The sequence below is a fragment of the Lygodium microphyllum genome, chromosome 5 (genome assembly GCF_053477565.2).
Source record: "Lygodium microphyllum isolate KBCC chromosome 5, Lygodium_microphyllum_v1.1.10, whole genome shotgun sequence".
NCBI lineage: Eukaryota > Viridiplantae > Streptophyta > Polypodiopsida > Schizaeales > Lygodiaceae > Lygodium > Lygodium microphyllum.
Genome location: NC_141139.1, coordinates 28,249,761 through 28,393,939, shown reverse-complemented (window position 1 = coordinate 28,393,939; position 144,179 = coordinate 28,249,761). Strand labels below are relative to the sequence as shown.

Below are 144,179 nucleotides of genomic sequence, written 5' to 3'. Positions count from 1 at the left end.
CTGTCCGCAACTTGCGGCTCTAAAACGGGCCCTGAAACGGCCTCAAATGCCCAAAATAACTGTGGGTAAGCCCGAAAGGGCTTATCCGCAGAATATACAGTGCTCTTCGCGCACACCAAATCTCACTGCAATCTGAGATTTTTGCTCTGCCCTGCTTCCGGTGCCTCCACAGGCACTATCTAAGAGAAAGAGTGGAAGGATGGGAGAGCTTCTTACCCGTGGCTTGCTTGGTCGAACCTTGCTTCTTCCCCTTTGCTTCAACCTTCAAAAACAGCCTCTCTCAGTGGTGCGGCTCTGATACCATGTCAAGAATCGCGTGGTGGAGGGGGTTGCTCAAGATGCTGCGCCGAACACACACAGAATGCACAAGGAGAAGCTCACTCAAGAGACAAGAAGAGAGATGGAGGCCAAAACGTTTTCTTGCTGGTTTCTTCTTCTTCTTCCACACACTTTACAATGTACACAAAGTATACATAAGATACAACATAAAAGGAAAGTGGCCTACTAAGTCAAACAATGCATAACTGACTACACTAGTCGACTGGCGCTATAACTATGCCAGCTGTAAGTAGGTGTAACAACCTGAATATAATAAGTAATGAGTCAGTGGCCATGTGAGAGTCATAATGACCACCGACGTGCTAAGTGTAGACGTGTGAACCCATCTAACCAGGCGGTCCATCATCAATGTCCGCATGTGTTGAGCTTGTCATCTCAACACTTTTCTTAGCATTTTTAACTACGTCATTGATGATGTCAGGGAGGGGGTTTCGTTTTTCTAGCAAGAAGATAAAACTTGAAGAACAGATAGGTGAGAACACATTGTTGGGTGTCACTCCAAGCTGGGTGACTACTTCTTCACATTGAGCGTGACCTCGCTCAACATCTCGATGTCTCTTGGGAGCCATGGAAGAAGCTTAATGGATTCAAGCAGTACTTCCGCATAGGTGTAGAGATAGAGGGAGAGATTTGGCTTATCACAACATAGCTTCATCTCGTCAATAACAGAGAGACTTCTGCATGGATCATTGTTTGTCAATGTGTATCTGAGGTGACGCTCTACTCTTGTTTATATATTAAGTGGGAAGTAAAGAGCGGACGCCTACCTTTTTAGTATTTTTTTAATGACATCGTTGATTATAAAGAGAGAACACTTTCTTTTAGTGTTTTTAACTATGTTATTGATAATGTTAGGGTGGGGGCTACATTTTTTAGAGCACGAAGATAAAAATTAATGAACACATGGGTGAGTACGCATCGTGTGGCATCACTCCAAGGCATGCAACTAGTTTTTCAGGTTTGGAAGTTCTCTGAGCGTGACCTTGCTCAGCATCTCAATGTCTCTTAGGAGCCATGGAAGAAGCTTCATGGATTCTAGTAGTGCTTTGCCATAGGTGTGGAGAGAGGGAGAGATTCGGCTTATTGCAGCAAAGCTTTTTCACGTCAACAGTAGAGAGACTTCACCACAGGTCGTTGTTTATCAGTGTGTATTTGACGTGGCACTCTACCCTTGTTTATATAGTAATGGGGGGGGAGGGGAGGGAAGGTAAATAGAGGATGCTTGCTCTTTCAACATTTTTTTGAGACATCATCGATGACAAAGAGAGACCACTTTCTTTTAGTTTTTTTAACTACATCATTGATGGCATGAGGGAGGGGGCTCAGTTTTTTGCAGCACAAAAGTAAAAATTGACAAATATCTGGGTGGGGATGCATCGTCGGGTGTCACTTCAAGGCGGGCGACTACTGCTTCACGTTGGGGAGTTCTATGAGTGTGGCCTCGGTCAACATCTCGACGTCCTTGGGAGGCATGAAAGAAGCTGGATGGATTCGAGGAGTGCCTTTGCATAGATGTGGAGAGAGAGGGAGAGATTCGGCTTATTGTAGTAGAGCTTTGTCACATCAATAATAGAGAGAGTTTTGCCTGGGTCATTTGTGAGTGTGTATGCAAGATGACGCTCTATCCTTGTTTGTATATGAACGAGGGAAAAAGAGAGGACACTTGATTTTTCAGCATTTTTTTAATGACATCATTGATGATAAAGAGAGAATGCTTTCTTTTAGCGTTTTTAACCACATCATTGATGACATAAAAAAGAGGGGACTACGTTTTTTGCAACATGAAGATAAAAATTCATGAACACATGGGTGAGGACGCATTGTCTGGCATCACTCCAAGGTGGGCAACTACTTCTTTACGTTGGGGAGTTCTCTGAGCATGACCTCGCTTAGCATCTTGACATCTCTTGGGAGCCATGGAAGAAGAGTCATGGATTCGAGCAACGCTTCCGTGTAGGTGTGGAGAGAGAGGGAGAGATTCGGCTTATTGCAGCAAAGCTTTGTCGTGCCAGCCAACAAAGAGAGTTCTGCCTGGGTCATTATTTGTCAGTGTGTATCTGAGGTGAGGCTCTACCCCTATTTATATAGTAATGTGTAAAGATAGGACACTTACTTTTTCAGCATTTTTTAAATGACGTCATCTATGAAAAAGAGGAAACGGTTTCTTTTAGCATTTTTAACTACGTCATTTATAATGTGAGGGAGGGGACTACGTTTTTTATACACGAAGATAAAAATTGACGAATACATGGGTGAGGACGCATTGTTTAGCATCACTCAAAGGCAGGCGACTACTTCTTCATGTTGGGAAATTCTCTGAGCATGACCTCGCTCAGCATCTCAATGTGTCTTAGGAGCCATGAAAGAAGCTTGATGGATTTGAAGAGGGCTTCCGCGTAGGTGTGGAAAGAGAGGGAGAGATTCGACTTATTGCAGTAGAGCTTTGTCTCGTGAATAGCAGAGAGACTTCTGCACAGATCGTTATCTGTGAGTGTGTATCAAACGGTGACGCTCTACCCCTATTTATATAGTAACCAGGGGATAAAGAGAGGACGTTTACTTTTTCAGTATTTTTTTAATGAAGTCATCGAATATGAAGAGAGAACCAGAGGTCATTGTTTGTTGGTGTGTATCCAACGTGATGCTCTACTCGTATTTTTATAGTAACCGGGGGGGTAAAGAGAGGATGCTTGCTTTTTTTGTGTTTTTTAAAAATGATGTCATCAATGATAAAAAGAGAACACGTTCTTTTAGTCTTTTTAACTATTTGATCGATGACATCAGGGAGGGGGCTGCATTTTTTGCAGGAGGAAGATAAAAATTGACAAGCACATGGGTGAGGACACATCGTCGAGTGCCACTCCAAGGTGGGCGACTACTTTTTTTAGCATTTTTAACTACATCATTGATGACGTTAGGGAGGGGGACTCCATTTTTTGCAGCACGAAGATAAAAATTGACAAACACATGGGCAAGGATGCACCATTGGGCATCACTCCAAGGCGGGCGACTACTTCTTTACGTTGGGGAGTTCTCTGAGGGTGAGCTCGCTTAGCATCTCAACATCTCTTGGTGGCCTTGGAAGAAGCTTGATGGGTTCGAGCAGCGCTTCCGTATAGGTGTGGCGAGAGAGGTAGAGATTGGCTTATTGTAGCAGAGCTTCGTCGCGTCAACAACAGAGAGACTTCAGTACGGGTCGTTGTTTGTTAGTGTGCATTTGACGTGACATTCTATCTCTATTTATATAGTAATGGAGGGGGGGGGTAAACAGAGGATGCTTGCTTTTTCAACATTTTTTGGATGATATCATCGATGACAAAGAGAGAATGCTTTCTTTTAGTGTTTTTAACTATGTCATTGATAACGTCACAGAGGGGACTTCAGTTTTTACAGTACGAAGATAAAAATTGACGAACACATGGGTGAGGATGCATCCTCTGGAATCACTCCAAGGTGAGTGACTACTTCATCACGTTGGGGAGGAAGAAAATTTTGATGAGGATATCTTCCTCAATAGGTTGTAGCTTGGAATTATGGTTTTCAAGGCCAACAAAGTCGTGAGGAAGAGGTGGGGTGATATTTCAGATTTCCTCAAATCACGTATGGGAGTGGAGGCATCTTGAAAACCTTATTTCATGACTGTCATTTACAACAGATATTCTTAGATTTTCTCATCTTGATCATGGCCATGGATTTTGGCCTTTGATGCTTTTTGAAGGTTCCTCATATCTATAACCAGCAACAGAAGTGTGGTTTATGCAGCAAATTTCATGGACAAATGTATTTTGCTCTGGGGTACTACTTGAGAATATGGCATGCATGCTAGTCAACTTCATATTAGGGAAAAGCCTTGCATTCAAAAGGAGTTTGTAATTCACTACTGCCCACATCAAAGGCCTTGGTCTATCACTGTTAGCTTCAGGAATATTTAGCTTTAATTCATCTGATGCATAAACTGCCTTTTCATGCTTTTTTCCTGACTGGAAAAGAATTTGCTAGAATTGAAGAGTTGTGGTGGATTGAGATGTTAGTATGGCTTTAGTTGAGGTACCAGAAGTTATGTTAAAGAGTAAAGAAGAGCCACTGGTGTTCACCAAAGCTGTTGAGGAGCTCGAAAAGTTGCCATAGCTAGCTATTGCTGCTATGGAGACAAAGGGCAGACCCTGAATTTGTCCTAGACTAAAATTGCTAAAGGAAGCAAAGCCTGAGACTGAGGCAGGAGAAGATGTTCTAGTAAAAGGGAAAATAGAACTAGATTGAACACTTCAAAAGCTGACTCTGAAAGAGTGGAGACAATATTCAGAGATGAAACATTTTCAGACAAGCCAGAAGTGCAACCTTCAACATTAGCAAATTGATTATCCAGTGCGCCTGAATTTTCGGGATGCCCTCAATTATGTGGTGCTACTGTATGCAGATTTGACCATTGCAAATCCATATGCAAACTGAATTTTGGGAAATAGGAAAATCTGAGAGGTGGATTATGCAAACAAATGTTTGATAAAGAATACAAGGTTTGCTAACTAATTGAGTACATTGCTTTGCTGAATATATACTTTAGTCACACAACTGGTTGATGAATTTGGAAGAGATTATTTCCCCTACTTTGGCTATTTGCATCTGAAAACGAATAGCATTGAGCCACAATTTTTCTATGCATTTGGAGCAGCTATGCAAGAACAAGTACACTATGCAAACCAATAGCATGCTTATCATGAAGATTGTGAAGAACACGCAAGGTATGGACATCATGATCGGCAGCATTATGAGCCACAATATTCTTGTCATGGATATTATGGACATTAGTATAACTATGGTCTGCAGTTGTATTATGACCATGAGTACAATGAGCATTGGTAATACCAACAACATGCATATGACAGTGATGAGAACTCTATTGAGTCGCAGCATACAAATAATGATCATCATATTTTTGGACAGCAACAACATGTCAATCATTATGTTCATGGACAACCCCAAAAGTGAGAATACCCTTGCAGTCATTTTGGACACACTTCCATGAACGGGAATCATGTGGGAAGGTCACAAGGATTTGAGAATGGTTCCAACTCTTTTGATATGTGTTGAGTGTTGAAATGACTTGTTTTTTTGGCTGATTTTTGTTGTTTTTGAGAGCTGAATGGTTGATTTTATGAGATGATTGATTGGTTTGGAAGTGGTTTGAGAGTGTTTTGGATGATATTAATTGTGTTTTGGAAGTTCATGATGTTTATTAGTGGAGATATGAGGTTCTGTGATGTTCTGATAGGTTCTGATTGGTTCTGTATACCTTCTGTATAGCTTCTGTTTTGTTCTGATTGTCTTCTGTAAGGAGGGATGGGATATTGATTGATGAAGATTGAGATCTTGTGAAAGCTTATTGAATGGTTTTTGAGAGTTTGGAATGGTTTGAGTATGAGTTATGTGGTTTTGATGATCTTCTGTAACCTTCTGTAGGTCTTCTATAGAGCTTCTGTCTCTGTTCTGTTTTGTTCTGTACTGTAGCTGTTCTGGTACTGTTCTGTAGATTGTTTTGTATGCTTCTGTATGTGTTCTGATGGATGAGAGTGTAGCTTGGGAAAGTTTTCTAGCCTTGGAAAGAGGTGAATACAAGTGCAAAAGAGCTAAAAGAAGTGGAAGAAGTAGCTGCTGAAGACTCAAGTGAAGACTGAAGTGAAGTGATAGTAGTGAGCTATGAAAAGACACTGTAGTGGCTCTGATGACCCTTCATATCAGACATACCTCTTGGGAGGGGTAACCATGACCTAAGAAGGATTATTGAGAGTGATTTTTTGAGAGATTGTAGTGAGGAGATGATGTATTATTGATGGAGAGAGAGAGAGAGAGAGAGTCAGAGATAGTCAAATTCTACTAAAATAGAGTGATTGTATGTGAGAGATTGAGAGAGAAGACTATGAAGACATTGAATATGAATACTATGTGATGTATTTCCATTCAAAGATGGTGTATTCCTTTGCTTTCTTTGTTTTATTGATGGATTTTGTGAAGATATTAAAGAATATGGTTGATTCTATCAAATCCGTGGGAGATCTACATGATGCTGCATGAAGATTTGTTGTGCATGGTGTTCTTTTCTTCATTGTGATCATATAAAACATAATAAATAAGCTTGTTAATGTTACAAGATAGATTTTCTTGCAAGAGAATTCCCTTTTCCTTGGTGTTCCTCTTGGGGCTCCATGTTTTTGGTGTGCAGCCGGGGAAACTTGCCAACAACAAGCACCAGAAGAGGCTGAAAATGAAGGAAATGACATTACCAAGAAGAGAAGAATTCAATGGATGCTTGTAAAGTTCCTTCTTCCATTGAAGAGTTGGAATTTCTCATAATCAGAGCCGCTTTCCACAAGAAGTTCATCCCACAATGGCGGAAACATATCACCATCATGATGCATGCTCTATGTGGTGGACAGTTTCCTCTTCCTGTTGAAGCAGCAGAAACTTGTATCTTGGTGGCAAACTGTTTGGGAACAAACTGAAGAGCAGAAACAGAGAGAATGACCATACATGGAAGATTTGGCATTCGTTGAGAAGTTTCCAGATATCATCAAGTGGGAGATTGTGAAGAAGCTTCAGGAGTCTTGGTCTGTGGAGGTTCACAGAGACAAGAAGGAAAAGAGTTGGAATTTGTTCGTGGATGCTCAACAGCAAGATACATGGGATGCTTGGTGCACTGATAATCTTCTATTTGTTCAATTGGCAACCCACTGGAAGTTGGTAGACAGAGTGTTCTTTACAACATACACTGTTGAAACCATCAACAGCTGGCATTACTATGATGATGGCACCACCACAATGCTCAGACGTATGCATTTTGACACCTTCAGAACCGAATATCTTCCTCTGTGCAGTGGCATGAAAGCAGAATTCAGAGACGTTGAAAAGGAAGAAGTAGAAGAAATGTTGGCAAGAGAGTCCTCCAGAGACCGAAGCCTTCTGTTAACCCTCTGTGGAGCACTAACAACATAGTGGAGCCAACCCCCTGATGAATGACGTAATAAAGAGGCAAGCATTAGAATGACTCCAGGGGTACGTGAGAAGAGAGAAAGTAAAAATCAAAGCTGAGAACAAGCTCGCAGTAGAAGCCGCCTTTGACGCCCTTGCGGAACTCTTTACAGAAGTCCCAATGGCACATCAAGCCCTTCCTCCTCTGCTAGAGGTCCACTTCCAATCCAGATCTGTCCTGAAAATATTGATGACAGGCCAGCGAATGTAGTCCCATTGCCAGTTTTTAAGGGAGAGTACAATGAAAACCCCGATCTTCATGTAGCAGAGTTTATGGTAGCATGTGTGGCTAATAATGCCAGAATCCCTAAGCATTGGTTAGCAATATTCCCCGCCACTTTTAAGGGCGCGGCGTTTCAGTGGTATAAGAGACAAGCAGCAGGAACTTTTGGCACATGGGACGACCTGAAGTTGGCCTTTCTCACTAAATTCAGGCGTGAAGGTTTTGAAGAGCAGATGCAAGAGGAATTTATGAATTTAAGTCAGTCCTCTGGAGAAAGAGTAGAAGCTTATGTCTCACAAATGGAATCCATCCTGAAGAGATGGACTAACCATAATCTAGATGATGGCATTCATAAGGGGGTGTTTCTCAGAGGATTACAACCAGAAGTCCGTAAGTTTGTGGAGCTGCAAAGACCAGCCACACTGCAAGCTGCAACAGAAGGTGCAAGACTGTATGATGAAGTGGAAGCTAGATTGGCGATGAATCCAGGAAGAGGAGTCCTACCTCCTCTGATGCTAGGAATGATGTACCCACCAAATGCAGTCCTAGGGACAGTCCCCTATCCCTACCAACAGATGCCCCCAGTATCACAATACAGTGCACCAAATCCACAGTGGCCACAATCAATGCCTCCAATGATGGTTCAACCACAACAACAATGGTCCTAACCAATTTTCCCAATGCCAAATCAGCAGCAGCAGTGGAACCCTACCAACTGGAGCCAACAGCCATCAGTTCAAACAAGAGCTCTGAATCAGAATCAGAACAAAGACCCCTCTGCACCAGCCCACCCTATTTATGCAGTGATTACAGAGACTCCTCAAAACCCTCCAGCCAGTGCCTCAGGAGGAGAAAGCTTGAAGGATTACTTATCCAACTCAGTTGCAAATATCAAAAAGGAGTTGATGGATGTGATTACAGAGCAGCTATAGATGCTGAAAGTGAATACCGCTAGCATATCCAACATGGCAGGAGCAGGAAGAGATGTGATGCGGTCAAATACTTGGTGTGTTAAGTGTCATCAAGCAGGTCATTTAGCCACTGAATGTACACGAAAATCAACCATCCCTAGAGCCTTCTGTTCCTACTGTTTTCGGAAGAACCATACAGAGGACATTTGCTCTCTGAAGGAGATGCATGATAGGAGAAGGAAGGAAGAAGACGCACGATTCAACTTGCTGGAATCCAAAATGACAATACAGGATATTGGATCCAAGCCTAGAGAGTTTGGTCCTTATTTCAGTCCAAGAAGATTTCCTTCTCAAAGTTACAGAGGAAGACAGTTTGGCGATGGTCAGAGATCAGAAGTGGAGTGCTACAGATGGGAAGAAAAGGGACACATTTCACCAAATTGTCCAAATCCCAGAAGGTCAGTGGATTACAAGCCCTTATGCAGTCGTTGCAAAGGAGAAGGCCACACTGCAAAAGACTGTCCAAGCCCAGCCCCAGTGAAAAACAGTGCTACTGATAGTCCGGCCAAGGCCCAAGAGCCTACCTCCAATTTAGTGGAATTGGAAGTTACTGCCATCACGTGTGCAAAGAAGAAGGAACCACCTATCCAGAAAGAAAATAATCCTCCTGCCAGAACAGTGAAGTTCAATCTTCCACTAGAAGAACAGAACAGAACAGAGCCTGACAATGCCGTATAGAGCACTACAGTGCCACAGACAGTTACATAGACAGTTCCAGAGACAGGACTAGAGGTCCAGGAGACAGAAGAGACGGAGGTATCGCAAGTGGCAGAAGAAGTTCCCATGATTCCTCTGTTGGAAGAAAGAGGGAAAATGAAAATGGGTGTTGCCCCATTCCCTAACTGATTAGAGAAGCCAGTGGATCCTATTAAGGAATACGATCTGGTCAGAGATCTAGATACCTTTAAACCAAACCTCACATTCTGACAATTATTGATGTTGTCTCCCAGTTGCCGAAAAAGGTTCAAAAGTATACTGACAAGAAGACGTGGATTAAGGATTGCTCCCTCAACAGCAATAAAATCCAATAAAGCTCCAGAGCCTGTCAAAGAAGTGGATGTGGCTAACGCCTTCCTAGATCTGGGTACTCCAGAGACTGGCGTGTGGATAGAAGGCTGCTTCATTGCAAATGCACTAATTGATGGTGGTTCATCAGTGAACATTATGATGGATGTGACAATGAAGGATCTAGGCCTACAAGGTGTGCAACCCACCCAATGGCTCATCAGACTGGTGGATCAGAGCAAAATCAAGCCTTTGGGCATTCTCCCGTATGTAAAGACTACAGTGGCTGGAAAAGATTATTGGCTAACCTATCTGGTGGTGAAGCCAAACTCTTATGGCACATCCTACCCTCTGTTACTGGGCAGACCATGGCTTTTTGAAGCCAGAGCAAGGACGAATTGGTTCAAAGGAACCTTGACCTTCGGTAGAGGACCCAACAAAGTGGTGCTGAAGCTATATGGTTCTCAAAAAGGACATGGATCCACCTCCTTGGAATTATCTTCTGACTCCCCTAATGAGGCTACAGATGGAACATCACCAGACGACGATGATGTCAAACAGATCCTTCCCAAGAAAACAGTGGCACATTCCTTAACAGTGGATACTGTAAGACAACTTCCAAAAGATGCAAAGTCCTTGTCAATGGGTGAATACTTCCTGCCTGAACCAGGAACGATTTCCGAAATCACTTCTGACAGTGAGATAGAAGCATGGATGTATTGCTCTCCCTGTTACATGGCCAAAGCAGAGCTAGAGACGGAGGTAGAAGATGAAACAGAGAACCTGTTCTTCTCCTACAAAGCTCCTACAGAGACAGAGACAGAAATAGAAGCAGAGACAGAAGCAGAAGCAGAGACAGAGACAGAGATAGAGACAGAAGAGGATGGATATGATATGGATGAAGAAGGTTATGAAAGTGAGACGGAAGAGTCTATCCCATCCGAAGAGGATATATATGAAGAAGAAGTTCCAGAAGCATCAGAAGCAGACGAGCTCATGCTATGGGACAGAATGACGATGGTACCATTTGGTCTGGTAAATGGATCTTCTCATATGCTATAAGAAATGGATTAAGAAGAATAAGCCGTCTTTTAGCAGTGGCTCTTGCCGTCCTAACCCATCCTTGCCAAAGAAAGATGATGATGATGCATCGTGCCAACAAGCACTAGTCCCACCAACCCAACAAGCATCAGAGGGTCCCTGTTATGTGACGTTCCTAGATGTGTCATCAGAAGATGAGTCTTCGATCCAAGAGGTAATTGATCGTGAAACGAAACCCGAAACGGCTCTAATCCCATTTCAACATCTCAAGGAGCAACCTAAGCCTCCACCAAAAGAAGAAGTTGGGTCTAGTGGGACATCAGAAGAGGACATTACTCCCTTGAAGGAGTCGGATCTGTATCCAGAAGCAGTCCGTGGGACCTTCATCCGTGAAGTAGAAGGTGAAAGGTAGTTAACCTTTGTGGATGCAGATGGCACTAAACGCCATTTGAAGGTGGGTAGCAGCCTCCCAGAAGAGGAGTTTTCAACCTTGTATAACTTGTTGAAAGAAAATTTGGACGTGTTTGCGTGGTCCTACAAAGACCTAAAGGGGATTGATCCCACAATATGTCAGCATCATATTGACTTGGAACTTGATGCCAAGCCCGTACGGCAACGATAGAGGCGAATGAACCTGAATTATTCCACATTGGTGAAAGCAAAGCTATTGAAGCTTTTGGAAGCCGAGTTCATCTATCCAGTGGCAAATAGTGAATGGGTTTCACCCATCGTGGTTGTACCCAAGAAGAATGGAAAGCTTTGTATATGTGTGGATTTTCGAAAGCTCAATTCCAAGACGAAGAAGGATCACTTTCCTATTCCTTTCACAGACCAACTGCTGGACACAGTGGCAGGACATGAGCTTTATTCCCTTCTGGATGGATTCAGTGGATACAACCAAGTGTAGATAGCAGAAGAAGACCAATCCAAAACAACCTTCACCACAAAATGGGGGACCTACGCTTACCGAGTGATGCCGTTTGGACTCTGTAATGCCCCTGCTACTTTCCAGCGAGTCATGATGGCCACATTCCAAAATCATCTGCACGACTTTATTGAGGTATATTTGGATGACTTCTGTGTCTATAGTTTGATCCGTGAACACTGGGGACATTTGGAACAATGCTTTGACCGATGCCGGGAGTATGGGATTTTCCTCAACCCCGACAAATGCATCTTTGGGGTCTCTTCTAGAGTTCTGTTGGGCCACATTGTCTCTGCACAAGGGATATCAACAGACCCTGCAACGATCTAAAAGATTGCAGCCCTGACCGCACCCACCAACCTCAAACAGTTGAGGGGATTTCTAGGCCATGTGGGTTACTACAGAAGGTTCATAGCCCATTTTCAACAAAGGCAACCTCCTTGCACAAGCTTCTGAGGAAAGATGCAGAGTTTACTTGGACGGAAGAATGTGACAAAGCCTTCAACACTCTGAAGCAGTGTCTAATTGAGGCACCCATTCTGCAACCTCCTGATTGGACGAAGGAGTTCCATGTACATACTGATGCATCTATTGAAGGATTAGGCGCAGTCCTATGCCAGAAGGGCTCCTCAAAGCTGGATCAACCAATCTATTATGCAAGCCAAAAAGTTACTGATAGGGAACGGAACTATACAGTGACAGAGCTGGAGTGCTTGGCAATGGTGTTTGCCTTAGAAAAGTTCCGCCACTATCTCCTATCCACCCACTTTAAATTTTATGTGGATCATGAGGCCCTGTCCTTCCTAATGAACAAAGCAGATGTGAAAGGACGAATGATGAGATGGCTCCTTCTATTTCAGGAGTTCAACTTTGAGGTGATTACTAAGCCTGGTCGTTCCCATGTTTTGGCTGATCATCTGTCGCGTATCCCACAAACTGCAGACGAGGAGCAGGAAGATCCAGACCTCCCTGATGCTTCCCTATTCCTGGTAGAAACTGTAACTCCCTGGTATGCAGACATTGCCAATCTACTGGCAACCCAACAGTACCCTCCTGGCATTTCTAGTCGGGAAAGGAAGAAGCTTATGCTAGAATCAGCCCCCTACACCCTGTTAGGCGGTGCACTGTATAAGAAAGGCAAAGATGAAGTGCTCAGAAGATGTGTTGCAGGAGATGAGATTGGGATTGTTCTGAAGGCTTGCCATAACAAGCCATGTGGAGGCCACTTTGCAGGAGAAGCCACAGCCAGGAAGGCTCTGCTAGCAGGTTACTGGTGGCCTACCATTCACAAGGATTCCTATGATTATTGTAAAAGATGTAAGGCTTGTCAGAGAATGGGAAAACCTACCAAGACAAGTGCCATGCCACTGCAACCTATCCTTCCTTTGAAGCCTTTCGAGAAGTGGGGTATCGACTTCGTAGGCCCAATCGATCCTCCCACCAGAAGGAAACAGAATCGATACATCCTCGTATGTACGGATTATGTCACAAAGTGGTGTGAAGCTAAAGCCCTAAAGCGGGACGATGGTAACAGCGTGGGCCTGTTCATGTACGAGAATATCATCACCTGTTTTGGTAGTCCCTTAGAGCTGGTAAGTGACAGAGGCACTCATTTCCTTAACAAAGTCATGGAAGAGTTGACAGAGCTGTATAAGATCCGCCATCGCAAGTCCACTCCTTATTACCCCAGAGCCAACGGCCAAGTTGAAGTCACCAATCGCATCCTCCGCTCGATTCTGACAAGAACAATTGCCACACATTGTCGTGATTGGGATGATCAACTTACAGAGGCCCTCTGGGCGTACAGAACCTCCTATAAAGTAGTAATAGGACAGACACCCTTCCAGCTGGTGTATGGTACAGAAGCTGTTTTCCCTATTGAACTGGAATTACCCTCTTTGAGAGTGGCTATCAAAGAGCGTTTGGGGAACGATGATTCACTGCAACACCGTCTCTTGCACTTGGAATGTTTGGACGAAATTCGTAGGATGGTTCTACAGTGCATGGAAGCCACGCAAGCTCGACGCAAGGCTTACCATGACAGCTTCATCAAGCATAAGGAGTTCAAAGAAGGTGATTTGGTCCTAGCCTATGATTCACGATTTGGCAAGTTTCCTGGCAAGCTCCAACAGCGGTGGATGGGCCCATATAAGGTGCTTGCCGTCAACCCTAATGGCTCTGTCCAAGTACAGACCGTTGATACCTCTGATGATCCCTTCCTGATTAATGGATATCGCCTGAAGAAGTACTTCCCTCCTTGGGGATCTTGACAATCACGGTCACCTGATCCTTTCCCTCGTTGGCGTGGCACTGTACTTCTTATGATGCTACTTTTGATAGCCGTTCTTCCGCCACTCCTGATGAGGTGGACACAACCCTCTGTCCCCTCAACCCCCCCTTCCAGCCTTGATCTCTTATCCTCTATTTTCCACCAGCGACAGTGGCAAGGTTGGTTCTGATACATGGTCTTTCTACCATTCCCTTGCTTAATTCGAAGAGAAAGAAAAGAAAAGAAAAGAAAAGAAAAAGGCAAAAATACATATCGATCATGGGAGAAAAGGACTTAGGTCCCTGTCATGCCGACCTATTCTTCGAGAAAAGGTGGAAACACCCTCGGAAATAGGAAAAAAAAAAAGAACAAGAGGAAAAAAAAAACAAAAATAAGATAAGAAAAACAAATCTGTTATGAGAGAAAAGGAAGTAATTCCCTGTCATAGCAGGCCTCGTTCCAAGAAAAGGTGATAAACACCCTTGGGCGGGAAGCTGGCTGTGGAAAAGGTAGCAACACCCAGTAGTCCAGAAAGTGGAATTATCAATTGAAATTTCCAAGATCCAGTTCTGAAGCTGTCTCCCTTGGTACGCTATGTCCTGGGTCTCTCTACAGAGTGGCTAACTGTCCTCTAGCAGACGATATGTCCTATCCAACACAATGTTCGATTTGATGGCTACCTCCCTAGGTACGCCTCTTTAGCAAAACTAATGACGTGATCTTCATCGACAAACCCCTTGAGTGACGTGAGCTTTCATCCTAACCGGAGGGGAAAGTGAGTATGGGTTGCCCTCTGTAACTATCAACAGAGCGTGAGACAGAGGGTGGGGCGAGAGACCAGTCTTTTCCCTTCAAATCAAATGAGAGGTGAGTAGTGTGAATGAAGTGTTGCACGCACGGGATGGGCCTCTCAATGCACAAAGCACAATTTGTTTCTGTGCACTGCACTATAAGGCTCCCTAGCCTTCCTTCTCGCACCGTATGCCAGCACAGGGTGGGATGCACAGTTGCACCATCGAATGCGCACAAGGCATACAACCTTTGCACAAGTGACTGTGAGGATTACATCAACGGGTTTCAGGACATGGTTGCCCTCCTGTATCTATCAACAGAGCGTGAGACAGAGGGTGGGCTGAGTGTGACTGGAGTTTCTTCAATCAATTACCGAGAGGTGAGATTGAGGGACGTTACGACACTTGGAGTCAGGTATGTTCCTGTTTCCCTATGCACCCACAGGATGGGTCTCTACCGTCATCACAGGACACGTCACCCTGTTCTGTACACTGCACTGTAAGGCTCCCTCGCCTTCCTCTTTGCACTTATGCCAGACGGGTTGGACGCACTAATGTACCATCAACTGTGCACCCTGGCATACTCCCTCTATACCATTCCCCCTTGTCGATTCCTCAACTGGGTACGAGATATGGGTTTCAATCATTCTTCCTCGAGTAATATTAGTCATGGAGCGAGTGACAGTTCTTTCATTTCATTTGAGTGACTGTGAGTTGAGTGTAATATCCATCATCATCGATATCGAATTTCTTGCGATCCCTTCAACCAACTATCTCCTTGGATGCTGCTGCGTGGTCCCTGCCATGAAGGACGTGTGCCAAGAAGATGCCTTGGTACCTCCTGCAGCCGACAACGACGGTGGAAGTGTCATCGACAATCAACCTTGATTCTCTACAACATGGGCCAAGTTTTCTAACCCTACCACTTTTGTCTCTCAGTGGCGTTTATGTTTTAAGTGTGGGGACGTCAGTGGATGGTCTGTGGTGTGGTCCTAGGTCCCTGTTGTTTGGTTAACCCCATCCGTTAAGGTCTTAACTGTGGGGACGCGTCCCTGCGCGTCTACATTGGATACCCTTCTGCATATGCCTCAACCTGCTAATGCCTCTATGCCATGCCTTGCTGTTACCCTAATGGGGTCCCTTCCCACCCAACAGTTCATTTTCCACCCACCCTTGGGGCTGTTCCCTTGCAGTTTTCCTTTATTCCCTGATTCTGCTATCCTGCCATGTGAATACACCCCACATTCACCGAAGTCCAAAACCAACCTTATAGCCCTATTCCTTCCTCTGAACTGACCATTTTCCTTTTTACCTACCCTTGTTCCGGTGTACGATTTTTGAGTTATTAATTTTTGAAGCATTTTACGCAAATTAGTCGGTTTTCCATATGAACATGCTTTTCTTGCTTCGGAACCGTGATTTGACATCATAGCCCTGACAATCACTTTCCCCCTAACATTTTTCCTTTTTACTGCGTGTCATTTTGATGCACGGTTTGTCCAATATTAATTTTCCGGGCTTTTTAAGACTTTTTCGTGCGTCTTTTTGACATTTTTCCATGCGAACCTGCCCTGTCTGCATCGGAATTCCAATTTGATTTGATAGCCGTGTCCCCTGTGCCTTCCCCTACCTTTTTCCTTTTTCCTCCACCCTCTTTCGCCTTCTGGAAAATCGAAAAAGGGCGCGTTCACGCGCGGGACGGGGTGCGTAAAAACTCATAAAAATAAAGAAAATTTAATAACTCCCAATCCGGACGTCAAAACGAAATGACGTAAAAACAAAAAGTGGGCAGGACGACAAAGGGCGGTCACGTGCAAAAAACACAAAAAACGGACCAAAAAACGCAATTAAAAATTAATAGCAGAAGATCCGTGCATCGGAACGAGGTGCAAGAAAAAGGAAAAATGTGCAAAAAGACGTGCCCAACAATCCTATCACATCAAAACATAGTTTTGACTGAGATAAGACGCGTTCACGTAGGAAAAACCCAAAAAACAAACCAGAAAATGGGATCAGAAATTAATATTGGACAAACCATTCGCTGGAATGACATGCAATAAGAAGGAAAAATCTCCGCAGGAAGGAGTGGCACAGGGTTGTCACGTTAAACCGCAGTTCCGGTGGAAGTAGGAGGGGTTCATATGCAAAAGACACAAAAAATACACCCGAAAACTCATTTAAAAATTAATAATAAAACGTCTTAACGCGCCCCAGTCGCATCCGCGTGCCTTGTCCCCACATCCGGGCGGCCTTTCAATCCCGTCATGGCAAATGTTTTTACCCCCGCCCCGCGCACGCGTGCGGGACGAGGGGGGACGCCTCCTTTGTGGGCATCCTGCCCACTAACCCTTACCCCATCCCCTTATGGGCACCCCCCATGGGCCCTACCCTTCCCTCTGCCCCCCCCCCCCCCCCCCCCCCCCCCCTCCCATGGGCCCCTGCCCATTTCCACCCCCATCCCCCTATGGGCACCCCCCATGGGCACTGCCCTTTCCCACCCTTCCCTATCTCCTTACCCTCCCCCACCTTCTCTCTCCTCGACCCCTCCCCATCCCAACTGCCTTCCCTCCCTCTCTCCCTCTCCCGCTCCTTCTGTGTGCCCCCCTCCCCATCCCAACTGCCTTCCCTCCCTCTCTCCCTCTCCCGCTCCTTCTGTGTGCCCCCCTCCCTACCTCCATCTCCATCTCCCTCTCCTTCCCCTCCTCCTCTTCTGTTCCATCCTCCTCCCCGTTCTTCTTCTTCTCCCTCTCTTTCCCTTCTTCTCCCCTCCTCCTCTTCTCCTCCTTCTCTCCTCCTTCCTCCCCGCCATTCTCCCTCCCCTCTTTCTTCTCCCTTCTTCCTCTCCCGCCCTACAGCTCCTCCCCTCTCCTTCCCCTCCTTCCTCTCCCTCTTCCCCTCGTCCTCCCTCGTCGCCGCCCCTGCAGCGCCGCCCACGCCAGTCGTGCAGCGTCTCGTCCTCCCTCGTCGCCGCCTCTGCAGTGCCGCCCGCGGCTTCGTGCAACACCTCGCCCCTGCCCTCGTCGCCTGCCTGCCACGATTGCTGTCGTGCAGCGCCAGGCCCCTCTGCTCGGGCCGCCCTCCGCCCGAGCCGCCCTCGTCTTCGACCACAGCGCCAGGTCGCTGCTCTTTCGCCTGCAACGCCCTCCTCCCTGCTAGACGCCCGCGGCCACGTCAGCACACACCCCCCCACTAATCCCCCTTCCCACCCCCATTCAAACTCCCTTTTCCCCCCACCCCCCCACTAATCCCCCTTACCACCCCATTCAAACTCCCTTTTCCCCCCACCCCCCACTAATCCCCCTTCCCACCCCCATTCAAACTCCCTTTTCCCCCCACCCCCCCACTAATCCCCCTTACCACCCCATTCAAACTCCCTTTTCCCCCCACCCCCCACTAATCCCCCTTCCCACCCCCATTCAAACCCACCCCCCCACTAATGCCCCTTCCCACCCCATTCAAACTCCCTTTTCCCCCCACCCCCCACTAATCCCCCTTCCCACCCCCATTCAAACCCACCCCCCCACTAATCCCCCTTCCTACCCCATTCAAACTCCCTTTTCCCCCCACACCCCCACTAATCCCCATTCAAACCCACCCCCCCACTAATTCCCCTTCCCACCCCCAGGCACATTCCCACCCCCATTTCCCTACGTTAACCCCCATTCCCCCCAGCACCCTCCCACCTCTACATTAACCCCCATTCCCCCCAGCACCCTCCCACCTCTACCTTAACCCCCATTCACCCCCAGCACATTCACACCCACTCCACCTCCTCCTTAGCCCTCATTCCCACAGCAACCACACACACACCCCCACTAAGCACACCCACCCCCAACCAGGCCCCTTGTCCCCCCACGACACCCGCGGAACCGCTGCACTGCAGAAAACCCCCTGTAAGCCCCCTATACCACGCTGCAGCCCCACTGCCCGGCTGCATCACCACGATTCCCTCCATCAACCCCCGTCCCACCCGTCGACACCCTCGTGGCATCGACCCACGCGTCGGTGTGTACGCGCGCGTGGGAGCTTGCGGTTGATTGTGTGATTGATCGTGCGCGGGTGCGGGACTTTGATCGTCGGTTTGTTGACACGCAGCTGCCACGCAGCTTCTTTTTGGGTATTTTCCCAGATTTTTAATTCACAAACCCGCAAACCCTTTTAAAATTCAAAACAAATAAACAAAACACAAAAACATTGAAAAATACAAAAAAATCATTAAACATCACTTTAAAATTTTGAAAAAATTACAGAAAAATCTAGGAAACTTTCCTATTATTTTTGCAACCCATGGCCATATTTTTCTAAACCTGTAAATTTCAGAAAAAATATTTCTGCCCATTTTAAAATTCCAAAATCTTTTTAAAAATACCCAACAAATTGAAAATTTTCATTAAAAATGCAAAAAAAAATCCAAATTAATTTTTGAAAAATTCCTAACACTTTCATTAACATTTTTACTTATTTTTGGCATATTTTTCTAAGCTATCACAATATTTCATTTCACACCTAAATTCCTTGAAAAAAAAATCATTTAAAAAAAACATTTTTCATCCACACACGAACTAAACATCTAGAAAAAAATCCAGATATTTTTGGATTGTGGAGAGCGCATTCTTTGCATTTCCATACACCCACTACCAGGTATTTTCATTTTTTTTGTTATTTTTTCAGCTACCCTAAAACCCACGGTTGATATAAAAATAACAAAATAACAAAGAGAGAAAAAAAAACAAACATACAAACACCCAAATAATTAACATACATGTAACCTAAAACACCACCATGGCACGCGCATTCGCGCTAAACATGCCATTTTTTTAAAATAAAAATAAACCCACCGTTCACTTAGCACGCGCTAAGTGCGCTAAAGAGGCACTTTAATTTTTAATTAAAATGAACCAGCCATCACAAGAGCACGCGCTGGTAAAAAAACACTCCACATCACCTTAATTTGTAATCAATGAACTTGCATTTAGAGACCCAGTCTGGGGATCGAAGTCCGGGATTCGAATTAAAGCATCGTTTTTACCTAATAATTGGTAATTTAATTTTTAAGAAGGAACCGCCGTTTTCTTGCTAAGGTTTATCACTTAATAAAAATTCACCCATTTCTTAATAATTTATTAAAATAAACCTTTCATTAACTTAATTTTCCCTTCACTGGACTTAATTCCCCTTTTTAACGAACCCGGTTTCGTGGGATGGGTATGTGCAGTCATTGGAGTTATTTCCATGGTCAAACACTGGTTTATCAACGATGTGGTCTTGATGTGTGTAGTTTGTTGTGATGTTTTGGTTTAGTGTCTTTGTTACAGTTAAGGGTCCGGTGTGTAGTTTTTTCTTTTATTGCCTGATACGGGGATTTTGGGTGTTTGTATGATGCATAGCATGAAGCTTTCGGTCGCATATGTCTAGAGGTCATGTCGAATTTTTTTTTCTAGGTTGTGGTTTGCTTCGGGTTAGTTGGTCGAGTCACGTTTTATTGTTTTGGTTGTTCTTTTATCCTTGGTTTTTTGTCTGTTGCTTTGCAGGCATTCTCCTTGATTGTCTATGTTTGTGGTGTGTGTGTAACCATCTGAATGGTGCCTTCTCACGCTCCTCCCCCTATCCAGTATGTCCCACTAGTTAGTAGGGATTACTCTTCCCTACTCACTTTTGAGCCTCTCACGAAGGCGGGACTCGCTGTTTTTGTGGCTACCTCCTTTCCATTGCTTCTCGAGGATCCGTCATTATGTGATGAGTTTTTGGCCTCCTACAGCAAGAAGACGGGACTAGTCCAGGGAATTTCTATGACTTTGACACCTCGAGGCCTAGGGAAGGCTCTGTCTCTTCCCTTCAAAGGTGAATCTTTTGTTACCACTCGTCAGCTTTTCTCTAATGAAGAGATTCTGAAGCTGTTACAAAAATAGACAAGGAAAATGTTGGATGTTAAGAAGGTGATAAACTCTTCAGGAGTTTCCTTTTCCATGCTCACTGATCCCGTATGGAAGATGGTCTGTCAGTTTCTCCAGGACAGGTTTATGCCTACCAAAACACCATCCCAGTACTTATCCAAAGAGCTTTTCACAACTTCCAGGATGGTGTTGAAAGGAGTTGCTATTGATTAGAGCACTTACCTCCTCACTAAAATGGATCAACATTTCGTCAAAGTCACCAGGGGTAATGTTACCAATGTTACATATGGATCATACTTGTCTGCCTTCTTGACCTATTCAGGTTTACAGAAGAGTGTGCCTCCACCTCCTCCATCAGATCCAGTACCTCCTCCTCCACCTTCAGATGAGTCAGAACCCATTGATATCGAGGATGATGATTCTCCGCCTCCCCTGGTCATACAGCGCAAACGCTTGAAGCGGGTAGCGGATAAAGCTCCTTCAGTTCTTCCTTCAGTGCCCATTCATGCTACCTCTAGCAATGATCTCCATGGGTATCTCACTTGTAATAACTTGTTCAGAGCACATCGCGAAGGATCGTTGGATATATCCGTTCCCTCACTGAACAGTCTAGTCTCAGGAGATGTAATTCCTTTCCTCTGTAAAGATATTCAGAGTTCCATTGAATTGTCAGCCTGTGTTCAACAACTGTACGCTTCCTTTTATGAAGAGCTCATGCAGTCTAAGGACCAGTTACATAAGGAAACATCCGAGTTAGCCTCTGCTAAGGATACCCTAGCAGATTTGTTTAAGCAGATGGAACAACAAACCCAATTGGTTGCCTCCCAATGAGATGAGATATCTTCTTTGAAGATCTAGTTACTAGAGGCTCAATCAGAGGTTACTAGCCTTTCAGAGGAGAAGGAGAGGATGTCCAGAGAAGCGCAGGAGTTTCAAACTCTCTTAGATGACAAACTTTCAGCCGTACAGACTGCTACTGACACAGTGGAATCCCAAGCCTCCCAAATCAAGCAGTTGCAAGATCAACTGGCAAAGTCACGGTCTGTTCCTCCAAGCCCTAATGTTCCCTTGATTCCTTCTCTCTCACAACAGGACTTGGCTGCTCTTCAGAGACAGGCTACCTTGTGTCCTCTATTCCAAGATAAAGTGGAAAGATTGCAGTCCAAAATGGATTTGATATGGTCTACATTTGAGCAGTTTCAGGAATATGTTCCACCAGACCATTCTTTCTTTGTCCGCTACCAATTACAGAAGTTGGCCTTCTACATGAAGCTTTCCACGATGGATTTACCTCTTCCAGAGGATGGATGGAGTGGGGCTTGGTCTGCTGAGTTGTTGACAGAGGTGGTACGGATGGTATTTGAAGATTTTGTCATGACAGATACCATGTTGATGTCCTACATGTATCTATGAGGAGACTTGTTAATTCCAGATGAGATGGATATGGCATGGTATATGGGGGACGTGGTTCTACAAGCTGTTTTGTATGTCAACCATTTGGAGTTGCGCATAGCTGAGACATGTTCTAGGGTTACTCCTCCAAAGTGGCTGATTGTCATGATAATTCCTGGCATACCATGATTGATTCGGTGGTCCTGAATCAAAGACAAAACACAGCTCCTACCTATGCCCAGAGTACTAATCAACTGAGGCTGAATCTCTTAGCTTATCTTTCAAAACATAATCCGTTTGATTCTACCTTCTTTGATGCCTATCATAGAAGATCTCTCTTAGGACCTTCTGTTCCTACCCTCCTATATTACCAACAAATGGCTCACCGATATGATCTATATCTTTCCCTTTGTCAATCTAATTCCACAACTATTTTACCCCTTCTTTTCCAACCTTCCTCTTTCCCTCAAATTCCCATTTTTACATACTATTCCTTTATTGAGGATAGAGTATTTTTCCCTTCTCCACCCTGTCCTTCTCCATCCATTCATGTGCCTTCCACATTTCCTATTTATCAGTTAACACCCTTCCTTAGTGATTCCCTACAAATTTTTGCCACTCCTTCTTTAAACTTTTCTTCCTTTTATGATTTTGCCTATCCCTTACTTCATCCACTTTTCCTTATTCCACTTCCCTCACCTAACACTTCTATATCTCACCCACCTCAGTTGGTTAGTGACTATGACGGGTTTGATCATCAGATTTCTAGAAGAAGGGGATGGAGCTCGAATGATTCCCTTACACGACCTCAGATCAATTGGCCAGTAATTCCAGGAGAATGGACAGCTGCCAGTCAAGCTTATCAGAATTATATTCATTTTGCTCAGCAGTATTCACAGTCTGCAGATCTTTCAGTGAGATTAACTGCTCACTTTGCTTGGTACCTGGCATATGTGCATAGGCACTCTCATAATGATTCCAAGCCTATTCCAAAGTTGTGCATGAATGTCAATGTGAGTATTGATTCCCAGTAGCTAGATATATTGTATTTTCATGCCCTTTGTTTGCCTAGCAGATACCTGGTTCTATTGGAAAGGATGTGTTGTCTTCAGTTTTTTCAAAATCCTCCCAAAACATTTGTAGATGAATCCTTGTCTATGGATCGTTTCCGAAATCACCAATCTTTCAAGAGGGATCATCTTCACTGATACATTTCCAATGTATGGTGGATGCTTTTTAATGAAAATCTCTCTTTTTGGAGGAGTCATTCAGATGGTTGTGTTGCGTGTAGTGTTTGTGTTGTGAGTTCATTTATGTAAAACGAACGTGGTGGTTTCCTATTGGATTGGATTTTGTGTGTGAGCTACATTTTGGAGAATTGTGGTGATGGGGTCGTGGTTGGAGAGTTGAAGATGCAGAAGCAGACGAAGAAACCTCTTATATCCTTTACAAGTTTGTTGTGATTTCTAGTTTGATAAGCAGTGTTAATGTATAAAGGGTTTTCCTTTCGTTGTATTTTTATATCAGATACAGGTTATAAGTTGGGGTCGTGTTTGGATGGATTGTTTTTGAAGAGATATTGAATATCAAAGTTGAGTTTTTGAATGAACTTGTATTCCCTTTTTCCTGGGTCGCGAGGACGCTTCCTTATTAAGTGTGGGGATATGTTGAGTGTTGAAATGACTTGTTTTTTTGGCTGATTTTTGTTATTTTTGAGAGCTGAATGGTTGATTTTATGAGATGATTGATTGGTTTGGAAGTGGTTTGAGAGTGTTTTGGATGATATTGATTGTGTTTTGGAAGTTCATGATGTTTATTAGTGGAGATATGAGGTTCTGTGATGTTCTGATAGGTTATGATTGGTTATGTATACCTTCTGTATAGCTTCTGTTTTGTTCTGATTGTCTTCTGTAAGGAGGGATGGGGTATTGATTGATGAAGATTGAGATCTTGTGAAAGCTTATTGAATGGTTTTTGAGAGTTTGGAATGGTTTGAGTATGAGTTATGTGGTTTTGATGATCTTCTGTAACCTTCTGTAGGTCTTCTATAGAGCTTCTGTCTCTGTTCTGTTCTGTTCTGTACTGTAGCTGTTCTGGTACTGTTTTGTATGCTTCTGTATGTGTTCTGATGGATAAGAGTGTAGCTTGAAAAAGTTTTCTAGCCTTGGAAAGAGGTGAATACAAGTGCAAAAGAGCTAAAAGAAGTGGAAGAAGTAGCCGCTAAAGACTCAAGTGAAGACTGGAGTGAAGTGACAGTAGTGAGCTATGAAAAGACACTGTAGTAGCTCTGGTGACCCTTCATATCAGACATACCTCTTGGGAGGGGTATCCACGACCTAAGAAGGATTATTGAGAGTGATTTTTTTGAGAGATTGTAGTGAGGAGATGATGTATTATTGATGGAGAGAGAGAGAGAGAGAGAGTCAGAGATAGTCAAATTCTACTAAAACAGAGTGATTGTATGTGAGAGATTGAGAGAGAAGACTATGAAGACATTGAAGATGAATACTATGTGATGTATTTCCATTCAAAGATGGTGTATTCCTTTGCTTTCTTTGTTGTATTGATGGATTTTGTGAAGATATTGAAGAATATGGTTGATTCTATCAAATCCATGGGAGATCTACATGATGCTGCATGAAGATTTGTTGTGCCGTGTTCTTTTCTTCATTGTGATCATATAAAACATAATAAACAAGCTTGTTGATGTTACAAGATAGATGTTCTTGCAAGAGAATTTCCTTTTCCTTGGTGTTCCTCTTGGGGCTCCAATATGCATTCAAATGGATAGTCATACATGAATGGGAAGCAACATGTATATGATCATGATCTTGGATATGAGCAGCATTATGCTAGTGAACATAGGCAACATGTTGATCAGTACCTCTAAGATGATTAGCCATCCTATAGTCAATATTATGATGATGATCAACTATTTCCTGGACATCAACATTATGTTAGTAGAAATGAATGTGGTCATGACTATGGAAAACCATTTTATCGTGAGAAATATGATAGTCATAGTGGCCAGCATGATGTTATTCAAGGAAAAATCTTAACCAGTGATGATATTAGAGGACTACATGCACAAGGCTTATGTTTTAGATGTGTTGAACCAATATCTTCTAATTAGAAAGATATATGCATGAAAAGAAATGCTAAAGTGATGTTGATTATAGAGTTTTTGGATAATGGGGAGGAAGCTGAAGAGATCGAAGAGGAAGTGGATTGTAAAGACCAAGATGGAGAGTTTTACAAATCCTTTGAAGTTGATCATGATGCTTATCATCCTATTGATTATGATAATGATTCAACAAGCTTTCTTCATGATTATGGGGATGATACCTTGTATTATGGAGGTGTTGACGATAATGCTGATGATCTTTCATTCCCATATGATCCAAGGATTTACATGAATACATCTATGGATTATGGTCAGGATTTATCACATCCTTTTGATCCTGGAGATGATAATAACTTTTATATAGAATACCTTAGTTATGAAAGCTTTGATGATGGGTTTTCATTTTATTCGGGTGAGATTAGCTGCGCTTTGATGGATGACAACCATTTTTTGGGGATTCCTTATGATTCGGGTTGATTTTGGGATGATTTCATGTGTCTTGGAATAGGAGACAGCTTGCTGTATAGTAATTTTGTGATGAATTAAATTGCCTTAATGCAATCAAAATATGAGGGTATAGGTTGATGCCTTGGGTTACGTATTTTGTATCTACACCTCAAATACTGAATTTGGACATTTCAGTTCAAAGTTATGGGTCATTTACTATCACTACCCTATTCACAACAACATTCTAGATTTCCACTGTTTTGAGCTTACTTTGGAGATTCTTCTCAATGGCAGATTATCTTCTTCATGGACAACTTCAGCAACAAGGATATTCAACATTGGCCTCTCATTTCTTCATACTTATCATTCATTTGTCCTTTCACTCTTCAAAGTTTTGAGGACAAAACTTTTGGGCAAGGATGGATTGTAATAAAGCAATTTTCATGTTGCTTTAATTAGGAAATTAGCCTATTTTTGACTAGAGTATAAAAGGCAAGAGGAAGCCATTGTAAATCATATTTGATCTTTTTGCCCATTTCAAGCAATACATACTTTAAGGTTCCTTCCTCCCACCAACTAAGAGGGTATGCTCTTAGTAACCAAGATATGGGGTACATACCATGTCCCACCTTGACATGAGGTCAGTATTCATGTTGCAGCTTACATCTATGATTCATAGTATCCCATGGCAATATTATTTCATGCCTAGCTACCTTGGCTATGGCTACCTTGCAAACATGGTGTATTTCTTGTATTTCTTTGCAAGAGTAGTGTATTTCATGAATTTCCAATTATTTGATTTGTTGTGAGAACTGGTTTATTGCATACATCAGTGAGGATGCATCGTTTGGCATCACTCCAAGGTGGGCGACTACTTTTTCACGTTGGGGAGTTCTTTGAGTGTGACCTCACTCAGCATCTCAACGTCTCTTGGGAGCCATGGAAAAAGCTTGTTGGATTCAAGGAGCACTTCCATGTAGGTATGGAAAGAAAGGGAGAGATTCGGCTTATTGCAGCAGAGCTTCATCGCATCAATAGATGAGAGACTTCTGCATAGGTTGTTTGTCAGTGTGTATCTGACGTGACACTCTACCCGTGTTTATATAGTAACCCGGGGGGGGGGGGGGGGGGGGTAAATAAAGGATGCTTGCTTTTTCAGCTTTTGAAAAAAATGACATCATCAATGATAAAGAGAGAACACTTTCTTTTAGCATTTTTAACTATGTGGTTGATGATGTCAGGGAGGGAACTGCATTTTTTGCAGTAGGAAGATAAAAATTGACAAACACATGGGTGAGGACTCATCGTTGGGCATCACTCCAAAGCGGGCGACTATTTTTTTAGCGTTTTTAACTACATTGATAATGTTAGGGAGGGGCCTCCCTTTTTTATACCATAAAGATGAAAAAGGACAAACACATGGGTGAGGATGTATCATTGGGTCTGACTCCAAGGCATGCAACTACTTCTTCACATTGGGGAGTTCTTTTAGGCTGACCTCGCTTAGCATCTAGATGTCTCTTGGGGGCCATGGAAGAAGCTTGATGGATTCGAGCAATGCTTGTGTATAGGTGTGGAGAGAGAGGGAGAGATTTTGGTTATTGCAGTAGAGCTTCTTTACGTCAACAACTGAGAGAGTTGTGCTTGGGTTGTTGTTTATCAGTGTGTATTCGACATGACGCTCTACCCGTGTTTGTATAGTAACCATGGGGGTAAAGAGAGGACGCTTGCTTTTTTAGTATTTTTTAAATGACATCATCAATGATAAAGAGAGAACACTTTCTTTTACTATTTTTAACTACGTCATTGATAATGTTAGAGAGAGGACTCCGTTTTTTTACAGTAGGAAGATAAAAATTGACGAGCATATGGGTGAGGACGCATCATTTGGCATCACTCCAAGGTGAGCGAGTACTTCTTTACATTCAGGAGTTCTCTAAGTGTGACCTCGCTCAACATCTCAATGTCTCTTGGGAGCCATGGAAGAAGCTTGATGGATTAGAGCAGCGCTTCCACATAGGTGCAGAGAGAGGGGGAGAGGTTTGGGTTATTGAAGCAAAGCTTTATCGCTTCAATAGTAGAGAGACTTCTGCAGAGGTCATTGTTTATCAGTGTGTATCAAATGTGATGCTCTACCCTATTTATATAGTAATTGGGGGGGTAAAGAGTGGGTGCTTGCTTTTTGAGTATTTTTTTAATGACATCATCAATGATAAAGAGAGAATAATTTCTTTTAGTGTTTTTAGCTATATGATTGATGAGGTAAGGGAGGGGGTTCCATTTTTCACAAGTCAACGACAAAAAGTGACAAACACATGGGTGAGGATGCATCATCGAGCCTCACTCCAAGCCATGCGACTAATTTTTTAAGTGTTTTAAACTCTATCATTGATGACGTTAGGAAGGGGGCTCCATTTTTTGTAGCACAAAGATAAAAAGTGATGAACACATGGGTGAGGATGCAACATTGGGCATCACTCCAAAGGCGGGGGACTACTTCGCGTTGAGAAGTATTTTGAGCGTGACATCGCTCAGTATCTTGATGTCTCTTGGTAGCCATGGAAGAAGCTTGATGGATTTGAGGAGCGCTTCCACATAGGTGTGGAGAGAGTGGGAGAGATTGGACTTATTGCAGTAGAGCTTCGTCGCGTCAACAATAGAGAGAGTTTTGCCTGGGTCATTGTTTGTCAATATGTATTTGATGCAATGCTCTACCCTTATTTATATAGTAACTGAGGGGGTAAAGAGAGGACACTTGAAGCATTTTTTGAATGACCTCATCAATGATTAAGAGCTAATGCTTTCTTTTAGCATTTTTAACTATGTCATTGATAACGTGAGGAAGGGGACTCCATTTTTTACAACATGAAGATAAAAATTGATGAACACATGGGTGAGTATGTATAGTCTAGCATCATTCCAAGGTGGGCAACTACTTCCTCACATTGGGGAGTTCTCTGACCATGACCTCACTCAGGATCTCAACATCTCTTGGGAGGCAAGGAAGAAGCTTGATGGATTCTAGGAGCGCTTTCGTGTAGGTGTGAAGAGAGAGGGAGAGATTCGACTTATTGTAGCAAAGCTTCATTGCGTGAATAGTAGAGAGACTTTTGCACAAGTCATTGTTTGTTAGTATGTATCCGACGTGACACTCTACCCCTATTGATATAGTAACTGGGGGGTGGGGTAAAGGAAGAATACTTTCTTTTTTAACGTTTTTGAAAATGGCGTAATCAATGATAAGGAGAGAACACTTTCTTTTAGCGTTTTCAACTATGTGATTGATGATGTCAAGGATGGGGCTGCATTTTTTGCAGCACGAAGATTAAAATTGACAAACACATGGGTGAGGACGCATCATCGGGCGTCACTACAAGGTGGATGACTACTTTTTTGTGTGTTTCTAAGTATGTCATTGATGACGTCATGGAAGGGGCTCGGTTTTTTGCAACACGAAGATAAAAATTGACAAACACATGGGTGAGGATGCATCATTGGTCATCACTCCAAGACAGGCGACTACTTCTTCACTTTGGGGAGTTCTCTAAGGGTGACTTCGCTCAATATCTTGACATTTGTTAGTGGCCATGGAAGAAGCTTGATGGATTCGAGTAGGCCTTCTGCATAGGTGTGGAGAGAGAGGGATAGATTCAGCTTATTGCAAGAGAGCTTCATCGTGTCAATAGTAGAGAGAGTTTTGCTTGGGTCATTGTTTGTCAGTGTGTATTCGACGTGACGCTCTACCCCTGTTTATATAGTAACTGTGGGAGTAAAGAGAGGACGCTTGCTTTTTTAGCTTTTTTTAATGGAGTGATCAATGATAAAGAGAGAACACTTTGTTTGAGCATTTTTAACTATGTCATTGATAACGTGAGGGAGGAGACTCCGTTTTTTACAGCACGAAGATAAAAATTCATGAACAAATGGGAGAGGACCCATCATCTAGTGTTGGGGGTAAAGGCGCCTCCACCTAACCGCCTGTGTATTGCTACACTGACAGCACCCACCACTGCACACTGCAGGTGGCGGGCGTCCGTTACTGTTACTTTATTATTTATTCTTTTAATAACAATTTGAATAAAGGAAGGCCCGATCACACATTGTGACTTTTGGAGTTCCCATTTGTGTCTCTCTCTCTTCTTGGTCTTGCTCTCCGCCATAGCTCACTTCCAAGCAAGCTTCGATCCTTCTTACCTTTCTATCAGTATCAAAGCCAGGCTTCCTGACTTCTCGAGCTTGGTTCCTGGCATTCTTAGCTTCCATTCAAATACCTACAGCATTGGGTTTCCTTCTCAACAGCCATAGCCGACCTTCCCAAGCTCCCGTCACTTAACGTCTTCCCAAGCACATTTCGGCGTATTGAGGAACTCTCAGGGCATTGCTACAGAGGTATTGCAGTGTTATTTTAGTGATTTTATTCAATTCTCAGGTTGCAGTCAATCAGGGCAGCCATAGCTCAAACCCTTGGAGCTTGTGTCTTGCTCCCTCTTGCATTTGGGCAGTTGAGGCTTGTTGTGTGCCTCCTTGGGCACCCCTTGGAGCTTCCTTACCATCCTGACTAGCACAAAAATAGTAGTAGAAGCCCTTAACAGATCAACGTGATTTGCACATGATTTACAAGCTCCTTGGACAACTCATCCCCCACTTGCTGAAGGTCATGCCCTGCTTCTGGATCAATGCGGCACCCTTGGCAATGATGCTTGACATGCTTTGAAGCCTCCCAAGCCTTGGACATTGATTTGAGGTCCTATAGCACTATTTTGAAATAGTTTACAATAGCCTACAAACATTAAATGTCAATGCTACACTAGTAGTTGATGCCTATGCTTGTTTGGTGCTTCCTAGCCTAAGTGGTTTGACACCTATTGATGACCGATTGTTTAAGGGATGCAAGGCACATGTTATGCCATCATTTTAGATTGATTTTCTTATTGAGAATACTCAATTTTGAACAATAAATCACTGATGTACCATAGTGGGCTGAAGACTATTATGTCATGTTTGGTTATGCCTATTGGTTTGGGCTATGTCTTTGGGATATGCAATGAAGTGTTGACCTTTAGGGTACAACATCGAGCTTGTCTTTGGTTTTGGATCTTTATTTACTCTCAAGCTCAGCTTTGGAATGCATTTGATGCTCCGTCTTGGATGTACATATGGCATGTATGTTACCTATGTCTAATCGGTCTTGACATGCTTGGTCTATGCCACTACTACATGCTCGTTACATTGTTTGGAGCCAATTACTACTTGTGCCTTGTCTTGGTTTGCACCTGGCTTCCCAAAACTTACTTGGGATATTTCTTGGCTTACTAGAGTTGTATTTGGGATACAGTTGATGTCTATGGATGCTATACTTGGAGGTTACAGAGCCTATATGCTCATGATGTCTCATTGATGTTTGGTCTTGGATCTTTCATCACTGGTGCTCTCATATGCCTTTCTTGAGATTCTTGGCTTGATCTATATGGCTTTTGTGCCAATGGGAGCATCATTGGATGTTTGACAGACATTGAGTAGGTGATTTATGGTATTGAGCTTTGAGTCTTCTGAGAGTGGGATCTTCTTCACTTGGATCTTGCATGATTGATATGCCGTGGTCCATATACATATACTTGGGCTGATTTGGGCTTCCCACTCCCTGAGCATACACCTCTTTGTGTTAGGTCTTGCTAGTGTTGTGTACACTTTGCCCTATTACACATGGGATGTGCCGGTTTATTGAGTGGATTTATTTGACATGCTTGGGTGTTTGCTCGATGTTCGTATAACTGTCATATGCTGATTTATGCCCGCTTGATGCTGGTTATGCTTTGACAGTCCGTCGTTGACTTGGTGCATTGATTTTGCCTATAGTTTGCTCTCATTGTACTTGCATGTAATTTATTACAACAAGCAGTTATGCATGGACTAATGTGGAATTTTCATGCTGAATCATTCTAATTTTATACACTTTTGATGGTACTTGGTCGGCAACATCATTAGCTATCGGTTTGTGATTATTTTGCCTTGGTTTTGGTGGTATTTTAGATGTTTACAGCAGAAAACAACAAGCAGTTTTAGATTGTTTGCACTGTTTTGGACTGCCTAATGGGTTTTTCTTCCATTGACAATGCTATCTTCAACATCATTAAACTTGATGGTACGAATTATGCCTATTGGAATAGCCGAATTTGGCAAGTATTTGTGCAAAAATCGCAAATAAAGTCACTAAGGATGCATGGCGAGCAACCTGAAACTATGACTGATGACGAATGCGATGAGCTTGATGAGTTATGCAAGTCCACCCTTATCTTGTCTCTCACTGAACATGTGCATTACAATGTGGTTGAGGAAGCACAGAGTGCTTGGCAGCTTTGGGATAAAATTAAAAACCTCTATGACAAGAAAAGTCCAGCAAGTCAAATGTATTGAAGAGAAACACAAAGAGAAGGGAAAAGAGAAAGTACAGGAAAAGTTCTCTAATTGCAGTATTATGCCTACGAAATCGAGTGTGAAAATTGAGGAGATAAATGTCATGCAGACCAATGACTCCGATGGGGAGTACATACTTGTAGCTAGTTCTTGTGATGCTACATCGTTGACCGATGTTCACTCTATGTATACGCAATGTTGTCTTTTGGATTTTGGTGCTTCATTTCATATTACACCATGCCATGAGTGGTTCCACTCCTATCGCATTGTCTCTGGTTCAGTTCACTTGGGTGATGACAGGTCACTTGCTATTGTTGGCATTGGGGATGTACGGTTGCAGTTGTCTACTAGCAATACTTTTCTGTTAGAGAATGTATGTCATGTACCTATGCTTACACACAATATTATGTTTGCAGGGTAGCTTGGATGCTGGGTTTCATGTTTCATTTGGGGGATTCTGCATGGAAGATCACCTATGGTAGACTTGTGCTTGCTAGAGGTACCAAAGCTGGCAGCCTCTATCCTCTTGTAGTTGATAAGTCCTCTATTGACTATGTTTTTTTAGTGGGTTCCACCCCACATGTATCTCTTTGGCATGTCGGTTTGGGCCATATGTCCTTGAAGGGAATGAAAATGCTTTTTGGTTTGCAGTACTTACCGCCCCTTGACTACACATGTTTTGATTCATGTGAATATTGTCTTTATGGTAGATAGACTAGGAATACACATAAGAAGTCTGGTAAGACACATATGAGTGAGCCCCTAGAATTGGTACATTCAGATGTTTTGTGGGCTCATGCGCTGTCAGTTTATGGATGGTGCAAAGTATTTTGTGACGTTCATTGACAATTTTTTGTGTAAAGTTTAGGCTTACCCCATTAAGCTTAAGTTAGAAGTCTTGTCTGTATTTTAGAGATGGCTTGTATTTGTTGAGAACCATAATGGGCATAGGCTGTGAAATGCCTTAGGGCTAACAATGGGGGAGAATATATATTGCATGCTTTAAGCAACTATGTGAGAAGAGGGGTATTAAGCGTCAATTGACCTCCCCCTATATCCCACCCCAGAATGGTTTGGTTGAGCAGATGAATAGAACCATTGAGGAGCATGTACGTAGTATGCTTAGCAATGCAAGCTTACCACAGAGCTTTTGGGCTAAAGCAGTCAGTACAACTGTGCATATCATAAATAGATCGCCTTCTAGTGGTTTGGATTTCCAGGTTGTAGAGGAGGTATGGATTGGGAAACCTTTGTCTTATGCATATCTATGTGTCTTTGGATGTGAGGCATTCTGCCATGTACCCAAAGACAAGCATACTAAGTTGGATCCTAAGAGTGTCAAATGCATTTTCCTTGGCTATGGTGATGCAGGGGAGATGGGTTATTGCCTATGGGATTCCCAAGCGTGGAAAGTCATCCACAGCCATGATGTAGTCTTCCATAAAGACAAGATACATAGGCAGCCCGAGAGGATGGTAGAGATATGCAGGGTTATATTCCAAGAGAAGCCACGTGCTCTTACATAGCCAGTTGGACAACTTGTAGCAATAGTTGATACACATGGCTAGGGTGTTGGACGAGTCTCGTGGAGCTTGCCATGAGATGGTCTACTAGAGATAAACGTCCACTTGATAGATTTGAGCCCTCAATGCATTATGTCTTGGTTACAGATGCAGGAGAACCTCTCACCTATGATGACGCTATGCGCAAGGGTGATAGTCACTCCTATGAGAGGGCTATGTAGTCTGAGATAGACTCCCTACACAAGAATATGACTTGGGATTTGGTTGCATTGCCTCAGGGCAAGAAAGCTTTGCCATGCAAATGGGTATATAAGTTGAAAAGTATCCTTGGAAACCCCAAGACGACTTATAAGGCAAGACTTGTCACTAAGGGTTTTAAACAAGAGCATGGAGTTGACTTTGATAAAGTCTTTTCTCCTGTGGTCAAGATGACCACCCTACGCTTGGTTTTGGCCTTAGTCATGTAACATTCTTGCATGGGGATTTGCATGATGAGATATACATGGAGTAGCCTAAGGGCTTTGAGAAACCTGGTAGGAGCTCTTGGTGTACAAGTTGAAGAAAAGTCTTTATGGCTTGAAGCAGGCACCTAGGGAGTGATATCATAAGTTTGATGCCTTTATGCAATCACAAGGCTACAGCATGAGGGCTATAGATTCGTGTCTTTACAAGAAGACAGCCCGTAATGGCTCCTTGCTTATTTTGGTACTTTATGTGGATGATATACTGATAGCAGGGAAAGCTCATAATGAGCTAGATGCTCTTAAATCTTAGCTAAAGAAGAGCTTTGAGATGAAGGATTTGGGACAGGCCTCTCACATTCATGGTATGTGCATTAAGTGTGACAAGCATTAAGGAATACTCTACTTATCACAGAGGGAGTACATTCATAAAGTCCTTGAGTGTTTTTGCATGCAGGATATAATGCCTATTGGTTGTCCATTACCTTCTTATGTGAAGGTTTCACAGGTCGATTGTCTGCAGATAGATGAGCAGAGGGCTGAGATGGCCAAGATCCCTTATGCATTAGCTGTGGGTAGTGTGATGTATGCCATGATAGCCACTTGTCCAGATATTGCATTTACAGTTGGTGTTGTGGCACGCTATATGGCTACACCTGGCAAAAAGCATTGGAATGATGTAAAGGATACCATGAGATACTTGAAGGGCATAGAAGATATGTATATTTTCTATGGTAGCCATGATACATGAGTTATAGGCTACACATACTCCAATTATGCAGGACATGCAGATAGTAGGAAGTCCACTTTCGGCTGTCTTTACCTATGCTGGAGGTGTTGTTTCTTGGATGTCTAGGGTTCAGAAATGTACCTCTCTCTCTACCACTGCGGCTGAGTATGTTGCAACCACTAAGGCTTGCAAGAAGGCCATATGGTTGGGCCATTTGGTTCATGACCTTGGCATTGATACTATCCCTACGCTACATTCAGATTCTATGAGTGCTATTCAGCTAGCCAAGAATCCGGTCTTCCATGTGAAGATGAAACACATTGAGGTGAGGTATCACTTCATACGTGGGGTCGTGGAGGACAAGTTTCTTGACCTTGTCAAGATCTCCACTAATGAAAATCCTGCAGATCTGCTCACGAAAAGCCTCACTAAACTAGTGAGCGCTTTGCCTTCCTCAAGAGAATGATGGGTGTTGGATGAGATGACGTTTTTCCTTATCCTGTTGTACATGTGTACATTTACTGTCTTTTATTTTTCTTTTTCGTCCTCACTGAGGTAAATTTTCCTTTAAGTGGGAGGTTGTTGGGGGTAAAGGCGCCTCTGCCTAGCCACTAGTGTATTACTACACTGACAGTACCCCACTGCACATTGCAGGTAGCGGGCGCCCATCATTGTCACTTTATTCTTTATTCTTTTAGTGACAGTGGTGCGCAGATCGGACGCAGGTAGCTCACTTAGTGAATTCCCAAAGGTCCCCAAGAACAAAAGTACTCTACTTTTTAGCACAAAGACCAATGTAAAAGCAAGCACGACATGAGACAAGATACAAATTGGGTTCAATCTCCCCCATGCCTTGTGTGAGCGCTTCACAAGGCATGTATTTAATGTATATTTCCAATCTTTTTGCTCAAAAATAGCCCAATTACAAAAATATGACAAGCTTTTAGCTTTTGAGTTTGCTTTCTACCAAAAATAGGAAAATAAAGCTAATGGACGGTGCCCAAAGAGTCTGGCACGCCCAATCTCAATGTCCAAATAAAAATAACATATCCAGGCGCATAAGCGCATACAAAATAATAATAAATAATCGATGTCTCTATAGACATAATCAAAATATAGGCGTGGCGCCTATCAAAATATAGTCCAAAGATCGAAAACCCGCTAGACTCCAATGCTTTCCTCCGCCACTGCTGCTATCTCTACACATCAACTGAAGCATTCACAATCGTTAGTAAAATAACACAATTAAACCGACAAAAGTGAATACCTAGCAGTCTTCAGCTACATAAATAAATCAACTAGTTAGAAATAAATCCTAACCTTAATTTATTACGAGTGCGCACTCTAAACTCATAAACGTTTATTAATTTAATATGCATTTTACGGAATCACCCGCTATGGAATCACCCATGTACACACTAAATTAATGAAACGCCCGAAAAGGACAAGCGTCCCCATCAACTTCTCGCACAAAGAATCCTCTTTGCGTATGAGCCCCGGTCATCTAAGTTTACGGAATCCACCGTAAAACCTCACGGAATCCACCGTGGAATATGCCTCCTGGCATCATACCCGCGGTGGGATAGCAATTGACCTCAATTGCTATTAGCTCAATGTGGAGCTAACAGAGTGGGGAAAGCATTTAGGTCTCTAGCGTGCATCCATTGTGCTTCTTCTACAGGATGGTTCTTAAATTTCACGAGATATCTAGAGTACCTTCGGCCAGTTCTAGTGGTCATGTAATCAGTGTCTATGATGGCTTCTGGTTCAAGGATTTCAGTCTCTTCTTCTAGTAAAGGTGGGTTTTCATAGACAGGGTGGATAGGTAATTGTCCTCTAAATGGTCTCAATAAACTAATATGAAATGTATTATGAATTTTCCAATGAGATGGCAATTCTAACTTGAATGCATTGTCATTAATCTTATGAATGATTCTAAATGGTCCGTAGAATCTAGGGGCTAATTTGACAACTGGATGTCTATCTACACTTTGCAGTCTACGCTTTTCTATTCTAAGCCAAACATAATCATCAACTTTGAAATTCATGGCTTGTCTTTTCTTGTTGGCTTGTTTGGTATATGATTGTTGGGCTTTAGCAATCATATCCTTGACCTCATCAAAAATAGTGTTATGCATAACAGCAATATCATCGGCACTTTGTATTCTATTAGACAAAGATGCAACAGGTGTAGATAATCTATGTCCATAAATAACTTCAAAATATGCTTTCTTTGTAGATGTGTGCGGTGTATTGTTATATGCAAACTGTAATAAATGTAAATGAGTATCCCATGTCTGAGGTTTAGAGATAGTGTATGGACGTAAAAGATCTAAAATAGTGCTATTTGTGGCTTCTGTTTGTCCATTTGTTTCTGGATGAAATGCAGATGAAAAATCAATCTTTGTGCCTAGATTTGCAAACAGTGTAATCCAGAAATTATTACAAAATCTAGAATCTCTATCTGAAATAATCACTTTCGGCAATCCATGGTTAGTAAAAATAGTTTTCAAAAATAACTGTGCTGCTTGTGATGCTGTTAAAGTTTTCTTACATGCAATGAAATATGCTTGCTTACTAAATCTATCTACAATTGTCCAAATCATGTCATGGTTAGATTTAGTATTTGGTAAGCCAGTAATGAAATCCATAGATATATGTTCCCAAGGTTTAGATGGAATAGATAAAGGCATTAATAACCCATACTGTTTACCATGATGTCTTTTTATTCTTTGACAAATCAGACATTCAGAAACAAAATTAGACACATCTGCATCTATATGCGGCCAATAAAAATCTTCAGTTAACATGCGTAATGTAGAAATGATACCTCTATGACCTTGATATGGGGGACAATGAATTTCATTCAAAACAAAAGATCGGAATGGAATAGTAACACACAGTCTCTTTTCAAAGAACATGAATCCATCATTATATGACAATGAATCAACAAGAATGAAATTATTTTGAACTATTTTTTGCCAATCAGAATGAAAAGTAATATCCTGGTGATATGTGTCTTTCATAGCAATCAAAGAATCAAAAGATATGATAGAAATGTTATGAATTACAGGTCTTCTACTTAATGCATCAGCAACTACATTTTCTTTTCCAGGTTGGTATTGAATGATAGGATGGAAACTTTGAATGAATGAAGCCCATTTGATATGGCGGTCAAAAATTTGGGGTTGGCTAAGTAGATGTCTAATGCTTTGCTGGTCAGTCTTTATCATGAATTCTGAACCCATTAAATAATGCTTCCATTGTTTCAATGCTTGTACAACTGCTAAGAGTTCCTTGTCATAGGTGGAATATTTGAGCTCAGAGGGTTTCAGCTTAGAACTAGAATATGCTATTGGATGGTTGTCTTGCATTAGCACGGCTCCTATTCCTGATCCGCTAGCATCGGTCACAACTAAAAAGAATAGTCTATTAAAGTCAGGCAATTGTAGGACAGGGGCATTGGTCAATGCACGTTTAAGTAAATCAAAGGATTTCTGCTGGTTTTCAGTCCATTGATAAACAATACCTTTCTTAAGAAGTTTGGTCAGTGGTAAAGCAAGTAATGAGAAATTACGTACAAACTTCCTATAGAAACTAGCAAGACCAAGGAATGAGCGTAATTCATGTACATTTTTAGGAATAGGCCAATGCAATATTGCGTCAATTTTCTTAGGATCAACTTTTATTCCTTCTTTTGATACAATATGACCTAGATATTCTATTTCTGTCTTAAAGAATTCACTCTTGTCAGGATTTGCAAACAATCGATTTTCTTTCAGTAATTGAAAAACTAATGATAAATGCTCATAATGCTCTTTTTCACTTTGACTGAATACTAAAATATCATCAAAGAAAACAATCACACAATACTGATATTTTAGAAAAATACGGTTCATCATTCTACTGAAAGTTGCAGGTGCATTAGTTAATCCGAATGGCATAACTAAGAATTCGTAATGGCCAAACTGTGTCCTGAATGCAGTCTTAAATATGTCGGATCTATCTAACCTCACCTGATGATATCCAGATTTAAGGTCAATTTTACTAAATATAGAAGATCCTTGCAGTTTGTCCATAAGGTCGTCAACTCTAGGTATAGGATACCTATTCTTTACAGTGATCTTGTTTAATGCTCGGTAGTCAATACACATCCGATAAGTATTATTCTTTTTCTTGACTAAGAGCACAAGTGCACCGAATGGGGAACTGCTAGGTCGAATTAAACCTCTATTTAGTAATTCTTCTACTTGACTCTGGATTTCTTTTTGCTCTATTTGATTGTGCCTATATGGGGCTTTGCAAGGTGGTAGTGTGCCAGGTATTAGGTCAATCTTATGGTCTTCTGGACGTGATGGAGGTAAACCTGGTGGTAGGCCTTCTGCAAAACAATCCTTAAAATATGCAAGAAATTCCTTATGTCTAGGGTGCATATGAGTTTCTTTTGCGTGCAATTCATTCACCCAAATGAGATATGATTTAGTATTCTTGCGTAGTGCACGTTTTGCTTGAGTATGCGAAAGCAGTAAAAACATATGAGATGCATGCATACCAAATAATGTAATAGATTTTCCTTGAAAATTAATATTCATTGTGTGTGTGGAATAATCTATATTGGGATTATGTTGGTGTCTCCATGGCATTCCTAGAATAATGTTGCTAGATTGTAATGGGACAACTAAGAAATTTCTTCTTTCAATATATGGACCAATTTGAATTTCTAAATTTTGAACTTCTTGTGTGCCATTGTACCTAGTACCTAAAAATGCAGCTTTTATGCGATAGTGCGTAGGTACTGTATGCAGTTTCAATTCCTTTACCAATTTTGCTGAAATAAAGTCATGCGTACTACCGTCATCATGCAATATGATTCTTTCTTTTCCATGCACCATACATTTCATAGTCAACAATGAATGTAAAGTAGGCATACCTGGTAAAGTGTCGGAAGTAGTAGTAGGATCATCTTCTTCTTCAGTGAAATCCGGCATATCCTCATGCTCGTCCTCGTCCATAGCTCCAAGGTAGTTGATATGTGCTGATGGCTTCTTTGAATGACAATTTGCTGCGAGATGCCCTGGCTGGTGACACTTGTAGCATACGATGGGCTTGGCTTTGGTCACATTATTTGCAATGGCTGGGAGTCTGGGTATATTTGGATTTGCTTGTGGAATAGGCTTAGGATTTGGATTGACAGTGGATGGTAATGTAGGTGCTTTAGGCCAATTCTTGCGGAAAGATGGTGATGAAAAACGACCGGGATTAAACCTTCTGAAATTTGAATTGAATTGTTTAGATCCATAATTACCGTTTGCTTGGAATGACTGTAGTCGTCGATCTCTTCCACGTAACTTATCTTCAGTGTCGTGAGCTAAGGAGATGACATCTTCAAGGGTAGCAGGCTTGAACATATTCACCTCAGCGTAGTAATGTCCAAGAAGTCCAGACATGTACTTTCGCTTATGGGTCGTCTCTGGTACGTCTTCAAGCATGCGTAGTTGTAAGAGTGCATTCCAAAAACGCTCTGTATACTGTGGAATAGGCTCACGGTCGCGCTGTTGAAGTAAATCCCATTGCTTGATAGCCTTCTCATGAAATTGCGGTGGAAGGAAATTTTGCATGAACTTCTTCTTGAAATCTTCCCATGTAGCAGGACATTCTATGCTCTTGCGGACAACAGTCCACCAAAGTGATGCTCTATCTATCAGATGATTAGTAACACACTTGATTTTATCTTTCTCAGGATAAGTTTCCTCATGGAAATAGTCATCAAACTGGCTAATGAATGATAAAACAGTCTTTCCTTCTCTTATGCCATTGAAAGTACGAAACTTGAAACTTCGTTTACTTATCTTGGATTCCTTGCGAATGGTTTGTGCTTCAAGAGTGGCGTCGATGGTACGGCGAATCAGATCTTCAGCTTGAGGTTCTTCTTTGTCAGTGGACGCTCCTTGTAGCTTTGTCAATTGCGCTTGCAAGGCTTGCCTAGCTCTTTGCTCTTCGTCCAATTGTAACATGATAAGATCCAGCTTTTGTTCCATGGTAGGCTCGGGTAGATCGTCTTCAGCCATAGGATCATCCATATGTGGGGTAGTCATCCTGTAAAACTCAACAAACCTTTCTCACTCAAAATCAGTTAGCGGGATGAGCGTAGCTCAAATTTGGGGTTACAAGGCTATGTATTTTTGGGTATTTTCTTCTTCAATTTTTAGAAATTCTAAAATATTTCTGTCTCCGTTTGCTGAAAGTACTTCAACGAACTTGTAGATAGGTAAAACAGCTTGCTGCGAACAACTTTCTAGTTCTGAGTTTTTGCAAACGAACAAGTCTTCTAGGAGTTTCAAGCGTTAGTCAGTTCTGATTTAGTCTGACTTGCAGAGTTGCAGACTTAACAGACTTGCAGGGTTGTTGACTTGCTGGACTTAGCCGACTTGCAGAACTTGCAAGACTTGATTAGTGTCGACTTGCGAAACTTGACTTCTGGAGCGCGAGACCCGGAGTTTGCAGACTTGTTTGCCTTCATTGACTTGCAGAGTTTGAAGTAACTTAAGCTTAATTAGTTAAGCTTAAGCTTAATAAGCTTAAGAAGAAAAAGAAGGCGTTGTTTTCTGATCGTGAGGGGGGGGGGGCCGTTTTTTTACAGCGCGGAATTTTCGGGATGATCTTCTTGCCAATCGTTTCGAAGTTTTGAAGCTTATAAAGCTTCTTAAGCTTAAGACTAAGCTTTAAGATAATAACAAACTTGATTATGAAGAAATCTTATCTCTGTTTCCCACGACTTGATGAAGAGAATTGATGAGTGGTCCTCCGCCGACAGAGAGTGGTCCTTCGCGATCTGACAGTGGAAATAGGGGTTCTTGATCGCCAGAAGTCTGCCTGTATCGACGGTTCGCGATGAGATTGACTATAGAGGCCGTTTATTCCTGGAGCTCCGCCTTCGCCCGAGATTGGTAGCGATTGGAAGCCCTTGATCTCTGCTCCGCTCTGATACCACTGGTGCGCAGATCGGACGCAGGTAGCTCACTTAGTGAATTCCCAAAGGTCCCCAAGAACAAAAGTACTCTACTTTTTAGCACAAAGACCAATGTAAAAGCAAGCACGACATGAGACAAGATACAAATTGGGTTCAATCTCCCCCATGCCTTGTGTGAGCGCTTCACAAGGCATGTATTTAATGTATATTTCCAATCTTTTTGCTCAAAAATAGCCCAATTACAAAAATATGACAAGCTTTTAGCTTTTGAGTTTGCTTTCTACCAAAAATAGGAAAATAAAGCTAATGGACGGTGCCCAAAGAGTCTGGCACGCCCAATCTCAATGTCCAAATAAAAATAACATATCCAGGCGCATAAGCGCATACAAAATAATAATAAATAATCGATGTCTCTATAGACATAATCAAAATATAGGCGTGGCGCCTATCAAAATATAGTCCAAAGATCGAAAACCCGCTAGACTCCAATGCTTTCCTCCGCCACTGCTGCTATCTCTACACATCAACTGAAGCATTCACAATCGTTAGTAAAATAACACAATTAAATCGACAAAAGTGAATACCTAGCAGTCTTCAGCTACATAAATAAATCAACTAGTTAGAAATAAATCCTAACCTTAATTTATTACGAGTGCGCACTCTAAACTCATAAACGTTTATTAATTTAATATGCATTTTGCGGAATCACCCCCTATGGAATCACCCATGTACACACTAAATTAATGAAACGCCCGAAAAGGACAGGCGTCCCCATCAACTTCTCGCACAAAGAATCCTCTTTGCGTATGAGCCCCGGTCATCTAAGTTTACGGAATCCACCGTAAAACCTCACGGAATCCACCGTGGAATATGCCTCCTGGCATCAGACAGCTTGAATAAAAGAAGGCCCGATCACACATTGTGACTGTTGGAGTTCCCGTTTGTATCTCTCTCTCTTCTTGCTTTTCTGTCTGCCATAGCTCACTTCCAAGTAAGATTCGATCCTTCCAGCTTTCATCTAGCATCACTCCAAGGCGACGGGCGACTACTCCTTCACGTTGGGGAGTTCTCTGAGTGTGATCTAGTTTAGCATCTCAATGTCTCTTGGGAGCCATGGAAGAAGCTTGATGGATTCAAGGAGCGATTCCACATATGTGTGGAGAGAAAGGGAGAGATTTGGCTTATTGCCGCAGAGCTTTGTGACGTGAATAGTAGAGAGAATTTTGCATAGCTTGTTGTTTGCGTGTGTGTATCAAAAATAACGCTCTACCCGTGTTTATATAGTAACCGAGGGGGGGGATAAAGAGAAGATGCTTGCTTCTTTAGCATTTATTTAATGACATCATTAATGATAAGGAGAAAACACTTTCTTTTAGCATTTTTAACTATGTGATTGATGACATCAAGGAGGGGGCTACATTTTTTGTAGCATGAAGATAAAAATTGACAAATACATGGGTGAGCACGCATGGTCGAGCATCACACAAGATGAGCAACTACTTTTTTTTTAGCATTTTTTAACTACATCATTGATGACGTCATGGAGGGGGCTCCGATTATTTGTAGCACGAAGATGAAAGTTGACGAACACATGGGTAAGGACGCATTGTTGGGCATCACTCCAAGGTGAATGACTACTTCTTCACGTTGGGGAGTTCTTTGAGCGTGACCTTGCTCAGCATCTGGACATCTCTTGGGGGCCATGGAAGAAGGATGATGGATTTGAGAAGCGCTTTCGCATAGGTGTGGAGAGAGAGGGAGAGATTTGACTTATTATAGTAGAGCTTCGTCGCGTCAACAACAGAGAGAGTTTTGCCTGGGTCTTTGTTTGTCAGTGTGCATCAGACATGATGCTCTACCCCTGTTTATATAGTAACCGGGGGATAAAAGAGAGGACACTTGATTTTTCATCACTTTTTTAATGATATCATCGATGATAAAGAGAAAACACTTTCCTTTAGCGTTTTTTAATTAGGTTTTTAACTCTGTTTTTTATATAAAAATTGACAAACACATGGGTGAGGACACATCATCTAGCATCACTCCAATGCGAGCAACTACTTTTTCACATTGGGGGATTCTTTGAGTGTAACCCTACTCAACATCTCAACGTCTCTTGGGAGCCATGAAAGAAGCTTGATGGATTCGAGGAGCGCTTCCACATAGGTGTGGAGAGAGAGGGAGAGATTCGGCTTATTGTAGCAAAGCTTCATTGCGTCAATAGCAAATAGACTTTTGCATAGGTCGTTGTTTGTCAGTGTGTATCGACATGATGCTCTACCCCTGTTTCTACTTTAGCTGAGGGGATAAAGAGAGCATGCTTGATTTTTTAGAAATTTTTCAATGATGCCATCGATGATAAAGATAGAACACTTTCTTTTAGCATTTTTACCTACATCATTGATGATGTTAGAAAAGGGAGACTCCATTTTTTGCAGCAAAAAGATAAAAATTGACAAACACATGGGTGAGGACATATCGATGATAAAGAGAGAATGCTTTCTTTTAGAGTTTTTAACTATGTCATTGATGACATAAAAAAAAGGCTCTGATTTTTATAGTACAAAGATAAAAATTGACAAACACATGGGTGAGGACATATCGCAGGGCGTTAGTCCAAGGTGGGTGATTAAGTACTTCTTCACGTTGGCTGAGTGTGACCTTGCTTAGCATCTTGACGTCTCTTGCGAGTCATGGAAGAAGCTTGGTGGATTCAAGCAACGCTTCCACGTAGGTGTGGAGAGAGAGGGAGAGATTCGGCTTATTGCAATAAGGCTTTATCGCATCAACAACAGAGAGACTTCTACACGGATTGTTATTTGTTAGTGTATATTTGACATGACGCTCTACCCCTGTTTATATAGTAAGCAGGTGGGATAGAGGGGACACTTGCTTTTTCACTGTTTTCTTAATGACATCATCGATGATAAAGATAGAACACTTTCTTTTAGCATTTTTAACTACATCATTGATGACGTTAGGGTAGGGGCTCCATTTTTTACAGCACAAAGATAAAAATTGATGAACACATGGGTGAGGACACATTCTCAGGCATCACTCCAGGGTGGAAAACTACTTATTCATGTTGGAAACTTCTCTGAGCGTGACCTCGCTCAGCAACTTGACGTCTCTTGGAAGCCATGGAAGAATCTTGATGGATTCGAGCAATGCTTCTGCATAGGTGTGGAGAGAGAGGGAGAGATTCGGCATATTACAACAGAGCTTTGTCACGTCAACAATAGAGTGACTTCAGCATGGGTTGTTGCTTGTCAATGTGTATTTGACGTGACACTCTATCCGTGTTTATATAGTAATTGAGGGGGGTAAATAGGATGCTTGCTATTTTAGCATTTTTTGGATGACATCATCAATGACAAAGAGAGATCGCTTTCTTTTAGCGTTTTTAACTACATCATTGATGACATCAGGGAAGGGGCTCCGTTTTTTGTAGCAAGAAGATAAAAATTGACAAATAAATGGGTGAGGACACATCATTGGGTGCCACTTCAAGGCAAATGACTACTTCAGGTTGGGGAGTTCTCTGAGTGTGACCTCGCTCAACATCTCGATGTCTCTTGGGAGCCATGAAAGAAGCTTGATGGATTCGGGCAACGCTTTCATGTATGTGCGAAGAGAGAGGGAGAGATTCGGCTTATTACAGTAGAGCTTCGTCGCATCAACAACAAAGAGACTTCTGCATGGGTTGTTGTTTGTCAGTGTGTATCCATGTGACACTCTACCCGTGTTTCTATAGTAACCGAGGGGATAAAAAGAGCATGCTTGCTTTTTTAATGTTTTTTAAAATGGCATCATCAATGATAAAGAAAAAACACTTTATTTTAGTATTTTTAACCACGTCATTGATGACGTCAGGAAAGGGGGATCCATTTTTTATAGCACGAAGATAAAATTTACGAACACATGGGTGAGGACACATCATTAGGCGCCACTCCAAGGCGAGCGACTACTTCTTCATTTTGGGAAGTTCTCTCAGCATGATCTTGCTCAAGATCTCATCATCTTTTGGGAGCAATGGAAGAAGCTTGATGGATTCGAGTAGCGTTTCCATGTACGTATGAAGCTAGAGATTCGACTTTTTGCAGCAGAGTTTTGTCACGTTAACAACAGAGAGACTTTTGCACAGGTTGTTTATCAATGTGTATCCAACATGATGCTCTACCCCTGTTTATATAGTAGCCGGGGTAGGAAAAGAGAGGTTGCTTGCTTTTTCAGCGTTGTTTTGATGACATCATGTAAGAAGTTGGGAGAAATAGGGATTTAGTGTGTATTGCCATGTCACACTAATATTATCTCCAAATCTAGTTTTTCTCTCTCCTCATCACTCTTCTTCTCTCTCTTCCTACAATATTTCTCTCTCTTCTATAGTCTTTCTCTCTTCTACAGTATTCTCTCTCCCTAGTTCACTCTTTGACAAGTGGTATCACAACTTATGTATTTGATCCTGGTGCAACACATCATTTTCATGATTTAAGATCTTGTTGGGAGGTCACAGTCATGAAAAATTTGGTTACAATATGTTTGACTTGGTTTGGAACCATGTTTGTTTGTGCCTAGTTAGCTAGGGTAACTAGCACAAGGAAAATCATGTTTGTTTACAATATGTTTGGCTTGGTTTGGAACCATGTTTGTTTGTGCCTAGTTAGCTGGGGTAACTAGCATAGGGAAAATCATGGTTAGAACTATGGTGATTGCATCAAACCGTGCTAAAGATGGTGGACCATGAGAGTATCTAGTGGACAATGGCGGGTTCCTACCAAAAATTTGACAGCTCGTGACCCATTGTGGTCCCAAAAAATGAAGGGAGATGGGATGAGTGCAAGTAATTGCGGTTTGGGAATGAGTTTGGTTGGGGTTACTTTTGGGAGGTAGAGTTTGCTTTTGTTAAACGGACTTTCTCTCTCCTGCCCAAGCTTCTTTCGACCTCCATAGCCAAAATCTTCATTCTCTCTTTGTCCCATGAGTTCTACTACCAAAATGGACCTGAGAGCTTGAGTCTTCTTGCTCCAAGCTTTCTTTAGAGTACTCTTATGGCTCATAGGCCACTATTTCATCATATAGGACTTTAGTATAAACTATCGCATTCTGTGCCTGCAGTTCATGCTCAAGTGTAATGAGGATTTCAAGAGCTCCTTGAGCTCTCAGGTAGCCATGGGAGGCCACAAAGGATAACCATGAGGAGCTTATCCCTAAGTACTCGAGCTTTGAAAAGACATGCAGCAGACTTTTCCATTTTCAGATTTCAAAGCATTCATACTCGAAGTGGAGCTATCGATTCCTTTCTCTTCAGTAACTTGGTTTGGATCACATGTAGGCAGATTTTCTGGGCCACATACAAGTAGATTTCGTGAGGCTTCATCCAGTGACTTGTAGTTTCAAATGCCAGGGGTATAGTAGATCATGGATAAGTTCAAAGCAATCTTCATATGGTTGATGTTCTTCCTTAAAAGACAATCCTACCCCTGTCAAGTTGTCACACATTACAGGAAGGACAAAGTGGCTTTTTAGAGGGTAATGGAGCCTTAGAAGACAATTCTGTCCCTACCGAGCCAAGAAATTTGAGTGATGCGCATAATACCAGGCAGCTGACTATACTTCCAACAACGAACGTGGAGGAGGAAGCGTCTGACCGACTGCTTCTTGTGAAGCTTGAAACAGATTGTACTTCCAACAGCGTCTGACTGCTTCTTGCCCTCTGTATCTAATGTGCAACCCATCCATGTGGTGAATATAATACTCCTGGATAGCATTGGGGCCATCTAAATCGATGGTGGCATGAAAAACGACATATTGCATGTCTGTGAGAGTGCAAACTATATCAAATAGTAGTTTGGGACGATCTTTGCTGTGAATGCTAACCACCGAGTAGCCTTTCTCGAGGCAAATTTCGATTGAAATTTGAGGTCCATCAGAGCAGCTTGATTGACAGGACATGGCAGAGACTTCATAGTCTCGATCTACAAACATCAACTGATGCAGACGTCTCTTTGTATGGGTCATGCCAATTGAGAATTTAGTTTTGACACCTTTTCTATCATCAGTTGCTTTCAACACATTGGACAACTGCTCTTTGAAGGACACCAACATTTGTGCATCATCAATAGGACCACTAGTAACTTCATCAGTTACATACACTACACATGCTACCCTTGCATTGTGAGTCCAAACCTCAGCAGCAACAACATTGCACTTGAGGCTTGTGAAAACGACAGAGATATCCAGCAGCAATCTTGGTCGATCAGTGCCAGTCAACTCTATGGATGTGTGTTCAACAATCAATTGAATACCCACAGTACATCCCAAACACGTTCTTACCTCTGAACTTGCAACAGTTCTTTTTGCTCCCAAAGCCTGATGCATATACTCAATTAAACTTTCATCTGTAAGTTTGTGTCCAAGTTGATCTGTAACATGGAAAACATCCATGAACCAACCACCATCTGAGGATATATAGGCTTTGGATATGACAAGATCAAGATTGGTCTGGCAGCTTGGTGTACTACATGATGGCAAGACTCTATGGTGTTGCACTCTTACTGTGATAGATTTGTTTGAGAGTGGCATCGTTTCAGGCACCTAAGCTCAGGAGGATGCTGATTCACAACATGATGTACTCAAATTGATATGGAAATGGTTCATATGAAGGCATTTATTCCAATCTGAGCAGAAGCAAATTTGTGTTTGACCGCTATAAATTCAGATCAAAAGCGAAGGGTAGTACATTTATGGCCTGGGATATCTCACTCTCCAGTTTGCCAAAAGTATCTTGTTGATCATGGTCACATGGTTGCCAATTTCAAAAGATCTAGCATACCACTAGATGTATTGGTATGCAATGCTGCAGATGGTTAAATGGCATTCTTGCATTGCTCAAGCAAGGTCACAAAGCCATCAACATTACTTTGAACATATGCAACAGGATTTTGGATTGTAGAGGTGTTTGATATGGGCTTATGAGGTATCAGAATATTGACTGAGAAATGCTGCTGCTTAGCCTTAACTAAAATTTTCCAGTTTAGCAGTGATGAATGCCGAGTCTCCATAGTGAAAAAATGATGTCTCCTTGTGATGTATGGACACTTTAGTCTAGATATGGCTATTTGAAACTGTTGCATCAGTACATAGCAACTGAAAGATTGGTTTATCATTGACTTCTTTGATGTGCTTGTGTTGGCCCATATCATCATAGCCTGAAGCAATCCCTACATCAGTTATAGACACATCAATTATAGCGGCAGTCCTACATAACTCGGCATTATCAAAAACCTCAGAGGTTTGGTGTTGAACCAGTTCAGGCGTCAGAGAACTATGGGCTAGAAGAAGGGGGTTCTAAACACAGTAAGAGAAGTAGCAATTTTTTATGCATATGTATGTAGCAATGGGCAAGTGAATGCAGGCTATGATTGTAGTTGGGGTCCTATACGAGAAAGGATGCGAAGAAGTGTTGATAACAGTGAATTATTTTCTTGCAACATCGGATAGTGTGTTTTGAGAGTGCTCTTAGTTCTATTTGTGAGTATTCAAGGTTCAACAAGGTCAAAGTTGGATCTACAGACCTCTTATAGACTCATTCAAAACAAGATAGGTTGTAGGCAGTTTCAGTCAGCCAACTTTGGGCTATCATATCTTTTTATGACCTGCTCTGAAATTTATTTGAAGAGAAAAGTGTTAGCTTCAATTTGAATCAGAAAGTTTGTTAATCAGAGCTTTCAATCAAAAGTTATGGCTGATTTAGTACCTATAGGTATTGCAGGACTGCACTTTCCACAGTCATGGAAACAGAGTATTATGGGTCTAATTAGAAATGTTGCTTCTAAGAGGTTGGATATTCCTTTGGTAGACGTTATGAGTACTTTGGCACATGATTTTATGGCTTATGATGACTCTCAAATGGCATTGGAAGAGATAGATGTGAGTCTGGTTGAGCAAGGACTTATCCATCAGTTGCAACCACATACATCTCAGTTGGTTCAGCAAAGTGTGCTGCAGACTCTTATCAATCTCTATAATAACAGTATCTTACAAGAATGTATATGCAATGCTGAAGCTAAACACATGTTGTTGGGATTACTAACCATGGAGAAAGTGGAGCCTCAGGCTGATTTGTGGGCATCAATGAAGTACTTTTGTAGCAGCAGTACTACTCTTTTGCGATCTTTTCAAGGCAAGGATGTATTACATTGGTTGATATCATTGCTTAATCAATCGTCTCATCAATAGTTAGACTATGCATTGGTATTGCTTTCTACTCCTTTGCTGAGATTGATGATAATGAGTGGGCTACGACACTTCATACACCTCCATTGGTTAGTAAGCGATCATGGAATTCGTTAGAAGGACAACTAGCATGGGAAATATTGGATCTTGGTACAAATTCATTGGTCCAACTTCTTGGCAAATGTTCGAACAAGTTAACTGAATATGCTGCTTTCATCCTGATTCATATCTCTATTTACCATGAAGGAATTTGTGATTGTGTAAAGATGGCTATTAACCTTTTGCTGAAAAATGCTTCATGGAGAAAGAAAATGCTTACAGCAATTGCTACTTGGTGTATTGACCTCAAGGATTGGGTTCCACCTACTCTACAACATGTGATTCTTTCTTTTGAATACTTTGATGCTGCTTTTATGTCTAAATCTGCAAAAGTAAATCATGGACAACAAGTACACTTTGTACAAATCTAGAATGAAGAGAATTATTCCATAGATCTTGGACAACAAATCAATGGGAATCAACCAATTGCAGTGCTGAACTCTTTGTCTTCTCAAGGACAACCATATGAAGAAGACCAAGCTGATCAGCAAGTTGATGCTGTAGTTGAAGCCAATGTATTTGAAGATCACTTGGTAAGTAATCAACCTTTTAGACCATCTAAGGAGGATTATGGGCCTATTGAAAATGAAGACTTTACAATTCTTGATTATGCTTATGATGGATTAGTTGAGGATATGCATCAGTTCACACTCAATCAGGAACTATCTCAACTAGAAGAAGAGTTAGATGCATATGACCATGGTTATGACAACTTGGATAATGATTTTGATGATTGGTATGCTGATAATGAGGATGTAGATGATATTCATGATGGCTATAATTTGACGGATGATGGACATGCTTATGGTGATGATTATGGGGATCTTTCTTCCTACCCATTTGACCCGGGGGGTCAAGATTATGAGTTTGATGATAAATCTTCTCCTCTTGATCATTATTACGATGGTATATCTTTTGATCTAAGAGGTTTTGTGTAGGATTTTGCACCTTCATTAGGCCAACGTCCATATTGAGGTTTAAAATCTTCATCTTTCAGAGGTTTATTTGGCTGAAAATTAGTCCATTCATCTCTTGTTCTACTGCAGAACAGTTTCTGGATAGTTTACTGTTTTGGTTCAGCTTCAATTCTGATCTGATTACAGAAGAAGGATATCTATATGGGTTGTAAGTATGTCCAATGAGTTTTCTTTTGACTCAGAGCACACTTGATTTGGATATGCCCATCACAAGATATCTCCATTTTACTACAGCAAGTTCTGTAGTAGACAACAAGCTGTCTATTGCTTGTAGGTGTCCTTTCTTGGAGTTATTTCAGTTTTATCATTTCAAAATGGATGTTCATATGGCCTATTCACTTTTTCACTTTTGATCCTATTCATTGCTTAGTACAAATTAGTGCTTTTCTTATTTTTGTAGCCCTTGTATCAGAGTAGTACTCTGTTTCATCCATTCTTTTCTAGCCTTTATAAATTGTTTTTGAGGGCAAAAACCTTTGGGATGGGATGAATTGTAAGAAGTTGGGAGGAATAGGGATTTAGTGTGTATTGCCATGTCACATTGACATTGGTATAAAAGGAGAGGACATGTGATTTTCATATTATATTTTTGACACATTAATACAATTATAGTCCTTCTCTCCCATCTTTCTCACAGCTTCTATGGCTTTTTCCTCTTTACTGTCTTTCTCTCTCCTCATCACTCTTTTTCTCTCTCTTCCTGCAGTCTTTCTCTCTCTTCTATAATTTTCTCTCTCCTCTTTCTCTCTCCCTAGTTCACTCTTTGACACATCATTGATAATAAAGAGAGAATGCTTTCTTTTAGCATTTTTAACTACGTCATTGATGACATGAGGGGGGAGGTTCCGTTTTCTAAAGGACAAAGATAAAAATTGACAAACACATGGGAGAGCATGCATCATCAAGCATCACTCCAAGATGGATGACTATTCTTCATATTGGAAAGTTCTCTGAGTGTGACCTCACTCAGCATCTCAACTTCTCTTGGGAGCCATGGAAGAAGCTTGCTAGATTCGAGGAGAACTTCCACGTAGGTGTGGAGAGAGAGGGAGAGATTCGGCTTATTGCAACAGAGCTTTGTCACGTCAACAGGGGAGAGACTTTTACATGGGTTGTTGTTTGTTAGTGTGTATCCAACGTGATGCTCTACCCGTGCTTATATAGTAACCCGGGCGGTAAAGAGAGGACACTTGCTTTTTCAACCCGGGCGGTAATGACATCGTCGATGATAAAGATATAACCCTTTCTTTAAGCGTTTTTAACTATGTTATTGATGATGTCATGAAGGGGGCTCCGTTTTTTGCAGCACGAAGATAAGAATTGACAAACACATGGGTGAGGATGCATTGTCGGAGGTCACTCCAAGGCGGGCGACTACTTCTTAATTTTGGGGAGTTTCCTAAGCATGACCTCGCTCATCATCTTGATGTCTCTAAGGATCCATGGAAGAAGCTTGCTGGGTTGGAGCAGTGCTTTCGCATAGATGTGGAGAGAGAGGGAGAGATTTGGCTTATTGCAACAGAGCTTCGTCACGTCAAGAGCAGACAGAGTTCTGCCTGGGTTGTTGTTTGTCAATGTGTATCTGAGGTGACATCATCTTGATGTCTTTAAAGATCCATGGAAGAAGCTTGATGGGTTGGAGTAGCACTTCCGCATAGATGTGGAGAGAGAGGGAGAGATTTGGCTTATTGCAACAGAGCTTCATCACGTCAAGAGCAGATAGAGTTCTGCATGGGTTGTTGTTTGTCAATGTGTATCCGAGGTGACATCATCAATGATAAAGAGAGAACACTTTCTTTTAGCATTTTTAACTATCTCATTGATAACATGTGGGAGGGGACTACATTTTTTCAACACGAAGATAAAATTTGATAAACACATGGGTGAGGACACATCGTCGAGTATCACTCCAAGGTGGGTGACCTCACTGAGCATCTCGACATCTCCTGGGGGCCATGGAAAAATCTTGATGAATTCGAGGAGCGCTTTCATGTTGTTTGTCAGTGTGTATCCGACGTGACACTCTACCCCTATTTATATAATAATCGGAGGGGGGGGATAAAAGGTACGCTTGCTTTTTCAGCAAATTTTTAGTGATGTGATTAATGATAAAGAGAGAACACTTTCTTTTAGCTTTTTTAACTATGTCATTGATAACGTTAGGGAGGGGACTCTCATTTTTACAGCACAAAGATAAAAATTGATGAACGCATGGGTTAGGACGCATCGTCTGGTATCACTCCAAGGCGAGTGACTAGTTTTTCACGTTTGGGAGCTCTCTCTGAGGGCGAGACCTCGCTCAACATCTCAACATCTCTTGGGAGCCATGGAAGAATCTTGATGGATTAGAGTAGTGCTTCCACGTAGGTGTGGAGAGAGAGGGAGAGGTCTAGCTTATTGAGGCAAAGCTTTATCGCCTCAATAGAAAAGAAACTTTTGCATATGCCATTGTTTGTCAGTGTGCATCCAACCTAACACTCTACGCTATTTATATAGTAACCCGGGGGGGGGGGGGGGGGGGGGGAGTAAAGAGTGGGTGCTTGCTTTTTCAATATTTTTTTAATGATGGTATCAATGATAAAGAGAGAACACTTTCTTTTAGTGTTTTTAACTATGTGATTGATTAGATAAGGGAGGGGGTTCCATTTTTTGCAAGTCAACGATAAAAATTGACAAACACATGGGTGAGGATGCATCGTTGGGCGTCACTCCAAGGTGGGCGACTATTTTTTTAGCGATTTTACCTCCGTCATTCATGACGTCAGAGAGGGGGACTCCGTTTTTTGTGGCATGAAGATAAAAATTGATGAACACATGGGTGAGGATGCATCATTGGGCGTCACCTCAAGGCGGGCAACTACTTCACGTTGGGAAGTTCTTTGAGTGTGACCTTGCTTAGAATCTCGATGTCTCTTGGTAGCCATAAAAGAAGCTTGATGGATTCTAACAACGCTTTTACATAGGTGTGGAGAGAGAGGGAGAGATTTCTTATTGTAGCAGAGCTTCGTTGCGTCAACAACAGAGAGTTTTGCATTGGTTGTTGTTTGTCAGTGTGTATCTGACGTGACACTCTACCCCTATTTATATAGTAACAGGGGGACAAAGGGAGGACACTTGCTTTTTCAGCATTTTTTGAATGACATAATTGATAATAAAGAGAGAATGCTTTCTTTTAGGATTATTAACTACGTCATTGATAATGTGAGGGAAGGGACTCCATTTTTTACAAAAGGAAGATAAAAATTGCTGAACACATGAGTGAGGATGCATCACCTAGCATCACTCCAAGGTGGACAACAATTTTTTCACATTGGGGAGTTCTTTGAGCGTGACCTCGCTTAGCATCTCAACGTCTCTTGGGAGCCATGGAAGAAGCTTGATGGATTCTAGGATGATTTTCGAGTAGGTGTAAAGAGAGAGGGAGAGATTCGACTTATTGCAACAAAGCTTCATTGCGTGAATAGCAGAGAGACTTTTGCACGGGTTGTTGTTTGTCAGTGTATATCTGATGTGATGCTTTACCCATGTTTATATAGTAACCAGGGGGGGAGGGGGATAAAGAAAAAATGCTTGCTTTTTAAACGTTTTTTTTTAATGACATCATCAATGATAAGGAGAGAACACTTTATTTTAGTATTTTTAACTATGTGATTGATGACATCAGGGATGGGGATTCATTTTTTGCAACACAAAGATAAAAATTGACAAACACATGGGTGAGGACACATCGTCCGGTGAAATTTTTTCAGCGTTTTTTACGTCATTGAGGAACGTCAGGGAGGGGGCTCCGTTTATCCTAGCATGAATATTATAAATTGACGAACACATGGGTGAGGACGAATTGTTGGGCATCACTACAAGGCGAGTGACTACGTTTTTTATAGTAGGAAGATAAAAATTGACGAACACATGGGTGAGGATGCATCCTATAGCATCACTCACGTCTTCATGTTAGGGAGTTCTCTGAGCGTCACCTCACTCAGCATCTCAACATCTCTTGGGAGCCATGGAAGAAGCTTGATGGATTTGGGGAGCGCTTCCACATAGGTGTGGAGAGAGAGGGAGAGATTTGACTTATTGCAGCAAAGCTTTGTCACGTGAATAGCAAAGAGACTTCTGCACAAGTCGTGTTTGTTAGTGTATATCCGACAAGATGCTCTACTCCTGTTTATATATTTCTTTTAGCATTTTTAACTATGTGATTCATGATGTCAAGGAGGGGGCTGCGTTTTTTATAGCAAAAGATAAAAATTGATGAACACATGGGTGAGGACGCATTGTTGGGCATCACTCCAAGATGGGCAACTACTTTTTCAGTGTTTTTAACTACGCCATTGATGACGTCAGGGATGGGGCTCCAATTTTTGCAGCACGAAGATAAATATTGACAAACACATAGGTGAGGACACATCCTTGGGTGTCACTCCAAGCGACAGGCGACTACTTTCTTACTTTGGGGAGTTATCTGAGGGTGACCTCGCTCAACATTTGGATGTGTTGTGGGATCCATGGAAGAAGCTTGATGGATTCAAGCAGTGCTTTTTCATCATGTCAACCTTGTTAATTAGCCCAAATTGTTTATCTTTTTCAAAATGAAATAATAGATTATAAAGAGAAAACACTCTCTTTTAGCATTTTTAAGTACGTCATTGATGACATCAGGTAGGGGGACTTCATTTCTTGCAGAGCACGAAGATACACATGGGTGAGGACGCATCACTCCAAGGCGGGCAACTACTTCTTCACATTGGGGAGTTCTCTGAGCGTGACCTCGCTTAGCATCTCAATGTCTCTTGGGAGCCATGGAAGAAGTTTGATGGATTCGAGCAGTGCTTCCGTGTAGGTGTGGAGAGAGAGGGAGAGATTCGTCTTATTGCAGGAGAGCTTTGTCACGTCAAGAGCAGAGAGACTTCACCACAAGTCATTGTTTGTCAGTGTGTATTTGATGTGACACTCTACCCCTGTTTATATAGTAACCGGGGGGTAAAAAGAGGATGGTTGCTCTTTCAACATTTTTCTGATGACATAATCGATGACAAAGAGAGACCTCTTTCTTTTAGTGTTTTTAACTACATTATTGATGACATCAGGGAGGGGGCTCCATTTTCTGCATCACAAAGATAAAAATTGACAAATACATGAGTAATAATGACTCATCGTAGGGTGTCACTTCAAGGTAGGTGATTGCTGCTTCAAGTTGGGGAGTTCTCTGAGTGTGACCTTGCTCAACATCTCGATGTCTCTTGGGAGCCATGAAAGAAGCTTGATGGATTCGAGGAGTGCTTTCACATAGATATGGAGAGAGAGAGAGAGATCCGGCTTATTGCAGCACAGCTTTGTCGCGTCAACAACAGAGAGAGTTCTGCTTGGGTCGTTGTTTGTGAGTGTGTATGTGAGGTGACGCTCTACCCTTGTTTATATATGAACCAGGGGAAAAGAGAGGACGCTTGCTTTTTCAATATTTTTTGAATGACATCATCAATTATAAAGAGAGAACACTATCTTTTAGCATTTTTAACTATATCATTGATAAAATAAAAAAGAGGGGACTACGTTTTTTGCAGCATGAAGATAAAAATTCACGAACACATGGGTGAGGACGCATCGTCTGGCATCACTCCAAGGCGGGCAACTACTTCTTTATGTTGGGGAGATCTCTGAGTGTGACCTCACTCAGCATCTTGACGTCTCTTGGAAGCCATGGAAGAAGCTTGATAGATTCGAGCAATGCTTTCGCGAAGGTGTGAAGAGAGAGGGAGAGATTCGGCTTATTGCAGGAGAGCTTTGTCACGTCAACATCAGAGAGACTTCAACACGGGTCATTGTTTGTTAGTGTGTATCTGACGTGACACTCTACCCCTGTTTATATAGTAACCGAGGCGGGTAAATAGAGGATGCTTGCTCTTTCAGCATTGTTTAGATGTTATCATCGATGACAAAGAGAGACCGCTTTCTGTTAGCATTTTTAACTACGTCATTGATGACATTAAGGAGGGGGATCCATTTTACATGGGTGAGGATGCATCGTCTGGTGTCACTTCAAGGCAGGTGACTATTGCTTCACGTTGGAGAGTTCTCTGAGCGTGACCTTGCTCAACATCTCGACATCTCTTGGGAGCCTTGAAAGAAGCTTGATGGATTCCAGCAGCGCTTCTGTGTAGGTGTGGAGAGAGAGGGAGAGATTTGGCTTACTATAGCAGAGCTTGGTCGTGTCAACGGCAATGGGACTTTTGCATGGGTGGTTGTTTGTTAGTGTGTATCGACATGACGCTCCACCCTTATTTCTATAGTAATTGGGGGGGTAAAGAGAGCACACTTTCTTTTTTAGTATTTTTTTAATGACATCATCGATGAGAAAGATAAAATAATTTCTTTTAGTGTTTTTAACTATATCATTGATGACGTCAGCAAAGGGGGCTCCATTTTTTGCAGCACAAAGATAAAAATTGACGAACACAAGGACGAGGACACATCGTCGGGTGTTACTGTGTTTCCCGCAGCACAGAGGAGCGGAAAATAGAAAAAAAGGAGGGGAAATAGCAAAAAAGGCGCAGGATAAAAGCAGAAAAAGGCGCCTTGACCGGTAACCAATCCCTGAAAAATTTAAATGTTCGGGCATGACCCTCAGAAAGCCTCAGTGTTGCCCCGAGACAACGAAAGAGAAAAAGGGCGCACCATTAAAATGTGGGAGCGCCCCCGAACCTTTGTAAAAGAGTGCCAAGCTCGCTCCTGTGTAAAGTGTATGCATTAGTTGGGGATAGGATAAATTAGAATGGTGGGAAATGGGAAAAAGGGCCTAGGCTACGGCCGACCATGTAAAAGAGGGAAAAGGGGATGACCGCCCAAAAAGGATTTAGGGCTTTGTATATAAAGTTGAAAAGTGAATGAGAAGCTCATTCTTTGGTGTGTGGCAAAAAGAGTCTTCTTCTTCCTCTCTTCTTCTCTCCTTCTTGCTTGTGTGTGCTCTTGAGAGAGGGACTGTGAGAGTGTGAGGGAATGAGTGTGTGTGGGAGTGAGGGATCAAGAGGGTGAAGCTCTTCACCATCTCCTCTTCTCTTCTTCTCTTCTCTTCTCTTCTCTTCTCTTCTCTTCTCTTGATCGCGCGGCTATGGAGGATGGAGCTTGGAGATGGAGGAGGCTTGAGGATGCTTGAACTAGCATCAAGAATCGTGGAGCTACTAGAGTGCAAGAGAGAGGAGGGTACTCGATTGAGCATCAAGGTAAGCTCACTACACTCGTAGGATCGACGGCGCGTTAGCTAGGTGAGAGATAACCATTAGAGCTCGCTTGGAACGCTTGAAACAAGAAGCGGTCCGTGGGTCTTGGTGGTTGAGCGAAAGCTCCCACATTTTGGTTTCGTTGTCGGGACCACGGATTCAAGCTTGAGCACTTGCGCGCCTCATATCGAGCATCGAAGTAGGGTACTCATCCCCGAAGCGGAGCTTGAGATAGGTAGGAAGTCGGGTGTTTCTAATCTTCAAAACAAGTAAGTATTTTGGGATATTTTGGTTGTTTGATGATTGGAAAGCATGGAGAATCTATTTCAGTTTTTTGCCTTTGATCTTTGTTGCATTTAGCGTAGGTTAGAGTTAGGAAATCGAACCGGAAAAGGGTAGGGTTTACTGTTTTAAAACAGGGCAAAACAGGGAAAAAAATCGTGCAAAATGTGTAAAATTCTCACTAATGAGGCATAAGATCGGTAAGTGAGTAATTGGGGACGTCAACACCACATTTGGGAAGGCATATAAGAGCCAGGAGGTCAAAAGAGAGCTCATTTGTGCCATTTCAGTGAGAGAGAGAGAGAGAGAGATAGAGAGCTCCAGCCTGTGTTGATTCGATCACATCACCGACGCACTTACCAGCCCGTTCAGGTATACAAACCTCTCCTTCTACTTCCCTAGATAGGATCTGGAAGTGCACGACCATGGTGTCGACGTACATTGGGTGAAACGATTGAAATCGCATTCGCGCGGGTTACGTGCACCGCATTTGGCCCGTCCAAGTGGCCTCTCCTGGGCCGAGTCCCAGAATCGGCCCCCTCGGCCCTTGTCACTGAAAGGTGAGAAGGATCGAAGCTTGCATGCGAGCTATGGCGGGAGAGCAAGAGCAAGAAAGAGAGAGACAAGAAATGGGAACTCCAATAGTCACAATGTGTGACCGGGCCTTCCTTTATTCAAACTGTCACTAAAAGAATAAAGAATAAAGTGACGTGACGGGCGCCCGCCACCTGCAATGTGCAGTGGCGGGTACTGTCAGTGTAGTAATACACGGGGCGGCACGGCGGAGGCGCCTTTACCCCAACAACCTCCCACTTAAAGGCGAATCTGCCCTAGTGAGAGAGAAAAGAAAAAGAAAAGACAGTACAAATGTACATAGGTACAAGGGATGAGGAAAGGCGACATCTCATCCAACGCCCATCAACCTCTTGAGGAAGGCAAAGCGCTCAGTAGTGAGGCTCTTTGTGAGCAGATGTGCAGGATTCTCGTCAGTGGAGATCTTGACAAGGTCAACAGACCTGTCCTCCACGACACCATGTATGAAGTGATACCTCACCTTAATGTGTTTCGTCTTCGCATGGAAGATCGGATTCTTAGCCAACTGAATGGCAGTCATAGAATCCGAATGCAGTGTAGGTGTAGCATCAATCCCAAGGTCAGCAACTAGATGGCCTAACCATATGGCCTCCTTGCAAGCCTCAGTGGCTACAACATACTCAGCCTCAGTGGTAGACAAAGCCGTACACTTCTGAACCCTGGACATCCAAGAGATAGCACCTCTAGCATAGGTGAATACATAGCCAGAAGTGGACTTCCTACTATCTGCATGTCCTGCATAATCGGAGTCAGTGTACCCCATGACCCCTGTATCCTGGCTGCCATAGCAAATACACATATCTGTTGTGCCCTTCAGGTACCTCATGATACCCTTCACGGCATCCCAATGTCTGCTGCCAGGTGTAGCCATATAGCGTGCCACAACACCAACTGCATGCGCAATATCTGGACGAGTGGCTATCATGGCATACATCAAATTGCCCACGGCTGAAGCATAAGGGATCTTGGCCATCTCGGCCCTCTGCTCATCTGTCTCCGAACAATCGGCCTGTGATACCTTCACATAAGAAGGTAATGGACAGCCAATAGGCTTTACGTCCTGCATGCAGAAGTGCTCAAGGATTTATGAATGTACTCCCGCTGTGAGAGATACAAAAGCCCCTGATACCTATCGCGCTTAATGCGCATCCCAAGTATATGTGAGGCCTGTCCCAAATCCTTCATCTCAAAGCTCTTCTTCAGCTGAGATTTAAGAGAATCTAGCTCATCATGAGCTTTCCTTGCTATCAGCATATCATCAACATAGAGTACCAAGATAAGCAAACTGCCATCACGGGCTTTCTTCGTGTAAAGACACGAATCCATAGCACTCCTGCTGTAGCCCTGTGACTGCATAAAGGCATCAAACTTATGATACCATTCCCTAGGTGCCTGCTTCAAGCCATACAAGCTCTTCTTCAACTTGCACACTAGGTGCTCCCTGCCAGGTTCTGCAAAGCCCTTAGGCTGATCCATATAGATCTCATCATGCAAGTCCCCATGTAGAAAAGCCGTCTTGACATCCATCTGATATAGATCTAAGTCAAGCTGTGCAACCAAAGCCAAGACTAAGCGCAGGGTGGCCATCTTAACCACAGGAGAGAAGACCTCATCAAAGTCCACACCATGTTCCTGCTTAAAACCCTTTGCTACCAATCTAGCCTTGTATGCCGGCTTGGGGTGTCTAGGGGTACTTTTCAGCTTGTACACCCACTTGCATGGCAAAGCCTTCTTGCCCTTAGGCAAGGCAACCAAATCCCAAGTCTCATTCTTATGCAGGGAGTCTATCTCAGACTGCATAGCCCTCTCCCAGGAGTGACTGTCACCCCTGCGCATAGCCTCATCATAAGTGAAAGGCTCTCCTGCATCTGTAACCAAAACATAATGCATAGAGGGCTGAAATCTGTCAGGTGGACGTCTGTCTCTAGCAGACCGTCTCACCGCAGGCTCTGCTACCTGTCTAACTGCTTGTCCAATACCCTGGCCCTGTGGAGGAACTGCTGTAGGCTGTACTACTGGCTGTGCTGGAGCTCTAGGCTCCTCCTGAAAGATCACTCTGCGGATCTCAACCACCTTCTCAGACTGCCTGTGCATCTTGTCTTCATGGAAGACGACATCATAGCTGCGTACTATTTTCCGCGCCTGCAGATCCCATAGGCGATAGCCCATCTCTCCTGACTCACCATAGCCAAGGAATATGCATTTAATGCTCTTTGGATCCAATTTACTCCTCTTGTCCTTGGGCACATGGCAAAATGCCTCACATCCAAAGACACGGAGATGCGCATAAGAGGGTGGCTTACCAGCCCAAACTTCCTCTGCAACTTGGAAATCCAATCCACTGGAAGACGATCGGTTTATGACATGCACTGCCGTACTAACTGCCTCAGCCCAAAAACTCTGGGGTAGGCCTGCATGGCTAAGCATAGAGCGCACACGCTCCTGAATAGTCCTGTTCATGCACTCAGCCAAACCATTCTGGGGTGGGGTGTAAGGGGCGGTCAACTGACGCTTAATACCCCTGTCATCACAAAACTACTCAAAAGCACGCGAGACATATTCTCCCCCATTGTCAGTCCTAAGGCATTTCAGCCTATACCCAGTTTGGTTCTCAACAAGAGCAAGCCAACGCTTAAAGACTGCCAAGACATCGGACTTTTGCTTTATGGGATAAGCCCACAGTTTCCTAGAAAAATCATCAATGAAGGTAACAAAGTACTTCGCGCCACCCATAGACATGCAAGGCATAGGCCCACAAACATCGGAATGCACCAGTGCCAAGGGCTCACTCATGCGTGGCCTACCCGATTTCTTATGCGTAGACCTATTCTGTTTACCATAAAGACAATGATCACACGAGTCAAAACGTGCATAGTCCAAAGGCGGAAGATACTGCAAACCAGATAATATTTTCATTCCCTTCAAAGACATATGCCCCAAACGGGCATGCCAAAGTGATACATGTGGGATAGAGCTTACTGCCAAAACATGGTCTACAGAAGACCCAGATACAACAAGAGGATAGAGGCTGCCAACCTTGGCGCCTCTAGCAAGCACAAGTCTGCCTTTGGTAATTTTCCAGGCAGAATCCCCAAAACAGACATGAAACCCTGCATCATCCAACTGTCCTGCAGACATAAGGCTGCGGGCGTAAGTGCAGGTACATGACATACATCCCTGAGCAAAAAGGAATTGCCAGTGGAAAACTGCAACTGAATATCTCCACAGCCCACAATATCAAGAGACCTGTCATCTCCAAGTCTGACTGATCCAGATACAATACGGTAAGAGTGAAACCACTCACGGTAAGGCGTCACATGGAAGGATGCACCCGAATCCAATAACCAGCACTGTGCATACATACTAGATGTCTCAGTCAAGTGTGAAGCATCAGAAGAACTAGCTGCAAGTATAAACTCATCACCACCATCGGACTCCTCAGTCTGCGTAACATTAATTTCCTCAATCTTGACGCTGGACTTCGCAGGTACTATGCTGCGATCAGAGGACTTCTCCTACACTTTATCTTTCCCCTTATCCTTGCGCTTCTCATTGCGCAACTCATGACACTGTGGTCTAATATGGCCCTTTTTTCCACAATGATCAAGTGACATTTGCATTGTGCCCACGCGACTTACTACGCGACTTGCCATGAGATTTAAACCGACCCTTCTGCGAGTCACGGGCTCGGCCATTACCACGGTCATACATGTCATTCCTGCCTCTAACTGTCAAAGCATGACTACCACAAGAGGCATCCAAGTTTTTGCGATTCACCTCTTCTTGAAGAAGAGCACTCTCAACATCTGCCAATTTTAGAGTAGCACTAGAGGCACAAAGAGCAGTGCGGAATACATCCCATGACTCATTCAGAGTCCTAAGCAAGAAAAGAGGAGTTACTTCCTCTCCAAAGGTGATATCCTGCGAAGTCAAGTTCTCCAGTATAGCATGGAACTGGCTCAAGTGAGCAGACATAGTCGCATTATCCTTCATGCGCGCAGATCCATAAGCTGCTTCAACTAGTACATCTGACTCGTCGGACTTTTCTTATCATAAAGATTCTTGATCTTATTCCATAGATCCCATGCACTCTGTGCTTCCTCAAATACATTCTAAAGTACCTGTTCAGTGAGAGACAATACAATCATGGACTTGCATAGCTCATCAAGTTCAAGCCAGTCGTCATTGTCCATAGTTTCAGGCTGCTCCCCACTCAACCGAAGTGGCTTAATCTGAGATTTCTGCACCAAAACCTGCCATATTTGACTCTTCCAGTAAGAGTAGTTGGTACCATCCAACTTTATAATGTTAAAGATGGCACTATCATGCGAATATGATGCCATTATGCAGGCTGGAAATGCCCAAACAGTCCAAAACTGCTTGCTGTTTTACTGCAGAAACTGCCCAAAAATGACCAAAACGGGGTCCAAAGGGCAAGCAAAGTGTGCCAAAAGTTGCTGCCCACTTAGTACTAGGTGCGGTACACCAAATCAGGATATTTCAGCATGAAAAGTACACCTCAGTCTACCAATAACTGCTTGCTGTAAAATATTGCAGGTATGCAGTCTAGAGAGCAAACTGTCCCAAAATAGGATCCAATGTCCTAGGTCCAAAGCCGGCATGAAACGGACATAAGCAAGGCCAATGACAGTGAAAAGAACATGAGCTCAACACCGAAGCATGTCAAAATAACATCTGCCAGTGAAAGGCACACCCCCAGACACTCTAGGCAAAGTGTTCCTGTAACTGCCAAAACCTGACACAAATAGGTGTCTACTCAAAGAGAAAGATCCAAATATGAGACTTAGCTCATAAGCATACTGTGAACCAAGAGTACATCAATGCATATCCATAAAGATCGGAGTATGATCCCAAAGTCTCAATGCGTATGTAGCTGCTCAAGACATAAACTGCTCCAAATACATGTAAGTGCTCCAATAGCATGCAACTGTCAAAGGTCAAGCAAGCATGTAAAATGCTCCCACTGGCACAAAAGGCGTACAAAGCGAGCTCAGAAGCTCAAACAACCCAAGAGAAAGCACCAGTGATAAGTGATCCTGTCAATGCATCAAGCGCATCCAAGAGAGCATGACATACATGAAGCACCGGTCATATTAACCATGAAGCAATACATAAGCCCAAATAAGCTCTCGGTCAACTCAATGACATCCAAATAGCAACCAAGATCAGTGATCAAGTAAGATGGGAATGCTCAAATACATCCAAATCCAAGCTCCAAATGTCGGTATGGCATACACGAACCAAATAGCATATGTCACGAACCAAAGCATGTAATGCAAAAGCCTAACTGTCAAGCAGAGACATGATGCATAGGTGATCCACGAGCATGCCAAGTCGGTCCAAATGCCAGTGAAGACGGAGCTAATGCGAAGCTCAAAAGCATCCCATAATCTCATACATATGCTCCAAGTCGTCCCCAAATGTCAGAGACATCATGCCAAAGCTCAAAGCATACATCCGGTATCGGTAGGTAAGTGCCAAAGCATGTAAAGTACCTTCAGCCCACTGTTATTCCAACATGTATTTACTGTTCTAAACAGTAGATTTTAGTCCCGTATTCAAGCCAAAATCGCTCCAAGTCGTCCCCAAATGTCAGAGACATCATGCCAAAGCTCAAAGCATACATCCGGTATCAGTAGGTAAGTGCCAAAGCATGTAAAGTGCCTTCAGCCCATTGTTATTCCAGCATGTATTTATTGTTCTAAACAGTAGATTTCAGCCCCGAATTCAAGCCAAAATCATGGTCAAACCAAATGCATACATCCCCAATACATTCGGGTAGGAAGTAGACCGCATACGGGCATCAAATAGCTCCAATGGAATGAGGCATAAGCAACAAATGTCAGTGTCAGGGGTGTTGCCCTGTTTCCAGCACTGTTATGCAGTGAATGACAGTTTCAAAACTGAGAATGATCAGCTCCCAACTTCAATGTCAAGCCAAAGCATCAAAATGACATCCAAAAATGGCTCAAATGCCCTCCAAATAGGCCAATGATGAGTGCTCCATGAGCAACAAAGCATTCAGCTGTAAAACGTGGAGGTCAAAGTCTGAAAATGGGCTCCATATTCAGCGTGTTGAGGCCTGGAGTGCTGCTTTAATCACGTGGCTGAATGTTGAGTGTGGGGGGGCTCAATGATGGCCCAAGGTAGGCACATACCAAGCCATGAAGGCCCAATGCAAAGGGGAGGGAGGATATGAGCTATGGAGCTCAAGAAGAGTGGCTACCCTTTGTTCCTGCCCTGTTTCAAACTGAGAATACACTCAAATACCTGCAAATGCTGAAGCAATACCTCAAGGGCAAGGCCCTGATGAAGCTCAAGAAGGCCGGGATGGAGCTCGAGAAGCCGGGGAGAGTCGGGAGTTCAAGAGGTCGGCTATGGCTGCCGAGATGGAGACCCAATGTGTGAAGCGAGTCGATGCGAAGGTCGGGAAGCACTGAGTCGAGCTCGAGCAAGAGAATGCCAAGCTCTGATACCAGTTGAAATGTGAGAAGGATCGAAGCTTGCACGCGAGCTATGGCGGGAGAGCAAGAGCAAGAAAGAGAGACAAGAAATGGGAACTCCAACAGTCACAATGTGTGACCGGGCCTTCCTTTATTCAAACTATCACTAAAAGAATAAAGAATAAAGTGACGTGACGGGCGCCCGCCACCTGCAGTGTGCAGTGGCGGGTACTGTCAGTGTAATAATACACGGGGTGGCACAGCGGAGGCGCCTTTACCCCCAACAGTCACTCGGCCCACTTGGCCAAACCCTAGTCAGCCGTCCGAGGAAACTGTCTGAGTCAACCCACTCGGTCGTTCGAGTCAAAGCTCTTTGCCATGTGGCACATCTGGCCTCGGCCCGTTCGAGTCTCAAATTCGGCCCTTGGCTACACCCGGGATTCGGCCCTCGGCCAAGCGCCGTTCAGCCCATCCGAATAAAAATCATCCGAGTCAAATCCGGAAATTTGGCCCTTGACCCCGTGCCTCAGCCCATCCGAGTGACCTACTCGGACCCTGCAATTTGGACCAGTTGGTCCGAGTGCAACTTTTTGTCAAATCTGTCAAAAATTTGACCCGACCCGGCAAATACGCATTAGCGCAACCTGTCGAAATCCTTCGAGTGCTCAGAACTGGATTCTGGCTCATGTGATAAGAGAAATTGTAGTGCATAGCCGCTTAGCGGCTAGAAGTGGACAGTTGCGGGGCCCAAAGACTTGGACGCGAGTCGCTGAACCGTAAAACCTGATCGACCGGAAGCAAACAAGGCAACATACAAGGAAACCCTAAACCCTGACTAAACGGCTAGAAAATGGACCTACAAGCCTATCAGGCCCGAAACAAGCGATAGTGTGTAGGATGCTAGGGAATTGGTCGCTACACTCGCATGGACTTTTTGCACTTGAAGTACACTTAAGAAAGCTGAAAGCCTGATTGGGCACAAGTGCACGAGAAATGACACACTCACCGAGTGACCATAAATTGAGGTTTGCGTTCAATAACCAAAGGAACTTACTTAGATAAACCACTCAAGGAACCCACCAATAGGAGAGGATCCAAGACATAGACAAACAATTGAAGCGCAGGGTAGGACCAAGCAAGGAGCGTCAACAACGAGGATCTGTCAAGACTATTCAACCTGATCGACAGCGCAGCGAGGCGTAAGAATTCAACCATGACGGAAGAAAGCTCAGACCATCGGTCTAATGAGGAGCTCAATTTGAGTGTATTCCTAGATGCTATCTAGCAGATGGTGAGCAGTTACGACATGCATGCCCGGTACGAGCACCGCGGCAGGACAACAGATGCAATCATTGCAGACCTAGAGGAGGAGAGAAGGCTAGTCCGCAAGGCACTGTAGGGAATAGTTGAGTATAATAGGGGTCAACAAGCTAGGAACCAAAGGCAAAGCATGGAGCTGCATGAGGTGCAGCGAGTGCTGAACTTGGCTGGCCGAAACAGAACGGACCATGAGAGAGCACTAGAGGGAGACTTGACATTGAGCGAGCTTCTCATGAAACGGCTGCTCGATAACACCACAGTAGAGCAGAGTGCCACCGCACTAGCGACGTCTCTGCTTGTAGGATTAGGGGCAAACCAGGGCTCAAAGAGCCAGGCCAAAATACCGATTGTTGCCAAGCAGCTCGATAAGTACCAACTGCATGACGATCCATACAGCTTTGTTGAGTAGTTTGAGCAAGTCTGCCAAGCCAACGACCAGACTCAACGTTCGCAAGCATTTGGGCTTTGCTTAGGCGACAAGGGTAGGACGTGGTACACAAGCCTGGATGTCGTAGAGCGAGCCAACTTTGATAATCTCAAGAATCTCTTTGTCAAGAGGTTTGCCGAGCCTGGATACTCCAATAACCTGCTAGTGCACTTGATGAACGTCAAGCAAAAAGAGAAGGAGGACATCCGCGACTACATGACCCATGTGAGGAGTCTCTTTAAGAGAATCCCTCTAGGCAAGCGACCGACCGACAGAGTAGTTTCGACTGTATTCATCAGCAGAATTAGAGACGAGGAGTTATATAAGGCATTGGTAGGCAATTCAAGCTTGCAGCGGGATGTGGTGGCTAGGGTGTTTGAGAAAGCCATCAGAGTCGATGACCAGCTGAAAGAGCGGAGCTCTAAGAGCTCAAATCTAGAAGAGACCAACCTGCGAAGCTTGGAAAGAACATCAGCATCTAGTGAGCAGTCAATCCCATCATTCCAAGACAAGGGGAAGGCCACCGAGATAGACCAAGGCTTGGCTGAGGTCAAGATGGAATTAGCCAAGCTACAAGACAGGTTGAAATGACCAACACGCCCGCACGTCCAATGTGTGTACTGTGGCAGAAACCACTTGCCGACCGAGTGTCAAGACCCTAGGTTAAGACCTTGCGCTAACTGCGGTAGGTTTAGCCATGATGTCGCACATTGCAGACTACCAAGAAGACTTTCATACTCGTAACCCTATGGCCAGCCTTATCTAGCTAATAGGCCGTAGCCATTCTTCGGAAAGGGAGCCCCATTGGCTCTTCCCATGCCTAACGATATGAAACCAGCCGTCCCTAGAATGGACATAAATCCTACAGGCATTTCTAGACCGCCTGGTCCTTACGTGACCCACCCACCGAGCGACGCTCCAGTACACTACGTGGAGGAGCCGAATGATGAAGAGACCTACATATACCCTTATGTCTCGCATGATGACGAGGGCATCGACCTGTGCTGGTGATGGCGTTAGGATGAGGACAAGCTAGAGGCCTAGGAGGGCAGCCGCAGGATCCAGTCACTTGTTGGACTTGCGGACACCCCGGTCATGTCTCATCATGCTACCTTGAAAGAGAGCAGCAAAACAGGGACAAGGTTGACCAAAGGTGCACAGAGTGCGAAATCACCCATCTTTTCATAGACTGCCCGAAGTGGAAGCTGTCCTCTAGCTCACCCAACTTGCCATCCGTCCCATTGGGGCTGTTTGGTGTCGAAAACCCCGATGAGGAGGCCACACCTATTCCCTTGCATGTTATGACCCGAGACCAAACAAAGCAGGCTGGCATCTCTCTACCAAGACCTAGCAATCTTGACGCAACCTCAATAGGAAAGAAAAGCCGCAGGCGGAAAAAGAAGAGATCGGAAGCTAAGGTCCCACTAAAGACCGAGAGTGCTACGACTCTACCTACGGGGAAGAAGGTCTCAGATGCAGAGGCAGAGACTTTAGCCCCTAAGACAGCTGAAAAGGGAAGCGCAAAGGTAGGGGAATACCCACATCCAAAGTGACAATTAGAGGCCATAGAAAAGGTGAAGGAATGGGTGAGGGAGGCTCAACAACACCTCAAAGACGCTGAGCCCATCATAGAGGATGAGATCGATGATCTCTCCAGTGTGAGCACGTCAATATCACCGCTTCAACCTAAGTCGAAAGAAGAAACTGTGTCGCAAGCAGTGCCGCTAAGACCAAGCCCAGACGCAACAAAGCCGCAGATTAGTCGCAGCCATTGGCCCGGACAGTCTAGGCTAAAGGAAGAACGAGTATCTAACGATCTCCTAACCATGCTAGTGACCACCCCTGTAACACTTAGCCTGGGAGATCTGCTTAAGCAGCACCCTGCCCTATGGCAAGACCTTAAGCAGTGGGTCGAAGGATCACAAGGGCAGGTCATGACAGACCCTCGAGACCAGGATGCAGAAACGCAATTGCCAAGTTTGACGCTGCACTCTGTGCCTAGATCTTTGCACGTCAATGCCTTTTGGGAAGGCTCTGAGATGCACGCGGTCCTGTCGGTCCTAGCCTTGGGGGACACAACAAGGAAGGGAATTGTAGACACGGGAGCTGGGGTTAGTGTGCTCAGCCATGCAGTGCTTCAGGCTTGGGGAAACCCGCCTGTCGAAGCTGCTAGGTTTAATGTCACGCTAGCAAACGGTATGAGAGTGAAGCCATTTGGGGTACTGAAGAATTGGCCAATAAAGATTGCAGGTGTCCAGTTCTCTGTCGACTTTATAGTCATGAAGGGAGTGGACTACGATGTCCTATTAGGCCGACCTTGGATGTGCAACGCTAGAGTCATCGAAGATTGGGGTAACGGCTTGATTTTCCTTGGCAATAGAACGGACGCCATAAGAATAGAGATGGATACTTGGAAGACCTCACCAGTTGACCTAGACGCCATCTCTGCTATGCTCAAGGGGAACACTCAAGTCAAGAAGCCCTATGGGTCCTTGACCAAGTATATCCCATGCCCAAAGGATGAGCAGCATTGGATGCACGTCCTCGCTACAATCAGCCTGCCATTCTCAGACCATGAGGCGTATGAGCAGGCCATCAAAACGATCGACAAGACCAATGAAGCACTCTCTACACCAATCTGCATGATGGCAGCAAGCCTCCATGGAAAGCCTAAGCCTGTTACCTTCCATGTACCTTCCAACAAAAGGGAACTCCAGAGGGTACTCGAATACCTAACGAACCAGCTAGTTGGCAACCCAGCTGCAAACTTCAAACCACTCCAGGATCTCTTAGAGGATTCCAAGTGGCAATGGACCAGGGTGCACGAGTTAAACCTCATGTATAGTTAACTGGGCCCGGTTCCTAACCAACGACATGAGGCATACTAAGCCCTAGGAGACGACGAGCAGTCGAATGACAAAGATTCCAACAATGAATACAAAGATTGCCAATCCTTCAGTGATGAGAGCGAGGGTGAAGTAGATACCATAGAATACGACACTGAAGGACGAGAAATTGAGCAGATACGAGCAGATGCCAAGCCGCAGAAAAGGCAGGCCTTTAGAATGGAGCAAGGAGTCATGCGCATGAAATGTGATCGTGCTTGGTTGGAATGCATAGGAGCCATAGACCTTGAGTAAGTAGGCCAACGACATCACTACTTAGGACCAAATCACCATCTGAACTGCGGCCACCAAGGGAGACCACCTCTTCTAGCGAAGATGGAGGGTTTGACTTTGAATCAGAAGTTACTTCAGATAGTGACCCAAAGATCCCTAGGCCGCCCATGACCAGACGCACCAAGGGGGACTTACCCGTCCACCTGAGGCGCAGACGGTTAAGGCAAGATAAGGCAAAGCACCCCAGGGATGCACGATCAGAAGAACAGCGGAAGCCGCAGGACCTCCCTAAATGCTTCACTAAATTCAAAAAAGGAGATAGGGTAGTGGTTCTATTAGATGCCAAGCGTCAAGGACAGACGAGCGAACCAATCGAAGGACCAGCCAAGGTCAAGGAGGTAAACCTAGCCCTGGAAGGGGAGACACCCCGACTAGTGTTCATTGCCGATGTGACTTGATCTATAAAGAAGAGTTGAGTCTTGTCGCTCTCTTGCGAGAGTACATAGACGTATTTGCCTGGTCCTTAGAAGAGCTGCAGGGGGTAGATCCGAGTGTTGTGACTCACAACATACCCATGACGTCGGATGCAATGCCGGTCAAGCAGCAACAACCGTACCCCATGAATCCAAAACACGCTCATGCTATCAAGGAGGAAATTGACAAACTGATGAGAGTTTGATTCATCTACGAAATTGAGCACACAGACTGGGTATCACCCATAGTCATCGTGATGAAGAAGAATGACAAAATCTGGGTGTGTGTCAATTACAAGAAGGTGAACGCTGCTACGAAGAGAGACAACTATCCATTTCCGTACACCGAGCACATGCTTGAGAGGGTGGCAGGCAAGGAAGCCTACAGTTTTCTGGATGGCTTCTCGTGGTACAACTAGGTGCAAGTCATCCTTTCGATAGGCACAAGACCGCCTTTGCCACTGAGTGGGGCGTCTTTGCATACATAGTCATGCCCTTTGGGTTGACCAATGCCCCTGCCACCTTCCAATGTCTCATGTGCACAATCTTTAAGGACATGCTTCGCAAGGAGTTAGAGGTATTTGTCGATGATCTGTGTGTCCATTCGACCTGGATCAAACACTTAGATAAACTCCGCGCAGTCTTTGAACGGTTCCGCTTATATCGTCTCTCCTTGAACCCCTTGAAATGTAAGTTTTGGGTAAAACACAGATGCATCTTAGGACACGTGGTGTCGAAGAACGGCATTGCCACTGACTTCTTGAAGGTCAAGGGTATTGTTGACCTTCCACCCCCAATTAATTATAAGGGAGTTCAATGCTTCTTAGGTCACACAGGATACTATCGACGGTTTGTGCTGAACTACGTGCTTGATCGCCAGGCCATTGTACAAGCTGCTGATTGTCTTCGAGTGGATCGAGGTATGCCAATGGGCATACGAAGAATTGAAAAAGGCTCTAACAATAGCACCAATTCTACGAGCTCCAGATTGGACCATTACCTTCCACGTGCACATCGATGCTTCTAAGTTTGCTATAGGGGCAGTGTTGTGCCAACCTGGTGAGCATAACTTAGATTACCTAGTGAGCTTTGCTAGCAGGCAACTCACTAAGACGGAGATGAATTATTCGACAACAGAAAGGGAGGGATTAACCATGGTGTTCACCGTGAAGAAATTTCGGCATTATCTATTGGCCACACCTTTCATCTTTTTCGTGGACCATCAAGCCCTGCTCTATTTAGTGAACAAACCTTGTGCTACAGGACACATAGCTCGATGGCTCCTCCTACTCCTAGAGTTCGATTTCTCCGTAGTGGTACGAAAGGAAAAATAGCATTACATGGCTGATCACATGTCCCGTATACCCACAGGAGAAGCCGCTGGACAAGGCATCATTGATGAGTTACCTGGCGCCCACTTATTCCACCTGTCCAGCGAGAGAGATCTATTTAAGACTGATCTAATGCCATACTGGGCAGATGACATAGTCCAAGTGCTCGAGCACGGACTACCTGAGCGACCAATAGAAAAGGCACAACTTAAGCACTTGATCCTGAAGATCCATCCCTACCAACTTATTGCAGGCCAACTCTATAGGTTGGGGTAAGACGGATTGCTGCGTAGGTGTGTGTGTGTGAGCATGAGATGCACGATGTGCTCTCGGAGATGCACAACGGCATCGCGAGAGGACACTTTAGCGGAGACACAACAACACGGAAGGTGCTGCAGTCTCAACTATGGTGGCCCATGCTTTTTCGTGATGCCACGCTACTTGTCAAGCATTGTGACGAGTGCCAACGGACAAAAGTCTCGATTCGTAAAGATCAAATGGAGTTGACCCCAATCATTGCTCGCCAACCCTTCGAAAAATGGAAAATTCACTTCATAGGTCCCATCAGTCCTGCGGCGCAGTACTCACAAGCCAAGTACATCGTAGTGGCCACAGATTACCTCACAAAATGGGCAGAGGCAAGAGCCACATGAAAAAACGATGCTAGGATGACCGCCAAGTTCTTATGGGAGCAAGTGATCTCGCGCTTCGGTTGCCCCATCGAACTGGTTACCAACCAAGGCACACACTTCATCAATGAAGTGATAGCACATCTCCTATCCACCTTTCTCATCATCCATCACAAATCCTCACCATACTACCCTCAGGCTAATGGCTAGGCAGAATCAACTAACAAAATTCTTATCAATGTCCTGACTAAAGTAGTCTCAGCCTCACGAAGCGACTGGGACAACAAGTTGATGGCAGCCTTGTGGGCCTACTGCACAGCTTATAAAATGGCTATCGGCCAAACCCCCTTTAGGTTGACCTATGGGACTGAAGCAATTCTACCATTATAATTCTTCGTCCCTAGCCTGAGAATAGCACTCCAAGAATGATGGGAAGGGAAGGAAGCATGGACGCAATGCCTGGTCGAGCTGGAATGCCTATCAGAGACTCGTCTTCTAGCCACCCACGTGCTTATCTGCGAGAAAGCTCGACGCAAGAGCTAGTTTGACAAGCATGTCAAGGAGCGCGAGTTTGAGCAGGGTGACTTAGTGCTCCTCTACTCAGTCAAAGGACATAAGCAAAAGATAAAATTCAGAGGTCTTAGACCCTTCAAGGTTTGGGCAATCAGTCGAACTGGCAATGTCGAGCTCGAGACCCTAGACGGTGAAGGAATAGGCTTCTTCAATGGCAGTCGTGTCAAGAAGTACTTCCCTCCCACTCATCCTTTGCATGAGCCACCAATGCTAGAACCGCTCAAAATACGAGCAACCACAATCACTGAAATCAATGATGATGATGAGGAAGCTATAGAACCGCTTACCTCCGTGTCACGGTCACTGCTAAGCAAACATGCGCTTTCAATGCCTTGATCGATGAGGGAGCAGAGTTCAATGTCTTAACGCACAAGCATTGGATCCAACTTGGCAAACCACTACTTCAACCCACAACTGCCAAATTAAGCCTATATGGGGCTCAATCTTACGCACTTCTCGGCAAGTGCAGAGTCGTCGTTTCTATCAAGTCTGAGACTATTCCAATGCTATTTTACGTGTTGCCCAATGCTACAGACGCAGGCATGGAGTGATTACTCAGGCAAACCTTCAAAAAGCAGACTCACTGCAATGTTGATTATGAGTTGCAGCGCATCCACCTAGCAATCGGCAACGTGCGCATTGTCACAGCTTTCAGCAAGGGCTGCGTGTCACCATCACCGTCCGCAGGGCCATCGATAGAAACATCTGTAGGCAAGATTAAGGAGGGGGTAGTGCGCGTTTGCCGCTCCCCGACTTCTATAAACCGCAGACCGCAGCAACCAAAGAAAGGGCCCAACAGCCTCGCTTTCAATGGGTGCCTAAATAGCCTCGAGAACTGCCTAGGACTAGACACGCCCGTCTGCATAAGACCCAGAACTCTAAATCTAGGAGGCCAATACGCAATCACAGGAAAAGCCGCGTGATTAAGCAAAGATGGGTCCCTAAAACCCTCTTGCATGCGCAACGCTACTATGAGGGAAATGCCTCACTGTGGATCCCTAAGGCCCCCACGGCCAAAGGCACTAGTCATATGCCACCCTCAAGCTTGATCAGCCCACGTCCCCCAACACCTCAAGACCATAGGCTGCAGTGCTCTCCAGAGCCCCAACCATCTGACTCATCTACGCTTCAGCCCAAGAGAGTCGCACAAACCTATCGGCCCAAGCAACAGCCACCGTCACAGGTGGCATCATCCGACCAAGTCAATCCGACTCTCCACATCAAAGCTGACTGCAGCAGCCCAGTTGCTGTGACTGACCCTAACCCACCCACCTTACAAACAGCTCGGTTGCAGGCTCAAGGAGACTCCCAACCGCAACTATCTACTGTCAAAGCCTCTAGTTCTAGCAAACCTCAACCACCCGTTGGCCTTACGCCCTCCTATGAACGGAAGTCATTTCTAGTGCTAGCCGCTGACCTTGCGGAGGACACTGGAGATGATGTGGTAGATTGCATCAAACGTCTCGATGCCACCTTCGTGTTGCTAGCCCTCAGCTATGACCGCTTGGACTTGGGTCTATTAGCGGAACCCTTTGCAATGGAAGTGCGCAATATGCCTTGCTCTTGGAAGACTTTTGAATTCGCTTTTGCACAGGCTTCTCGCTCTGCTGTTGAGTTGCTCGGTAGTGAGGTCTCCAAAGAGCAAGCTATTAAGCACATATGTCCTCACATACGTCACACACGTAGGAATTTGACCCTTTGATCTGGACCGCACCGCTCAACTGGAATACAATCCAAATTTCTACACTTGGCTCCTTCACAAGTAACTCCTACCCCAACAGGCCCAAAGCCCCTAACCTTTTGACCCCCAATCCTAGGAAGAATTCTTTTCTAAGACGCAAGGGGAGGGGGTATGTGGTGAAGGTGAAAGGAATCAGATGGGAAATGAATCAAAAGGGGATACAGTAAAGTAAAGGTAGTGAAAAGCATAAGCATATAGTATGAAAAAATGACTTCCTAAGAAATTCATTCAAGAGTTTTTATTCTCACGTAACCAACGAAGTGATATGTGGAAAATGTTAACGAAAGTTACGAATTATGGCAGGAGCATAAAATGTCACAGCAAGACCGCACCTATCAACTCCCGTTCACAGATGAGAAAAGGGAGCAGTATCGCATCCATCTAGAGAACCGCACCTTCGGCCAGCTCAAGTTTCGAACCATCCACAACATAGAAGTCATGGTGGCCAAGGAGGAAGCAGCTAGGAGGGTGGTGGAACAATGCAGCCTCACAAAGTATATATTGAAAAATTCTTGCAGGAGCCGGATCACCTAAAGTGCGTAGAATTCCTTAGAACATACAACCCAGACCAAGAAGGTGGCATTGTAACAGTGGGCCGAGGAGAGGGTGCAAAGCAGGTACAAGTCCGGTTGGATCCAGCCTTGGTGGAGAAGGCTTTGGGATTGGTACCAAGGACAGAAAGGAAACAAAAAAGGGATGTTTATGCCATGCTGAAAATGAAGAAGGAAGAGGTGCTCATGAATGATGGCATAAGCATCCAGGACATCCCTGACACAGAAGCCAGGTTGCATGCCAAGTTGGTGCATGTGCTCTTCTCTAGCCAGCGTTACAATTCCTTAATGCATCGAATTTGCGTGCTAGTGCTAGAGAATGTAGTAGCCCACACCCTAGACGAAGTAGATTGGAACGGGTACGTGCGGAAAACGATTGATCAAGCGGCCAAAGCGCTAGCCCTAGGAAGTGCACCAACAGGAGGAGAATCTCCGGCTTCTAAAGTTACGGAAAGGAAGAAAGCCTCCTCCAAAGCCTCCTTCATTGGGTATGGAGGAGTCTTGACTGCACTCATCTAGGAGGCAATAAAGGAAGCACAGGAGGCGAAAGAGGGAGAAGGAGAAACGCCAGAGAGGTCGCCTCCTCACCAGGACAAAGACATGTCCATCGACAGAACTGAAATAGAAGAAGAAGGGGAGGGACAGACTAGTAAAAAGACAATCAGGAAAACCAAGAAGAAGACGACGCAAAGGAAGAAGAAGAATGACGAAGGTAGGAAGAAGGAGAGAGAAGACTTGGAAAGGGCGAAGAAAGAATCCCTGAAAGAAGCAAAGGAGAGAGAAAGAACAAAGAGACAGGAGGAGGAGAGGGAAAAAGAGGAGTTCCAGAAAGCAAAGGAGGCATCGAAACAAGAAGCAGAAGAGAAGAAAAAGAACAGAAAGGGAAAAACAAGAAAGAGCAGAGAAAAGCGGAGGAGAAAAGGAAGAGAAAAGTGGATGAGGAAGATGAAGAGCTACGAAGAAAGGAGGAAGAAAACCTGGCGGAAGCCACCCGCCGGTCCATCGAACAACAGAGCCGAGCAGATGAACTGAGGAACTTGAGCCCGCATAGAGAAAAGGGGCTAGGGTCTAGCACACAGGTTCTCGACTTTGTGCCACCTCCAGTCCTTGAAGGAAAGGGCAAGGCCCCGCTCCATCCCATCCCTACCCTCCTGGTGCCTTCTGTTGAACTCACCACCATCACCCCTAGCATCCCGACCAGTGCAGATGTGTCAAACTTCGTGGCGTGGATGCAGTATTTCATCAACAAGGAGATGGGCCAGGGACAGAGCACAGAGACTACATCCACAGGACAGAAGAGGCCAGCCACGGATGCGGAGTCCAGGCAAGAGCCCAAAAAGCAAAAAGTCAAAGCCTCAATCTCGCCCATCCACACAACGATGACGCCATCGGCTAATTACGACGAATACGTCACCGAGCTGCTCTCCCAATTGGAGAAAGTTAAGGAGAATGCAATATAGCCGTGGCTGAGTTGGAAGCCAAGAAGGAATCAGTGGCCACCTTCCAGCTGGATAAAACAAGAATGATAGCCTTGTAGCAGCAGGAGATTGCAAATCTCAGACAAGAACTGAAGGCTAGGGATGAGAGGGAGGAACACTGGAGGTAGCTGCTCGAAAACGAGACACATGAATTAGTAAAAATGCAAAGAGAGCACAAGCTCCTAATAGCGCAATACCAGGAGCTTGCCGCAAAATCTGCTCAAATTGATGCACTCGTGGCAGAGCTGAATGCCAGGGACGAAGAAAGTAAACGAGGCATGGAGGAACAACAGGAGGAACTCGAGCACCTGACAGACTAACTGACCTCTGAAAGAGAAGAATAAGAGAGGCTAGTCAGGGAATTGGAAGATTATGAGCAGAAACTTATGATGCTAACCCTAAGATAGAGAGAGGGCTTGGAAGTGATGAACAAAAGAGCAGAGGAGTAGGCTGCGCACAACGAAAAGAGGGTGAAGACACTGGCGCGGCGCCTTGCTCTGGCAGAAAAAGAGAAAATCATCACAGAGAGCAAGGCAGAGGCAGCCCAAGTGGCCTTCAGCACTCAACAGAAAGCCTTCCTCGACACCATCCTGGACACCACCCACGCAGCACAAGGAGAGCCATTGGAGGTGATGCAAAGAAAGCTCGACATGGCACGAAGAGCCCTACACGCTGGACTGCAGATGCCACCATTACCTGCGGAGGTTAGGCTGAGCTTGGATGAACATCGAAAATACCTAATGCTAGCTGGCCTAACCCCCTAGGAGATCGACGCCCTCGGATTTGAGGAAGAAGCAGCACACGCAGAACGGCAAGGGGAAGAAGCAGAACTAGAAATCGATATGAATCGATTCAGGGAGGATGCAGTCCCACAACCCCCCTCGCCGTAGTCCCAAGAGTCGCCACAAGAGGGCCCATCTGCGGAAAGAAAAGCCGTCTCTAGGGAAAGACGCAAAAAGCTTATGGAAGAAGCCATAAAAAAACTGAGAGCCAAGCCAGCTGTGCTACCGTCTGCACCTCTCCCACCGTGCCCTGATGATCTTCCTGCAGGATTCCACGCAGAACTGGTGTTGTGGGAGATACAGGAGCTAGGAAAGGATCCATTCCTCCCCTTCAGTTTCCTCCTATCCAACAGTCTGCGGAGGGTCTTGCCGCTCAAGGTGATGGACGAGGTAATCGCGGGCGGTCGGTGGCTGGTTGGGGCAAAAATGGCTGGAAGAGCAGGAAAAGACCCCGACCTCTTGGGGCATAGAAGCGGCCGACTACTGGCAAGATAAGGTTTTTGAAATCCCACACACTGTACAAAACTACAAAAGCCAACCCCTGTGGAGGAGGCGAGTATGCAACATCAACATGCTCGCTTGGATGGCGTTTTGTAACACCCTGCCATTCGAGTAGAACAACCCTACCTACATGGCGTACCCTCAAAGGGTAGGGCTAGATTTTGATGCCACCCTCCATAGGCGGTATGACTTTCCCATTATTTATAACTCCACTGTAGTATCCTTTAAGCATGCCCTTCTTTTTACCACAGAAAGCCTAGATGAGTCTATGATGCACTTTCTTGTGGATTTCTCCTCATGTCTTGACCCCACTTTTGTAACAACTTGTAATTATCTTAGGTTACTTAGGCTACTTCTTAAGCAGGACCCGACTCCACAAGAGTGCGGCCTACCTCCCCTATTCTTTGACCCTAATGCTATAGACAACTGCGCCATGGCTCGTCTCATGATGAGGGCTAGTCTCCTTCCCTCTTTTTGCCTAGCCCTCCTAGAAGACATGAATGACAGCCAATTCACTAGATGCAACCACCCCTTCCTCTCCACTACTTCTCTTCATGTCATCATGAATATGAAAGATTACATGCAAAGTCGCCAGTTTTTGAGTAAATCTATCCGATCCCCTTCTCCTCCTCATTCCGATGAAGACAATTAGGCCTATGTATCATTTCAAAAAAGAAGAAGAAGAAGAAGAAGAAGAAGAAAAACAAACAAAAGAAGCACCACAGTCACTGCACCTAGGGTTCTCCCTAGCCCCCTCCCCACTTCACACTTAGGGCACATCAAGGGCAGGACTTTCAGACCTATCACCCTAAAACTTGCACTGCACCTCCAACGAAGCACGAACTGGGTCTTCAAGGGTGGGACATTACCAAGGACTTGCCCAAGGTTAGACCCATCTTCCAGTTCCACTACCACGGGCACCACACACTACATGGTGAGACAGACACACCCCTTAGGGAGTGCACAACTTTTCTTGCAGGTTATGTTCGAGTTTCAAGAAATGGCTACTCCGCGGAAGAGGATCACCCACTGCATCCTTTAATGACCAAAACTTCTTTTCATGTGCCAACATCCAGCCATCTGCCTATTGATGGCTACCATGATTGAACCAAGTCAAGGTAGAACTGCCATTGGCATAGATCTTGGAACCTCATCTTCCAATGATCCATGCCCAATGCCTCAAGATCTATGGATCACTTATTGATTCCACAAGCCTGAAGACCTTCAACTCAAAGATGAAGACCTTCAATCAAAGCCACAGATTTTCAAGGCAAACAATGTTCGGGGGGTTTCTCCCTCCAATACCATCCTCCTAAGGGATTGCTTATTGCTTCAAGCATTTCTGATACTCAAAGGACGATCGGCTACATAAGAAGTGCCACAACAGCGTGAAAGATGCCGTGTATCTTCATGGAACCTAAAGCACGCCGGAATCTCTCTTGGTCATCGTCCTTAAACTCCATCACCTGCTGTCATTCACCCAACCACCTCGAAAAAGTGTCATCCACCTACATGTTCTGCCTAGCAGCCGACCTAACTAGCCAATATGTCCCACTGCAGTGCCATGGGACTGGCACTTGGCTAGGAGGGGGGTAATGTTACCGTGTTTTATGCAGCACAGAGGAGTGGAAAATGAAAAAAAAAAGGGAAAATAGCAAAAAAGGCGTAGGATAAAAGCAGAAAAAGGTGCCTTGATCGGTAACTAGTCCCTAAAAAATTTAAATGTTCGGGCATGACCCTCGGAAAGCCTCGGTGTCGCCCCGAGACAACAAAAGAGAAAAGGGGCACACCATTAAAATGTGGGAGCACCCCCAAACCTTTGTAAAAGAGTGCCATGCTCGCTCCTGTGCAAAGCGTACGCATTAGTTGGGGATAGGAGAGAGACTTCTACACGGCTTGTTGTTTGTCAGTGTATATCCGACGTGACACTTTACCCCTGTTTATATAGTAACTCAAGGGGTAAAGAGAGAGTGCTTGCTTTTTCAGTGTTTTTTGATGACATCATCGATGATAAAGACAAAACCCTTTCTTTAAGTGTTTTTAACTACGTCATTAATGACGTCATGAAGGGGGCTCCGTTTCTTGTAGCACAAAGATAAGAATTAATGAACACATGGGTGAGGACGCATCGTCGGGCATCACTCCAAGGCAGGTGACTACTTCTTCATTTTGGGGAGTTCTCTAAGTGTGACCTCGCTCAACATCTTGATGTCTCTTGGGAGCCATGGAAGAATCTTGATGGATTCGAGTAGCACTAGAGAGAGAGGGAGAGATTTGGCTTATTGTAGTAGAGCTTCATCGCATCAACAACAAAGAGAGTTTTGCCTGGGTTGTTATTTACAGTGTGTATCCGAGGTGATACTCTACCCCTGTTTATATAGTAATCAAGGGTAAAGATAGAACGCTTGGTTTTTTAGCAAATTTTTAATGACGTCATCGATAAATAGAAAAAGCTTTCTTTTAGTGTTTTTAACTACGTCATTGATATGGTGAGGGAGGGGACTACGCTTTTTGCAACACGAAGATAAAAATTGATGAACACATGGGTGAGGATGCATTGTCTAGGAGTACTCCAAGGCGGGCAACTTCTTCTTCACATTGGGGAGTTCTTTGAGCATGACCTCCCTTAGCATCTTGAAATCTCTTGGGAGCAATGGAAGAAGCTTGATGGATTCAAGAAGCGCTTCCGCGTAGGTGTGGAGAGAGAGGGAAAGATTCGGCTTATTGTAGTAGAGCTTTGTCGCGTCAATATTAGGGAGACTTCTACATGGGTTGTTGTTTGTCTGTGTGTATCCGACGTGATGCTCTATCCCAATTTGTATAGTAACCAAGAGGGGGGGTAAAGAGAGGACTCTCACTTTTTCAACATTTTTTTGATGATATCATCAATGATAAAAATAGAACACTTTCTTTTAGCGTTATTAACTACGTGATTGATGACATCAGGGAGGGGGCTCCGCTTTTTGCATCACAAAGATAAAAATTAACGAACACATGGGTAGAAACACATCATTGTGCATCGCTTCGAGGTGGGCGAGTACTTCTTCACATGGGGAGTTCGAGCGTGACCTCACTCAGCATCTTGACATCTCTTGGGAGCCATGGAACAAGCTTGAAGGATTTGAGCAGTGCTTGCATGTAGGTGTGGAGAGAGAGGGAGAGATTTGGCTTATTACAATGAAGCTTCATCGTATCAATAGTAGTGAGACTTTTGCACGGGTCATTGTTTTGTCAGTGTGTATTCGACGTGATGCTCTACCCCTGTTTTTATTGTAATCGGGGGGGGGGGGGGGGGGGGTAAAGAGAGGATGATTGCTTTTTCAACGTTTTTTTGATGATGTCGTCGATGATAAAAAGAGAACACTTTCTTTTAGATTTTTTAACAATGTCTTTGATGACGTCAAGGAGAGGGACTCCCGGTTTTGTAGCATGAAGAGAAAATTTGATGAACACATGGGTGAGGACACATCGTCAAGTGTCAGTCTAAGGTGGGTGACTACTTCTTCACATTGGGGAGTTCTTTGAGCATGACCTCACTCAATATCCGACGTCTCTTGGGAGCCATGGAAGAAGAAGCTTGATGGATTCAACCAGCGCTTCCACGTAGGTGTGGAGAGAGAGGGAGAGATTTGACTCATTGCAGTTGAGCTTTATTGAGTCAACATGAGAGAGACTTATGCACAGGTTGTTGTTTGTCAGTGTGTATCCGACGTGATGCTTTACCCCTCTTTATATAGTAACTCGAGGGGTAAAGAGAGGATGCTTGCTTTTTTAGTATTTTTTTGACGACATCATTGATGATAAAGACAAAACACTTCCTTTAAGCATTTGAAACTATGTCATTGATGACGTCAGAGAGGGGGCTCCATTTTTTGCAGCATGAAGATAAGAATTGACAAATACATGGGTGAGGATGCATCATTGGGTATCACTCCAAGGCAGCGACTACTTCTTCAGTTTGGGAAGTTTTTTGAGCGTGACCTTAGTTAGCATCTTGACGTCTCTTGGGAGCCATGGAAGAAGCTTGATGGATTCCAGCAACGCTTCCACATAGATGTGGAGAGAGAGGGAGAGATTCGGCTTATTACAGCAAAGCTTCTTCGCATCAACAAGAGAGAGAGTTCTGCCTGGGTTGTTGTTTGTCAGTGTATATCCAATGTGACGCTCTATCCCTGTTTATATAGTAACAAGGGGGTAAAGAGATAACGTTTGCTTTTTCAGTATTTTTTAAATGACGTCATTGAATATGAAGAGAGAATGCTTCCTTTTAGCGTTTTTAACTACGTTATTGATAACGTGAGGGAGGGGACTACATTTTTCACAGCACAAAGATAAAAATTGACAAACACATCGGTGAGGACGCATCGTTTAGCATCACTCCAAGGCAGGCGACTAGTCACTTCTTCATATTGGGGAGTTCTTTGAGTGTGACCTCGCTCAGCATATCAACGTCTCTCGGGAGCCATGGAAGAAGCTAATGGATTCGAGGAGAGCTTCCGCGTAGGTGTGGAGAGAGAGGGTGAGTTTCGGCTTATTGCAATAGAGCTTCATCGCGTCAATAGGAGAGAGGCTTCCACACAAGTCATTGTTTGTCAGTGTGTATCCAACGTGATGCTCTACTCGTATTTATATAGTAACCGGGGGGTAAAGAAATGATGCGTGCTTTTTTTGCGTATTTTTAAAATGACGTAATCAATGATAATGAGAGAACACTTTCTTTTAGCATTTTTTACTATGTGATTGATGACGTGAGGGAGGGGGTTGCATTTTTTGCAGCAGCAGAAAGATAAAAATTGACAAACACATGGGTGAGGATGCATTGTCGGGCACCACTCCAAGGTAGGCAACTACTTTTTTTTTGGCGTTTTTAACTATGTCATTGATGACGTCAGGGAGGGGGCTTTGTTTTTTGCAGCACGAAATTAAAATTTGACTAACACATAGGTGAGGATGCATCCTTGGGCATCACTCCAAGGTGGGCAACTACTTCTTCACGTTGGGGTGTTCTCTGAGGGCGAGCTCGCTCAGCATCTTGACGTCTCTTGAGGGCCATGGAAGAAGCTTGATGGATTCATGCAGCACTTCCATATAGGTGTGAAGAGAGAGGGAGAGATTGGCTTATTGCAATAGAGCTTCGTCCCATCAACAACAGAGAGACTTCAGCACGGGTCGTTGTTTGTTAGTGTGTATCTGATGTGACACTCTATCCATGTTTATATAGTAACCAAGGGGGGTAAACAGAGGATGCTTGCTCTTTCAACATTTTTTGGATGATATCATCGATGACAAAGAGAGAATGCATTCTTTTAGCATTTTTTTGGATGATATCATCGACGACGAAGATAAAAATTGACGAGCACATGGATGAGGACGCATCGTCTGGCATCACTCCAAGGCGAGCGACTACTTCATCATGTTGGGGAGTTCTCTGAGCGTGACCTCGCTCAGCATCTCAACGTCTGTTGGGAGCCGTGGAAGAAGCTTGATGGATTCGATCAGCACTTCCGCGTAGGTGTGGAGAGAGAGGGAGAGGTTTGGCTTATTGTAGAAAAGCTTCGTCGTGTCAATAGTAGGGCGACTTCTGTAGAAGATGTTGTTTGTCATTGTGTGTCCGAAGTGACGCTCTAGCCTATTTATTATATAGTAATCGGGGGGAGCTAAAGAGCAGGTGCTTGCTTTTTCAGCGTTCTCTTAAATGATGTCATCAATGATAAAGAGAGAAAACTTTCTTTTAGTGTTTTTAACTATGTGATTGATGATGTGAGGTAGGGGGCTCCATTTTTCGTAGGTCAATGATAAAAATTGACAAACACATGGGTGAGGACGCATCATTGAGCATCACTCCAAGGCAGGCGACTACCTTTTTTTAGCGTTTTCAACTTCGTCATTGATTATGTCAAGGAGGGGGACTTCGTTTTTTGTAGCACAAAGATGAAAATTGACAAATACATGGGTGAGGACGCATGGCTCGGTGTCACTCCAAGGTAGATGACTACTTCTTCACGTTGGGAAGTTCTTTGAGCGTGACCTCACTCAGCATCTCGACATCTCTTAGAAGACATAGAAGAAGCTTGATGGATTCGAGCAGCGCTTTTGCATAGGTGTGGAGAGAGAGGGAGAGATTCGGCTTATTGCAACAGAGCTTTGTCGCGTCAACAATAGAGAAAGTTCTACCTAGGTCATTGTTTGTCAGTGTGTATGCGATGTGATGCTCTAGCCCTCTTTCTATAGTAACCGGGGAGGTAAAGGGAGGACACTTGCTTTTTCACCATTTTTTTAAATGAAGTCATTGATAAAAAAAGAGAGAATACTTTCTTTTAGCATTTTTAACTACGTCATTGATAACGTGAGGGAGGGGACTACATTCTTTATAGCACCAAGATAAAAATTGACGAACACATGGGTGAAGACGCGTCTAGCATCACTCCAAGGTGGGTGACTACTTCTTCACGTTGGTGAGTTCTCTGAGTGTGACCTCACTTAGCATCTCAATGTCTCTTGGGTGCTATGAAAGAAGCTTGATGGATTTGAGGAGCGCTTCCACGTAGGTGTGGAGAGAGAGGGAGAGATTTGACTTATTGCAGGAGAGCTTCGTTGCATCAATATCAGAGAGACTTTTGCACATGTCGTTGTTTGTCAATGTGTATGCGACGTGACGCTCTACCCCTATTTTTATAGTAATCGGAGGGGGATAAAGAGAGAATGCTTGATTTTTAAGCTTTTTTTAAAATGATATCATCAATGATAAAGAAAGAACGCTTTCTTTTAGCATTTTTAACTGCGACTGATGATGTCAGACACGAGGCTGCATTTTTTGCAGCATGAAGATAAAAATTGACAAACACATGGGTGAGAATGCATCGTTGGGCTTCACTCCAAGACGGGCGATTGCTTTTTTTAGCATTTTAAACTACGTCAATGATGACGTTAGGGAGGGGGCTCCATTTTTTGCAGCACAAAGATTAAAAATTGATAAACACATGGGTGAGGATGCATTGTTGGGCGTCACTTCAAGGCGGGCGACTACTTCTTCAAGTTGGGGAGTTCTCTGCGCGTGACCTTGCTCAGCATCTCAATGTCCCTTGGAAGCCATGGCAGAAGCTGGATGCATTCAAGCAACGCTTCTGCATAGGCGTGAGAGAGAGGGAGAGATTCGGCTTATTGCAGGAGAGCTTCGTCGCGTAAATAACAGAGAAAGTTCTGCATGGGTCATTGTTTGTCAGTGTGTATCCGGCGTGATGCTCTACCCGCTGTTTATATAGTAACCAGGGGGTAAAGATAGGACACTTGCTTTTTTAGTATTTTTTTAATGACGTCGTTGATGATAAATAGAGAACAGTTTCTTTTAGCATTTTTAACTATGTCATTGATAAGGTGAGGGAGGGGACTATGTTTTTTATAGCACGAAGATAAAAATTGACAAATACATGTGTGAGGACGCATCGTCTAGCATCAATCGAAAGCTAGCGACTACTTCTTCATGTTTGTGAGTTCTCTGAGGATGACCTCTCTTAGCATCTCAACGTCTCTTGGGAGCCATGGAAGAAGTTTGATGGATTCGAGCCGCGCTTCTGCATAGGTGTGGAGAGAGAGGGAGAGATTCGGCTTATTCCAACAGAGCTTTGTCACGTGAATAACATAGAGACTTCTACACAAGTCGTTGTTTTGTTACTGTGTATTCAACATGATGCTCTACTCCTATTTATATAGTAATCAAGGGGGGAGGTAAAGGAAGGATGCTTGCTTTTTCAAAGTTTTTTTAAATGACACCATCAATGATAAAGATAGAACACTTTCTATGAATGTTTTTAACTATGTGATTGATGACGTTAGGAAGTAGGTTGCATTTTTTGTAGCACTCCAAGGTGGGTGACTATTTCTTCACATTGGGGAGTTCTCTGAGTGTGACCCTACTCAACAGCTTGATGTTTCTTGGGGCTGATGGAAGAAGGTTCATGAAATCGAGCAGCGCTTTCGCATAGGCGTGGAGAGAGAGGGAGAGATTCAGCTTATTGTAGAAGAGCTTCATCGAGTTAATTATAGAGAGTGTTTTGCCTAGGTTGTTGCTTGTTACTGTGTATCCAACGTGACATTCTACCCCTCTTTATATAGTAACCGGGGGGGGTAAAGAGAGGACTCTTGCTTTTTCAACTTTTTTGTAATGACATCATTGATGATAAAGAGAGCACGCTTTCTTTTAGCGTTTTGAACTACGTCATTGATCATGTGAGGGAGGGGACTCCATCTTTTACAACACCAAGATAACAATTGACAAACACATGGGTGAGGAAACATCGTCTAGTATCACTCCAAGGCAGGCATTTACTTCTTCACGTTGGGGAGTTCTTTGAGCGTAACCCTACTTAGCATCTCAACGTCTCTTGGGAGCCATGGAAGAAGCTTGATTGGAGGAGCGCTTCTGCGTAGGTGTGGAGAGATGTAATATTTCCACGCAATAAAAGTTAGTTGGTTAGTTGGAAAGTTAGTTAGTCAATTAATAAGTTAGTAAGATTACTAACTAAAGACTAATTAAGGTAAAAACTAACTAGCATTAATAGCTAATAATTTTTATTCTATTAAAAATATATTAAAAAGATCGAGAGTCGTAAATCTGATATTTTTCTTGGATTGATAAGGACCGTAGCCACCCTTCACAAAAAGTACAATGTGAACGGGACTTATGAGGGATATTAATTACTAGTATTAATGTGTATAGTTTAGATGGTCCAAAAATATTAGATTTTTTGGACAAAAAAATTTATATTTTAGATATTATCCTAAAAAGATAGAGCTAAAAGTCATTAAAAAAAAGACAAGTGATGTTTTAGTTAGTTTTGGAGATTTTATAAAAAGAAAAATAAAGAAAAGTAACTGGCAAAATCGTGCGTGCCGTGATCGCAGTCTATAGGCAGTAGACAGCACTTCAAATAGGGAGAGGAAGAAGGAGTGATCCGAAAGCTTTACAATCAAGTGACTTGGGGTTTTACCCCCCTTTTGGAGCCAATGCAACCATCAGATTTATGATCTAAGCATCAGATCACCGAGTCTTCTAAGAGCTCCTCCACTCTTGTTCTCACCCTTATCCCCTCCTCTCTAATTCATTATAAATATAAGGCATGGGGAGGCACAAGGGAGCATAAGGAGACCCTGAAAGGTTGCAAGAGAGAGAGTATACCCCTCCAAGAGATTGAGAGAGAGAGAGAGAGAGAGAGAGAGAGAGAGAGAGAGAGAGAGAAGAGTTACCCGAGAGGTTCCACAATTTCCCTCTATCTCGATCCTCGATTTAACCATCTTCTCTTACGCTCTCCCATCTCGAATCTATTCCACCTTCTTAATCTCTTGAGTCTACTTGCGGACGATGGCCTCCAAGCAAAGAATGTCGCATGTGGATGACAATCCTACAACAAGCAATAAAGCTTCAGGTGAAGGCATCACTGTCAATCCAATTGTAGTACTGGTCGTAAGTAATGTAGATAGATACTTGTTTTAATGCTCGCAAGAGATACATTAGGCTCCGTACCTTGTGGTGCTAGCATAGGTCATTGAAAAGGATAAATCGCATCTCAAATATTCAAAGATGAAGCTTGTGATGTGCTTGTATCAAATGGAATTAAATTGCACCTAGTTACTATGTGATGAATCCATGCATAACATAAGCAACATATGGGACACTAAAGTATTGAGCATTGATGAGTCTTTGATTAATCTTTACTAAGGATAATATTGTTTAAGATTTGTAAATGCATATAGACGGTACATACATGGGAGAGATTATGTAAACTTTACATTGATGATATGCAACTCCTTACCTTAGGAGAAAGGAAGATAAAGCTAAGATAAAATGTTGCATAGTAGGGAAATGCTAAAAGATAATTGTCACTTAGAGAAGAGGCATAAATGTTCTTGCTAGATTGATTAATTTAAATTGGAATGATAGGGCTTATGTCATGTATAGTATTGGAACCTTTAGCATATGCCTTAGGCTAAATGAGAGAATATTAAGTAAATTCTACTCTTTGGCCCCAAAGGGGAGAGCGAATATGCGATGTAATTATTGTCGCATCTATTATTGTATTGTTTGAAAAAAATACAATTAGTTTCGTTGGTTGATTGAACAACACCCTAAATGTTTTACTTTCAATCAAGGGATTGTTGCATTGTGATTTGGATAAATATTCCAAGGCTTGTGTTGATGGAAAATGCATGGCAAGGGTCGGTAATGGCAAGTTGCCATGGGAATACAGACATGTTTTCCTAGAAGATGATATTAGGGTTGATTGCTTTGATTGTGCTTGAATTTTAATTGGATTAATTAAGGAAGGATATTTTGCACGTGTGGATCATCTCCAAGATCACACTACGGATTATCCCGAGAGGGCACTGCTCGATTCACATGCTAATGGTCGAGTGGTAAAAAGGCCAACCACGAAAATGGCATCTCACTCCTATACCGCTTGTGGGTCAAGTGGAGCTCTAGACACCCCTTGCTTGTCTAGAATGGAGTTGGAGATCCCCGTGAGCCCAACGTCTAGGATGTTGGAAGATCCTATTCTAGATAAAGAATGGAAAATTCGCTGCCATGTGATTTGGACCGGGTACTTCTGTTGGACAGAAAGGATACATAATTCTCCTGTATGGACAGGAGACAAAGATTAACTTAAAGATAAGTTAAGGAACTTGTTCGATAAAAGGACTGCTTGTTTTGTTTTTATGTGTGTGTTGTAAATTACGTTAATGAACTCTATGCCCTAAAAGGATTAATTAATAAAGCTGATTTTAAATGTCGCACATAAATGTTGTAGGACCTAATTAGAAAACTAAAGCTATCAAGGGAAGCAGGTGGACAGAATTCCCCGACAGGTCCATCCTATAGCTGGGTGGTCCCAGAGAACTGGGAGGCTTCTCACAAGGATTTATCGTTGGATGACTTTAGGCATTGTTAAGTTAGAGCCTGATTCATGCCGTTTTAGGGGGCCAGAATGGGACTATGCCCTATGGGCAGAGAGGTTGAGCAGTGCATCCCTCTCGTTTTCCATTCTCTTTGAACCAAGTGCGACATGGGTCTACTTCGGCTTGGGTATCTCTACATAATGTAGGATGCCCAGGATTCGATGCTAGAATGTCGTTAGGAGACCTTGGCTACTAGGAGCCCAAAATTCATGTCGATCCTAGTGGGTTCGGCCGTGAACGTTCTGTTGCGAGGCGGTTTCGGGAAACCCTAGGTGATAAAACTCGAAATATTCCATGGGAGTTCCATGCAATGACGCTTAGATTCGTTTCTTGATAGACTACTATAAGCATGCCTAGACAACCGATGGGTGGGCACGTTACAAGAGAGAGATAGAGATTCAGCTTATCGTAGCAGTAGAGCTTCGTTGTGTGAATAACAAAGAGACTTCTGCATAGGTCATTGTTTGTCAGTGTGTATCCGACGTGACACTCTACCCTTGTTTATTTAGTAACAGAGGGGGGGGGGGGGGGGTAAAGAGAGGATGCTTGCTTTTTCAACGTTTTTTTAAAATGAAGTCATGAATGATAAAGAGAGAACACTTTCTTTTCGTGTTTTTAACTATGTGATTGAGGACGTCAGCAGGGAGGGGTCTGCATTTTTTCCATCACAAAGATAAAAACTGATAAACACATGGATGAGGATGCATCATTCGGAGCCACTCCTAGGCGGGCAACTACTTTTTTTAGCATTTTTAACTACATTATTGATGACGTCGGGAAGGGGGCTCCCTTTTTTGCAACACGAAGATAAAAATGGAAGAACACATGGGTGAGGACACATTGTTGGGTGTCACTCCAAGGCGGGCAACTACTTCTTCACGTTGGAGATTTCTCTGAGCATGATCTCGCTCAGCATCTCGATGTCTCTTGGGAGCCATAAAAGAAGCTTAATGGATTTGAGCAGCGTTTCCACATAGGTGTGGAGAGAAAGGGGGAGAGATTCGGCTTATCGCAATAGAGCTTCATCTCGTCAATAATAGAGAGACTTTTGCACAGATCGTTGTTTGTTAGTGTGTATCCGAGGTGATGCTCTACCCCTGTTTATATAGTAAGTGGGGGGGTAAAGAGCGGACGCTTTCCTTCTCAGTATTTTTTTAATGACATCATTGATGATAAAGAGAGAATGCTTTCTTTTAGTGTTTTTAACTACATCATTGATAATGTTAGGGTGGAGGCTTTATTTTTTAGAGCACAAAGATAAAAATTGAACACATGGGTGAAGACGCATCGTCTAGTATCACTCCAAGGCGGGCAACTACTTCTTCATGTTGGGGAGTTCTCTAAGCGTGACCTCGCTCAGCATCTCAATGTCTCTTGGGAGACATGGAAGAAGCTTGATGGATTCGAGCAGTGCTTCTGCATAGGTGTGAAGAGAGAGGGAGAGATTCGGCTTATTGCAGCAGAGCTTTGCCATGTCAACAATAGAGAGACTTCACCACGGGTTGTTGTTTGTCAGTGTGTATTTGATGTGACACTCTACCCTTGTTTATATAGTAACCGGGGGAGGGGGGGTAAAAAGAGGATGCTTGCTCTTTCAATATTTTTGATGATATCATCAATGACAAAGAGAGATTGCTTTCTTTTAGGGTTTTTAACTATGTCACTGATGATGTCAGGGAGGGGGCTCCGTTTTTTGCAGGACAAAGATAAAAATTGACAAATACATGGGCGAGGACACATCATAGGGTGTCACTTCAAGGTGGGTGACTACTACTTCACGTTGGGGAGTTCTCTAAGTGTGACCTTGCTGAACATCTCGACGTCTCTTGGGAGCCATGAAAGAAGCTTGATGGATTCGAGGAGCACTTCTGCATAGATGTGGAGAGAGAGGGAGAGATTCGGCTTATTGCAGCACAGCTTTGTCGCATCACAATAGTAGAGAGAGTCTTGCCTGGGTCGTTGTTTGTGAGTGTGTATGTGAGGTGATGCTCTACCCTTGTTTATATATGAACTAGGGGGAAAGAGAGGATGCTTGCTTTTTCAACGTTTTTTTAATGACATCATCAATTATAAAGAGAGAACACTATCTTTTAGCATTTTTAACATCATTGATAACATAAAAAAGAGGGGACTGCGTTTTTTGCAACATGAAGATAAAAATTCACGAACACATGGGTGAGGACGCATCGTTTGGCATCACTCCAAGGCTGCAACTACTTCTTTACATTGGGGAGATCTCTGAGTGTGACCTCGCTCAGCATCTTGATATCTCTTGGAAGCCATGGAAGAAGCTTGATGGATTCGAGCAATGCTTCTACAAAGGTGTGAAGAGAGAGGGAGAGATTCGGCTTATTGTAAGAGAGCTTCGTCACGTCAATAGCAGAGAGACTTCAACACGGGTTGTTGTTTGTCAGTGTGTATCTGACGTGACACTCTACCCCTGTTTATATAGTAACCGGGGGGGTAAATAGAGGATGCTTGCTCTTTCAACATTTTTTAGATGACATCATCAATGACAAACATAGACCACTTTCTTTTAGCATTTTTAACTACGTCATTGATGACATTAGGGAGGGGGATCTGTTTTTCATAGCATGAAGATAAAATTTGACGAATACATGGATGAGGATGCATCGTCGAGTGTCACTTCAAGGCGAGTGACTACTGCTTCATGTTGGGGAGTTCTCTGAGTGTGACCTCGCTCAACATCTTGACATCTCTTGGGAGCCATGAAAGAAGCTTGATGGATTCCAGCAACGTTTTCGTGTAGGTGTGGAGAGAGAGGGAGAGATTCGACTTATTAGAGTAGAGCTTGGTCACGTCAACAGCAAATAGACTTCTAGAAGCATGGGTGGTAGTTTTTCAGTGTGTATCGACGTGATGCTCTATCCTTTTTTCTATAGTAACTGGGGGGTAAAGAGAGCACACTTGCTTTTTTAGTGTTTTTTTAATGACGTCATCAATGGCAAAGATAGAAACTTTCTTTTAGTGTTTTTAACTATATCATTGATGACATTAGGAAAGGGGGCTCCATTTTTTGCAGCACGAAGATAAAAATTGACGAACACAAGGGTGAGGACACATCGTCGGGTGTCACTCCAAAGAAGCGGGTGACTACTTCTTCACATTGGGGAGTTCTTTGAGTATGACCTCGCTTAGCATCTCGTCGTCTCTTGGGAGCGATGGAAGAAGCTTGATGGATTTGAGTAGAGCTTCCACGTAGGTGTGAAGAGAGAGGGAGAGATTTGTCTTTTTGAAGCAGAGCTTTATAGCGTGAATAGTAGAGAGACTTCTGCACGGGTCGTTGTTTGTTATTGTGTATCCGACTTGATGCTCTACCCCTATTTATATAGTAACCGGGGTTGGTAAAGAGAGGACGCTTACTTTTTCAGCATTTTTTTGATGACAACATTGATGATAAAGAGAGAACACTTTCTTTTAGCATTTTTAGCTATGTCATTGATGACGTCAGGAAGAGGGCTCCAATTTATGCAATACGAACATAAGAATTGACGAACACATGGGTGAGGATGCATCGTCGGGCATCACTCCAAGGTTGGCGACTACTTCTTCATTTTGGGGAGTTCTCTGAGCATGACTTGACTCAGCATCTTGATGTCTCTTGGGAGCCATGGAAGAAGCTTGATGGATTCGAGGAGCACTTCTGCATAGATGTAGAGAGAGAGGGAGAGATTCGCTTATTGTAATAGAGCTTCATCGCATCAACAACAAAGAGAGTTTTACTTGGGTTGTTATTTACAGTGTGTATCCGAGGTGACGCTCTATCCCTGCTTATATAGTAACCAGGGGGTAAAGATAGGACACTTGGTTTTTAAACAATTTTTTAATGATGTCATTGATGATAAAAAGAAAAAGCTTTCTTTTAGTGTTTTTAACTATGTCATTGATGTGGTGAGGGAGGGGACTACATTTTTTGTAGCACGAAGATAAAAATTGACGAACACATGGGTGAGGATGCATTGTTTGGGATCAATCCAAGGTGGGCGACTTCTTCTTCACGTTGGGGAGTTCTCTGAGCATGACCTTGCTCAGCATCTTGATGTCTCTTGGGAGCAATGGAAGAAGCTTAATGGATTCGCGCGCTTCCACGTAGGTGTGGAGAGAGGCAAAGATTCGGCTTATTGTAGTAGAGCTTCATCGTGTGATCATAGAGACTTCTACATGGGTTGTTGTTTGTCTGTGTGTATCCGATGTGATGCTCTATCCCTGTTTATATAGTAACCGGGAGGGGGGGTAAAGAGAGGACTCTCGCTTTTTCAACATTTTTTTGATGATATCATGGATGATAAAAATAGAACACTTTCTTTTAGCGTTATTAACTACATGATTGATGACGTCAGGGAGGGGACTCCATTTTTTGCAGCACAAAGATAAAAATTAACTAACACATGGGTAACAACACATTGTCCTGCAGCACTCCGAGGTGGGCAAGTACTTCTTCACATTGGGGAGTTCTTTGAGTGTGACCTCGCTGAGCATCTTGACATCTATTGGGAGCCACGGAACAAGCTTAATGGATCCGAGTAGTTCTTGTGGGTAGGTGTGGAGAGAGAGGGAGAGTTTTGGCTTATTACAATGAAGCTTCATCGTATCAACAATAGTGAGACTTCTGTACGGGTGGTTGTTTGTCAGTGTGTATCTGACGTGACGCTCTACCCTTATTTTTATTGTAACCAGGGGGTAAAGAGAGGATGCTTTCTTTTTTAATGTTTTTTTTATGACGTCATTGATGATAAAAAGAGAACACTTTCTTTTAGATTTTTTAACTACGTCTTTGATGATGTTAGGGAGGGGGCTCCTATTTTTGTAGCACGAAGAGAAAATTTGATGAACACATGGGTGAGGACACATCATCGAGTGTCAGTCTAAGGCGGGTGACTACTTCTTCATGTTCAGGGATACTCTGAGCGTGAACCAAAACAATATCCGACATCTCTTGGGAGCCATGGAAGAAGCTTGATGGATTCAACTAACGCTTCTGCGTAGGTGTGGAGAGAGAGGGAGAGATTTGGCTCATTGTAGCAGAGCTTTGTTGAGTCAACATGAGAGAGACTTGTGCACATGTTGTTGTTTGTCAGTGTGTATCCGACGTGATGCTTTACCCCTCTTTATATAGTAACCTGAGGGATAAAGAGAGAACGCTTGCCTTTTTAGTATTTTTTTGATGACATCATTGATGATAAGGACATAGCACTTTCTTTAAGCGTTGGAAACTACATCATTGATGACATCAGAGAGGGGGCTCCATTTTTTGCATCATGAAGATAAGAATTGACAAACACATGGGTGAGGATGCATCGTCTGGCATCACTCCAAGTCAGCGACTACTGCTTCAGTTTGGGGTGTTCTCTGAGTGTGACCTCGCTAAGCATCTTGACGTCTCTTGGGAGCCATGGAAAAAGCTTGATGGATTCAAGTAGTGCTTCCATATAGATGTGGAGAGAGAGGGAGAGATTCGGCTTATTGTAGCAGAGCTTCTTTGCATCAACAAGAGAGAGTTCTGCCTAGGTCATTGTTTTTCAGTATGTATATCCAAGTGACACTCTATCCTTGTTTATATAGTAGACATGGGGTAAAGAGATGACATTTGCTTTTTCACTAATTTTTAAATGACATCATTGAATATGAAGAGAGAATGCTTTCTTTTAGCGTTTTTAATTATGTTATTGATAACGTGAGGGAGGGGACTACGTTTTTCATAGCACGAAGATAAAAATTGACGAACATATTGGTGAGGACGCATCCTTTAGGATCACTCCAAGGCAGGCAACTACTTCTTCATATTGGGGAGTTCTTTGAGCGTGACCTCGCTCAACATATCAATGTCTCTTGGGAGCCATGGAAAAAGGTTGATGGATTCGAGGAGAGCTTCCGTGTAGGTGTGGAGAGAGAGGGTGAGTTTCAGCTTATTGCAATAGAGCTTTATCGCGTAAATAGGAGTGAGACTTCCGCACAGGTCATTGTTTTTCAGTGTGTATCCAATGTGATGCTCTACTCGTATTCATATAGTAACCGTGGGGGGTAAAGAAAGGATGCTTTCTTTTTCAGCGTTTCTTTAAAATGGTGTCATCAATGATAAAGAGAGAACATTTTCTTTTAGCGTTTTTAACTATGTGATTGATGACGTCAGGGAGGGGACTACATTTTTTGCAGTAGGGAGATAAAGATTGATAAACACATGGGTGAGGACGCATCGTTGGGCACCACTCCAAAGTGGGCGACTACTTTTTTTAGCGTTTTTAACTACGTCATTGATGATGTCACGGAGGGGGCTCTGTTTTTTGCAGCACGAAGATAAAAATTGATAAACACATGGGCGAGGATGCATCGTTGGGCGTCACTCCAAGGTGGGAGACTACTTCTTCATGTTGGGGAGTTCTCTAAGAGTGAGCTCGCTCAGCATCTCGACGTCTCTTGGGGGCCGTGGAAGAAGCTTGATGGATTCGAGCAGTGCTTCTATATAGGCGTGGAGAGAGAGGAAGAGATTGGCTTATTGCAACAGAGCTTCGTCGCGTCATCAATAGAGAGACTTCCGCATAGGTTGTTGTTTGTTAGTGTGTATTTGACGTGACACTCTATCCTTGTTTATACAGTAACTGAGGGGGGTAAACAGAGCATGCTTGGTCTCTCAGTATTTTTTGGATGATATTGTCGATGACAAAGAGAGAATGCTTTCTTTTAGCATTTTTAACCATGTCATCAATAATGATATGGAGGGGACTCCGTTTTTTACAGTACAAAGATAAAAATTGACGAACACATGGGTGAGGACGCATCGTCTGGCATCATTCCAAGGCGAGTGAGTACTTCATCACACTGGGGAGTTCTCTGAGCGTGACCTTGCTTAGCATCTCAATGGCTCTTGGGAGCCATGGAAAAAGTTTGATGGATTCGAGCAGCACTTTCGCGTAGGTGTGGAGAGAGAGGAAGAGCTTTGGCTTATTGTAGAAAAGCTTGATCGTGTCAATAGTAGAACGACTTCTGCAGAAGACGTTGTTTGTCACTGTGTATTCAAAGTGATGATCTACCCTATTTATTATATAGTAACCGGGGGGAGGTAAAGAGTGGGTGCTTGCTTTTTCAACGTTTTTTTAAATGATGTCATCAATGATAAAGAGAAACACTTTCATTTAGTGTTTTTAACTATGTGATTGATGACATGAGGTAGGGGGCTCCATTTTTCGCATGTCAACAATAAAAATTGACAAACACATGGGTGAGGATGCATCGTCAGGTGTCACTCAAAGACCGACAACTATCTTTTTTTAGCATTTTTAACTCCGTCTTATGTCAGGAAGGGGGCTCCATTTTGTTGTAGCACGAAGACGAAAATTGACAAACACATGGGTGAGGACGCATGGTTGGGTGTCACTCCAAGGCAAGTGACTACTTCTTCCTATTGGGAAGTTCTTTAAGTGTGACCTCACTTAGCATCTCAACATCTCTTAGGAGCCATGGAAGAAGCTTGATGGATTTGAATAGCGCTTCTGCATAGGTGTGGAGAGAGAGGGAGAGATTCGGCTTATTACAATAGAGCTTCGTTGTGTCAACAACAGAGAGAGTTTTTCTTGGGTCATTGTTTATCAGTGTGTATTCGACGTGACACTCTACCCCTCTTTCTATAGCAACCAGGGAGGTAAAGGGAGGACACTTTCTTTTCAACATTTTTTTAATGAAGTCATCGATGAAAAAGAGAGAACACTTTCTTTTAGCATTTTTAACTACGCCATTGATAATGTGAGGGAGGGGACTATGTTTTTTAAGCATGAAGATAAAAATTGACAAACACATGGGTAAAGACGCATCGTCTAGCATCACTCCAAGGTGGGTGACTACTTCTTCATGTTGATGAGTTCTCTGAGTGTGACCTTGCTTAGCATCTCCTTCTTCACGTTTGCGAGTTCTCTAAGGATGACCTCACTCAGCATCTCAATGTCTCTTGAGAGCCATGGAAGAAATTTGATGGATTCAAGTTGCACTTCTGCATAGGTGTGGAGAGAGAGGGAGAGATTTGGCTTATTCCAACAAAGCTTCGTCGCGTGAATAACAGAGAGACTTTTGCACAAGTCATTGTTTTGTTACTGTGTATCCGATGTGATGCTCTACTCATGTTTATATAGTAATCGAGAGGGGGGGGGGGGGGGGAGGTAAAGGGAGGATGCTTGCTTTTTCAAAGTTTTTTAAAATGTCACCATCAATGATAAAGATAGAACACTTTCTTTGAACATTTTTAACTATGTGATTAATGATGTCAGGGAGGGGACCGCATTTTTTGTAACACTCCAAGGCGGGCAACTACTTCTTCAAGTGGGAGAGTTCTCTGAGGCGTGACCTCGCTCAGCACGTCGACGTCTCTTGGGGCCCATGGAAGAAGGTTGATGGATTTGAGCAGCGCTTCAACATAGGCGTGGAGAGAGAGGGAGATATTTGGCTTATTGTAGGAGAGCTTCGTCGCATCAACAACAGAGAGAGTTCTGCCTAGGTTGTTGCTTGTTAGGGTGTATCAAACGTGACACTCTACTCGTCTTTATATAGTAATTGGGGGTTTAAAGAGATGATGCTTTCTTTTTTAGCTTTTTTTTAAAATAACATCATCGATGATAAAGAGAGCACTCTTTCTTTTAGCGTTTTTAACTACGTCATTGATAATGTGAGGGAGGGGACTCCATTTTTTACAGCACTAAGATAAAAATTGATGAACACATGGGTGAGGACACATCCTCTAGCATCACTCCAAGGCGGGCAACTACTTCTTCATGTTGGGGAGTTCTCTAAGCGTAACTCTACTTAGCATCTCAATGTCTCTTGGGAGCCATGGAAGAAGCTTGATGGATTTGAGGAGCACTTCTACGTAGGTGTGGAGAGAGAGGGAGAGATTCGGCTTATTGTAGCAGCAAAGCTTCACTGTGTGAATAGCAAAGCAACTTTTGCATAGGTCATTGTTTGTCAGTATGTATTTGACGTGATGCTCTACCTCTATTTATTTAGTAATTGGGGGGGCGGGGGTAAAGAGAGAATGCTTGCTTTTTCAACGTTTTTTCTAAATGACATCATGAATGATAAAGAGAAAACTTTTTCTCTTAGTGTTTTTAATTATGTGATTGATGACACTAGGGAGGGGGCTGCATTTTCTACAGCACGAAGATAAAAATTGAAGAGCACATGGGTGAGGACACATCGTTGTGTCTCACTCCAAGGCAGGCAACTACTTCTTCATGTTGGGGAGTTCTCTAAGCATGACCTTGTTTAGCATCTCGACGTCTCTTGGGAGCCATGGAATAAGCTTAATGGATTCAAGCAGCACTTCCACGTAGGTGTGGAGAGAGAGGGAGAGATTCACCTAACCGCAACAGAGCTTCGTCTCATCAACAACAGAGAGACTTCTTCATGGATCCTTGTTTATCAGAGTGTATTCGAGGTGACGCTCTACCCCTATTTATATAGTAAGCGGGGGGGGGGGGGGGGGTAAAGAGTAGATGCTTGCCTTTTTAATATTTTTTTAATGACATAGTTGATGATAAAGAGAAAACACTTTCTTTTAGTGTTTTTAACTACATCATTGATAATATCAGGGTGGGGACTCCGTTTTTTAGAGCACGAAGATAAAAATTGACGAACACATGGGTCAGGATGAATCGTTTGGCATCACTCCAAGGTGGGCAACTACTTCTTCACGTTGGGGAGTTCTTTGAGTGTGACCTCGCTCAACATCTCAATGTCTCTTCGGAGCCATGGAAGAAGCTTGATGGATTCGAGTAGTGCTTCCGCATAGGTGTGGAGAGAGAGGGAGAGATTTGGCTTATTGTAGTAGAGCTTTGTCATGTCAACAACAGAGAGACTTCACTACGGGTCGTTGTTTGTCAGTGTGTATTTGACGTGACACTCTACCCCTATTTATATAGTAACTGGGGGGGTAAAAAGAGGATGCTTGCTCTTTCAACATTTTTTTGATGACATAATCGTTGACAAAGAGAGATCGCTTTCTTTTAGTGTTTTTAACTACGTCATTGATGATGTCAAGGAGGGGGCTCCGTTTTTTATAGCACGAAGATAAAAATTGACAAATACATGGGTGAGGACGCATTGTAGGATGTCACTTCAAGGCCGGTGACTACTGCTTCACGTTGGGAAGTTCTCTGAGTGTGACCTTGCTCAACATCTCGACGTCTCTTGGGAGGCATGAAAGGAGATTGATGGATTCGAGGAGGGCTTCCGCATAGATGTGGAGAGAGAGGGAGAGATTTGGCTTATTGTAGTAAAGCTTCATCACGTCAACAGTAGAGAGAGTCTTGCCTTGGTTGTTGTTTGTGAGTGTGTATGCGAGGTGACGCTCTACCCTTGTTTATATATGAACCAGGGGGAAAGAGAGGACGCTTGCTTTTTCAGCATATTTTAAAGGATGTTGTTGATGATAAAGAGAGAATGCTTTCTTTTAGCGTTTTTAACTACATCATTAATAATATAAAAAAGAGGAGACTATGTTTTTTGTAGTACGAAGATAAAAATTCATGAACACATGGATGAGGATGCATCGTCTGGCATCCCTTGAAGGCGGCCAACTACTTCTTTACATTGGGAAATTCTGTGAGCGTGACCTCGCTCAGCATCTTGACATCTCTTGGAAGCCATGGAAGAAGCTTGATGGATTCGAGCAATGCTTCTGCGAAGGTGTGAAGAGAGAGGGAGAGATTCGGCTTATTGCAGGAGAGCTTCGTCACATCAACAGTAGAGAGACTTCAACACGGGTCGTTGTTTGTCAGTGTGTATGTCATGTGACACTCTACCCATGTTTGTATTGTAACAGAGGGGGGTAAATAGAGGATCCTTGCTCTTTTAACATTTTTTGAATGACATCATCGATGACAAAGAGAGACCACTTTCTTTTAGAATTTTTAACTATGTCATTGATGACATTAGGTTGGGGGATCCTTTTTTGGCAATACAAAGATAAAGTTTGATGAATACATGGGTGAGGATGCATCATCGAGTGACCTTCAAGGCAGGTGACTACTGCTTCACATTGGGGAGTTCTCTGAGCATGACATTTCTCAACTTCTGGACGTCTCTTGGGAGCCATGAAAGAAGCTTGATGGATTTAAGCAGTGCTTTTGTGTAGGTATGGAGAGAGAGGGAGAGATTCGGCTTATTACAACAGAGCTTGGTCATGTAAATGACAAAGAGACTTCTGCACGGGTGGTTGTTTGTTAGTGTGTATCGACGTGATGCTATATCCCTATTTCTATAGTAACCAGGGGGTAAAGAGAGCACACTTGCTTTTTTAGCATTTTTTAATGACGTCATTAATGACAAAGACATGACACTTTATTTTAGTGTTTTTAACTATATCATTGATGACATCAGGAGGGAAAGGGTGCTCCATTTTTTGTAGCATGAAGATAAAAATTGATGAACACAAGTGTAAGGATACATCGTTGGGTGTCACTCCAAGGCATGCGACTACTTCTTCACGTTGGGGAGTTCTCTGAGCATGACCTCGCTCAGCATCTCATCGGCTCTTGGGAGCCATAGAAGAGGCTTGATGGATTTGAGCAGAGCTTCCACATAGGTATGAAGAGAGAGGGAGAGATTTGGCTTTTTACAACAGAGCTTCATCGTGTTAATAGCAGAGAGACTTCTACACAGGTCGTTGTTTGTGAATGTGTATCTGACGTAATGCTCTACCTCTATTTATATAGTAACCGGGGTGGGTAAAGAGAGGTCACTTGTTTTTTTTGTGTTTTTTTATGACATCATTGATGATAAAGAGAGAACGCTTTCTTTTAGTATTTTTAACTATGTCATTAATGACATCAGGGAGGAGGCTCTACTTTCTATAGCACAAATATAAAAATTGACAAACACATGGGTGAGGACGCATCATCGAGCATTACTCAAGGGTGGGTGACTATTCTTCACGTTGGAAAGTTCTCTAAGCATGACATCGCTCAGCATCTCGATGTCCCCTTGGGAGCCATGGAAGAAGCTTGATGGATTGGAGCAGTGCTTCCTTGTAGGTGTGGAGAGAGAGGGAGAGACTCAGCTTATCACAGCAGAGCTTTGTCACCTCAACAAGAGAGAGACTTCTGCACAGGTTATTGTTTGTTAGTATATATTTGACGTGACACTTTACCCCTGTTTATATAGTAACACGGGGGGTAAAGAGAGACCACTTGCTTTTTTCATGTTTTTTATGACATCGTCGATAATAAAGAGAAAACCCTTTCTTTAAGTGTTTTTAACTATTAACTACGTCATTGATGACGTGAGGAAGAGGGCTCCATTTTTTGCAGCACGAAGATAAGAATTGACGAACACATGGGTGAGGATGCATCGTCGGGCATCACTCCAAGGCGGGCGAAGACTCCTTCATTTTGGGGAGTTCTCTAAGCGTGACCTCGCTCAGTATGTTGAGGTGTCTTGGGAGCCATGGAAGAAGCTTGATGGATTCGAGTAGTACTTTTGCATAGATGTGGAGAGAGAGGGAGAGATTCGGCTTTTTGCAGTAGAGTTTCATCGCATCAACAATAAAGAGAGTTTTACATGGGTTGTTATTTACAATGTATATGCAAGGTGACGCTCTATCCCTATTTATATAGTAACCAGGGGGTAAAGATAGGACGATTGGTTTTTTAGCAAATTTTTAATGATGTCATCGATGATAAAGAGAGAACGCTTTCTTTTAGTTTTTTCATTGTGTCATTGATATGGTGAGGAAGGGGACTATGTTTTTTGTAGCATGAAGATAAAAATTGACAAACACGTGGGTAAGGATGCATCGTCTAGCATCACTCCAAGGCGGTGACTTCTTCTTCACGTTGGGGAGTTCTCTGAGCGTGACCTCCCTCAGCATCTTGACATCTCTTGGGAGCAATGGAAGAAGCTTGATGGATTCGAGCAGTGCTTCCGCATAGATGTGGAGAGAGAGGGAGAGATTCGGCTTATTGCAGTAGAGCTTCTTCGCGTCAACAAAAGAGAGAGTTTTGCCTGGGTCATTGTTTGTCAATGTGTATCAAACGTGATGCTCTATCCCTATGCAACCAAGGGGTAAAGAGAGGACGTTTGCTTTTTAGGTATTTTTTTAATGACAACATTGAATAACGTGAGGGAGGGGACTCCGTTTTTCACATCACGAAGATAAAAATTGACGAACACATTGGTGAGGATGCATCGTTTAGCATCACTCCAAGGTAGGCGACTACTTCTTCATATTGGAAAGTTCTTTGAGTGTGACCTTGCTCAGCATATCAACGTCTCTCAGGAGCCATAGAAGAAGCTTGATGGATTCGAGGAGAGTTTCCATGTAGGTGTCGAGAGAGAGGGTGAGATTCAGCTTATTGCAATAGAGCTTTATTGCGTCAATAGGAGAGAGACTTTCGCATATGTCATAGTTTGTCAGTGTGTATTGAACGTGATGCTCTACCTGTATTTATATAGTAATGGAGGGGGGTAAAGAGAGGATGCTTGCTTTTTCAGCCTTTTTTTAAAATGACATCATCAATAATAAAGAGAACACTTTCTTTTAGCCTTTTTAACTATGTGATTGACGAGGTCAGGAAGGGGGCTGCATTTTTTGCAGCATGAATATAAAAATTGACAAACACATGGGTGAGGACGCATCGTCGGGCACCACTCCAAGGTGGGCAACTACTTTTTTTAGCGTTTTTAACTATGTCATTGATGACGTCAGGGAGGGGGCTCCGTTTTTTGCAGCACGAAGATAAAATTTGACGAGCACATGGGCGAGGATGCATTGTTGGGCATCACTCCAAGGTAGGCGACTAACGTTTCTTGGGGGCCATGGAATAAGCTTGATGGATTCGAGCACCGCTTCCATAGAGGTGTGAGAGAGGGAGAGATTGGCTTATTGCAGTAGAGCTTCGTCATGTCAACAACAGAGAGACTTTAGCAGGGTCGTTGTTTGTTAGTGTGTATCTGACGTGACACTCTATCCTTGTTTATATCGTAACCGAGAGGGGTAAACAGAGGATGCTTGCTCTTTCAGATGATATCATCGATGACAAAGAGAGAATGCTTTCTTTTAGCATTTTTAACTATCATTGGTAATGTCAAGGAGGGGACTCTGTTTTTTACGGTACGTAGATAAAATTTGACAAACACATGGGTCAGGATGCATCATCTGGCATCACTCCAAGGCGAGCGACTACTTCATCACATTGGGGAGTTCTCTAAGCATGACCTCACTTAGCATCTCAACGTCTCTTGGGAGCCATGGAAGAAGCTTGATGGATTTGAGGAGTGTTTTCATGTAGGTGTGGAGAGAGAGAGAGAGGTTTGGCCTATTGTAGAAAAGCTTCGTCGCGTCAATAGCAGAGAGACTTTTGCAAAATACATTGTTTGTCACTGCATATCCAAAGTGACGCTCTACCCTATTTATTATATAGTAACCAAGGGGGAGATAAAGAGTGGGTGCTTGCTTTATCAACGTTTTTTAAAAAGATGTTATCAATGATAAAAAGAGAGCGCTTTCTTTTTGTTGAGATATCGAACTCCACTCGTGATACGCCAGGGTGACCGTTGTGTATTTATGTCACCGACTTGTCAGTTTTTGCAGATGCGGTTGGTACACCGTCCATGAATAATAGCTACATGATAGCTATCCTTATCTACTCTAGTTCGTGGCTCAGTTAGTATGCCACCTTAGTTAGTTGAGTTTGGTTTGAGACCCATATATAGGGTTCTTCTATTTCTTTGTACTAGAGTTCTTTTGGCTTACACAACTAAGAAGAGGAAAACTATTTTCAGCCTCCACCCTTGTGTGTATTCCCCCATTGTGCAAGCAAGAAAGCTACAAGTGAGACTCCTTCCTTCTCTCCCACAATCTTGACACTTTTAGTGTTTTTAATTATGTGATTGCTGACGTGAAGAAGGGGGCTCCATTTTTCACAGGTCAACAATAAAAATTGAGAAACACATGGGTGAGGATGCATCGTCAGGTGTCACTCCGAGGCGGGCGACTACCTTTTTTTAGCGTTTTTAACTCTGTCATTGATTATGTCAAGGAGGGGGCTCCGCTTTTGTAGCACAAAGATGAAACTTGACAAATACATGGGTAAGGACGCATGATTGGGTGTCACTCCAAGGCGGGCGACTACTTCTTCACGTTGGGAAGTTCTTTGAGTGTGACCTCACTCAGCATCTCGACATCTCTTAGGAGCCATGGAAGAAGCTTGATGGATTCGAGCAGTGCTTCCACATAGGTGTGGAGAGAGAGAGAGAGATTCGTCTTATTGCAGCAGAGCTTCGTCGTGTCGACAATAGAGATAGTTCTGCCTGGGTCGTTGTTTGTCAGTGTGTATTCGATGTGACACTCTACCCCTCTTTCTATAGTAACGGGGGAGGTAAAGGGAGGACGCTTGCTTTTCTAGCATTTTTTAAAATGAAGTCATCGATAAAAAAGAGAGAAAACTTTCTTTTAGCATTGTTAACTACATTATTGATAAGGTGAGGGAGGGGACTATGTTTTTTATAGCACGAGGATAAAAATTGATGAACACATGGGTGAAGACGCATGGTCTAGCATCACTCCAAGGTGGGCGACTACTTCTTTACGTTGGTGAGTTCTCTGAGGGTGACCTCACTTAGCATCTCAATGTCTCTTGGGAGCCATGAAAGAAGTTTGATGGATTCAAGGAGCGCTTCCGCATAGATGTGGAGAGAGAGGGAGAGATTTTGCAGCACAAAGATTAAAAATTGATGAACACATGGGTGAGGACGCATTGTTGGGTATTACTGCAAGGTAGGTGACTACTTCTTCACGTTGGGGAGTTCTCTGAGTATGACCTTGCTTAGCATCTCAACGTCTCTTAGGAGCCATGGAAGAAGCTGGATGGATTCGAGCAGTGCTTCTGCATAGGTGTGGAGAGAGAGGGAGAGATTCAGCTTATTACGATAGAGCTTGATTGCGTAAACAACAGAGAGAGTTCTGTTTGGGTTGTTGTTTATTAGTGTGTATCCGACGTGACGCTCTACCCATTGTTTATATAGTAACCACGGGGTAAAGATGGGACACTTTCTTTTTTAGTATTTTTCTAATGATGTCATCGATGATAAAGAGAGAACACTTTCTTTTAGCATTGTTAACTATGTCATTAATAAGGTGAGGGTGGGGACTATGTTTTTTATAGCATGAAGATAAAAATTGACGAAAACATGTGTAAGGATGCATCGTCTAGCATCACTCGAAATCTGGCCACTACTTCTTCACGTTTGCGAGTTCTCTGAGGATGACCTCGCTTAGCATCTAAATGTCTCTTGGGAGCCATGGAAGAAGCTTGATGGATTCAAGCCACACTTTTGCATAGGTGTAGAGAGAGAGAGAGAGATTCGGCTTATTTCAATAGAGCTTCATCGCGTGAATAACATAGAGACTTCTGCACAAGTCATTGTTTTGTTACTGCGTATCCGACTTGATGCTCTACTCTTGTTTATATAGTAATCGCGGGGTGGAGGTAAAGGGAGGATGCTTGCTTTTTCAAAAAAAAATTTAATGACACCATCAATGATAAAGATAGAACCCTTTCTTTGAATGTTTTTAACTATGTAATTGATGATGTCAGAGAGGGAGCTGCATTTTTTGTAGCACTCCAAGGTGGGAGACTACTTCTTCACGTTGGGGGTTCTCCGAGAGTGACCTCGCTCAGCATCTCAACGTCTCTTGGGGCAAATGGAAGAAGGTTGATGGATCTTAGTAGCGCTTCGGTATAGGCGTGGAGAGAGAGGGAGAGATTCGACTTATTGTAGAAGAGCTTCGTCATGTCAACAACAGAGAGAATTTTGCGTGGGTTGTTGCTTGTCAGTGTTTATCCAGCGTGACGCTCTACCCCTCTTTATATAGTAACTGGGGGGGGGGGGGGGGGGGTAAAGGGAGGATGCTTGCTTTTTCAGATTTTTTTAATGGCGTCATCGATTATAAAGAGAGCACTCTTTCTTTTAGCATTTTTAACTACATCATTGATAATGTGAGGGAGGGAACTCCGTTTTTTAGAGCACCAAGATAAAAATTGATGAACACATGGGTGAGGACACATCGTCTAGCATCACTCCAAGGTGGGAATCTACTTCTTCATGTTGGGGAGTTCTCTGAGCGTGACCCTACTCATCATCTGAGCAAATGCCATGTACCCCCCGTCGAACGGTTAGAGGCTCAAGCAACTTGTGGTGATCCTTGCGAGGACATCGCGTCGTGGCGGTCAACATGTGCCCACTAGGCGGTGAGGAGCGAAGTGCAGTGCCTTAAATACATATCTCATTGGTGGCGAGATCATGTTCGAGCTCCATGGTTCTCAATGCTAATGGCGAACCTCATTGTGAATATTGTGTGGTGTGTATCGATACGGATGGATCAAAACCAACGAGGTGATTGAGGTGTGCCTTTGTTGGCGGGGCTTGTTCCCAGTGGGGTTGAGTGCACCTCATGATGGGCTTTTGTTGACACAAAACAGTGGAATGCATGAGCGTCTCCATCGTCTTTCAAATCGACATGAGCTCAAAATGTGGCAAACAAGACAACGAGAAGCACGCCTCGTGTGTCGTGGTGGCGATGGCCGATGCACGTGCTCATGTGTGGCTTGGTCCATGGTGGAAAACGAAAGTATGCCCAACATCTCTTGGGAGCCATAGAAGAAGCTTGATGGATTTGAGGAGTGCTTTCACGTAGGTGTAGAGAGAGAGAGAGAGGGAGAGATTCAACTTATTGTAGCAGCAGAGCTTCATTGTGTGAATAGCAAAGAGACTTCTGCATAGGTCATTGTTTCTTAGTGTATATCCGACATGACGCTCTACTCCTGTTTATTTAGTAACTCGAGGGGGGGGGGGGGGGGGGTAAAGAGAGCATGCTTGCTTTTTCAACGTTAAAAAAAAAATAGCGTCATAAATGATAAAGAGAGAACACTTTCTTTTAGCGTTTTAACTATGTGATTGATGACGTTAGGGAGGGGCTGCATTTTCTATAGAAAGGAAGATTAAAACTAATAAACACATGGGTGAGGACGCATTGTCGAGTGCCAGTCCAAGGCGGGTGACTACATTTTTTAAGCATTTTTAACTACGTCATCGATGACATCAGGGAGGGGGCTCCATTTTTTGCAGCAGGAAGATAAAAATTGAAGAACAGATGGGTAAGGACACATCATTGGGTGTCACTCCAAGGCGGACGACTACTTCTTCATGTTGGGGGAGTTCTCTGAGCATGACCTTGCTCAACATCTCAATGTCTCTTAGGAGCCATGGAAAAAGCTTAATGGATTCAAGCAGTACTTCCGCATAGGTGTGGAGATAGAGGGAGAGATTTGGCTTATCACAACAGAGCTTCGTCTCGTCAACAACAGAGAGACTTCTGCACGGATCGTTGTTTTCAGTGTATATCCGAGTTGACGCTCTACCCTGGTTTATATATTAAGTGGGGGATAAAGAGTAGACGCTTGCCTTTTTAGTATTTTTTTAATGATATCATTGATGATAAAGAGAGAACGCTTTCTTTTAGTATTTTTAACTACGTCATTGACAATGTCAGGGTGGGGGCTATGTTTTTTAGAGCACGAAGATAAAAATTGACAAACACATGGGTGAGGATGCATCGTGTGGCATCACTCCAAGGTGGGCAACTATGTCTTCACGTTGGGGAGTTCTTTGAGCGTGACCTTGCTCAGCATCTCAATGTCTCTTGGGAGCCATGGAAGAAGCTTGATGGATTCGAGCAGTGCTCCGCTATAGGTGTGGAGAGAGGGAGACATTTGGTTTATTGATAGAGCTTTGTCACGTCAACATCATAGAGACTTCACCACGGGTCGTTTGTCAGTGTGTATTTGACGTGACACTCTACCCTTGTTTATATAGTAATCGGGGGGGGGGGGGGGGGGGGATAAACAAAGGATGCTTGCTCTTTCAACTTTTTTTTGATGACATCATTGATGACAAAGAGAGACTACTTTCTTTTAGTGTTTTTAACTACGTCATTGATGATGTGAGGGAGGGGGCTCTGTTTTTTGCAGCACGAAGATAAAAATTGACAAATACATGGGTGAGGATGCATCGTTTGGTGTCACTTCAAGGTAGGTGACTACTGCTTCACATTGGGGAGTTCTCTAAGTGTGACCTCACTCAACATCTCGACATCCCTTGGGAGCCATGAAAGAAGCTTGATGGATTCAAGGAGCGCTCCCGCATAGATATGGAGAGAGAGGGAGAGATTCGGCTTATTGCAGTAGAGCTTCGTTGCGTCAATAGTAGAGTGAGCTTTCTTTTAGTGTTTTTAACCACATCATTGATAACATAAAAAAGAGGGGACTACATTTTTTGCAACATGAAGATAAAAACTCACGAACACATGGGTGAGGATGCATTGTCTGACATCATTCCAAGGCGGACAACTACTTCTTTACGTTGGGGAGTTCTCTGAGCATGACCTTGCTCAACATCTTGACGCCTCTTGGGAGCCATGGAAGAAGGATCATGGATTCGAGCAGCACTTTTGTGTAGGTGTAAAGAGAGAGGGAGAGATTTGGCTTATTGCAGCAAAGCTTCATCGTGCCAAGAGCAAAGAGAGTTCTGCTTGGGTCATTGTTTATGAGTGTGTATCTGAGGTGACGCTCTACCCCTATTTATATAGTAACATGTAAAGATAGGACACTTACTTTTTCAATATTTTTTAAATGACTTCACCTATGAAAAAGAGAGAACTCTTTCTTTAAGCATTTTTAACCACATTATTTATAACATGAGGGAGGGGACTACGTTTTTTATAGCATGAAGATAAAAATTGACGAACATATGGGTGAGGACACATCGTCTGGCATCACTCCAAGGCAGGGGACTACTTCTTAATGTTGGGAAGTTCTCTGAGCGAGACCTCGCTCAGCATCTCAATGTCTCGTGGGAGCCATGAAAGAAGCTTGATGGATTTGAAGAGGGCTTTCACGTAGGTGTGGAGAGAGAGGGAGAGATTCGGCTTATTGCAGTAGAGCTTCGTCACGTCATTAGCAGAGAGACTTTTGCACAAGTCGTTGTCTATTAGTGTGTATCCCACGTGATGCTCTACCCATGTTTATATAGTAATCGGGGGGGGGGAGGGAAGGGGATAAAGAAGAGACTTCATTAACGATAAAGAGAGAACCCTTTCTTTTAGCTTTTTTAACTATGTGATTGATGATGTCAGGGAGAGAGCTGCATTTTTTTGCAATAGGAAGATAAAAATTGACAAACACATGGGTGAGCACACATCATCGGGAGTCACTCCAAGGCAGGCAACTACTTTTTTTAGCATTTTTAACTACCTCATTGATGACGTCAGAGAGGGGGCTCCATTTTTTGCAGCACGAAGATAAGAATTGATGAACAGATGGGTGAGGATGCATCGTCGGGTGTCACTCCAAGGCGGTGACTACTTCTTTAGTTTGGGGAGTTCTCTGAGCGTGACCTTGCTCAACATCTTGACGTCTCTTGGGAGCCATGGAAGAAGCTTGATGGATTTGAGTAGCGCTTCCACATAGATGTGGAGAGGAAGGGAGAGATTCGACTTATTGCAACAAAGCTTCTTGGTGTCAACAATAGAGAGAGTTTTGCCTGGGTCGTTGTTTGTCAATGTATATCCAATGTGATGCTCTACCCCTGTTTATATAGTAACGAGGGGGTAAAGAGAGGATGCTTACTTTTTCAATATTTTATTAAATGACATCATCTAATATGAAGACGCATCCTCTAGCATCATTCCAAGGCAGGCGACTACTTCTTCAAATTGGGAAGTTCTTTGAGCGTAACCTCGCTCAGCATATTAGTGTCTCTTGGGAGCCATGGAAGAAGCTTGATGGATTTGAGGAGACCTTCCGTGTAGGTGTGGAGAGAGAGAGAGAGAGGGTGAGATTCGGCTTATTGCAAAAGAGCTTCATCGCATCAATAGGAGAGAGACTTCCACACAGGTAATTGTTTATCAGTGTGTATCCAACATGATGCTCTACCCATATTTATATAGTACTCGGGGGGGGGGGGGGGATAAAGAGAGGATGCTTGCTTTTTCAACATTTTTTTAAAATGACGTCATGAATGATAGATAAAGAGTTTTCACTTTGTTTTAGTGTTTTAAACTATGTGATTGATGACGTTAGGGAGGGGGTTGCATTTTCTACAGAAAGGAAGATAAAAACTGATAAACACATGGGTGAGGACGCATTGTTGGGTGCCACTTCAAGGCGGGCGACTACTTTTTGTCAAGAATCGCGTGGTGGAGAGGGTTGCTCAAGATGCTGCGCCGAACACACACAGAATGCACAAGGAGAAGCTCACTCAAGAGACAAGAAGAGAGATGGAGGCCAAAACGTTTTCTTGCTGGTTTCTTCTTCTTCTTCCACACACTTTACAATGTACACAAAGTATACATAAGATACAACATAAAAGGAAAGTGGCCTACTAAGTCAAACAATGCATAACCGACTACACTAGTCGACTGGCGCTATAACTATGCCAGCTGTAAGTAGGTGTAACAACCTGAATATAATAAGTAATGAGTCAGTGGCCATGTGAGAGTCATAATGACCACCGACGTGCTAAGTGTAGACGTGTGAACCCATCTAACCAGGCGGTCCATCATCAATGTCCGCATGTGTTGAGCTTGTCATCTCAACACTCCCCCTCAAGCTCAACTGCATCTCTGCAACTCCAAGTAAGCTTCGAAACTTTTGAAGCTTCTCTGTACCCAATGCCTTCGTGAAGATGTCAGCTATCTGATCTTGTGTGCTGACATACACCAAGTGAATCTCACCTGCTAGTACCTTCTCTCTCACAAAGTGGTAGTGTACCTCAATATGTTTTGTCCTGGCATGGAACACAGGGTTCCTAGCCAACTGTATACTGCTCATGTTGTCACAATAAATGACAACTGGACCTTCCACCTGCACATCCAAATCAGCCAATAACTTTTGCAGCCATACTACCTCACATGCTGCAACAGCAGCACCTCTATACTCAGCCTTTGTACTCGACAAAGCAACTGTAGATTGCTTTTTGCTGCTCCAAGCAACTGCTGCACTACCAAGAGAGAACATGTATCCGCTGGTAGATCTTCTATCCGACATACTACCAGCCCAATCTGCATCTGTGTATCCAAACACATGTACGTCTGTACCTGCTTCATAGAAAAGTCCATAATGTAATGTGGACTTGACATATCTCAATATGCGTCTCACTGCATCCAAGTGTGGTTTTCTAGGTACTTGCATAAATTGACTCACAAGACCAACAGCGTAGCTCAAGTCTGGCCTTGTAATAGTCATGTAAATCAAACTCCCCACTATCCTCCTGAACATAGTAGGGTCTTCTATCTCATCCCCAACATCAGCACTCAGCTTTACATTATGCTCCAACGGGACTGAAAGTGGTCTGCATGCAGTCATACCATACTTGGACAACATATCCAAGCCATACTGTCTTTGGGACAGCCATATACCATCATCACATCTGATCACCTCAATGCTAAGGAAGTACCTTAGCTCACCTAAATCCTTCATCTCAAACTTCATCTTCAAATAGCCCTTGACTTCAGCAATTTCACTATCACTGTCACCTGTAATAATCAAGTCATCCACATAGATGACTATGATGACCAAACCTGCATCTCCCTTTCTCACATAAAGTGAGTGATCAGCATCAGAAACATAAAAGCCAATATTGACAAGATACTCTCTAATCTTGTCAGACCATGCTCTAGGTGCTTGCTTGAGCCCATAGAGTACCTTCTTCAATCTGCACACATACGTGGGATGCTCTAAATCTTCATAACCTGCTGGCTGATCCATATACACTTCGTCCTGCAAATCACCATGCAAGAAGGCATTCTTTACATCCATTTGCTGCAACCTCCAACCTTTGGCTGCTGCCAAAGCAATCACACATCTGACAGTTGCCATCCTAGCAACTGGACTAAAGGTTTCATCATAATCTATGCCATATGTTTGAGCATAGCCTTTTGCAACCAGCCTAGCTTTGTACCTGCTAATAGAACCATCTGCGTTGTGCTTAATCTTATAAACCCATTTACATCCAATAGCTTTCTTTCCCTTTGGCAATGATACTAGATCCCAAGTCTTATTGGCCTCTAATGTAGCCATCTCCTCATCCATTGCTGCATCCCAATGAGCATGACCAACAGCCTCCTCAAAACATGTGGGCTCAACATCCTCAACTAGTTTCACCATATAAGCATAATGGTGAGCTGCATAACCTTCAAAACCAAATCTTTTAACAGGGTATCTCACCCTGCTAGACCTGCGTACCACTGGATCACTCAATGGAGTCTTTGCATTAACATGTGCTCTCTGCACACCTGGAGTCCTCACTGAAGGAATGCCAAGCTCATCATCCAAGCTCTCTGAGCCACTGGAGTCTCCATCAAGAACTGCATCAATGCCTTCTGATACTTTATTCTTTCCTTTGTCTTTACCTGTAGTGCTACTAGATGCACTCGAAGATGTAGAGGTACTCCTTAGTCTCCCAGACCAAGGACTACCAGATGATGTCTCTGGTCCACTAAGAGTCCGTGATTCTTGCCTTTCAGCCTACACATGAGTGTCATGATCATCATCAACATCCAATGCATCACTACTAGATACATACCAACTGCTCATTTCATCAAAGATGACATCCCTGCTTACTCTGAACTTATATGTGACAGGGTTGTAACATCGATACCCTTTCTGCTCTAAAGAGTATCCAATAAAGACACACTTTTCAGCTTTTGGATCCAGTTTCTTCCGCAACTCATTTGGCACATGAACATACGCAATGCAGCCAAATACTTTCAAGTGTGAAACATCAGGCTTCTTACCTGTAAAACATTCTTCGGGAGTCATACCATGAACTGCAGCTGTGGGAGTTCTGTTCATAATATAAACAGCAGTATGAACAGCCTCAGACAAAAAATGCTTAGGCATATTCTTTTCAGCCATCAAGGCGCGTGCAACTTCTGCAATATGCCTGTTTTTCCTTTCTGCAACCCCATTTTGCTGTGGGGTATACCTGCATGTGAACTATCTCTTTATCCCATGAGACCTCAGAAAATCACTGAACTCATTGGAGAGGTACTCTCCCCCTCCATCTAACCTCAAGCACTTTACTTTCAAGCCTGTTTCTCTTTCAACTGCAGCCTTGAAAGTTCTAAAGTGCTCAAAAGCTTCACTCTTTTCCTTCATAAAATATACCCACAGCTTTCTAGAACAATCATCAATGAATGTGACAAAGTATGAACTGCCTCCAAGAGATACATTTTGTGTAGGCCCCCAAATGTCTGTATGTACAACATCAAGAATATTTCTGCTTACATCTCTATCATGTGAAAAGGGTTGCCTTGACTGCTTACCAAACTGACATGCTTCACATACCTTTTGAAATTCTGCAACTCTAAATGTAGGCAAACCTGTAACCAACCCTTTGGACTGCATTAGTTTCAGCCTTTGTACATTTGCATGTCCAATGCGTTTGTGCCAAATTTCAATGTCTGCAACAACACCTTTTCCTTTGGCATACATAGCAGCATTCATAGTAGGAATTCCAGCATCTAGAGTGAACATACGTCCAACTCTACTTCCCTTTGCTACCAACTTGCACTTGTCATTGAAATCTTCTACAAAGCAGCCCTTTGCATTAAATCTGACTTGCAGCCCTTGCTCTACCATTTGACCGACTGACACCAAATTCTTTGTAATAGATGGCACATGTAATACATCTGAAAGACTCTTTGTCTTACCATCATGCAAGGACAAGGGAACTTTTCCAATGTGTGAAATTGGGTGGCATGAGTCATCACCCGTCTGCACATAACCTGCATTCTGCAAATCCTGCATCTCTCCAAACCATTCTGCATGGCTGGCCATATGATTGGATGCACCTGAATCGACATACCAAACATCTTCATGTGTTCCCTTTCCTGTAACAGCATTCAGCATATGCTGCATAACAAACAGACGTTCATTTTTGTCTTCATTCTGTCGTGAAGACGATGCATAGTTTCCTTGCTGCAACTTACCATTCCGAATATCGTCTTTCTTGGCATAGCATTGAGCTGCAATATGACCTGTTTTGCCACAGTAGTGGCACACAATACCAGAGTTGTAAGAACCTCTGTTCTGCCATCCACCTCTTCCTCTAAAGCTCCCCTTGCCTCTAAAGTTACCACGACCTCCTGAAACCTGCATATCGCCAAATTGTTGATTCAATCTGTTTTGCTGGTTGTCACTACCACGTCCTGTACCACGGCCTCTTGAAGAGAACCTGCCACGTCCCCTTCCTGAACTGGAGTAGAAAGCTTGGACCTGTTCACTGCTTCTTTCAGATGTCTCACTCTGCATGTTGATCTCTTCAGTGATCATAAGGGAGACCAACTCATCGAAATCTGGAAATGGCTTTCTGACATATACGGAAGTTACAAAAGACTTCCAAGCATTTTCATTATTAAGTCCACCCAAGGTAGACGACACTAAATCATCATCATCAGGCATTGCATCAATCGCTCCCAATGCATCTGCAATGCTTCTTACCTTCAGTGCATACTCATTTATAGACATCTTCCCTTTCTTCAATGTATTCAACTCTTGCTTGAGTTGAATCTTTCGTGCCTTTGTATTTACAGAAAACATACTTTCAAGTATGGTCCAAGCTGCATATGCATTCTCTGCATTTCTAATGTGTCCCAACATATTATTGTCAATTACTGCAGACAACCAATACATGACCTTCTTGTCTTTTGCATTCCATTCCTTTCGTGCCTTTATCTCTTCTGCAGTTGGAGGATCACTCACCTCCGGCTCCTTTTCTTCACCTGAAACGAACTCGTAGAGGCCTTTTCCAATAAGAAAGTTCGTGACACGGAACTTCCATGAAGGGTAGTTGTTCTTGTCAAGCTTCTCAATGATGGGGCTTCCACTGTTCTCTGCCATTATCACAAGAATAATACCAAACAACAAGCAAATCTTCTGCAATCCTCGACCTGTAGTGCACAGCAATACACTAGACAGCCTTTTTCACTGTCTGCTCAACAATACATGCAATCTGCAACCTGTTTGCAGATAAACCTCGTGTTTACTCACTGGTAAACACATTTAATCTTACAGATCTGAAATCTGTAACCTGCGCACCCACTGTTGGTCGATACAGTTGAAGTCACAGCGTACCCTGAAACTGCTGTCCGCAACTTGCGGCTCTAAAACGGGCCCTGAAACGGCCTCAAATGCCCAAAATAACTGTGGGTAAGCCCGAAAGGGCTTATCCGCAGAATATACAGTGCTCTTCGCGCACACCAAATCTCACTGCAATCTGAGATTTTTGCTCTGCCCTGCTTCCGGTGCCTCCACAGGCACTATCTAAGAGAAAGAGTGGAAGGATGGGAGAGCTTCTTACCCGTGGCTTGCTTGGTCGAACCTTGCTTCTTCCCCTTTGCTTCAACCTTCAAAAACAGCCTCTCTCAGTGGTGCGGCTCTGATACCATGTCAAGAATCGCGTGGTGGAGGGGGTTGCTCAAGATGCTGCGCCGAACACACACAGAATGCACAAGGAGAAGCTCACTCAAGAGACAAGAAGAGAGATGGAGGCCAAAACGTTTTCTTGCTGGTTTCTTCTTCTTCTTCCACACACTTTACAATGTACACAAAGTATACATAAGATACAACATAAAAGGAAAGTGGCCTACTAAGTCAAACAATGCATAACTGACTACACTAGTCGACTGGCGCTATAACTATGCCAGCTGTAAGTAGGTGTAACAACCTGAATATAATAAGTAATGAGTCAGTGGCCATGTGAGAGTCATAATGACCACCGACGTGCTAAGTGTAGACGTGTGAACCCATCTAACCAGGCGGTCCATCATCAATGTCCGCATGTGTTGAGCTTGTCATCTCAACACTTTTCTTAGCATTTTTAACTACGTCATTGATGATGTCAGGGAGGGGGTTTCGTTTTTCTAGCAAGAAGATAAAACTTGAAGAACAGATAGGTGAGAACACATTGTTGGGTGTCACTCCAAGCTGGGTGACTACTTCTTCACATTGAGCGTGACCTCGCTCAACATCTCGATGTCTCTTGGGAGCCATGGAAGAAGCTTAATGGATTCAAGCAGTACTTCCGCATAGGTGTAGAGATAGAGGGAGAGATTTGGCTTATCACAACATAGCTTCATCTCGTCAATAACAGAGAGACTTCTGCATGGATCATTGTTTGTCAATGTGTATCTGAGGTGACGCTCTACTCTTGTTTATATATTAAGTGGGAAGTAAAGAGCGGACGCCTACCTTTTTAGTATTTTTTTAATGACATCGTTGATTATAAAGAGAGAACACTTTCTTTTAGTGTTTTTAACTATGTTATTGATAATGTTAGGGTGGGGGCTACATTTTTTAGAGCACGAAGATAAAAATTAATGAACACATGGGTGAGTACGCATCGTGTGGCATCACTCCAAGGCATGCAACTAGTTTTTCAGGTTTGGAAGTTCTCTGAGCGTGACCTTGCTCAGCATCTCAATGTCTCTTAGGAGCCATGGAAGAAGCTTCATGGATTCTAGTAGTGCTTTGCCATAGGTGTGGAGAGAGGGAGAGATTCGGCTTATTGCAGCAAAGCTTTTTCACGTCAACAGTAGAGAGACTTCACCACAGGTCGTTGTTTATCAGTGTGTATTTGACGTGGCACTCTACCCTTGTTTATATAGTAATGGGGGGGGAGGGGAGGGAAGGTAAATAGAGGATGCTTGCTCTTTCAACATTTTTTTGAGACATCATCGATGACAAAGAGAGACCACTTTCTTTTAGTTTTTTTAACTACATCATTGATGGCATGAGGGAGGGGGCTCAGTTTTTTGCAGCACAAAAGTAAAAATTGACAAATATCTGGGTGGGGATGCATCGTCGGGTGTCACTTCAAGGCGGGCGACTACTGCTTCACGTTGGGGAGTTCTATGAGTGTGGCCTCGGTCAACATCTCGACGTCCTTGGGAGGCATGAAAGAAGCTGGATGGATTCGAGGAGTGCCTTTGCATAGATGTGGAGAGAGAGGGAGAGATTCGGCTTATTGTAGTAGAGCTTTGTCACATCAATAATAGAGAGAGTTTTGCCTGGGTCATTTGTGAGTGTGTATGCAAGATGACGCTCTATCCTTGTTTGTATATGAACGAGGGAAAAAGAGAGGACACTTGATTTTTCAGCATTTTTTTAATGACATCATTGATGATAAAGAGAGAATGCTTTCTTTTAGCGTTTTTAACCACATCATTGATGACATAAAAAAGAGGGGACTACGTTTTTTGCAACATGAAGATAAAAATTCATGAACACATGGGTGAGGACGCATTGTCTGGCATCACTCCAAGGTGGGCAACTACTTCTTTACGTTGGGGAGTTCTCTGAGCATGACCTCGCTTAGCATCTTGACATCTCTTGGGAGCCATGGAAGAAGAGTCATGGATTCGAGCAACGCTTCCGTGTAGGTGTGGAGAGAGAGGGAGAGATTCGGCTTATTGCAGCAAAGCTTTGTCGTGCCAGCCAACAAAGAGAGTTCTGCCTGGGTCATTATTTGTCAGTGTGTATCTGAGGTGAGGCTCTACCCCTATTTATATAGTAATGTGTAAAGATAGGACACTTACTTTTTCAGCATTTTTTAAATGACGTTATCTATGAAAAAGAGGAAACGGTTTCTTTTAGCATTTTTAACTACGTCATTTATAATGTGAGGGAGGGGACTACGTTTTTTATACACGAAGATAAAAATTGACGAATACATGGGTGAGGACGCATTGTTTAGCATCACTCAAAGGCAGGCGACTACTTCTTCATGTTGGGAAATTCTCTGAGCATGACCTCGCTCAGCATCTCAATGTGTCTTAGGAGCCATGAAAGAAGCTTGATGGATTTGAAGAGGGCTTCCGCGTAGGTGTGGAAAGAGAGGGAGAGATTCGACTTATTGCAGTAGAGCTTTGTCTCGTGAATAGCAGAGAGACTTCTGCACAGATCGTTATCTGTGAGTGTGTATCAAACGGTGACGCTCTACCCCTATTTATATAGTAACCAGGGGATAAAGAGAGGACGTTTACTTTTTCAGTATTTTTTTAATGAAGTCATCGAATATGAAGAGAGAACCAGAGGTCATTGTTTGTTGGTGTGTATCCAACGTGATGCTCTACTCGTATTTTTATAGTAACCGGGGGGGTAAAGAGAGGATGCTTGCTTTTTTTGTGTTTTTTAAAAATGATGTCATCAATGATAAAAAGAGAACACGTTCTTTTAGTCTTTTTAACTATTTGATCGATGACATCAGGGAGGGGGCTGCATTTTTTGCAGGAGGAAGATAAAAATTGACAAGCACATGGGTGAGGACACATCGTCGAGTGCCACTCCAAGGTGGGCGACTACTTTTTTTAGCATTTTTAACTACATCATTGATGACGTTAGGGAGGGGGACTCCATTTTTTGCAGCACGAAGATAAAAATTGACAAACACATGGGCAAGGATGCACCATTGGGCATCACTCCAAGGCGGGCGACTACTTCTTTACGTTGGGGAGTTCTCTGAGGGTGAGCTCGCTTAGCATCTCAACATCTCTTGGTGGCCTTGGAAGAAGCTTGATGGGTTCGAGCAGCGCTTCCGTATAGGTGTGGCGAGAGAGGTAGAGATTGGCTTATTGTAGCAGAGCTTCGTCGCGTCAACAACAGAGAGACTTCAGTACGGGTCGTTGTTTGTTAGTGTGCATTTGACGTGACATTCTATCTCTATTTATATAGTAATGGAGGGGGGGGGTAAACAGAGGATGCTTGCTTTTTCAACATTTTTTGGATGATATCATCGATGACAAAGAGAGAATGCTTTCTTTTAGTGTTTTTAACTATGTCATTGATAACGTCACAGAGGGGACTTCAGTTTTTACAGTACGAAGATAAAAATTGACGAACACATGGGTGAGGATGCATCCTCTGGAATCACTCCAAGGTGAGTGACTACTTCATCACGTTGGGGAGGAAGAAAATTTTGATGAGGATATCTTCCTCAATAGGTTGTAGCTTGGAATTATGGTTTTCAAGGCCAACAAAGTCGTGAGGAAGAGGTGGGGTGATATTTCAGATTTCCTCAAATCACGTATGGGAGTGGAGGCATCTTGAAAACCTTATTTCATGACTGTCATTTACAACAGATATTCTTAGATTTTCTCATCTTGATCATGGCCATGGATTTTGGCCTTTGATGCTTTTTGAAGGTTCCTCATATCTATAACCAGCAACAGAAGTGTGGTTTATGCAGCAAATTTCATGGACAAATGTATTTTGCTCTGGGGTACTACTTGAGAATATGGCATGCATGCTAGTCAACTTCATATTAGGGAAAAGCCTTGCATTCAAAAGGAGTTTGTAATTCACTACTGCCCACATCAAAGGCCTTGGTCTATCACTGTTAGCTTCAGGAATATTTAGCTTTAATTCATCTGATGCATAAACTGCCTTTTCATGCTTTTTTCCTGACTGGAAAAGAATTTGCTAGAATTGAAGAGTTGTGGTGGATTGAGATGTTAGTATGGCTTTAGTTGAGGTACCAGAAGTTATGTTAAAGAGTAAAGAAGAGCCACTGGTGTTCACCAAAGCTGTTGAGGAGCTCGAAAAGTTGCCATAGCTAGCTATTGCTGCTATGGAGACAAAGGGCAGACCCTGAATTTGTCCTAGACTAAAATTGCTAAAGGAAGCAAAGCCTGAGACTGAGGCAGGAGAAGATGTTCTAGTAAAAGGGAAAATAGAACTAGATTGAACACTTCAAAAGCTGACTCTGAAAGAGTGGAGACAATATTCAGAGATGAAACATTTTCAGACAAGCCAGAAGTGCAACCTTCAACATTAGCAAATTGATTATCCAGTGCGCCTGAATTTTCGGGATGCCCTCAATTATGTGGTGCTACTGTATGCAGATTTGACCATTGCAAATCCATATGCAAACTGAATTTTGGGAAATAGGAAAATCTGAGAGGTGGATTATGCAAACAAATGTTTGATAAAGAATACAAGGTTTGCTAACTAATTGAGTACATTGCTTTGCTGAATATATACTTTAGTCACACAACTGGTTGATGAATTTGGAAGAGATTATTTCCCCTACTTTGGCTATTTGCATCTGAAAACGAATAGCATTGAGCCACAATTTTTCTATGCATTTGGAGCAGCTATGCAAGAACAAGTACACTATGCAAACCAATAGCATGCTTATCATGAAGATTGTGAAGAACACGCAAGGTATGGACATCATGATCGGCAGCATTATGAGCCACAATATTCTTGTCATGGATATTATGGACATTAGTATAACTATGGTCTGCAGTTGTATTATGACCATGAGTACAATGAGCATTGGTAATACCAACAACATGCATATGACAGTGATGAGAACTCTATTGAGTCGCAGCATACAAATAATGATCATCATATTTTTGGACAGCAACAACATGTCAATCATTATGTTCATGGACAACCCCAAAAGTGAGAATACCCTTGCAGTCATTTTGGACACACTTCCATGAACGGGAATCATGTGGGAAGGTCACAAGGATTTGAGAATGGTTCCAACTCTTTTGATATGTGTTGAGTGTTGAAATGACTTGTTTTTTTGGCTGATTTTTGTTGTTTTTGAGAGCTGAATGGTTGATTTTATGAGATGATTGATTGGTTTGGAAGTGGTTTGAGAGTGTTTTGGATGATATTAATTGTGTTTTGGAAGTTCATGATGTTTATTAGTGGAGATATGAGGTTCTGTGATGTTCTGATAGGTTCTGATTGGTTCTGTATACCTTCTGTATAGCTTCTGTTTTGTTCTGATTGTCTTCTGTAAGGAGGGATGGGATATTGATTGATGAAGATTGAGATCTTGTGAAAGCTTATTGAATGGTTTTTGAGAGTTTGGAATGGTTTGAGTATGAGTTATGTGGTTTTGATGATCTTCTGTAACCTTCTGTAGGTCTTCTATAGAGCTTCTGTCTCTGTTCTGTTTTGTTCTGTACTGTAGCTGTTCTGGTACTGTTCTGTAGATTGTTTTGTATGCTTCTGTATGTGTTCTGATGGATGAGAGTGTAGCTTGGGAAAGTTTTCTAGCCTTGGAAAGAGGTGAATACAAGTGCAAAAGAGCTAAAAGAAGTGGAAGAAGTAGCTGCTGAAGACTCAAGTGAAGACTGAAGTGAAGTGATAGTAGTGAGCTATGAAAAGACACTGTAGTGGCTCTGATGACCCTTCATATCAGACATACCTCTTGGGAGGGGTAACCATGACCTAAGAAGGATTATTGAGAGTGATTTTTTGAGAGATTGTAGTGAGGAGATGATGTATTATTGATGGAGAGAGAGAGAGAGAGAGAGTCAGAGATAGTCAAATTCTACTAAAATAGAGTGATTGTATGTGAGAGATTGAGAGAGAAGACTATGAAGACATTGAATATGAATACTATGTGATGTATTTCCATTCAAAGATGGTGTATTCCTTTGCTTTCTTTGTTTTATTGATGGATTTTGTGAAGATATTAAAGAATATGGTTGATTCTATCAAATCCGTGGGAGATCTACATGATGCTGCATGAAGATTTGTTGTGCATGGTGTTCTTTTCTTCATTGTGATCATATAAAACATAATAAATAAGCTTGTTAATGTTACAAGATAGATTTTCTTGCAAGAGAATTCCCTTTTCCTTGGTGTTCCTCTTGGGGCTCCATGTTTTTGGTGTGCAGCCGGGGAAACTTGCCAACAACAAGCACCAGAAGAGGCTGAAAATGAAGGAAATGACATTACCAAGAAGAGAAGAATTCAATGGATGCTTGTAAAGTTCCTTCTTCCATTGAAGAGTTGGAATTTCTCATAATCAGAGCCGCTTTCCACAAGAAGTTCATCCCACAATGGCGGAAACATATCACCATCATGATGCATGCTCTATGTGGTGGACAGTTTCCTCTTCCTGTTGAAGCAGCAGAAACTTGTATCTTGGTGGCAAACTGTTTGGGAACAAACTGAAGAGCAGAAACAGAGAGAATGACCATACATGGAAGATTTGGCATTCGTTGAGAAGTTTCCAGATATCATCAAGTGGGAGATTGTGAAGAAGCTTCAGGAGTCTTGGTCTGTGGAGGTTCACAGAGACAAGAAGGAAAAGAGTTGGAATTTGTTCGTGGATGCTCAACAGCAAGATACATGGGATGCTTGGTGCACTGATAATCTTCTATTTGTTCAATTGGCAACCCACTGGAAGTTGGTAGACAGAGTGTTCTTTACAACATACACTGTTGAAACCATCAACAGCTGGCATTACTATGATGATGGCACCACCACAATGCTCAGACGTATGCATTTTGACACCTTCAGAACCGAATATCTTCCTCTGTGCAGTGGCATGAAAGCAGAATTCAGAGACGTTGAAAAGGAAGAAGTAGAAGAAATGTTGGCAAGAGAGTCCTCCAGAGACCGAAGCCTTCTGTTAACCCTCTGTGGAGCACTAACAACATAGTGGAGCCAACCCCCTGATGAATGACGTAATAAAGAGGCAAGCATTAGAATGACTCCAGGGGTACGTGAGAAGAGAGAAAGTAAAAATCAAAGCTGAGAACAAGCTCGCAGTAGAAGCCGCCTTTGACGCCCTTGCGGAACTCTTTACAGAAGTCCCAATGGCACATCAAGCCCTTCCTCCTCTGCTAGAGGTCCACTTCCAATCCAGATCTGTCCTGAAAATATTGATGACAGGCCAGCGAATGTAGTCCCATTGCCAGTTTTTAAGGGAGAGTACAATGAAAACCCCGATCTTCATGTAGCAGAGTTTATGGTAGCATGTGTGGCTAATAATGCCAGAATCCCTAAGCATTGGTTAGCAATATTCCCCGCCACTTTTAAGGGCGCGGCGTTTCAGTGGTATAAGAGACAAGCAGCAGGAACTTTTGGCACATGGGACGACCTGAAGTTGGCCTTTCTCACTAAATTCAGGCGTGAAGGTTTTGAAGAGCAGATGCAAGAGGAATTTATGAATTTAAGTCAGTCCTCTGGAGAAAGAGTAGAAGCTTATGTCTCACAAATGGAATCCATCCTGAAGAGATGGACTAACCATAATCTAGATGATGGCATTCATAAGGGGGTGTTTCTCAGAGGATTACAACCAGAAGTCCGTAAGTTTGTGGAGCTGCAAAGACCAGCCACACTGCAAGCTGCAACAGAAGGTGCAAGACTGTATGATGAAGTGGAAGCTAGATTGGCGATGAATCCAGGAAGAGGAGTCCTACCTCCTCTGATGCTAGGAATGATGTACCCACCAAATGCAGTCCTAGGGACAGTCCCCTATCCCTACCAACAGATGCCCCCAGTATCACAATACAGTGCACCAAATCCACAGTGGCCACAATCAATGCCTCCAATGATGGTTCAACCACAACAACAATGGTCCTAACCAATTTTCCCAATGCCAAATCAGCAGCAGCAGTGGAACCCTACCAACTGGAGCCAACAGCCATCAGTTCAAACAAGAGCTCTGAATCAGAATCAGAACAAAGACCCCTCTGCACCAGCCCACCCTATTTATGCAGTGATTACAGAGACTCCTCAAAACCCTCCAGCCAGTGCCTCAGGAGGAGAAAGCTTGAAGGATTACTTATCCAACTCAGTTGCAAATATCAAAAAGGAGTTGATGGATGTGATTACAGAGCAGCTATAGATGCTGAAAGTGAATACCGCTAGCATATCCAACATGGCAGGAGCAGGAAGAGATGTGATGCGGTCAAATACTTGGTGTGTTAAGTGTCATCAAGCAGGTCATTTAGCCACTGAATGTACACGAAAATCAACCATCCCTAGAGCCTTCTGTTCCTACTGTTTTCGGAAGAACCATACAGAGGACATTTGCTCTCTGAAGGAGATGCATGATAGGAGAAGGAAGGAAGAAGACGCACGATTCAACTTGCTGGAATCCAAAATGACAATACAGGATATTGGATCCAAGCCTAGAGAGTTTGGTCCTTATTTCAGTCCAAGAAGATTTCCTTCTCAAAGTTACAGAGGAAGACAGTTTGGCGATGGTCAGAGATCAGAAGTGGAGTGCTACAGATGGGAAGAAAAGGGACACATTTCACCAAATTGTCCAAATCCCAGAAGGTCAGTGGATTACAAGCCCTTATGCAGTCGTTGCAAAGGAGAAGGCCACACTGCAAAAGACTGTCCAAGCCCAGCCCCAGTGAAAAACAGTGCTACTGATAGTCCGGCCAAGGCCCAAGAGCCTACCTCCAATTTAGTGGAATTGGAAGTTACTGCCATCACGTGTGCAAAGAAGAAGGAACCACCTATCCAGAAAGAAAATAATCCTCCTGCCAGAACAGTGAAGTTCAATCTTCCACTAGAAGAACAGAACAGAACAGAGCCTGACAATGCCGTATAGAGCACTACAGTGCCACAGACAGTTACATAGACAGTTCCAGAGACAGGACTAGAGGTCCAGGAGACAGAAGAGACGGAGGTATCGCAAGTGGCAGAAGAAGTTCCCATGATTCCTCTGTTGGAAGAAAGAGGGAAAATGAAAATGGGTGTTGCCCCATTCCCTAACTGATTAGAGAAGCCAGTGGATCCTATTAAGGAATACGATCTGGTCAGAGATCTAGATACCTTTAAACCAAACCTCACATTCTGACAATTATTGATGTTGTCTCCCAGTTGCCGAAAAAGGTTCAAAAGTATACTGACAAGAAGACGTGGATTAAGGATTGCTCCCTCAACAGCAATAAAATCCAATAAAGCTCCAGAGCCTGTCAAAGAAGTGGATGTGGCTAACGCCTTCCTAGATCTGGGTACTCCAGAGACTGGCGTGTGGATAGAAGGCTGCTTCATTGCAAATGCACTAATTGATGGTGGTTCATCAGTGAACATTATGATGGATGTGACAATGAAGGATCTAGGCCTACAAGGTGTGCAACCCACCCAATGGCTCATCAGACTGGTGGATCAGAGCAAAATCAAGCCTTTGGGCATTCTCCCGTATGTAAAGACTACAGTGGCTGGAAAAGATTATTGGCTAACCTATCTGGTGGTGAAGCCAAACTCTTATGGCACATCCTACCCTCTGTTACTGGGCAGACCATGGCTTTTTGAAGCCAGAGCAAGGACGAATTGGTTCAAAGGAACCTTGACCTTCGGTAGAGGACCCAACAAAGTGGTGCTGAAGCTATATGGTTCTCAAAAAGGACATGGATCCACCTCCTTGGAATTATCTTCTGACTCCCCTAATGAGGCTACAGATGGAACATCACCAGACGACGATGATGTCAAACAGATCCTTCCCAAGAAAACAGTGGCACATTCCTTAACAGTGGATACTGTAAGACAACTTCCAAAAGATGCAAAGTCCTTGTCAATGGGTGAATACTTCCTGCCTGAACCAGGAACGATTTCCGAAATCACTTCTGACAGTGAGATAGAAGCATGGATGTATTGCTCTCCCTGTTACATGGCCAAAGCAGAGCTAGAGACGGAGGTAGAAGATGAAACAGAGAACCTGTTCTTCTCCTACAAAGCTCCTACAGAGACAGAGACAGAAATAGAAGCAGAGACAGAAGCAGAAGCAGAGACAGAGACAGAGATAGAGACAGAAGAGGATGGATATGATATGGATGAAGAAGGTTATGAAAGTGAGACGGAAGAGTCTATCCCATCCGAAGAGGATATATATGAAGAAGAAGTTCCAGAAGCATCAGAAGCAGACGAGCTCATGCTATGGGACAGAATGACGATGGTACCATTTGGTCTGGTAAATGGATCTTCTCATATGCTATAAGAAATGGATTAAGAAGAATAAGCCGTCTTTTAGCAGTGGCTCTTGCCGTCCTAACCCATCCTTGCCAAAGAAAGATGATGATGATGCATCGTGCCAACAAGCACTAGTCCCACCAACCCAACAAGCATCAGAGGGTCCCTGTTATGTGACGTTCCTAGATGTGTCATCAGAAGATGAGTCTTCGATCCAAGAGGTAATTGATCGTGAAACGAAACCCGAAACGGCTCTAATCCCATTTCAACATCTCAAGGAGCAACCTAAGCCTCCACCAAAAGAAGAAGTTGGGTCTAGTGGGACATCAGAAGAGGACATTACTCCCTTGAAGGAGTCGGATCTGTATCCAGAAGCAGTCCGTGGGACCTTCATCCGTGAAGTAGAAGGTGAAAGGTAGTTAACCTTTGTGGATGCAGATGGCACTAAACGCCATTTGAAGGTGGGTAGCAGCCTCCCAGAAGAGGAGTTTTCAACCTTGTATAACTTGTTGAAAGAAAATTTGGACGTGTTTGCGTGGTCCTACAAAGACCTAAAGGGGATTGATCCCACAATATGTCAGCATCATATTGACTTGGAACTTGATGCCAAGCCCGTACGGCAACGATAGAGGCGAATGAACCTGAATTATTCCACATTGGTGAAAGCAAAGCTATTGAAGCTTTTGGAAGCCGAGTTCATCTATCCAGTGGCAAATAGTGAATGGGTTTCACCCATCGTGGTTGTACCCAAGAAGAATGGAAAGCTTTGTATATGTGTGGATTTTCGAAAGCTCAATTCCAAGACGAAGAAGGATCACTTTCCTATTCCTTTCACAGACCAACTGCTGGACACAGTGGCAGGACATGAGCTTTATTCCCTTCTGGATGGATTCAGTGGATACAACCAAGTGTAGATAGCAGAAGAAGACCAATCCAAAACAACCTTCACCACAAAATGGGGGACCTACGCTTACCGAGTGATGCCGTTTGGACTCTGTAATGCCCCTGCTACTTTCCAGCGAGTCATGATGGCCACATTCCAAAATCATCTGCACGACTTTATTGAGGTATATTTGGATGACTTCTGTGTCTATAGTTTGATCCGTGAACACTGGGGACATTTGGAACAATGCTTTGACCGATGCCGGGAGTATGGGATTTTCCTCAACCCCGACAAATGCATCTTTGGGGTCTCTTCTAGAGTTCTGTTGGGCCACATTGTCTCTGCACAAGGGATATCAACAGACCCTGCAACGATCTAAAAGATTGCAGCCCTGACCGCACCCACCAACCTCAAACAGTTGAGGGGATTTCTAGGCCATGTGGGTTACTACAGAAGGTTCATAGCCCATTTTCAACAAAGGCAACCTCCTTGCACAAGCTTCTGAGGAAAGATGCAGAGTTTACTTGGACGGAAGAATGTGACAAAGCCTTCAACACTCTGAAGCAGTGTCTAATTGAGGCACCCATTCTGCAACCTCCTGATTGGACGAAGGAGTTCCATGTACATACTGATGCATCTATTGAAGGATTAGGCGCAGTCCTATGCCAGAAGGGCTCCTCAAAGCTGGATCAACCAATCTATTATGCAAGCCAAAAAGTTACTGATAGGGAACGGAACTATACAGTGACAGAGCTGGAGTGCTTGGCAATGGTGTTTGCCTTAGAAAAGTTCCGCCACTATCTCCTATCCACCCACTTTAAATTTTATGTGGATCATGAGGCCCTGTCCTTCCTAATGAACAAAGCAGATGTGAAAGGACGAATGATGAGATGGCTCCTTCTATTTCAGGAGTTCAACTTTGAGGTGATTACTAAGCCTGGTCGTTCCCATGTTTTGGCTGATCATCTGTCGCGTATCCCACAAACTGCAGACGAGGAGCAGGAAGATCCAGACCTCCCTGATGCTTCCCTATTCCTGGTAGAAACTGTAACTCCCTGGTATGCAGACATTGCCAATCTACTGGCAACCCAACAGTACCCTCCTGGCATTTCTAGTCGGGAAAGGAAGAAGCTTATGCTAGAATCAGCCCCCTACACCCTGTTAGGCGGTGCACTGTATAAGAAAGGCAAAGATGAAGTGCTCAGAAGATGTGTTGCAGGAGATGAGATTGGGATTGTTCTGAAGGCTTGCCATAACAAGCCATGTGGAGGCCACTTTGCAGGAGAAGCCACAGCCAGGAAGGCTCTGCTAGCAGGTTACTGGTGGCCTACCATTCACAAGGATTCCTATGATTATTGTAAAAGATGTAAGGCTTGTCAGAGAATGGGAAAACCTACCAAGACAAGTGCCATGCCACTGCAACCTATCCTTCCTTTGAAGCCTTTCGAGAAGTGGGGTATCGACTTCGTAGGCCCAATCGATCCTCCCACCAGAAGGAAACAGAATCGATACATCCTCGTATGTACGGATTATGTCACAAAGTGGTGTGAAGCTAAAGCCCTAAAGCGGGACGATGGTAACAGCGTGGGCCTGTTCATGTACGAGAATATCATCACCTGTTTTGGTAGTCCCTTAGAGCTGGTAAGTGACAGAGGCACTCATTTCCTTAACAAAGTCATGGAAGAGTTGACAGAGCTGTATAAGATCCGCCATCGCAAGTCCACTCCTTATTACCCCAGAGCCAACGGCCAAGTTGAAGTCACCAATCGCATCCTCCGCTCGATTCTGACAAGAACAATTGCCACACATTGTCGTGATTGGGATGATCAACTTACAGAGGCCCTCTGGGCGTACAGAACCTCCTATAAAGTAGTAATAGGACAGACACCCTTCCAGCTGGTGTATGGTACAGAAGCTGTTTTCCCTATTGAACTGGAATTACCCTCTTTGAGAGTGGCTATCAAAGAGCGTTTGGGGAACGATGATTCACTGCAACACCGTCTCTTGCACTTGGAATGTTTGGACGAAATTCGTAGGATGGTTCTACAGTGCATGGAAGCCACGCAAGCTCGACGCAAGGCTTACCATGACAGCTTCATCAAGCATAAGGAGTTCAAAGAAGGTGATTTGGTCCTAGCCTATGATTCACGATTTGGCAAGTTTCCTGGCAAGCTCCAACAGCGGTGGATGGGCCCATATAAGGTGCTTGCCGTCAACCCTAATGGCTCTGTCCAAGTACAGACCGTTGATACCTCTGATGATCCCTTCCTGATTAATGGATATCGCCTGAAGAAGTACTTCCCTCCTTGGGGATCTTGACAATCACGGTCACCTGATCCTTTCCCTCGTTGGCGTGGCACTGTACTTCTTATGATGCTACTTTTGATAGCCGTTCTTCCGCCACTCCTGATGAGGTGGACACAACCCTCTGTCCCCTCAACCCCCCCTTCCAGCCTTGATCTCTTATCCTCTATTTTCCACCAGCGACAGTGGCAAGGTTGGTTCTGATACATGGTCTTTCTACCATTCCCTTGCTTAATTCGAAGAGAAAGAAAAGAAAAGAAAAGAAAAGAAAAAGGCAAAAATACATATCGATCATGGGAGAAAAGGACTTAGGTCCCTGTCATGCCGACCTATTCTTCGAGAAAAGGTGGAAACACCCTCGGAAATAGGAAAAAAAAAAAGAACAAGAGGAAAAAAAAAACAAAAATAAGATAAGAAAAACAAATCTGTTATGAGAGAAAAGGAAGTAATTCCCTGTCATAGCAGGCCTCGTTCCAAGAAAAGGTGATAAACACCCTTGGGCGGGAAGCTGGCTGTGGAAAAGGTAGCAACACCCAGTAGTCCAGAAAGTGGAATTATCAATTGAAATTTCCAAGATCCAGTTCTGAAGCTGTCTCCCTTGGTACGCTATGTCCTGGGTCTCTCTACAGAGTGGCTAACTGTCCTCTAGCAGACGATATGTCCTATCCAACACAATGTTCGATTTGATGGCTACCTCCCTAGGTACGCCTCTTTAGCAAAACTAATGACGTGATCTTCATCGACAAACCCCTTGAGTGACGTGAGCTTTCATCCTAACCGGAGGGGAAAGTGAGTATGGGTTGCCCTCTGTAACTATCAACAGAGCGTGAGACAGAGGGTGGGGCGAGAGACCAGTCTTTTCCCTTCAAATCAAATGAGAGGTGAGTAGTGTGAATGAAGTGTTGCACGCACGGGATGGGCCTCTCAATGCACAAAGCACAATTTGTTTCTGTGCACTGCACTATAAGGCTCCCTAGCCTTCCTTCTCGCACCGTATGCCAGCACAGGGTGGGATGCACAGTTGCACCATCGAATGCGCACAAGGCATACAACCTTTGCACAAGTGACTGTGAGGATTACATCAACGGGTTTCAGGACATGGTTGCCCTCCTGTATCTATCAACAGAGCGTGAGACAGAGGGTGGGCTGAGTGTGACTGGAGTTTCTTCAATCAATTACCGAGAGGTGAGATTGAGGGACGTTACGACACTTGGAGTCAGGTATGTTCCTGTTTCCCTATGCACCCACAGGATGGGTCTCTACCGTCATCACAGGACACGTCACCCTGTTCTGTACACTGCACTGTAAGGCTCCCTCGCCTTCCTCTTTGCACTTATGCCAGACGGGTTGGACGCACTAATGTACCATCAACTGTGCACCCTGGCATACTCCCTCTATACCATTCCCCCTTGTCGATTCCTCAACTGGGTACGAGATATGGGTTTCAATCATTCTTCCTCGAGTAATATTAGTCATGGAGCGAGTGACAGTTCTTTCATTTCATTTGAGTGACTGTGAGTTGAGTGTAATATCCATCATCATCGATATCGAATTTCTTGCGATCCCTTCAACCAACTATCTCCTTGGATGCTGCTGCGTGGTCCCTGCCATGAAGGACGTGTGCCAAGAAGATGCCTTGGTACCTCCTGCAGCCGACAACGACGGTGGAAGTGTCATCGACAATCAACCTTGATTCTCTACAACATGGGCCAAGTTTTCTAACCCTACCACTTTTGTCTCTCAGTGGCGTTTATGTTTTAAGTGTGGGGACGTCAGTGGATGGTCTGTGGTGTGGTCCTAGGTCCCTGTTGTTTGGTTAACCCCATCCGTTAAGGTCTTAACTGTGGGGACGCGTCCCTGCGCGTCTACATTGGATACCCTTCTGCATATGCCTCAACCTGCTAATGCCTCTATGCCATGCCTTGCTGTTACCCTAATGGGGTCCCTTCCCACCCAACAGTTCATTTTCCACCCACCCTTGGGGCTGTTCCCTTGCAGTTTTCCTTTATTCCCTGATTCTGCTATCCTGCCATGTGAATACACCCCACATTCACCGAAGTCCAAAACCAACCTTATAGCCCTATTCCTTCCTCTGAACTGACCATTTTCCTTTTTACCTACCCTTGTTCCGGTGTACGATTTTTGAGTTATTAATTTTTGAAGCATTTTACGCAAATTAGTCGGTTTTCCATATGAACATGCTTTTCTTGCTTCGGAACCGTGATTTGACATCATAGCCCTGACAATCACTTTCCCCCTAACATTTTTCCTTTTTACTGCGTGTCATTTTGATGCACGGTTTGTCCAATATTAATTTTCCGGGCTTTTTAAGACTTTTTCGTGCGTCTTTTTGACATTTTTCCATGCGAACCTGCCCTGTCTGCATCGGAATTCCAATTTGATTTGATAGCCGTGTCCCCTGTGCCTTCCCCTACCTTTTTCCTTTTTCCTCCACCCTCTTTCGCCTTCTGGAAAATCGAAAAAGGGCGCGTTCACGCGCGGGACGGGGTGCGTAAAAACTCATAAAAATAAAGAAAATTTAATAACTCCCAATCCGGACGTCAAAACGAAATGACGTAAAAACAAAAAGTGGGCAGGACGACAAAGGGCGGTCACGTGCAAAAAACACAAAAAACGGACCAAAAAACGCAATTAAAAATTAATAGCAGAAGATCCGTGCATCGGAACGAGGTGCAAGAAAAAGGAAAAATGTGCAAAAAGACGTGCCCAACAATCCTATCACATCAAAACATAGTTTTGACTGAGATAAGACGCGTTCACGTAGGAAAAACCCAAAAAACAAACCAGAAAATGGGATCAGAAATTAATATTGGACAAACCATTCGCTGGAATGACATGCAATAAGAAGGAAAAATCTCCGCAGGAAGGAGTGGCACAGGGTTGTCACGTTAAACCGCAGTTCCGGTGGAAGTAGGAGGGGTTCATATGCAAAAGACACAAAAAATACACCCGAAAACTCATTTAAAAATTAATAATAAAACGTCTTAACGCGCCCCAGTCGCATCCGCGTGCCTTGTCCCCACATCCGGGCGGCCTTTCAATCCCGTCATGGCAAATGTTTTTACCCCCGCCCCGCGCACGCGTGCGGGACGAGGGGGGACGCCTCCTTTGTGGGCATCCTGCCCACTAACCCTTACCCCATCCCCTTATGGGCACCCCCCATGGGCCCTACCCTTCCCTCTGCCCCCCCCCCCCCCCCCCCCCCCTCCTCCCATGGGCCCCTGCCCATTTCCACCCCCATCCCCCTATGGGCACCCCCCATGGGCACTGCCCTTTCCCACCCTTCCCTATCTCCTTACCCTCCCCCACCTTCTCTCTCCTCGACCCCTCCCCATCCCAACTGCCTTCCCTCCCTCTCTCCCTCTCCCGCTCCTTCTGTGTGCCCCCCTCCCCATCCCAACTGCCTTCCCTCCCTCTCTCCCTCTCCCGCTCCTTCTGTGTGCCCCCCTCCCTACCTCCATCTCCATCTCCCTCTCCTTCCCCTCCTCCTCTTCTGTTCCATCCTCCTCCCCGTTCTTCTTCTTCTCCCTCTCTTTCCCTTCTTCTCCCCTCCTCCTCTTCTCCTCCTTCTCTCCTCCTTCCTCCCCGCCATTCTCCCTCCCCTCTTTCTTCTCCCTTCTTCCTCTCCCGCCCTACAGCTCCTCCCCTCTCCTTCCCCTCCTTCCTCTCCCTCTTCCCCTCGTCCTCCCTCGTCGCCGCCCCTGCAGCGCCGCCCACGCCAGTCGTGCAGCGTCTCGTCCTCCCTCGTCGCCGCCTCTGCAGTGCCGCCCGCGGCTTCGTGCAACACCTCGCCCCTGCCCTCGTCGCCTGCCTGCCACGATTGCTGTCGTGCAGCGCCAGGCCCCTCTGCTCGGGCCGCCCTCCGCCCGAGCCGCCCTCGTCTTCGACCACAGCGCCAGGTCGCTGCTCTTTCGCCTGCAACGCCCTCCTCCCTGCTAGACGCCCGCGGCCACGTCAGCACACACCCCCCCACTAATCCCCCTTCCCACCCCCATTCAAACTCCCTTTTCCCCCCACCCCCCCACTAATCCCCCTTACCACCCCATTCAAACTCCCTTTTCCCCCCACCCCCCACTAATCCCCCTTCCCACCCCCATTCAAACTCCCTTTTCCCCCCACCCCCCCACTAATCCCCCTTACCACCCCATTCAAACTCCCTTTTCCCCCCACCCCCCACTAATCCCCCTTCCCACCCCCATTCAAACCCACCCCCCCACTAATGCCCCTTCCCACCCCATTCAAACTCCCTTTTCCCCCCACCCCCCACTAATCCCCCTTCCCACCCCCATTCAAACCCACCCCCCCACTAATCCCCCTTCCTACCCCATTCAAACTCCCTTTTCCCCCCACACCCCCACTAATCCCCATTCAAACCCACCCCCCCACTAATTCCCCTTCCCACCCCCAGGCACATTCCCACCCCCATTTCCCTACGTTAACCCCCATTCCCCCCAGCACCCTCCCACCTCTACATTAACCCCCATTCCCCCCAGCACCCTCCCACCTCTACCTTAACCCCCATTCACCCCCAGCACATTCACACCCACTCCACCTCCTCCTTAGCCCTCATTCCCACAGCAACCACACACACACCCCCACTAAGCACACCCACCCCCAACCAGGCCCCTTGTCCCCCCACGACACCCGCGGAACCGCTGCACTGCAGAAAACCCCCTGTAAGCCCCCTATACCACGCTGCAGCCCCACTGCCCGGCTGCATCACCACGATTCCCTCCATCAACCCCCGTCCCACCCGTCGACACCCTCGTGGCATCGACCCACGCGTCGGTGTGTACGCGCGCGTGGGAGCTTGCGGTTGATTGTGTGATTGATCGTGCGCGGGTGCGGGACTTTGATCGTCGGTTTGTTGACACGCAGCTGCCACGCAGCTTCTTTTTGGGTATTTTCCCAGATTTTTAATTCACAAACCCGCAAACCCTTTTAAAATTCAAAACAAATAAACAAAACACAAAAACATTGAAAAATACAAAAAAATCATTAAACATCACTTTAAAATTTTGAAAAAATTACAGAAAAATCTAGGAAACTTTCCTATTATTTTTGCAACCCATGGCCATATTTTTCTAAACCTGTAAATTTCAGAAAAAATATTTCTGCCCATTTTAAAATTCCAAAATCTTTTTAAAAATACCCAACAAATTGAAAATTTTCATTAAAAATGCAAAAAAAAATCCAAATTAATTTTTGAAAAATTCCTAACACTTTCATTAACATTTTTACTTATTTTTGGCATATTTTTCTAAGCTATCACAATATTTCATTTCACACCTAAATTCCTTGAAAAAAAAATCATTTAAAAAAAACATTTTTCATCCACACACGAACTAAACATCTAGAAAAAAATCCAGATATTTTTGGATTGTGGAGAGCGCATTCTTTGCATTTCCATACACCCACTACCAGGTATTTTCATTTTTTTTGTTATTTTTTCAGCTACCCTAAAACCCACGGTTGATATAAAAATAACAAAATAACAAAGAGAGAAAAAAAAACAAACATACAAACACCCAAATAATTAACATACATGTAACCTAAAACACCACCATGGCACGCGCATTCGCGCTAAACATGCCATTTTTTTAAAATAAAAATAAACCCACCGTTCACTTAGCACGCGCTAAGTGCGCTAAAGAGGCACTTTAATTTTTAATTAAAATGAACCAGCCATCACAAGAGCACGCGCTGGTAAAAAAACACTCCACATCACCTTAATTTGTAATCAATGAACTTGCATTTAGAGACCCAGTCTGGGGATCGAAGTCCGGGATTCGAATTAAAGCATCGTTTTTACCTAATAATTGGTAATTTAATTTTTAAGAAGGAACCGCCGTTTTCTTGCTAAGGTTTATCACTTAATAAAAATTCACCCATTTCTTAATAATTTATTAAAATAAACCTTTCATTAACTTAATTTTCCCTTCACTGGACTTAATTCCCCTTTTTAACGAACCCGGTTTCGTGGGATGGGTATGTGCAGTCATTGGAGTTATTTCCATGGTCAAACACTGGTTTATCAACGATGTGGTCTTGATGTGTGTAGTTTGTTGTGATGTTTTGGTTTAGTGTCTTTGTTACAGTTAAGGGTCCGGTGTGTAGTTTTTTCTTTTATTGCCTGATACGGGGATTTTGGGTGTTTGTATGATGCATAGCATGAAGCTTTCGGTCGCATATGTCTAGAGGTCATGTCGAATTTTTTTTTCTAGGTTGTGGTTTGCTTCGGGTTAGTTGGTCGAGTCACGTTTTATTGTTTTGGTTGTTCTTTTATCCTTGGTTTTTTGTCTGTTGCTTTGCAGGCATTCTCCTTGATTGTCTATGTTTGTGGTGTGTGTGTAACCATCTGAATGGTGCCTTCTCACGCTCCTCCCCCTATCCAGTATGTCCCACTAGTTAGTAGGGATTACTCTTCCCTACTCACTTTTGAGCCTCTCACGAAGGCGGGACTCGCTGTTTTTGTGGCTACCTCCTTTCCATTGCTTCTCGAGGATCCGTCATTATGTGATGAGTTTTTGGCCTCCTACAGCAAGAAGACGGGACTAGTCCAGGGAATTTCTATGACTTTGACACCTCGAGGCCTAGGGAAGGCTCTGTCTCTTCCCTTCAAAGGTGAATCTTTTGTTACCACTCGTCAGCTTTTCTCTAATGAAGAGATTCTGAAGCTGTTACAAAAATAGACAAGGAAAATGTTGGATGTTAAGAAGGTGATAAACTCTTCAGGAGTTTCCTTTTCCATGCTCACTGATCCCGTATGGAAGATGGTCTGTCAGTTTCTCCAGGACAGGTTTATGCCTACCAAAACACCATCCCAGTACTTATCCAAAGAGCTTTTCACAACTTCCAGGATGGTGTTGAAAGGAGTTGCTATTGATTAGAGCACTTACCTCCTCACTAAAATGGATCAACATTTCGTCAAAGTCACCAGGGGTAATGTTACCAATGTTACATATGGATCATACTTGTCTGCCTTCTTGACCTATTCAGGTTTACAGAAGAGTGTGCCTCCACCTCCTCCATCAGATCCAGTACCTCCTCCTCCACCTTCAGATGAGTCAGAACCCATTGATATCGAGGATGATGATTCTCCGCCTCCCCTGGTCATACAGCGCAAACGCTTGAAGCGGGTAGCGGATAAAGCTCCTTCAGTTCTTCCTTCAGTGCCCATTCATGCTACCTCTAGCAATGATCTCCATGGGTATCTCACTTGTAATAACTTGTTCAGAGCACATCGCGAAGGATCGTTGGATATATCCGTTCCCTCACTGAACAGTCTAGTCTCAGGAGATGTAATTCCTTTCCTCTGTAAAGATATTCAGAGTTCCATTGAATTGTCAGCCTGTGTTCAACAACTGTACGCTTCCTTTTATGAAGAGCTCATGCAGTCTAAGGACCAGTTACATAAGGAAACATCCGAGTTAGCCTCTGCTAAGGATACCCTAGCAGATTTGTTTAAGCAGATGGAACAACAAACCCAATTGGTTGCCTCCCAATGAGATGAGATATCTTCTTTGAAGATCTAGTTACTAGAGGCTCAATCAGAGGTTACTAGCCTTTCAGAGGAGAAGGAGAGGATGTCCAGAGAAGCGCAGGAGTTTCAAACTCTCTTAGATGACAAACTTTCAGCCGTACAGACTGCTACTGACACAGTGGAATCCCAAGCCTCCCAAATCAAGCAGTTGCAAGATCAACTGGCAAAGTCACGGTCTGTTCCTCCAAGCCCTAATGTTCCCTTGATTCCTTCTCTCTCACAACAGGACTTGGCTGCTCTTCAGAGACAGGCTACCTTGTGTCCTCTATTCCAAGATAAAGTGGAAAGATTGCAGTCCAAAATGGATTTGATATGGTCTACATTTGAGCAGTTTCAGGAATATGTTCCACCAGACCATTCTTTCTTTGTCCGCTACCAATTACAGAAGTTGGCCTTCTACATGAAGCTTTCCACGATGGATTTACCTCTTCCAGAGGATGGATGGAGTGGGGCTTGGTCTGCTGAGTTGTTGACAGAGGTGGTACGGATGGTATTTGAAGATTTTGTCATGACAGATACCATGTTGATGTCCTACATGTATCTATGAGGAGACTTGTTAATTCCAGATGAGATGGATATGGCATGGTATATGGGGGACGTGGTTCTACAAGCTGTTTTGTATGTCAACCATTTGGAGTTGCGCATAGCTGAGACATGTTCTAGGGTTACTCCTCCAAAGTGGCTGATTGTCATGATAATTCCTGGCATACCATGATTGATTCGGTGGTCCTGAATCAAAGACAAAACACAGCTCCTACCTATGCCCAGAGTACTAATCAACTGAGGCTGAATCTCTTAGCTTATCTTTCAAAACATAATCCGTTTGATTCTACCTTCTTTGATGCCTATCATAGAAGATCTCTCTTAGGACCTTCTGTTCCTACCCTCCTATATTACCAACAAATGGCTCACCGATATGATCTATATCTTTCCCTTTGTCAATCTAATTCCACAACTATTTTACCCCTTCTTTTCCAACCTTCCTCTTTCCCTCAAATTCCCATTTTTACATACTATTCCTTTATTGAGGATAGAGTATTTTTCCCTTCTCCACCCTGTCCTTCTCCATCCATTCATGTGCCTTCCACATTTCCTATTTATCAGTTAACACCCTTCCTTAGTGATTCCCTACAAATTTTTGCCACTCCTTCTTTAAACTTTTCTTCCTTTTATGATTTTGCCTATCCCTTACTTCATCCACTTTTCCTTATTCCACTTCCCTCACCTAACACTTCTATATCTCACCCACCTCAGTTGGTTAGTGACTATGACGGGTTTGATCATCAGATTTCTAGAAGAAGGGGATGGAGCTCGAATGATTCCCTTACACGACCTCAGATCAATTGGCCAGTAATTCCAGGAGAATGGACAGCTGCCAGTCAAGCTTATCAGAATTATATTCATTTTGCTCAGCAGTATTCACAGTCTGCAGATCTTTCAGTGAGATTAACTGCTCACTTTGCTTGGTACCTGGCATATGTGCATAGGCACTCTCATAATGATTCCAAGCCTATTCCAAAGTTGTGCATGAATGTCAATGTGAGTATTGATTCCCAGTAGCTAGATATATTGTATTTTCATGCCCTTTGTTTGCCTAGCAGATACCTGGTTCTATTGGAAAGGATGTGTTGTCTTCAGTTTTTTCAAAATCCTCCCAAAACATTTGTAGATGAATCCTTGTCTATGGATCGTTTCCGAAATCACCAATCTTTCAAGAGGGATCATCTTCACTGATACATTTCCAATGTATGGTGGATGCTTTTTAATGAAAATCTCTCTTTTTGGAGGAGTCATTCAGATGGTTGTGTTGCGTGTAGTGTTTGTGTTGTGAGTTCATTTATGTAAAACGAACGTGGTGGTTTCCTATTGGATTGGATTTTGTGTGTGAGCTACATTTTGGAGAATTGTGGTGATGGGGTCGTGGTTGGAGAGTTGAAGATGCAGAAGCAGACGAAGAAACCTCTTATATCCTTTACAAGTTTGTTGTGATTTCTAGTTTGATAAGCAGTGTTAATGTATAAAGGGTTTTCCTTTCGTTGTATTTTTATATCAGATACAGGTTATAAGTTGGGGTCGTGTTTGGATGGATTGTTTTTGAAGAGATATTGAATATCAAAGTTGAGTTTTTGAATGAACTTGTATTCCCTTTTTCCTGGGTCGCGAGGACGCTTCCTTATTAAGTGTGGGGATATGTTGAGTGTTGAAATGACTTGTTTTTTTGGCTGATTTTTGTTATTTTTGAGAGCTGAATGGTTGATTTTATGAGATGATTGATTGGTTTGGAAGTGGTTTGAGAGTGTTTTGGATGATATTGATTGTGTTTTGGAAGTTCATGATGTTTATTAGTGGAGATATGAGGTTCTGTGATGTTCTGATAGGTTATGATTGGTTATGTATACCTTCTGTATAGCTTCTGTTTTGTTCTGATTGTCTTCTGTAAGGAGGGATGGGGTATTGATTGATGAAGATTGAGATCTTGTGAAAGCTTATTGAATGGTTTTTGAGAGTTTGGAATGGTTTGAGTATGAGTTATGTGGTTTTGATGATCTTCTGTAACCTTCTGTAGGTCTTCTATAGAGCTTCTGTCTCTGTTCTGTTCTGTTCTGTACTGTAGCTGTTCTGGTACTGTTTTGTATGCTTCTGTATGTGTTCTGATGGATAAGAGTGTAGCTTGAAAAAGTTTTCTAGCCTTGGAAAGAGGTGAATACAAGTGCAAAAGAGCTAAAAGAAGTGGAAGAAGTAGCCGCTAAAGACTCAAGTGAAGACTGGAGTGAAGTGACAGTAGTGAGCTATGAAAAGACACTGTAGTAGCTCTGGTGACCCTTCATATCAGACATACCTCTTGGGAGGGGTATCCACGACCTAAGAAGGATTATTGAGAGTGATTTTTTTGAGAGATTGTAGTGAGGAGATGATGTATTATTGATGGAGAGAGAGAGAGAGAGAGAGTCAGAGATAGTCAAATTCTACTAAAACAGAGTGATTGTATGTGAGAGATTGAGAGAGAAGACTATGAAGACATTGAAGATGAATACTATGTGATGTATTTCCATTCAAAGATGGTGTATTCCTTTGCTTTCTTTGTTGTATTGATGGATTTTGTGAAGATATTGAAGAATATGGTTGATTCTATCAAATCCATGGGAGATCTACATGATGCTGCATGAAGATTTGTTGTGCCGTGTTCTTTTCTTCATTGTGATCATATAAAACATAATAAACAAGCTTGTTGATGTTACAAGATAGATGTTCTTGCAAGAGAATTTCCTTTTCCTTGGTGTTCCTCTTGGGGCTCCAATATGCATTCAAATGGATAGTCATACATGAATGGGAAGCAACATGTATATGATCATGATCTTGGATATGAGCAGCATTATGCTAGTGAACATAGGCAACATGTTGATCAGTACCTCTAAGATGATTAGCCATCCTATAGTCAATATTATGATGATGATCAACTATTTCCTGGACATCAACATTATGTTAGTAGAAATGAATGTGGTCATGACTATGGAAAACCATTTTATCGTGAGAAATATGATAGTCATAGTGGCCAGCATGATGTTATTCAAGGAAAAATCTTAACCAGTGATGATATTAGAGGACTACATGCACAAGGCTTATGTTTTAGATGTGTTGAACCAATATCTTCTAATTAGAAAGATATATGCATGAAAAGAAATGCTAAAGTGATGTTGATTATAGAGTTTTTGGATAATGGGGAGGAAGCTGAAGAGATCGAAGAGGAAGTGGATTGTAAAGACCAAGATGGAGAGTTTTACAAATCCTTTGAAGTTGATCATGATGCTTATCATCCTATTGATTATGATAATGATTCAACAAGCTTTCTTCATGATTATGGGGATGATACCTTGTATTATGGAGGTGTTGACGATAATGCTGATGATCTTTCATTCCCATATGATCCAAGGATTTACATGAATACATCTATGGATTATGGTCAGGATTTATCACATCCTTTTGATCCTGGAGATGATAATAACTTTTATATAGAATACCTTAGTTATGAAAGCTTTGATGATGGGTTTTCATTTTATTCGGGTGAGATTAGCTGCGCTTTGATGGATGACAACCATTTTTTGGGGATTCCTTATGATTCGGGTTGATTTTGGGATGATTTCATGTGTCTTGGAATAGGAGACAGCTTGCTGTATAGTAATTTTGTGATGAATTAAATTGCCTTAATGCAATCAAAATATGAGGGTATAGGTTGATGCCTTGGGTTACGTATTTTGTATCTACACCTCAAATACTGAATTTGGACATTTCAGTTCAAAGTTATGGGTCATTTACTATCACTACCCTATTCACAACAACATTCTAGATTTCCACTGTTTTGAGCTTACTTTGGAGATTCTTCTCAATGGCAGATTATCTTCTTCATGGACAACTTCAGCAACAAGGATATTCAACATTGGCCTCTCATTTCTTCATACTTATCATTCATTTGTCCTTTCACTCTTCAAAGTTTTGAGGACAAAACTTTTGGGCAAGGATGGATTGTAATAAAGCAATTTTCATGTTGCTTTAATTAGGAAATTAGCCTATTTTTGACTAGAGTATAAAAGGCAAGAGGAAGCCATTGTAAATCATATTTGATCTTTTTGCCCATTTCAAGCAATACATACTTTAAGGTTCCTTCCTCCCACCAACTAAGAGGGTATGCTCTTAGTAACCAAGATATGGGGTACATACCATGTCCCACCTTGACATGAGGTCAGTATTCATGTTGCAGCTTACATCTATGATTCATAGTATCCCATGGCAATATTATTTCATGCCTAGCTACCTTGGCTATGGCTACCTTGCAAACATGGTGTATTTCTTGTATTTCTTTGCAAGAGTAGTGTATTTCATGAATTTCCAATTATTTGATTTGTTGTGAGAACTGGTTTATTGCATACATCAGTGAGGATGCATCGTTTGGCATCACTCCAAGGTGGGCGACTACTTTTTCACGTTGGGGAGTTCTTTGAGTGTGACCTCACTCAGCATCTCAACGTCTCTTGGGAGCCATGGAAAAAGCTTGTTGGATTCAAGGAGCACTTCCATGTAGGTATGGAAAGAAAGGGAGAGATTCGGCTTATTGCAGCAGAGCTTCATCGCATCAATAGATGAGAGACTTCTGCATAGGTTGTTTGTCAGTGTGTATCTGACGTGACACTCTACCCGTGTTTATATAGTAACCCGGGGGGGGGGGGGGGGGGGGTAAATAAAGGATGCTTGCTTTTTCAGCTTTTGAAAAAAATGACATCATCAATGATAAAGAGAGAACACTTTCTTTTAGCATTTTTAACTATGTGGTTGATGATGTCAGGGAGGGAACTGCATTTTTTGCAGTAGGAAGATAAAAATTGACAAACACATGGGTGAGGACTCATCGTTGGGCATCACTCCAAAGCGGGCGACTATTTTTTTAGCGTTTTTAACTACATTGATAATGTTAGGGAGGGGCCTCCCTTTTTTATACCATAAAGATGAAAAAGGACAAACACATGGGTGAGGATGTATCATTGGGTCTGACTCCAAGGCATGCAACTACTTCTTCACATTGGGGAGTTCTTTTAGGCTGACCTCGCTTAGCATCTAGATGTCTCTTGGGGGCCATGGAAGAAGCTTGATGGATTCGAGCAATGCTTGTGTATAGGTGTGGAGAGAGAGGGAGAGATTTTGGTTATTGCAGTAGAGCTTCTTTACGTCAACAACTGAGAGAGTTGTGCTTGGGTTGTTGTTTATCAGTGTGTATTCGACATGACGCTCTACCCGTGTTTGTATAGTAACCATGGGGGTAAAGAGAGGACGCTTGCTTTTTTAGTATTTTTTAAATGACATCATCAATGATAAAGAGAGAACACTTTCTTTTACTATTTTTAACTACGTCATTGATAATGTTAGAGAGAGGACTCCGTTTTTTTACAGTAGGAAGATAAAAATTGACGAGCATATGGGTGAGGACGCATCATTTGGCATCACTCCAAGGTGAGCGAGTACTTCTTTACATTCAGGAGTTCTCTAAGTGTGACCTCGCTCAACATCTCAATGTCTCTTGGGAGCCATGGAAGAAGCTTGATGGATTAGAGCAGCGCTTCCACATAGGTGCAGAGAGAGGGGGAGAGGTTTGGGTTATTGAAGCAAAGCTTTATCGCTTCAATAGTAGAGAGACTTCTGCAGAGGTCATTGTTTATCAGTGTGTATCAAATGTGATGCTCTACCCTATTTATATAGTAATTGGGGGGGTAAAGAGTGGGTGCTTGCTTTTTGAGTATTTTTTTAATGACATCATCAATGATAAAGAGAGAATAATTTCTTTTAGTGTTTTTAGCTATATGATTGATGAGGTAAGGGAGGGGGTTCCATTTTTCACAAGTCAACGACAAAAAGTGACAAACACATGGGTGAGGATGCATCATCGAGCCTCACTCCAAGCCATGCGACTAATTTTTTAAGTGTTTTAAACTCTATCATTGATGACGTTAGGAAGGGGGCTCCATTTTTTGTAGCACAAAGATAAAAAGTGATGAACACATGGGTGAGGATGCAACATTGGGCATCACTCCAAAGGCGGGGGACTACTTCGCGTTGAGAAGTATTTTGAGCGTGACATCGCTCAGTATCTTGATGTCTCTTGGTAGCCATGGAAGAAGCTTGATGGATTTGAGGAGCGCTTCCACATAGGTGTGGAGAGAGTGGGAGAGATTGGACTTATTGCAGTAGAGCTTCGTCGCGTCAACAATAGAGAGAGTTTTGCCTGGGTCATTGTTTGTCAATATGTATTTGATGCAATGCTCTACCCTTATTTATATAGTAACTGAGGGGGTAAAGAGAGGACACTTGAAGCATTTTTTGAATGACCTCATCAATGATTAAGAGCTAATGCTTTCTTTTAGCATTTTTAACTATGTCATTGATAACGTGAGGAAGGGGACTCCATTTTTTACAACATGAAGATAAAAATTGATGAACACATGGGTGAGTATGTATAGTCTAGCATCATTCCAAGGTGGGCAACTACTTCCTCACATTGGGGAGTTCTCTGACCATGACCTCACTCAGGATCTCAACATCTCTTGGGAGGCAAGGAAGAAGCTTGATGGATTCTAGGAGCGCTTTCGTGTAGGTGTGAAGAGAGAGGGAGAGATTCGACTTATTGTAGCAAAGCTTCATTGCGTGAATAGTAGAGAGACTTTTGCACAAGTCATTGTTTGTTAGTATGTATCCGACGTGACACTCTACCCCTATTGATATAGTAACTGGGGGGTGGGGTAAAGGAAGAATACTTTCTTTTTTAACGTTTTTGAAAATGGCGTAATCAATGATAAGGA

General features: G+C 43.5%; 1 pseudogene; it reads right to left on the bottom strand.

The window, feature by feature from the left end:
- Positions 1–47,082: 47,082 nt before the first annotated feature.
- LOC148035641 (ACT domain-containing protein ACR3 pseudogene) lies at positions 47,083–48,124 on the bottom strand (annotated as a pseudogene).
- Between the last annotated feature and the right edge of the window lie 96,055 nt (positions 48,125–144,179).